This window comes from Papio anubis, chromosome 5, assembly GCF_008728515.1.
Source record: "Papio anubis isolate 15944 chromosome 5, Panubis1.0, whole genome shotgun sequence".
Classification (NCBI taxonomy): Eukaryota; Metazoa; Chordata; class Mammalia; order Primates; family Cercopithecidae; genus Papio; species Papio anubis.
Genome location: NC_044980.1, coordinates 169,121,682 through 169,227,928, shown reverse-complemented (window position 1 = coordinate 169,227,928; position 106,247 = coordinate 169,121,682). Strand labels below are relative to the sequence as shown.

The 106,247-nt window shown below is 47.1% G+C and overlaps 2 protein-coding genes across 4 annotated transcripts; one reads left to right on the top strand and one right to left on the bottom strand.

Moving 5' to 3' along the window:
- The first annotated feature begins 9,947 nt into the window (after nucleotides 1–9,947).
- RNF44 (ring finger protein 44) lies at nucleotides 9,948–20,293 on the top strand. Its single transcript, XM_003900565.5, has 11 exons — nucleotides 9,948–10,421; nucleotides 14,775–14,925; nucleotides 15,098–15,287; nucleotides 15,661–15,828; nucleotides 16,269–16,442; nucleotides 16,561–16,722; nucleotides 16,809–16,933; nucleotides 17,200–17,287; nucleotides 17,374–17,495; nucleotides 17,631–17,730; nucleotides 17,929–20,293. The coding sequence occupies exons 2-11, from the start codon at nucleotides 14,819–14,821 to the stop codon at nucleotides 17,989–17,991; spliced, it is 1,299 nt and encodes a 432-aa protein (XP_003900614.1). The 5' UTR covers nucleotides 9,948–10,421; nucleotides 14,775–14,818; the 3' UTR covers nucleotides 17,992–20,293.
- Nucleotides 20,294–39,843: 19,550 nt separating this feature from the next.
- Nucleotides 39,844–103,398, bottom strand: FAF2 (Fas associated factor family member 2). Of its 3 annotated transcripts, none has more exons than XM_009209609.1 (11): nucleotides 102,141–102,300; nucleotides 70,209–70,277; nucleotides 62,775–62,909; nucleotides 60,243–60,319; nucleotides 57,327–57,465; nucleotides 55,583–55,668; nucleotides 55,392–55,483; nucleotides 53,021–53,198; nucleotides 50,570–50,741; nucleotides 49,586–49,729; nucleotides 39,844–43,144 (listed from the first exon to the last, which is right to left on the bottom strand). In XM_009209609.1, exons 1-11 carry the CDS (start codon nucleotides 102,201–102,203, stop codon nucleotides 42,962–42,964), a joined length of 1,338 nt encoding a protein of 445 aa, XP_009207873.1. In that variant the 5' UTR covers nucleotides 102,204–102,300; the 3' UTR covers nucleotides 39,844–42,961. The 3 variants fall into 3 exon arrangements, with proteins under 3 accessions (XP_009207873.1, XP_017815649.1, XP_021795664.1); XM_017960160.3 differs by lacking the exon at nucleotides 102,141–102,300 and adding an exon at nucleotides 102,433–103,398 and having other exon boundaries at nucleotides 42,892–43,144; XM_021939972.1 differs by lacking the exon at nucleotides 102,141–102,300 and adding an exon at nucleotides 81,105–81,123 and having other exon boundaries at nucleotides 42,892–43,144.
- Nucleotides 103,399–106,247: the final 2,849 nt, after the last annotated feature.

Genomic DNA, 106,247 nt, shown 5'->3' with positions numbered 1-106,247 from the left:
CAGCCTGGCCAAAATGGTGAAACCCTGTTGCTACTAAAAATACAAAAATTAGCCATGCACGGTGGCAGGTGCCTGTAATCTTAGCTACTCAGGAGGCTGAGGCAGGAGAATCGCTTGAACCCGGGAGGCAGAGGTTGCAGTGAGCCAAGATCGTGCCACTGCACACCAGTCTGGGTGACAGAGCAAGACTCCGTCTAAAAAAACAAAAAACAAAAACAAAACAAAACAAAACAAAAAAAACTACTTTGCATATAGCAGGTTCTGGGAGCTATGAGCTATGATGCAGTTCCGAGTTTTGATAGCCAAGACACTTTTCCTCTTTTTGAGAAGTGTTTCTGAGGAAAGGAGGCTGCAGACACTAGGTAGCAATTGATATAACTATTACAATGCAGGGGTTAAGAGACCAGGCTCCTCCTGGGGCAGACAGCTGGGTTCAATTTTTTTTTTTTTTTTTTGAGACGTAGTTTCACTCTTGTTGCCCAGGCTGGAGTGCAATGGCGCAATCTTGTCTCTCTGCAACCTCTGCCTCCTGAGTTCAAGCAATTCTCCTGCCTCTGCCTCCAGAGTAGCTGGGATTACAGGCATGCGCCACCGTGCCTGGCTAATTTTTTGTATTTTTAGTGAGATGGGGTTTCACCATGTTGGCCAGGCTGGTTTTGAACTCCTGACCTCAGGTGATCCACCCGTGTCGGCCTCCCAAGGTGCTGGGATTACAGGCGTGAGCCACTGTGCCCGGCTACAATTTTTTATTTTATTTTTATTATTTTTGTTTACCTACTATATACTCACAAATGGGTTCAATTTTGGCAGGGCAAGTTACATAACCCCTCTAAGGCTGTTTCCTTATCTGGAAATTGCAGGTAATCCATGATGCCTACCTGGGAAGGTGGTGGTGAGGATGTAATGAAATCACGCATTGAAAGTCCCAGGCACAGTGCCCAAAACAGTAAGGTCTCGATGAATGTTAGTTTTCATGGTGGCATGGTGGCGACCATTGCATTATTACTACTAATATCACCTCATTTAATCCTGCCAGTAACTCCAGGGATGATTTTTTTCCCCTATTACAGATGGGAAAAGAGACACCCGGGCAGGTTAGATCACCACCCAAGATTACAGAAGGGGCAGAACCGGGATATTAGCACATGTCTGTGCAACAATTCTTGCCCCTGACTTTCCTGCCACAGCCATCAGATTCCTTTCTGACGGAAGTAGGCACTAGTCATCACTTGTGGCTTAACTGGTAAGAGGCGAGGCAGGTGACCCCACCCAAGACTACAGGCTCCCCACTCTGCCTCAGATCATGGGAGTCAGCTTGGTCACTCTGCTGTGCCCCAAATAGGGCAGACCCCAATCCAAGCCCCTGCCCTCCCTCCCTGCCCTTACGGCTGAGGCCGACAGCTCCGAGTCACTGCTCTGGCTGCCAGAGGTGTGTCCTGGCCTGCCCAGACCTTTGGACCCATCAAGATGTGTGGCCAGATGGTGCCCTGCCCATCTCAAGGGGCACCATCCACCTGCCACAAGGCAGCCTGGGAAGCACACGGGGATCTGGGCTGTGACGATCCAGGTCCAGGTCTAGGTCCAGGGTTGGCTTCATGGAACAGCAGGCAGCCAGGCAGAGTGGGGCTAAGAGCCCAGGATATGGACTCAGGTGACCTGGGTTCTAATCCCCCCCACCACTTACCTGCTGGGGGCTTGGGCAAGGTACATCATCTCCCACATTATTGGTGTCCTTGTTGAAAAGAGGCCTAATGCAGACTCCACCTCATAGGCCTGCTCTAAGGAGTAATGATGTAATGCATGACAGCACTTAGCACAGGGTAAGTAATGGGGTGATGTACATGAGGCAACAGTTTAGATACACATCAGGGTTCCTTCACAGTCACTGTCTGAAGTGTGTGCCTTAAAAATTTTTTTTAATCAGAAAAACTTCTCGGCCAGGCGCAGTGGCTCACGCCTGTAATCCCAGCACTTTTGGGAGACTGAGGTGGGCGGATCACTTCAGGCCAGGAGTCCAAGACCAGCCTGGCCAACATGGTGAAACATGAAACATGGTGAAACCCCGTCTCTACTAAAAATACAAAAACTAGCCCAGTGTGGTGGCGTGCACCTGTAGTGCCAGCTGCTCAGGAGGCTGAGGCACAAGAATTGCTTGAACCTGGGGGTGGGGTGGGGTGAGGTTGCAGTGAGCCAAGATTGCACCACTACACTCCCGCCTGGGTGACAGAGTGAGACTCTGTCCCCTCCCCCCGCAAAAAAAAAGAAAAGGAAAAGTTCTCATTGCCTGTCTTTGCTATGCGCACCCACTACATACTGAGAAATTTGTCAAGTCGAAATCAAGTGTTAGCTTGCCCCGGAGTTGGGCAAGTGTCTCCTTCCCTCTGAGCTGCCATTTCTTCACCTGCAATATCTCTGACGCCCACCTAGTGCACAGCCTCAGAGAGGACCTGCAGAGTCTGGGCTGAGGGGGACTCTCTGGTGTGAATGCATTCAATCCCTCAGCTCCCCAGTCCTGCCCAGAAGCTGCACTCTGAAGGGTACAAAGTCCCTTCATTGCTCTTACAAATAACCAACCCAAGAATATCCCCGTGATGTCACAGACTCACAGCCTTCCACCCTAGAAAGAACTTGGGGGCTGGGCACGGTGGCTCGCTCCTGTAATCCCAGCACTTTGGGAGGCTGAGGCGGGCAGATCACGAGGTCAGGAGTTCAAGACTAGCCTGGCCAACATGGTGAAACCCCGTCTCTACTAAAACACAAAAAATTAGCTGGGCGTGGTGCCATGAACCTGTAATTCCAGGTACTCGGGAGGCTGAGACAGGAGAATCGCTTGAACCGGGTGGCGGAGGTTGCAGTGAACCAAGATCGTGCCACTGCACTCCAGCCTGGGCGACAAAGTAAGACTCCGTCAAAAAAAGAAAGGACAGAGAAAGAAAGCAAGCAAAGAAAAGGAGTGAGAAAGAGAGAGAGAGAGAGAGAGGGAGAGAGAGAGAGAGAGAGAAGAGAGGGAGGGAGGGAGGAGGAAAGGAAAGAAAGAACGAACTTGGGGACCCATGAGACCAACTTCTCCCCACCCCAGAGCCTCCTTCCAGCGCACTCATTCCCTCTAAAGCTCTCCTTTAGTTGGCTGTTCTGTCAACGAACGGCAGCTTTAAAAATTAAGTAGACCGGGAGGCAGCCGCTCCACCGTCTAATCAGCCCTCCGCAGAGGACCTAAACCTGGGCTGAGAAGACGACCTGGTTGGGCAGCCTGCAGGAGGCGCGGTCTGCATGGACTACCACCACCTGCACGCCAGCCAGAGCGTGGCCCGCGGCAGGGTGCAGCCCTCGCTGGCCTAATGCGCCAGGGGGCGGGGGCGGTGGGGCTCCCCTCCGGGGCTGGGACCCGCGGCCTGAACAGGTGCCGGCCATGCCCTGGTCCAGGTTGGCTCTAGCGATGGGGACACAGGGGTTGCGGGGAGCGTAATCCCTCCCCACGTCTCTGCCGGCCGCCTTGTCTTTTGTCACTGGAGTCTCCCATCCTCCTTCTGAAGAAAGTATCATCACTTCCATTCCGCAGACTTGAAAACTGAGGCTCAGAGAATGGCCCAAAGTGGGGAACCAAGATCTGCTGACCCCAGAGCAGCTCTCTATTAGCTACCCCCGCGCCCACCGGGGCTGGGGGAGGGGACACACTCTCCGGGAAGCGAAGATTCTCTGAACGACCACGGGGTCGTATTGTTTCCCGTTTCACAGACGAGGAAACGAAGTCACTCCTCCAAGGTCACGGAGGCTGCCAGGCCCCAGGCGCCGCGCCCTTACGCACCCCTGGCCGACTGACGCTGGGCGGGCGCGGCCGAAAGAGGCTCCGCCCCGCCCGCGCCACCCGCGCTCCCGCACGCGTGGTGCGGTCCAGGCAGCTCCATTCGCGAGGGGCCGGGGCGGGGGTCCTGGAAGCTGCGCAGCCGGCGTGGGCCCCGCGCGCCCGGGCGGTGAGGTCCGCGGACGGTTCCCCTGCACGGGGCCGGAGAGGGGCCGCGGCAGGCGGCGCGCGGGCCGCAGCCGCACCGCGAGCCCGGGCTGCAGCGGGAGCGACGCGCCGGCCGCCGGGAGGGGGTGGAGCCCCGCCGCGGCCCCAGGTAACGCCGGGCCGGGACCCTGCGCCGAGCGCCCCGGGCGCAGGGCCGGCGAGCACGCGGCGGTAGGGGGCGGCCGCGGGCCGGCGGAGGAGCGCACGCGGGGGCTTCCCGCCAGGCCTCTGCCGGCGCCTGCACGGTGGGAGCTCGCAGTCCCGGGCCCGGCAGCGGGAGCTGTGCCGCTCTTCTCCCGGTCCGCTAGGTCCAAACGCCCCAGCTCGGGGAGCCCCAGGGAACTCTGAGCCCCCGCGTGCCCTGCGCCCCGCGCACGTCCCGACCGCCACCTCGGGCGGGTCACGGACCGCGAGCCGGAGACGCTGCAGTTCTTTGGCCTCGACATGTCCGTCCTAGACATTTCCCCGACGCCCCCTGTGCCAGCCGCCGGGGAGCCAGAGCGGCCAGAGCCCTGCCCCGGAGCGGCTGCAGGTCCGGGGAACAGACCGCTGCACTCCAGCGCCGTCCTTACTGCATTCTGGATGTCGGAACGCCGCGGGGTCCGGAGAGGGTCCGTGTCTTGCCCAAGGTCACACAGCTTCCGTTGCCTGAAAGCCACTAAGCTCGAGTCGAGCTGGTGCGGGGGGCTGGGAAGTAGGGGGAGGAGGACGAGTGAGATGGAGGGACAGTGGGGGATTCGGGAAGACTCGTCTTCCTGGGTCTTCCAGGGAGCGCACTCCTGCAGCCCTCGGTTTTCATCATTGAACAATGCGGTGACGGTTCCTGCCCCCTTTGCAGAATCTGGGGGTTCCAGTAGTGAGAGCTGCGGGGTGGGGAGGAGGAGTCAGAAAGGGGAACGCCCCCACGCCACACCCACACAGCGCACACCTCCAAATGCAGACCCCGACCCGAAAAGTCGGCAGGTACAACCCACCGGCACACACACAGAGAACCTCTGTTGACCCACCGAGGAGGATGCTTTCACCCCGCTTCACACCTGGACAAACAGCCTCACAGACTTTACTGACTTCCCCAAGGTCACAGGCTAAGCAGAGGCAGGACGGGCTGGCCTCAGGGGCTCTGTGTCACCCCTCAATGTAGGCCTTTCCCCCAGTGGCCTAGTTATTATCGATCACCCGACTTTACAGACTAGAGACTGAGGAGGAGAGGAGCCATAGAACTTACCCAAGGTCTCAAAACTGGAGCCCGAGCGCTGAGGGCCAGAGCCCCAGACTTGGAGCATCTCTCCAGACGGCCTGCCCTGGCCGCCATCTGCACAGCCACTCAAGGGAGCCAGAACTCGGGGCCCAGGGGTGTTGAGGCCAGCCCTGAGTGGAGAGGACTTAGCAGGGCCTTGTCTACTCTTTCCCTGGTGTGTGAGGCTCTGGACCCTGATCTGATGCTCTGGTATCTGGGAGGTGTGAGTCCTGAGCTGGCTCTGCCAGGCTGTGCTGTGTCCCTGGCTGGTACCCCAGTCTCTGTGTCCCGCCAGCTCCATCCTGGGAAGGTGACTGGGCCCTGCCTCTTTGGAGGGAGGTTTGAGGGGCCTTGGAAGAAAGAAATGGGTTACTTTCTGACTCTGAGGGAGAGATGCAGCCAGTTGTCCAGGCTCTGGGGTAGGTGAGAACCCTGGTCGGGCAGGGCCCCATCAGGAAACATGGCCATGTCCTCTTCCTGCCTCAGCCTGCCCAAGCCCCTCCCCTCTGCAGAGGAGGCCTGGGGGAGGAAGCCGGAATGTGGCATCTAGTGCTTTGCGCTGGAAGGATCAAACTTTGGATCCCTCTCAGGCTCCTGTGCACCCTGATCTGGAGCCATCCACTAGTCCCTGAGCCTCTGTGTTCTCCCCTTTCCCTGGGGACATCTGCATTTGGTTCTTCAGCAACCACGGGGGCCTCTGTGTTGGCATTCCTATTGCACAAACCACACAATGTGAGATTAGAATGGGATCCCAGGTTTGCCTCTTGATGGCTGCATGACACTGGGTGAGTCCTGTCACCTCTCACCTCATCTGTAAAATGGGGCCAATGCTGGTGGCCAGCTCTTAGATCATGATGAGAGGATCAGGATAGGACTTGCCCAGAGCTTGTGGAAGACTCTAGGACCCCCATTTCCCCCATGGAACCTCACAGCAGATGCCGGAGCAGACGGGCCACTCCCATCTGAGGTTTCACACTTCTGGGCTCTGTGGTGAGCGTCGGCCCCTCCATGGCTCTGAACCGCTTTCCTCTCTGTGAGATGAAAGTCAACAACACCTGCCTTCGAGGGCTTGGGGTGTGAGGAGAACGCGGCTGGCACTGTAGGTGTGCAGGCCATGTCCCCACAGCAGGGTTCCAAAGCCTGAGATCCATCAGTGACCCTGAGGAGGGATTCAAAGAAAAGTTCAGATTTCTGGCTTCATTTGAAAAACTGGAAAATTCTGGGAAAATTGTGCCTCCCTTCCCATTTAATCCAGAGTGATTTCACAATCACCCACGAAGGTTTTTCAGGTTGGGGGAGATGTGTTATTGGCCTCTGGCGCTGAGGGGAAACTCAAGTGACTGGGGATTTACTGAGGGTTTCCTGGGGCCAGGACAGGGCAGGGGTTTCCTGGTCTGGCAGGACAAGAGGCAGACCCAGAGCCCCATCCCTGGGCATCCGCCACCCAGCGTGAGCCAGGCCCTAGACTGGGTGTTGTGGGCCCTGCTGAGAGCAGGGGGAGCAGTCACATGGAGATGGCCTTCTGCTCTCATGATGCAATGTGATGGTAATCCTAATGGACTGAGGATGCCAGAGCAAGCCGGCAGGGCAGGGAAGGCTCCAAGGGAGTGGTCCTTGAGCTAGCCCCAAAGCATGAGCAGGATTTTGCCCAGTAAGTAGGAGATATTGAGGACATATTAAGCAGGGAGAATGCCACAGTCAGAGGCTTGGTGGCTTAAAAGTACAGGATTAGATTGTGGCTGGAGGGTCGCTTTCCTGGGGTGGGGATGGTAAAGGTGGTCTCACTGTGTGGCCTCAGACAAGTCACTTCACCTCTTTGAGCCTCAGATCCTCATCTGCAAAATGAGGCTGGGATACTCGTATATGCCAGTGAAGGTTGGACGTCTGCACGCTTAAAAAAGCCAAACCCCTTCTGCCAGGGGAATTACTGAGTGAGACACACAGAGATTGTGACAGGACTGTGTGCAAATTAAATGGCATGAGGTAAAGGCTGGGGTGCATCTAGCTCTGTGTTCAAAAATGGGGGATTCAGCACAGCTGGAGATGCCACAGGCAGCTTCCTGTAAAAGGCGAGATAGGAACAGAGCTTCAAACGGCCGAAAAGTGAAATGGATTGGCAGAAAGGAAAAGAGAGGGCATCCCAGGCAGGCGGTCTAGCCTGAAAAAAGGCAGGAAGGTGGCAGGGAGAGAAGGCCAGAGGAAGTACCACCATGGTGTGAGAGGAGGGACTGGGGAGAGGCGAGCCTGAAAAGTTTGGGCAGGAAGAGCTTGTTAAGTGCAGCCTCCAAGCCAGGCTTCCATGCAGTTGGCAGTAGGGAGCCACTGTAGGCCCTATCCATAAGGGCAGGCAGGCAGTAATCTAACAAATATGTAGGTACCTTCGAATGTGGGGAGGGTTTTTTTGGTTTTGTTTTGTTTTTTGAGACAGAGTCTCGCTCTGTCGCCCAGGCTGGAGTGTAGTGACGTGATCTCGGCTCACTGCAACGTCCACCTCCTGGGTTCAAGCGATTCTCCTGCCTCAGCCTCCTGAGTAGCTGGGTTTACAGGTGCATGCCACCATGCCCGGCTCATTTTTGTATTTTTTGTAGATACGGGGTTTCACCACGTTGGTCAGGCTGGTCTCAAACTCCTGACCTTGTGATCTGCCCGCCTCGATCTCCCAAAGTGCTGGGATTACAGGTGTGAGCCACTGCGCCCGGCCAAGGGGAGGGTTTTCAAATTGCTTTTATGTGGTGGGGAAAACAAAAGGTTGAAGGAGACATTGGAGGTGAAGGAACAGTTGATAAGGAACTGGTTAAAGACATAACCTTGTATATCCACACTTATTCTCATGCACACGTAATTTTTAACTGTGATGGATAGAGTTTGGCATTCCGGGTAACATCGATAGCACTGCATCATGAACTTGCTTTTATGTTGCTTAGAGATCTGCGAACAGCCGGCTCAGTTCCATCTTCAGTCATTGTGTTGCACAGTGATACTGATTGTTGCTGGTCTAAACATTGCCATAAACATGTCTGTTCCCCAAGCTGAAAGGGGATTTCTGATTCTAAGGGAACAAACGGTTTTCTGGCTTAAAAGACTTAAGACATAGTCTCTATAATAGTTTTCTTTTAAAATTTCAGTGGGTTATGATGCATAGAGTTTTTTAAAAAGAGCTAATGTGCAATATATACAATAGTCTATCCTCCTGACCCACTTCTCCCTTCCAGTTCTCCCTAAGGACAACAATTGTTAATCAGTTTTCTGTATACCCTTCCAGAAATAAATGCAGATGTGGTATATGTCCAATTAAAAAAACCTGATACATACTGTTACACCTGTTCAGCATCTTGGTTTCAATTTTTATTTAAAATTTGGGATTATGAAATATACCAAAGAAGCAAAGAAAGTGAGCTCACCATCCCCCTGCCCCATGGCCCACCACCCAGGTTAACAGATGTTAACATTTTGCATTGGCGCCTCGTTTATGGCTGTCTTGGAGGTAGCTCCATGTCGCCTCCAGCTGCCTCTTTGTGGTAACTGCCCAAGAGTCGTTATTGATTATATATGCATGCACCCAATATTCATTATTCGACCTCTTCCAGCTCTCGGATATTTAGGAAATTACTGATTTTCTGCTTATATAATTGTGGTGGAGGTAATACCCCATTTTGTATAAATTTTGCCCGGGTGGGTGGGCTTCGAGGCAAAGGAGAACGAGGCTTGGCTTTGGGTTAGGTTCAAATTCCTGCTCCGCCACATTTCTAGTTGTGTGATCTGGAGTAAGGGAAGGCCCTCACTTTCCCCATCTGTAAAAAGAACTGGCTATTAGCAATCCCTCCGTCTCATAGCTGCTGAGAGGAATAGAAAACTAAACTATAGAGGCTTCACTGGGCTTAGTTCCCAGTTTCCCTGGGTAGGGAGGTCTCCGCGGGGACACCAAACTCTCAAGCCCAGCCTAGCAGCTAGAGCGCCCGGTGCCTGCAGTTTTGCTTTAAACTACTACCTGTTCCCCGCCCCTGTTCCTTCGCCGCCACGCTGGGGGCGGGGCGGTTAAATGTCTCTGTGACGTCAGCGCGAGCAGGGCCAATCTCCTTGCCCGGCAGACGTTATCTCGTTTGCATGGGTGGCCCGCCATTGGTCTGTTGGGCAATGTGGGCCGTCCCAGCTTTTTAAAGACGCCGCGTAGTATAAACAAGGAGATGTGGGGCGGCCGGGCCATGATGTCAGCGCGGTGCTGCAGCTCTTGGGGGTGACGTCATCTCCGGGAAGGTGGCCGGCCCAGGGTTGTTAGAGCTAGCCTAACCACTTGGGCCGGCTTGAGGCCGCTCTCGCCCTGTCAGAGGTCAGACCCATTGCACTTCAGTATCTCAGGCGGTACCCTGTCCCCGAGGAGGGGACCATGACACAGTAAGTCCGTACTGCCGGTTCTCCTGCAGTACAGTTTCTTCGGCAGGGAAACTGAGCCTCAGAGGCGCGAGTAGTTAGCGAGTTTGCATAGCAAGTTCGAGTTGCAGCCGATCGGTTTTGCCCACCCTGGGGGTCTCCCCATCTTTATATCAGTCCATGTGGCCCCGCCCCTTGCTTTTGACTAGGGCTGCGGTCACTTTAAGTGCGAAGGTGGGGGCGAGGTGGTTAAAAAAATCTTTCAAGATGGCGGCCCAGTAGTCACGTGCGTGGTCGCGGCGAGTGATTGGCTCTCAGGGCGGAGCTCCCGGCGCGGGGCGGGGCCCCCGCGGGCTTGCAGCGGGCTACTGTTTGCCGTATCCTCCTGGCGCGCCCCCGCGAGCCCCCTCCCGCCCGGCGCGCGACCCCGCCGCTTCGAATGTTGTGAATCAAATGTGGGGTTTGTTACATTCCGCTGCCGCCGCGGACAGTTCTTAAAGGGCCAGCCGCCGGCTGCCGCGCAGACCCAGCTGCGTCCTGCGCCGCCTCCCGCTCCCTGAGGTCCTGGGCCGAGAGAGACTGACCGCGTGTGGGCCTTGCGAGGCAGACGCCGTCGGGCGGACAACAAAGAGAGAGGCCCCGGAAGGAGCCGGGCTGCCCCCGGACCCGGGGGTGGGGAGGGGAGCACATTGTTTCGCAGGGCGGGAGCTCTTAAAGGGTCCAGGCAGGCCCCCCCCCCGCCCCCTGCCCAGTTTGGCCGTCTTAGATCGGAAACAAAGGAGTCAACGTGTGGCCGGGCGGCCAAAGGTGAGTCGGGGCCAGGGCCCCCAACTCCCTATTCCCCTACTCATGGACCTCCTGCTCCCCTCCCCTGGGAATGGGGGCCGTGATCCAGCTAGCTCCGCAGGGGTTAATCACGGGCTATCCAGACTGCGGACAGCGAGACCCCAGGGATCAGGAACCCCCCCGGGCCCCCCGTGGCCGGGCCGGGTCTCCACTCTCCTGCGGCTGAACGCTGCGGTTGGAGAGGAAGGAGCCGCCCCCCTCCCCCTGCGGCCGCCACTTCCTTTGTTGTTGCTTTTGTCTCTCGCCGAGCACATGGTCCGGGATCCTCGGCTCTTAAAGTCACAGCGCTCCGGCCCCTGCGCTGCAGTCTTGTCTCCCGCCCCCGGTGTCTCTCCGAGAGCGGCACAAAAGAGTGGGAAGCGGACGAGGGAGGCCCCTCTCGGGGCAGACGTCCGCGCCTCGGCTCCCCAGCGCTATGCCTGGAGAGGGGTGGCTGGGTAAGCTTCCTAGAGCCCCACAACATGCACTTGGCCCGCGTTGGAGAGCCCCCCTTCGCCAGGGACACTGGTCTCCTTCCCCACTAGTGTGACCACCTGGTTTCTTCTTGACTTTTCTGGTTTTATTTGGGCGCTCTGGGAAGGAAAGATTTCCACCCCCATTTTACAGTTGTGCCAACTGAGGCTGTCAGAAGCAAAGGGATTTCCTTGACCAAGGTCACCCAGGGAGTTTTCTCTCCTCGTCTGGTGGTCCGGCCCTCAGCAGCTTCCAGCTGGGAAGCTCTGCTTGCGCTGGGCAGAGCCCAGTATGGGGTATGGGGAAGTAAGAAGGGGGGCTTCTCTTCCTGGCTGTGCCTACTCATGCCCCCAGGGTCTGACTTTGTTTTTATCTGCAAAAGGGAGTGTCTCTTCCTGCAAACAGATCCCTGGGGCTCTTAGACCGAGGTCAGGGTAGGTGCTTGGGGCGCTGGACCTAAGGGGTTGGCCGGCTTTCCTGGGTGGGTGTAGAGGGGTGGTGTTAACTGCAGAATGCATTGCATGCCTCAGGGCGGACGGGGCTTAGCGACGGGACTCCCAAGACTTGATCGCACAGACCTCCGTGACAGCACAGCACAGAAATGTGGACCGGCAGAGCAGTTGTTAGGGGAGGCCACTTGGCCACCCTTGCTGTTTGACCTTGAGCAAGTTGCTAGCTCCAACTCTGGGCCTTGCTTGCTTCTCTGTACCACCGAGCTAAAGATGGGTGCCTGAAAGAGAGTGCTGTCCCAGCCTCCTGTACGGCTTGGCCACTCGGGATTAGGTGATTTCCTCCAGCTACTGATGCCACAAGGAGTTATGGGTTGGGGGAGTTTGGGCCTAGGAGGCCAACTAGGACGGACCAGTTCTGTTCTCTCTGGCCTTGTGGCCTAGAGTAACTTACTTCCTTTCTCTCAGCCCCAGTTTTCTCAGCTGTGAAGTGGGTGTAACCCTTGTATGCCACCCCTGTTCCTGGCAGGGCTTAAAGAGCCAGGATCCACCCTTCCCAGCTGAGGTATTCCCCTAGAGTAGCCTGCTGCCTGGGAAGTGGCGCCCTTCAAGCTCTGCTGGGGGTTGGAAATGGAGGTCAGCGTGTTGTAGTCTCTAATAATGATCATTCACACCCAAGCTATGTTCAGACTTTACAAGCTGCTTCTGCTGTAGCCTTGGAGCAGTCCCTGATGGTAAACTGGGAGGTAGTTATTGGGCTGTTCCCATTTTACAGATGAAGATACTGAGGCTCGGGAGGGGAAGCCCTTGCCCACGGTCTGTAGGCAAGAATCTAGCTAGAAGTCACTGTGATGTGTGAGTCTGTGAGGGCCGACGCTCTTACAGCTGGAGGCCCTTCTGTCTTCTGGCTTGCTTTCCCAGCTCCTTACCACCTTCCCTGCCCTGGGGAGTGGGTGCCTTTGTAGGGTGTCTACAGAGCAGACACCCACAGGCCTGGGCCTCTCTGAGAGTGCCTTGGGTCTGGCACTGCTCAGCATCTGGAAGACATCCTGGCATAAGAGGAGCAGTCAAGGCTGCTGGCTTGGTGGCTAATCATGGGTGCTTTACGGCCAGACTGCTTAGGTCATGCCCCTGTGCACTCACGATTCCGGCTGACTGGCCTTGGACCTCACCTCTCCGAGCCTTGGTGTCTTGGCTGCTGGGAGGACTCACCAAGTTGGCGCGGGGGAAACAGCATAGTTACTATGGTGCTTGTTCCGCACCAGCAGAACTGCGGGCTCCCAGGCTTTCTGAGGTTAGCTGGGGTAGAAATTCCCAAACCTAGCTGTGCTGTGACAACTTCTGGGGAATTTGATAAAAATCTAGGTGCCCTTGTTCCCCATCCCTCCAAAGCGTCTGGTCCAGGAGGCTTGGGATGGGCCAGGCATCTGCTGTTTCAGTTATTTGGGGATTTCCTGAGTCTGCCTTGGCCGTTGTTTGCTTGGCTGGTTTGTCAGCAGGAATGAGGGAGGCTGTGCGTGTAGACATGCCTGTCACGATGTGCACTTGGCCCAGGCCAGGGGTCACAAACCCAGTCCCCGATGATGGGCAGGCAGAGGATGGGCCTGGGTGACCTGGAGGGAAGGCTCTTGCTCCCAGTGAGGGGGCCAGGCAGAAACAAGTGGGACCAGACTTGTCATGAGACGGCAGGTTTTTTTGTAATCTCCCAATTTTCAGTCATTGGCATTAAAGTCATCGCTGCCAGACTGGGTGGCCTCGGACCTGTGTGATTGGCTCTGTTCCGTGCACATTTATCCCATCAGGCCTGCCCTGAGCTGGACACAAGGTGGTCCCTGGCCTTGCCCACACCCTCTGCTGGCCGGGCCCCATCTCCCATGTGGGCTCCTTTTGAGAAGTAGGGCCCAGGCTTGTGAAGTGCAGCACAGAGGAAATGGTTCTTGTCGCTGTTGGCAGGAAGGAACTAGGTGTTGAGCTGACAGTTACACTGGCTGGCTGTGTCAACAGGGAGGCAACCTTGAAAGCTGGGTATCAAGGATGCATAGGAGTTTTGTTTGGTGGGAGAAGGGATGGAAGGGGCCTCCCTGTGGCAGGAACAACAAAGAGCTGGTCCTGTCGGACGCATCCTTCAGCTTTGCAGGGCCTGATAGGTTCTAGAGCTTTTCCAGCAAGGGCCTCGTCCCAACTTTGAGTTGAGCGGAACCCTGAGGTTGAGCCAGGTCCCTCGACATCCCCCACCTGGACCCTCGGCTCTGACCCGAGGCAGGAGACCCTGCCCAACCCATTCCTATTCAACTTCCTCTCTCGGGTTCTTGCTTCCCTTTTTTCTCAACAGGCCCCACCTCCCACTTTGAGGGCTGGGTTGGGGGCCCTAGAGCAAAGGCCTGGCTGCATGCCAGACTCCAGTCTCCCCAGGCCGGCTTCCTTCATTGCCTCCCGTGAAGCCTGGGACTGGTCCTCTCTGTTGGCAGCAGAGCACAGGGAGAGGCTTGTCTTTGGCCCACCTCCCAGCTTTAACGCTACCGTGGGGCTTTGGGCGAGTTTCTTTTGGCTGAGCCTCAGTTTCCTCCTCTGTAAAATGGGCCAGCTATACATTCTTGAAAGGTAGATGAAGTCACACTTGGCTAGGCACAGTGGGAGCAGGTTAAGGAAAGAAAGAATAGTGTCTTGCCTTGGACTGGAAGCCCCCGAGGACAGGAGCAGGTTAGAACCTCTTGCCTGGCGCCCGTAAGAGGAGAACTGGGTCCCAGGCCTGTTTGGAATCCCTGCTGGAGCCAACCAGAGGGAAGGGAGGATGCTGGAGCCTCCTCAGGAACCCCCAGCTGCCACCTGGAGGCCAAGTTGTAGCCCCTGGTATAAGGCAGAAAAAAGTCCATCCCTAAGCCCCTTTCCGAGACAGGGTGCCCTGAGACCCCGCCTAGCGGGAGCCTGTGGGGAGCCCACTGGCCTGGAAGCGCGCTGGCCAGCTCCCTGAGCTCACAACTGAGGAGGCCTGGGTGCTGGCACGCTGAATTGTCCTGGCTTTTCAGCACTGGACCCCAGGCCTCAGAGGAGGGGCACGGCTGAACACCGTTGGTCCCTGGGGTCACACTGCAGAGGTTTGGTTCTGTCTCCTGACCCCTCATGGTGCAAGCACCTGGACTCCTCTGTGCCTCAGTTTCTTTTTTTCTTTTTTCTTTTTTTTTGAGACAGAGTCTCGCTCTGTCACCAGGCTGGAGTGCAGCGGCGCGATCTCAGCTCTGCTCACCGCAACCTCTGCTTCCCAGGTTCAAGCGATTCTCGTGCCTCAGCCCCCCAAGTAGCTGGGATTACAGGTGTCCCCCACCATGCCTGGCTAGTTTTTGTGTTTTTAGTAGAGACGAGGTTTCACCATGTTGACCAGGCGCCTCAGTTTCCTTGTCTCTTTGCCTCCTAGAGTTGTGAGTCCCGGCCCAGCCCCTCCACCCCCCTGCCCCCCTGATGCGACCATGGGCTCTGGCAGTGACTAGGTGGCCACCCTCTGCCCCCGTGGGTCAGCGGCGATTCTCTGCGGGACCCGGCAGCACCCCGGGCCAGTTCTGGGGAAGGTAGGAAGGAGCCTCACCGTTCTGATGCTGGGGCACGGGGGCCAGCAGGGGTGGGGCGCAGGGCCCTGAGCTGCCTTCCCTCCCCAGGGGGGGAGTCACCCTGGCTTCTCTCCATGCTCTGCGCACGAGTGGTCCCCCTCAGTCCTATCGGGGCCTCCTCTCTGTGGTGCAGCCCCGGCCTCGAGGGTCCCCTGGCCAGCCCACCTGCCCGGGATGAGCGCTTACCCTCCCAGCAGCCGCCGTCCCGACCTCCACACCTCCCCGTAGAGGAGCGCCGAGCCTCGGCTCCTGCCGGCGGGGGCCCCCGAATGCTGCACCCAGCCACCCAGCAGAGCCCGTTCATGGTTGATCTCCACGAGCAGGTAGGCAGAACCCCATCCCCTGTGCCCCTGGCCCTGTGAGCCGTTCTAAGCAGCAGAGGCGGCAAGGCCTCGATTTCACCTAGCTTGCTTCATTGCACGTTCTAGGGAGGCATTATTAGCCCTGTTTTACAGGTAGGTAAACTGAGGCCCGGGGAAGGGGCCACAGTGGATGACTGGCAGAGCTGGATTCCCACAGGGCTTTCTCTGCCCCGGGGCCCTGGGAGTAGAGGCACAGTCTGGTCTGCACTGAGGTAGGCCGCTGTGGAGAAGGGAAGGGAGCCGGCAGCTGATCGTGGCAGGACGATTTCTCCTGAGAGTAGCCCTCAGGGCCAGCTTCCTTCTCACACTTTCCTGGCGCTCTCTCTACCCACAGGTGCACCAGGGACCTGTCCCTCTGTCCTACACGGTCACCACAGTGACGACCCAAGGCTTCCCCTTGCCTACAGGCCAACACATCCCTGGCTGCAGTGCCCAGCAGCTCCCAGCATGCTCCGTGATGTTCAGCGGGCAGCACTACCCCCTCTGCTGCCTCCCGCCCCCGGTGAGTGAGTGTTTCCAGCTCCTACTCCACCGGCTGCAAGCCCCAGGCACAGGCCAGCGGCTCAGCGGGCCCAGGGCAGCCCTGAACTGAGCTGAGCTATCCAGCCATCCAGGCTGTCAGAGCGCCTGCCTGGCCGCCCCAGGAAAGCGTACGTGTATTCACATTTGGTAATAGAGTGTTTCAAGGTTCAGGGACCTTCCAGTACCCCTGTACCTGCCTTACAGCTTGGCAGAGGCCCGGGAGTTGAGGCTGTGGGCCTGAAGAGTAGAGTGGCCTGCCTGGTGGCCTAGGACAGGGATGGGCCTTCCACATGGTTTCTTGTGCAGACCCTGGAGCTGCTGGGTGTGTGCCCGGTGGGGGCCTCTTGCTGGGCGGCATGGCATAGACCTGGCCCAGAGCCCAGGAGAACATTCTCAGCCTCCTGTCCCCTCTCTCGGCAGCTCATCCAGGCGTGCACCATGCAGCAGCTGCCTGTGCCCTATCAGGCCTACCCCCACCTCATCTCCAGTGACCACTACATCCTGCATCCCCCACCGCCGGCCCCACCCCCACAGCCCACCCACATGGCACCCCTGGGGCAGTTTGTGTCTCTGCAGGCCCAGCACCCGCGGATGGTGAGTGGCAGGGTCCGATGCTGGCGGGGGATGATGATGGAGGGGGATGGCGCCGGGGGAGGCGGGGCGAGGACAGCGTTGTCTCACTGACTTCCTGACCCAGCGCCGCTTCTTCCAGCCCCTACAGCGGCTCGACAATGACGTGGACCTGCGTGGGGACCAGCACTCCCTGGGTAGCTTCACCTACTCCACCTCTGCGCCTGGCCCAGCCCTTTCCCCATCGGTGCCCCTGCACTACCTGCCCCACGACCCGCTGCACCAGGAGCTGTCCTTTGGTGTGGTGAGTGCCACCGCGAACCCCACTGGGCTCCGGGCCGGCTGGGAGGCAGGCCCGTCGGGCTGACCTGCACCTGACCCCTCTTGCAGCCATATTCTCACATGATGCCGCGGAGACTGAGCACCCAGAGATACCGCCTGCAGCAGCCACTGCCTCCGCCGCCCCCACCACCACCCCCACCACCCTACTACCCCAGCTTCCTGCCCTACTTCCTGTAAGTATCTGCACATCCACCCGAGGTCCCTGATGCCCTGTTTTCCTAGAACCTCCAGTGGTTAGACCCAAACACAGCTCCAGGGGCCCCAGGGCCTCTGAAGCCATCTTGCGTTCTCCCCCAAGCCTGACAGGCACACTAGCTGGGCTCCCGTCCCTGCTGCAACGTTCTGGGCTCTGTTTGCAAGGAGGGAGTCAGGAGAGCGGCTCTGTGCGCCCCACTCCTTTTGACCCTGACCCTGGGCCCCCACACTTGTCTCTCTCTAGCTCGATGCTGCCAATGTCACCAACAGCAATGGGGCCCACCATCAGCCTGGATCTGGACGTGGATGACGTGGAGATGGAGAACTATGAGGTCCCGTGGAGCCCCATGCTGGGAGGTGGGGTTTGGGAGACCTGCAGCCCTGGGCGCCGCTGACCCCGTTTCCTGCCCGCATGCAGGCCCTCCTGAACCTGGCCGAGCGGTTGGGAGATGCCAAGCCCCGGGGCCTCACCAAAGCAGACATAGAGCAGCTCCCGTCATACCGCTTTAACCCGGACAGCCATCAGTCAGAGCAGACGCTGTGAGTACCATGCCCCACCTCCCACCCCTCTGAACACAGCTGGCTGCCATGGGACACCCCTCTCAGGGCAGTCACACTCCACTGAGCCCTCCCGTGGACCTCAGTGCGGAGGTGACGCTCCGTGCCCCTCCGCAGGTGTGTGGTCTGCTTCAGTGACTTCGAGACGCGGCAGCTGCTCCGAGTGCTGCCCTGCAACCATGAGTTCCACACCAAGTGTGTTGACAAGTGGCTGAAGGTAACACTGCCCAGGCCGGCTCCTGGGCATTCCTCGTGCAGTGACAGGGGGATGGGCAGGCCTGGGCTGTTTCCCTCCTTGTCCTTGTCATCATCTCAGAAGTTCCGGCTCTAAGGGGAACAAGTCCCCCCAGGTGGCTGCACAGATGTGATGGGTTGGGGCTGGTGAGAGCAACGCCTGACATGCATGTTCCCGCAGGCCAACCGGACGTGTCCCATCTGCCGGGCTGATGCCTCCGAGGTGCCCAGGGAGGCTGAGTGAGGCCACACAGCCGCCCGGGAGAACCCTGCGTGAAGCTCTGGAAACTTGGGGGTAGGGCCCAGGGAGGATGGGGAGGGAGTGGCCCAGGCCTGCCCCATCGCTCCTGCCTGTATCTCCAGAGCTGGTGCCAGGGTCAGCCCGGCGAGGAGTCCCTGCAATAAGCCCCTGCATTTGCCAAGCTCCAAAGACTCCCTCCCTAGTCTGCCTGCCCGTCCGCCCGCCACGGAGCTGCCTGAGTGTCCCTAATCTGGTCTCCCTCCTGTGCGCCCTCGGGTCCCTCCTTTTCCTGCTGGCACTGAGAGCCAGGGGTCCACTCCCCCGCTGCGGCTGGTGGAGATCCTTGGCCCCAGGATGGGCAGACAGCACCATCCTGGGTCAGAAGGTCTCGTGCTCTGAAATGGTGTGCCCTCTGCCCAGGTGGCACTGCCAGGTGCATAGACCGACGGTGTCACGAGGCCATTTCCTGAGCCCCAGAGCTGAATCCTCCCCCCTTGACCCCAAACAGTGAACTCAGGCAGCCGGCTCTGCGTTGGCTGCTGTTGAGGGCTGAGTCTGGCTCCCTAGAGGACCCTCATCCCAGGCACAACATTCCAGCCCTACCCTCAGGCTGGAGAGTGTCCCAGCCTAGCCCCGAGCTGGGGCACACGTATCCTGAGGGGCCTGGACCATACGGGGAGAGGGAGTCCTGTGTTCCCGGTGGCTGTCCCTCCCAGGGATGCAGCCAGACCCGTGCCCAGTCTCCTCTCCCTCTGTTGTTTTGCATGAACGTGAGGAGCAGCAGTTTTTGTTTATTCATTTGGCCCGAAATCGCGTGTAGGATTTGGGGATGTGGATATTTAAGACAATTTATGTTTTCTTTTGGTTTAACAGGGGCGAGTATAGGGACCAACTGGGACCGAGTGCCCAGGGGCCGAGCACGGCCGTGCTGGCCAGCCTGCATGCATGCGTGTGCCCGGCCGGCCGGCGGTCGTGGGGCAGGGTTGGGGGGGTCTGTGCTCAGCTGATAACTGCCATGCACTGTACTGCACACGTCCCTAGAGCCTACCGGGACCCGACGCTTTTCAGGGCATTTCTCCCTCCAGCCGGGGCCCGTCTCCCACCTGCCTGGGCGAGTCTCCTCCAAGGAAATCCCAGGAGAATGGGGACCAGGAAGGCCGTGGACCCCCATCTCCAGGGGGCCCTCCCAACCTGTTCCCTGTCCTCCGAGCCCTGGAGGAGGCCGCTGTAGGGTCTGGCTGAGCTTCCCACCCTCTTTCCCTGGTCCCAATCCTTTCTTGTCCTACACCCAGCTGGGGTTGCTGCCCTGAACGAACTGCGTGTGGGGCCGGCACATCCTAGCAGGTAGCCCCTGGCGCCTGCTGCCTCAGGGATGCTCCAACCACCCTCGTTCTCCCGGCAGCGGCCCTGGCTCCCAGCTCCCGCCCCAGCCTGCCGCGGGGCCCGTCAACCTGGTCCCACCCCCATGGAGAACCCAAAGTCTTACTGTATATAACTCCAGGTGACGTTTCTATATTTATAGCAGTGTTGAAAACCCACGTGTTTTACACAGAACCACCCTCTCCAACCCCTCCCTTCCCGACCCCAGCAAAAGGTTTTCAAACCCCTTACGGTTCCTGGGGCAGGCGGAAACAGGCTCGCAGGCCGGGTGTCGGCTGCAGCAGTGATTCCAACAAGCAGCTGTTGGGGGGGAACACAGCATTTAAAAAATCATCATTAAAACCAAGATTTATACAACAATTACTTAGGATGTTTGTGATTTGCCGACCTTGCTGTAGATGCCATGTTACCAATGATTTCCTGTGGTGGGGGCTTGCCATTGTTTACTCTTTTATTTACCAACTTCTGGCCTAGGCATGACAGTGGGCACCTTCCCCCAGCCCTGGCTGGGCCCAGCGCCTGTGTTCTGTGTTAGAAAGGTTTTATATATATATAAAATTACATATATATATAGAAATATATGTAATTTTGGGGGCCCTGTTCCTTGCACATTTTACAGTTACCTCATTTTTCCCATGTATGTATTTGAGAAAATGCTAATATATAGAGAAAAAAATGGTTCTTAAAGCTTAAATGTGTGGTTTTTTCCATTCCATGGGATTCACATTGGTTTGTAGCATTTAACATAACTAGTATGTTGTATTATATATATGTGTATACTGATTGAAATTTTTAACAGATTTGTACTTTTTTTAAAATGAAAGTTGCTAGTTCTGCTTGACCAAGTAGTGCAATCATTATTTTTTTTAATATTGTTGCTGATTTCAGAGGGATATTCACTAATAAATGTATGATGTATACCAACGACCGCCCACGCTGCCTTTGGCTGCCTGTGTCTTTTTGGTGGGAGGTGGGATGGGGATGAGGCCCGGAGCAGACAAGATTGCTGTTTGCTGTGGAACTGTGGGGTGGCCAACACCCGCTCATCCAGAGGGGGCTGCCAAGCCAGTTCAGGGGTGGCCTATTCTAAGCTATCTGCTTCACATGTGAGTTAGGCTTCTGTTAGCAGGTGACAGGATTCCATCTAATTGGTTTGAGGAAAAAGTCACTTATTGGTCTCCTGTGATTTGAATCCCAAGGTAGAGGCCAGGCGCAGTGGCTTACGCCTGTAATCCCAGCACTTTGGGAGGCCGAGGCTGGTGGATCACTTAAGGTGAGGTGTTCAATACCAGCCTGCCCAACATGGTAAAACCCCTTCTCTACTAAAAATACAAAGAAATTAGGCCAGGCACGGTGGCTCACACCTGTAATCCCAGCACTTTGGGAGGCTGAGGCCGGCGGATCACGAGGTCAGGAGATTGTGACCATCCTGGCTAACATGGTGAAACACCGTCTCTACTAAAAATACAAAAAAAAAAAAAAAAATCAGCGGGGCGTGGTGGCAGGCACCTGTAGTCCCAGCTACCTGGGAGGCTGAGGCAGGGGAATGGCGTGAACCCGGAAGGCGGAGCTTGCAGTGAGCCGAAATCGTGCCGCTGCACTCCAGCCTGGGTGACAGAGCAAGACTCTCAAAAAAAAATAAGCCAGGTGTGGTGGCACAAGCCTATAGCCCTAGCTACTCGGGAGGCTGAGGTAGGAGAATTGCTTGAATCCAGGAGGTGGAGGTTGCAGTGAGCCAAGATTGCACCACTGCACTCCAGCCTAGGTGACAGCAGACTGTCTCAAAAAATAAATAGATAAAAATGAATCTCAAGGTAGGTTCTTCTGTCCTGACTGGATCAGGGGGCTCAGGCCTGTCATGAGGAAAACTTGTTTTGTTTTTCCAATGGGAACGAGTCTTACTGTGCTGCCCAGGCTGGTCTCGGAACTCCTGGGTTCAAGCGGTCCTCCCACCTTGGCCTCCCAAAGTGCTGGGATTACAAGTGTGAGCCACCGTGCCCGGCCTGCAACCTTGCTTTTCTCTGCGCAGTAGCGCTTGGTAGCCCTTGCTCAGTTTCCTCTAATTTAGCATCACCTTTGGGGATCGAGTGTTGTCAGGCTGACTTTGGTTGTGTGCCCACATCAGATCCGTTTACTGGCCAGGCCTGTGTTCATACGGCCCACCCTTCAACCCCACTGAAACTAGGAAGAATTGTACCCCTTGGACCCAGGTTCAGTGGGGATAGAGTGCCCGGGAGCCATGAAAGAGACCAGCTTGGTGATGAGGAATGTTGGCTGACTTGTTAGCGTGTCACAGCAGTGTGGTCTGGAGCCGGAACAGTGGGCTGGAGTCAGGAGACCTGCGACCTTGTGTCTGTGATGCCACTAACCAGAGCCCTGGTCAGAGCACTTCTCTTTCCAGTCTTTGGATCATCTGCAAAGAGGGGACAAGATCAGTAAAACAGTTCTCTAAGTGTGTTTCTGAGAAAGTCCAGTGAGGCCATAACAGGGTTTGTGCAAAACAAGAGCTCTGTGGTCGAATAAATGTGGTAAAGTCCGTGTCGAAGGTAACAGGAATCTATCGCGGGGCTTCACTGAGGCTTGGCTATGACAATGGACATTGTAAAGCTCCAAGAATCTATACGGTGGCATTTCCTGCATTTGGCTAGTTTGGCCAGGTGGAGGGCTCAGGTTACATTCCCTGGAGCACACTGGTACGAGGTGGACTAGAACAGCGGTAGCATCTGAGCTCCTAGGGCCCCATAGGTCTGAGAAAATTGTAAGATCGGGAAGGTTCCAAGCTTTTTACAATATTTTGCAAATGCTAAAGAAAAAGCACATGATCATATCAATTGATGCAAAAAAATTTTTGACAAACTTCACTCATCCATGATAAAAACTGTCAACAAGCTAGGAATAGAAGCTAACTTCCTCAGCTTGATAAAGAACATCTACAGATACCCCTACAGCTTGCATCATACTTAATAGTGAAAGGCTAGAGGCCTCCCCTCTGAGATGGGGACCAGGCAAGGCTGTCTCCTCTCACAACTCCTGTTCAACACTGTACTGGAAGACCCAGCCAGCACAATAAGGCAAGAAAAAGAAATAAAATTAGGCAAATAAATGCCTAATATATAAGGAAAGGGAGAAATAAAATTCCCAATTTATAGCTGATAGGATGAAAATCTAGGTAGAAAATCTGAAGAATCTACAAAAAAACTCCTAGGACTAAATGAGTTCAGGTCACAGGTACAAGATCAACATAAAAAAATTAATTGATTCTGCTGGGCGCGGTGGTTCACACCTGTAATCCCAGCACTTTGGGAGGTTGAGGCAGGCGGATTGCCTGAGGTCAGGAGTTCAAGACCAGCCTGGCCAACAGGGTGAAACCCTGTCTCTACTAAAAATACAAAAATTAGCCAGGCATGGTGGCAGGCGCCTGTACTCACAGCTGCTCGGGAGGCTGAGACAGGAGAATCACTAGAAACCGGGAGGCGGAGGTTGCAGTGAGCCAAGATTGCGCCATTGCACTCCAGCCTGGGTGACAAGAGTGAAATTCCGTCTGAAAAAAATAAAGAAAAAAATTAATTGATTCTACATACTAGCAACGAACACATGGAAACCGAGATTTAAAACACAATAATACCTTTTTTTTTTTTTTGAGACAGAGTCTCTGTCACCCAGGCTGGAGTGCAGTGGCATGATCTTGGCTCACTGTAACCTCTGACTCCGAGGTTCAAGCGATTCTCTCACCTCAGCCTCCCAAGTAGCTGGGACCAGAGGCGTGCGCCACCACGGCCTGCTAATTTTTTGTATTTTTTTGTGGAGATGGGGTCTCATATTGTTTCCCAGGCTGGTCTTGAACTCCTGAACTTAAGTGATCTGCCTGACTCAGCCTTCCAAAGTGCTGGGATTACTGGGGTGAGCCACCGCGCCCAGCTTAAAACACAATAATACTATTTCTAATTGCTCAAAGAAAAGTGAAATACTTAGGACTAAATCTAACAAAACATGCAGGACTTGCATGCTAAAAACTACAAAACTCTAATGAAAGAAGTCAGACCTGGCCGGGCGCGGTGGCTCAAGCCTGTAATCCCAGCACTTTGAGAGGCCGAGGCGGGCGGATCACGAGGTCAGGAGATCGAGACTGTCCTGGCTAACATGGTGAAACCCCGTCTCTACTAAAAATACAAAAAACTAGCCGGGCGTGGTGGCGGGCGCCTGTAGTCCCAGCTACTCGGAGGCTGAGCCAGGAGAATGGCCTGAACCTGGGAGGTGGAGCTTGCAGTGAGCCGAGATCGCGCCACTGCACTCCAGCCTGGGTGACACAGCGCGAGACTCCGTCTCAAAAAAAAAAAAAAAAAAAAAGAAAGAAGTCAGACCTAAATACGTGGAAACAAACCATGTACTTGGATTGGAATATTCAACATAGTGAAGGTGGCATTTCTTCTCAATCTGTAGGTTTAATGCAATTCCTATCAAAATCTCAGCAAGGGTTTGTTGTCTGTTTTTTAAGACACAGACATGCATAGGCTGGGCACCGTGGCTCGAGCCTATAATGCCAACACTTTGGTTTTTTGTTGTCATTGTTCTTGTTTGTTTATTTGTTTGTTTGAGATGGAGTCTCACTCTGTCACCCAGGCTGGAGTGCAATGGCACGATCTCAGCTTACTGCAACCTCTGCCTCCCAGGTTCAAGTGATTCTCCTGCCTCAGCCTCCTGAGTAGCTGGGACTACAGGCACACACCGCTACGCCCAGCTGATTTTTTTGTTTGTTTGGTTGGTTTTTGGTTTTTTTTGAGACAGAGTCTGGCTCTGTCGCCAGGCTGGCGTGCAGTGGTGTGATCTCAGCTCACTGCAACCTCCGCCTCCTGGGTTCAAGTGATTCTGCCGCCTCAGCTTCCCAAGTAGCTGGGACTACAGGCACATGCCACCATGCCCAGCTAATTTTTGTATTTTTAGTAGAGACAGGTTTTCACCATGTTGGCCAGGATGGTCTTGATCTCCTGACCTCAGGTGATTCGCCTCCCAAAATGCTGGGATTACAGGCGTAAGCCACTGCGCCCAGCCAATTTTTTGTATTTTTAGTAGAGAGAGGGTTTCACCATGTTGGCCAGGCTGCTCTGAACTCCTAACCTCAAGTGATCCACCTGCCTCGGCCTCCCAGAGTGCTGGGATTACAGGCGTGAGCCACCACGCCTGGCCCTGTTTTTGTGGGTTTGTTGTTGTTGTTGTTGTTGTTGTTGTTTTTCTGAGACAGATTCTCACTCTGTCACCCAGGCTGGAGTGCAGTGGTGCGATCTTGGCTCACTGCAACCTCTGCCTTCCAGGTTCAAGAGATTCTTGTGCCTCAGCCTCCCAAATGGCTGGGACTGCAGGTGTGGGCCACCACGCCCAGCTTTTTGTATTTTTAGTAGAGACTGGGTTTCTCTATGTTGTCCAGGCTGGGCATGAACTCCTGGCCTCAAGTGATCCACCCGCCTCGGCCTCCCAAAGTGCTGAGATTACGGGTGTGAGCCACCACGTCTGGCCTAATGCCAACACTTTGGGAGGCAGAGGTGGGAGAATCACTTAAGGCCAGCCTGGCTGGTCTCAAACTGTCTCTACAAGCAAAAAAAAAAAAAAAAAAAGATACAGATATGCTTATTCTAAAATGTATATGAAAAGGCAAAGGAATGAGAGTAGCTAAAACAATTTTTAAAAACAAGAATAGGTTGGGCGTGGTAGCTCACTCCTGTAATCCCAGAACTTTGGGAGACTGAGGCAAGCAGATCACCTGAGGTCAGGAGTTCAAGACCAGCCTGGCCAACATGGTGAACCCACATCTCTACTAAAAATACAAAAATTAGCCGGGCATGGTAGTGGATGCCTGTAATCCCAGCTACTCAGAAGGCTGCGGCTGGAGAACTGCTTGAACCCAGGAGGCGGAGGTTGCAGTGAGCCGAGGTTGTGCCATTGCACTCCGACCTGGGCAACAAAAGCGAAACTCTGTCTCAAAAAAAAAAAAAAAAGAAAAATAAGAATAGGCTGAGTATGGTGGCTCTTGCCTGTAATCTTTGGGAGGCCAAGGGAGACAGATTGCTTGAGCTCAGGAGTTTGAGATCAGCCTGGGCAACCTATGTGGCAAAATCCCATCTCTACAAACAAAACAAAACACAAATTAGCCGGGCATGGTGGCACATGTCTGTAGTCCCAGCTACTTGGAAGGCTGAGGCAGGAGAATCACTTGAGGCCAGGTGGTGGAAGTTGCAGTGAGCCAAGATCATGCCACTGCACTCCAGCCTGGGTGACAGAGGCAGACCCTGTCTCAAAAAAAGAAGAAGAAGAAGAAGAGGGAAGAAGAGGAGGAGGAGGAGGAGGAAGAAGGAAGAAGGAGAAGGAGAGGAAGAAGGTGGCAAAAATAAAGTGGGAAGATCAACTGTACTTGATTTAAGAAGAGAAGAAGAAAGAAGAAGAAGAAAAAGGAGGAGGAGAAGGAGGAGGAGAAGGAGAAGAAAAAAAAATAAAGTGGGAAGATCAACTGTACCTGATGTTAAGACTTATTGTCATCACTGCATTAGTCAAGACAATGTGGTATTTGCAGAGGACAGAGAAATGCATCAATGAAACAGAATTAAGAACCCAGAAATACACCCACACAAGTATAACCAACTGATTTTTAAACATTCAATGAAGGATAGTCTTTTCAACAAATCAACTCCACAACTTACACAAAAATTAACTTAAAATGGGTCATAGATGTAAAGGTAAAACATAAAATTAGAAAACTTTTAGAAGAAAACAGGTGAAAATCTAGGGCTAGGTGTAAATGTCTTAGACATGACACCAAAAACAATCCATCAAAGAAAAATCTATAATTGGCCCTTATCAAGATTAAAAACTTTTAATTTGCAGCCACATATCTGACAAATAACTCACATCTCAGATATATAAAAACTCTCAATTTCAACCTGAGAAAGCTGAAAAAAAAAAAACTCTGAAAAGCCCAAAAGATCAACATACATTTTACTAAAGAGATATTTCATGTACTCACAAAAATATGTTCCACACCTTTAACATTGCAGAAATGTAAATTAAGACACAATGAGGAATTTTTTACACACCTATTAAAAGAACTAAAATAAAAAATACTGACTATTGGCCGGGCATGGTGACTCACGCCTGTAATCCCAGCACTTTGGGAGCCCGAGGCAGGGGGATCATTTGAGTCAGGAGTCCAAGACCAGCCTGGCCAACATGATGAAACCCCGTCTCTAGTAAAAATACAAAAATTAAGGCTGGGCACGGTGGCTCATGCCTGTAATCACAGCACTTTGGGAGGCCGAGGCCAATGGATCACCTGAGGTCGGGAGTTCAAGGTCAGCCTGACCAACGTGGAGAAACCCCGTCTCTACTAAAAATACAAAATTAGCCAGGCGTGGTTGCACATGCCTGTAACCCCAGCTACTCAGGAGGCTGAGGCACGAGAATTGCTTGAACCAGGGAGGCAGACGTTATGGTGAGCCGAGATCGCACCACTGCACTCCAGCCTGGGCAACAAGAGCAAAACTCTGTCTCAAAAAATAAAAAATAAAAAAAATTATCCAGGCATGGTGGCGCCTGACTGTAGTCCCAGCTACTCAGGAGGCTGAGGCAGGAGAATTGCTTGTACCCAGGAGACGGAGATTGCAGTGAACCAAGATTATGCCACTGCACTCCAGCCTGGGGTACAGAGCAAGATTCCATTTCAAAAAAAAAAAAAAATATATAGGGGGTGGGAAGAAGGTGGCATGACTTTTTTTTTTTTTTTTTTTTTTTTTGAGACGAAGTCTCGCTCTGTGGCCCAGGCTGGAGTGCGGTGGCGTGATCTTGGCTCACTGCAAGCTCCGCCTCCCAGGTTCATGCCATTCTCCAGCCTCAGCCTCGTGGGTAGCTGGGACTACAGGCGCCGGGCACCACACTTGGCTAATTTTTTGTATTTTTAGTAGACATAGGGTTTCACTGTGTTCGCCAGGATGGTCTTGATCTCCTGACCTCGTGATCCACCCGCCTCAGCCTCCCAAAGTGCTGGGATTACAGGCGTGAGCCACAGCACCCGGCAAGGGTGGCATGATTTTTAAAGAGGCAGCATAAGGAAGATGTTTGCACTGATGGAACAGATCTGTATCTTGATCATAGTGTGGGCTACACACATCCACATGTGATGAAATTTATAGAACTACACACACACCACACACACACACACACACAAATAGGTGCATGTAAAACTAGTAAAATCTGTACATTGTAACAATGCCAATTTTCTGGTTTTAAACAAGATGCTGCCATTTGAGGGAAACTAAGGGTACATAGGTCCTTTCTGTAATGTTTTTGCAATGTCCTATGAATCTTAAATTATTTCAAAATTGTAAAAAGGTCATTTGTGCCAAACCATTCATTCAGCAGAACTGGCCAAGTGCCTCCGCCCAAGCCGGGCACCATCCTGGGCATTGGGACTACTCCAGTGGACAAGATGGAGCTGCTGTCTCCAGGAAACTGGCCCTCCCAAAGGACAGTGGGACAAAATGGAAGTCAGCAATTATTTCAGAGCACAACAAGGGCTATGAAGGAAAAGTAACAAGCCACAGAGGATCTGTGGACCCTGACATAGGAGTGGCCTCTCAGAGGAAGCAACCTGGAGAGAGTGAGGCCTGAGTGGTGGGAAGGAGCCAGTCAGGAGAAGAGCATTCCACACAGCACACAGAATGAGCAAGGCAGAGGCAGGGCGGTGCTTGAGCGGGAGCTGGAGGGAGTTGGGAGCTGGTGAGGTGGCAGAGGGGGCAGGAGCAGGGCCAGGTCCCAGGGCCTCACAAACCCTCGCATTTCATTTGCATCTTGGCATCCAGAGTTGAGGTGTTTATTATATTCTGTTTCTATTTGGAGAAAACGAGGCTTAGAACGGCCTGGGTCTAGGCCCAGCTAGAAAATGGGAGTATCAGGTAGTTCTGTAGTCCCCATTCCTGCATTCCCCAAGTCAGAGAATCTACGTGTGGAAAGCCTGCATGGAGGCCCCCCGGCTTGGTTGGCCTCTGCACCTCGGAGGCCCCAGTTCAGCCTATCCCCCTGCCTCCTGGGAGCTCCAGGTGTGCCCTCCCTTCCTGCCACCTCCATTGCCACTGCCACTGCCCTGCCACAATAGGAAGTGGAAGGCCTCTGGCCCTTAGAGGGCTCTTTGAGGGGCCATCAGCAACAGAATATGTTGTTCCTTTATTGAATGAGGAGACTGAAGTCAGACTGGATCCAGTCCTGAATTTAAATCTCCTTTGCCATTTCAGAGGAAGGTGAAGGCTCTCAAAGGGGTAAGTTTGCAAGCTGGACTCTCCCTCCTCTCCCATCTTCTCCAGCCTCCCTGCGGGAGGGATGGAGGTGGCGGAAGAACCAGTATCCCAATCTAGTCACACTTTGTCAGTTCCCACCTCTCTCTCCTCCCTTCCAGCCATGCTCCAACCCTTGTGGCTCCCCAGTGTCCGTTCCAGCATGCAGGGCGTGTGCTTCCTCTGCCCGGGGACACTCACACTCTTTGTCCCGCCGTGCTGCCATCTCACCCCTGCGGGACCCTTCTGCTTTCTTTCTCTTTTTCCTTCTTTCCTTTTTAGAGGTAGGGTCTTGCTTTGTCACCCAGGCTGGAGTGCAGTGGCGCAATCATAGCTCACTGCAGCCTTGACCTCCCAGGCTCAAGCCATCCTCCCGCCTCAGTCTCCCAAAGTGCTGGGCTTCCAGGTGTGTGCCACTATGCCTGGGCTCTTCTGTTTTCTTGACAGTAAAACTGTGATTACCTTCCTTCTAGTTCCCATTGAAGAAACAGAGGCTCAGAGAGGGAAGATGACTTCCCCAAGGTCACAGAACCAACAAACAGCAGAGCTGGGATTCAGACCCAGGTCATCTGCCCCTGCACCTTCCGCCCTTTCATCACCTGTGTTGCCTCAAATGCCTTAACGTGTCTTCTCCTCCTGGCAAGCATGCTCCTTTTTCACAGCCCAGCACAAATGTCCTCTTCTCAGGCGAGTTGCCCTGACCCCTCCCTCAATCCCGAGCAGCCGCGCTTCCACTCTGGGCTCCACTGCACACCTGCAGGTGGCTCTTCTCTGTGCATCTCACCTGTCAGGATGGATCCCGCTGACTGTCCGCGTTCACTAGACTGAAGGCCATCATGTTTGCCATGTTCCCAGACCTAGCAAGAGGGCAAGGACACAGCGGGCATCAGAGAGTATCACCTGAATAGGTGACTGAGTAAGCGAATAAGCGAGTGAGTGAGTGCACTGCTGGGAGAGAAAGTGTGTGCGGAGCTGACTCCACCCCTGGGCCCAGGTGCCCTTACACAGGCCCTGCCCTCTCTTTCCAGTGCCCCAGTGTAGTGAAATGACCTGTTACCTGTCCCGTTTCCAATTATTTTTTGTGTAATGATGACTCCTTACACCCCTCCTCGCTGCAGATCAGACAAGCTGGTTCACATCCGTAGGCCTCTGCTGCTGTTTCTACCTGAGATGAAGGCTCTGGAGAAAGGGCACCCTGGAGAGACCCTCATGTTGAAGACTCGTGGCTGATCAGTACCCAGCATGCTGTCAGGTCTGCCCAGGGGTAAGTGCCAAAGTCCAGCTTGGCTAGATGTTAGCCACATTTGCATAGCATGGATTTATTTTAGCATATCTATAAACATTTTCTGTAATTTTTTTTTTTTTTTTTTTTGAGACAGAGTATCACTCTGTCACCCAGGCTCGAGTGCAGTGGTACAATCTTGGCTCACTGCAACCTCTGCCTCCTGGGTTCCAGCAATTCTCCTGCCTCAGCCTCTCGAGTACCTAGGATTACAGGTGCCTGCACCACAGCCCGCTAATTTTTTATTTTTAGTAGAGACGGGGTTTCACCATGTTGGCCAGGCTGGCCTTGACCTTCTGACCTCAGGTGATCCACCCGCCTCGGACTACCAAAGTGCTGGGATTACAGGCATGAGCAACCGAGTCCAGCCCACATTTTCTGTTATTTTAACCAAAGTATATCCATGAAAAAAGCTGGAAGCTGGCCGGGCACGGTGGCTCACTCTTGTGATCCCAGCACTTTGGGAGGCCAAGGCAGGCAAATCACCTGATGTCAGGAGTTCAAGACCAGCCTGGCCAACATGGTGAAACCTCGTCTCCACTAAAAATACAAAAATTAGCTGGGTGTGGTGCAGGCAGCTGTAATCCCAGCTACTTGGGAGGCTGAGGCAGGAGAATTGCTTGAACCCGGGAGGCGGAGGTTGCAGGTGAGCTGAGATCGCACTGCTGTACTCCCGCCTGGATGACAGAGCAAGACTCTGTCTCAAAAACAAACAAACAAACAAACAAACAACAACAACAAAAAACTGGAAGCAAATATGCCAAAATATTAATCATTTTGGATGGTAGGAATAATGGTTATTTTTTCTTTATACTTTTCTGCAATTCTTTCTTTTCTCCTTTTTTTAATTTTTTTATTTTTGAGACAGAGTCTCGCTCTGTCACCCAGGCTAGAGTTCAGTGGCACTATCTCAGCACACTGCAACCTCCGCCTTCCAGGTTTAAGCGATTCTCCTGTCTCAGCCTCCCGAGTAGCTAGGATTACAGGCATGCGCCACCACACCCATCTAATTTTTTGTATTTTTAGTATTAACGGGGTTTCATCATGTTGGCCAGGCTGGTCTCGAACTTCTGAGCTCAAGTGATCCACCTGCCTCAGCCTCCCGAAGTGCTGAGATTACTGGCGTGCGCCACCACGCCCAGCCCTCTTTTTTCTTTTTAGAGAGAGGGTCTTGCTCTGTTGACCAGGTGGCAGTGCAGCGGTGCTCACTGCAGCTTCAAACTCCCAAGCTCAGGCAATCCTCCTGGCCAGGCACAGTGGCTCTTGCCTGTAATCTCAGTACTTTGGGAGGCCAAAGCGGGCGGATTACTTGAGGTCAGAAGTTCAAGACCAGCCTGGCCAACATGGTGAAACTCTGTCTCTACTAAAAATACAAAAATTAGCTGGATGTGGTGGCAGGCACCTGTAGTCCCAGCTACTCGGGAGGCTGATTCAGGAGAATGACTTGAACCTGGGAGGCAGAGGTTGCAGTGAGTGGAGATCACACCACTACACTCCAGCCTGGGTGACAGGGTGAGACTCCATCTCAGAAAAAAGAAAAAAATAAAAAATCAATTCTCCTCTACAGCCCTCCGAGTAGCTGGTTAGTATAGGCACAAGCCACCATACTTGGCTTTTTTTTTTTTTTTTTTTTTGAGGTGGAGTTATGCTCTTGTTGCCTAGGCTGGAGTGCAATGGTGTGATCTTGGCTCACTGCAACCTCTGCCTCCCAGGTTCAAATGATTCTCCTTCCTGCCTCAGCCTCCCGATTAGCTGGGATTACAGGCATGCACCACCACGCCCGGCTAACTTTGTATTTTTAGTAGAGAAGGGGTTTCTCCATGTTGATCAGGCTGGTCTCAAACTCCCGACCTCAGGTGATCCGCCAGCCTAGGCCTCCCAGAGTGCTGGGATTACAGGCATGAGCCACCACTTCTGGCCTTACTTGGGTAATTTTTTAAAAAAAGAAAAAAAATGTGTAGAGACGGGGTCTCACCATGTTGCCCAGGTTTGTCTCCAATGCCTGGGCTCGAGTGATCCTCCCACCTCAGCCTACCAAAGCACTAGATTTATAGGTGTGAGCCACCACACCTGGCTTGTCTACAACTTTTTAATAAAGCTCTGCCCTTTTTTTTTTTTTTTTTTTTGAGATGGAGTCTTACTCTGTCGCGCAGGCTGGAGTATAGAGGCACAATCTTGGTTCACTGCAACCTCCGCCTCCCGGGTTCCAGCAGTTCTCTGCCTCAGCCTCCCGAATAGCTGGGATTACAGGCACCCACCAGCATACCTGGCTAATTTTTGTATTTTTAGTAGAGACAGGGTTTCACCATCTTGGCCAGGCTGGTCTTGAACTCTTGACCTCGTGATCCACTCACCTCAGCCTCCCAAAGTGCTGGGATTACAGGCGTAAGCCACTGCGCCCGGCCAGGTATTTCTTTTTAGCAATGAAAACAGACTTACACACCTCCCTTCTAATCCCTATGGTGACAGAAATACCTATAATCCACATCTGATAAAGCTCTTCACTGGCCCTTGGGGCAAAATGTTAATTCCTTAACCTAGTTCACACAGTCTGACCTCAAACTTGTGGGAACAGAGATAGGGGGACTTACTCTGTGTTGGGTACCAGCTGGAGAACTTTTACATTCAGAGAAGTTTTGTAAGAAGCCAATGAAGATGGTAATTAGGAGGTCACAGGTGACCATAAGAGATGGTCAGTGGAGATGAAAGTTGAATTACAGGAGGCTAAGGAGGAAGTGGAGGCTGGCTGTGTAAACCATCCTGGCAGCAACTTGTGGGTAAACTGGGATTGAAGTTTTGTAAGGGAGGGGACTCCAAACATTTTTAGAGAGAAGATAAAGAGATCCAAGTGGTTTAGAAGGGGATGATTGTTGGCGAAGGTTCTGAACATGGTGACAGGTGGGAGGCTGAGCACATACTCATACACTGCTGGCAGGAGGAGAAATGACTTCTCTGGACTACAGTTTGGAGATAACACAAACATTAAAAAGAAGAAAAACTTTTATCCCTTTTTGACTAAGCAGTTCTAGGATTATTATTTTTTTCTCCTGAGGAAACTAGTATGGATGTTCACATTCAGGTATGGGGATGTTTATCAATTTGCTATTTTAGAAAAGAGAAAAAAAGTTTAGCATGTCACAAGATAATTTTCATCAATATATGGTACATCCATCTAGTGAAATGCTGTACAGCTATTTAAAAAGACACAGAAGAGGCCGGGCACGGTGGCTCACGCCTGTAATCCCAGCACTTTGGGAGGCCAACGAGGACAGATCACCTGAGGTCAGGAGTTTGAGACGAGCCTGACCAACATGGCGAAACCTCATCTCTACTAAAAATACATCTTCACTAAAAATACAAAAATTAGCTGGTCATGGTGGTGGGCACCTGTAATCCCAGCTACTTGGGAGCCTGAGGCAGGAGAATCACCGGAATCCGGGAGGCGGAGTTTGCAGTGAGCCAAGATCGCGCCACTGCACTTCAGCCTGGGCGACAGAGCGAGACTCTAAATAAATAAATAAATAAGATACAGAAGGATGTGTGAACTTGAAGTAATACACTATTTATATTATATCCCATTTCTGTCTCATTCTGTCACCCAGGCTAGAGTATAATTGCGTGATCTTGACTCATTGCAACCTCTGCCTGCTGGGCTAAATTGATCCTCCCACCTCACCCTCTTGAGTAGCTGGGGTCACAGGCCTGTGCCACCATGCCCAGCTAATTTTTGTATTTTTTAGTAGAGTCTGGGTTTTGCCATGTTGCCCACACTGGTCTCAAACTCCTGGCCTTAAGTGATCCACCCGCCTTAGCCTCCCAAAGTACTGGAATTACAGGCATGAGCCACTGTGTCCTGATTGAAAAGTTTTTATATGCAATGAAAAGTCTAGAAAGATAAACATCAGAATATTAACAGTGGAGACCGGGCACAGTGGCTCACGCCTGTAATCCCAGCGCTTTGAGAGGCCAAGGTGGGTGGATCACTTGAGGTCAGGAGTTCGAGACCAGCCTGACCAACATAGTGAAACCCTGTCTCTACTAAAAACACAAAAAATTAGTTGGGCGTGGTGGCAGGCGCCTGTAATCCCAGCTACTCGGGAGGCTAAGGCAGGATAATCACTTGAACCCAGGAGGCAGAGGTTGCAGTGAGCCGAGATCGTGCCACTACACCCCAGCCTGGGCAACAGAGTGAGGCTTTGTCTCAAAAAAAAAAAAAAGAATATTAACAATGGACATTCCTGGCCAGTGTGGCATTACGAATTTTTCCTTGTCTTTTTCGTTTCTTTGCATTTTCTAAGTTTTCCTACGTGAAAAGAAATCAAACTCAACCAGGAAAACAGTTGATAAACCACCCCCCCCACCCCTGCAACACACACACACACACACACACACACACACACACGCACACGCACACGCACACAGTTTAGTAAGAACAGGCAACCTGGGCAACAGTGAGATCCTATCTCTACAAGGCAATTTTAAAAATTAGCTGGGCATGGTGGTGCCTAGCTACTTAGAAGGCTGAGGCAGGAGCATCACTTGAGCCTAGGAGTTCGAGGCTGCAGTGAGCCATGATGATGCCACGGCACTCCAGCCTGGGTGACAGAGTAAGACCCTATCTCAAACAAAAAACAAAAAACAAAACAAATAAAAGGAGGCCGGGCGCGGTGGCTCACACCTGTAATCCCAGCACTTTGGGAGGCTGAGGCAGGCGGATCACGAGGTCAGGAGATCGAGACCATCCTGGCTAACACAGTGAAACCCCGTCTCTACTAAAAATACAAAAACTTAGCTGGGCATGGTGGTGGATGACTATAGTCCCAGCTACTCGGGAGGCTGAGGCAGGAGAATGGCGTGAACCCGGGAGGTGCAGCTTGCAGTGAGCTGAGATCGAGCCATTGCACTCTAGCCTGGGCGACACAGCAAGACTCTGTCTCAAAATAAATAAATAACATAAAAATAAAAAAATATAAAGGAGGAGCAGACAAAACAATGGTGAACAGAAGTTAGAAGAATGATCTCTGAAGGCACTACTGACTGAGCAGGCTCCCAAAGGAACTTTCCAGGGGTGATGGAGGTATTCTGCATCCTGATTTTGGTGCATACATAGTTAAAAAATTATCAAGCTGTGGATTTAAAATTTGGGCATTTTACTGTTTGTAAAGTATGTTTCATTAAAAATTTACATCCACAAGACAAAAGGGAAAGAGGAAGTAGGTAACATCACTAAACAATTTTTTTTTTCTTTTGAGACAAGGTCTTGCTCTGTTGCCCAGGCTGGAGTGCAGTGGCGCAGTCATGACCTGTTGCAACCTCTACCTCCCAGGCTCAAGCCATCCTCCCACTTCAGCCTCCTGAGTAGCTGGCACCATAGGCACATGCCACCATGGCCAGCTAATTTTTCCATTTTTTATGGAGACAGGGTTTTGCCATGTTGGCCAGGCTGGTCTCAGACTCCTGAGCTCAAGCAGTCTTCCCACCTTGGCTTCCCAAAGTGCTAGGATTACAGGCGTGAGCCACCACACACAGCCCACAAAACAATTTTGAGGTGAAAAAGGAAGATAAAGTTCTGTGATGTCAGTTTTTTTCAGGAGGCGTGCTCTCATAGTAATGAGCTTAGAATGAGGATGCAGGTGGGCTTGGATTTGGGAAAACTGGACATGCTGGAGCCGTTCCTATGTGGCAGTGGTGCAGGAAGTATCCTAGAGCCGGATTCAAGGAATGGCCACCAACATTCAGGGCTCCCAAGTTTGCTCTGATATATGCTGAGGCTCTCCAGCTTGAAGAGTAGGAGAGAAATCAAGCAGTTGAGTTTGCTTCAGGAATTGTGGCAGTCAGTACTGGCTTGTGAGGGAGACAGGAATGAAGGCAAGGAGGTTCTAGTAGGAAGAACTGAGGCAACTGCAGAGGGACAGAACGGCTTTGCAAACAGCTCAGGGACAGTGGGAGCTGGAGAGAGAAAGGCTGTGCTCGCAGGGAGTGCTACTGAGGTCTTGAGGGCAAAGCAGTTCCAAGTGAGGCATGGCCCCGCTGGGAGAGGACTGGGAGGGAAGCAAGCTAGCACTGACTAAGCAGCCCAATGCTCAATGCCAGGCACTCCAGTCATCAGCTCACTTAAACAGCACCCCAACTTTACAAGGATGTGCTATTGTAATATTTATGGGTGAGGAAACGGGTTCCGAGGTCAACAAATATCATTGTCAGCAAGCAGCAGAACAACTTCAAATCTAGATTTGACTCCGAAGTCTCCACCACATTTTAACACAAGTTAAATCAGAAACAGTAGAACCGGAATTTCAGGGAATCCACGTATGCAGATGTGGGAGTCATCTAGGCTGCCAGTGGAGGCAAAAATACCTGTTGTTTTGAGTAAGACTTTCAATAAACATAAAAATAAAAAAGGAAAAAAATATCAGTTGCCAACTTCTGGAGAATGGCTAGTAATAGCAAGCAGAACAGGACAAAGTCGTACAAGCAGATGGCCTGCTCTTCAGCACTGTCCTTCAAGACCACGCACCAAAGTGGCAGAAAAGAAATACAGATCCTGGCCGGTGGCTCACGCTTGTAACCCTAGCACTTTGGGAGGCCGAGGCTGGTGGATCACAAGGTCAAGGGATTGAGACCATCCTGGCCAACATGGTGAAACCCTCTCTCTACTAAAAATACAAAAATTAGTTGAGCGTGGTGGCATGCACCTATAGTCCCAGCTACTCGGGAGGCTGAGGCAGGAGAATTACTTGAACCCGGCAGGTGGAGGTTGCAGTGAGGTGAGATCATGCCACTGCCCTCTAGCCTGGGCAACAGAGTGAGACTCCATCTTAAAAAAAAAAAAAAAAAAAAAAAAAAAGGAAAGAAATGCAGATCCTACCTCCTGGTGTCAAGATTCATGGGAAAATTAGCGACCTTTGCTTAAGGGTTTTTTCAAGTGGCATCTTCAAGGGAAAACCAGGTTTCAGTTAAAGGGGAAGAAACCTGGGAGTTTTGGGGCATCACTCTGTTAGCGAGGACAGACAGTGCAGTGGCCGAGCTTATAGGCGTGAGGGACCCTGAGGGCCCAAGGCTCCACCAGGGTAAAAGTGCACATGGAGCTCTGCCTGCCACACCAGAGAGAGGTGTGAAGAAAAAAAATGCCAGGCACTCAGCCACTTCTAGGGTAAATCTTCAGTAGTAAGCTACAACTGTTTTGAAAACAGCAACAGGAGGTATTCCAAACACCTACTACGTGCCAGGCGTTCTGCAACAGCAATTCATTTCAACTTCACAGCAATGCCACAATCAACCCTATTTTACAGATGAAAAGTAGGTCTACGGAGTTAAAGTCAGTCACTTGGCCATGGTCATGGCCAGAGCCAGGATGTAAAACCAAATGTTGGCTGGGCGCAGTGGCTCACGCCTGTAATCCCAGCACTTTGGGAGGCTGAGGCAGGCAGATCACTTGAGGTCAGAGGATCGAAACCAGCCTAGCCAAATGGTGAAACTCCATCTCTACTAAAATTACAAAAATTAGCCAGGTGTGGTGGCACATGCCTGTAATCCCAGCTACTCGTGAGGATAAGGCAGGAGAATTGCTTGAACCTGGGAGGTGCTGGTGAGCCGACAGGTACCACTGCACTCCAGCCTGGGCGATAGAGCAAAGACTCCATCTCAAAAAAAAAAAAAAAAAAAAAAAAAAAAAAGTGTAATCTGGCATTGGAGTGTTGAGTCCTCTGATTCTGTTCTTTGATAGCAAAACTTTATGGGGTTTCTTTGGGATAGAGTTTCATTCCTGTTGCTCAGGCTGGAGTGCAATGGCTAATCTTTGGCTCACACTGGCAACCTCTGCCCTGGGTTCAAGCGATTCTCCTGCCTCGAAGCCTCCCAAGTAGCTGGGATTATAGGCATGCACCACCACGCCCAGCTAAAACTTTTATACTTAGTTTCTTTTATTTTTTTGAGACAGAGTCTCACTCTGTCACCCAGGCTGGAGTGCAGTGGCGAGATCTCGGCTCACTGCAACCTCTGCCTCCTGGGTTCAAGCGATTGCCTCTTGAGTAGCTGGGACTACAGGCATGTGTCACCACGCCCGGGTAATTTTATTTTTTAGTGGAGACGGGGTTTCACCATGTTGGCTAGGCTGGTCTGGAACTCCTGACCTCAGGTGATCTGCCCGCCTCAGCCTCCCAAAGTGCTAGGATTACAGTCGTTAACCACCATGCCCAGCTTATATCTAAGTTTCAAAATCAATTGTGAAATGTTTTAGTGGCTTCTCACCTTATGTAAATAAACTCTTGCACACTTATTAAACTGAGCAATAGAATTCTAGTTTACACTTAATGCACATTAAAAAAATGAGGGTCCCAAATCTTTGGCTAGGAACAGGGGGACAACTCTGAAGGTACCAAGAATCTGTATCCACAAAAGTGAGTATCTGCACAGGAGAAAGGCAGAGAACTGAGGCTTAAATTTCCTCTCAGAAATGAAAACATGAGGCTGGGTGCAGTGGCTTATGCCTGTAATCCCAGCACTTTGGGAGCCTGAGGGGCGGATCACGAAGTCAGCAGTTCAAGACTAGCCTGGCCAACATGGTGAAACCCCATCTCTACTAAAAATACAAAAATTAGCCAGGAGTGGTGTCACGTGCCTGTAATCCCAGCTAGTCGGGAACCTGAGGCAGGAGAATCACTTGAAAATAAAAAATAAAAACATGAGCAAAAGTACCTAGGAGAATGCCAATCATCCAGAATCTGTAAGATAAGAAGAGGCTTTTCTTCTTTTTTTTTGAGACGGAGTCTCGCTCTGTCCCCCAGGCTGGAGTGCAGCGGCCGCATCTCAGCTCACTGCAAGCTCCGCCTCCCGGGTTCACGCCATTCTCCTGCCTCAGCCTCCCGAGTAGCTGGGACTACAGGCGCCCGCCCCCCCCCCGGCCTAGTTTTTGTTTGTTTTTTTTTGTTTTTTTTTTTTTTTTTTTGAGACGGAGTCTCGCTGTGTCTCCCAGGCTGGAGTGTAGTGGCGTGATCTCGGCTCACTGCAAGCTCCGCCTCCCGGGTTCACGCCATTCTCCCGCCTCAGCCTCCCAAGTAGCTGAGACTACAGGCGCCCGCCACCACGCCCGGCTAGTTTTTTGTATTTTTAGTAGAGACGGGGTTTCACCATGTTAGCCAGGATAGCCTCGATCTCCTGACCTCGTGATCCACCCGCCTCGGCCTCCCAAAGTGCTGGGATTACAGGCTTGAGCCACCGCGCCCGGCCGTTTTTTGTATTTTTTTAGCAGAGACGGGGTTTCACCGTGTTAGCCAGGATGGTCTCGATCTCCTGACCTCGTGATCTGCCCGTCTCGGCCTCCCAAAGTGCTGGGATTACAGGCTTGAGCCACCGCACACGGCCAGAAGAGGCTTCTTCTGGCCACTGCTTTGCAAGGACACAAGTTGGTTCCAACAGAAGTGACAAATTCCTTAAGAAAATAAGTTACTGCAAGAAAATACTCACAAAATACACTCCCATAGAAGGGGAAGAAACACTTAATGACATCTTTGTATCAAGAGCCACATATACATTTACTTGATTGAATCTATAAACCTATTCTGAGGTGAATGGCATTATCTTCATTTATAGTTGGGGAAATTCAAGTTCAGGGAAGCTACAGAAATTGCCCGAGGTTGCAAACCTGAGAAACCAGAGCCCAAATCTGAACCCAGGCCTGTCTGCTCTCTCTCCATCATACTAAGTTGCTATTTTTCCACAGGGATACAACAGAAAAGACCTGACTCCATCCTTCTCTCTGACTCTCCCTTCCTTGGCAATGCCACACCATGCTGTTCCTTTCCGGTGTTGTTCAAGCTCTCCTTCAGACACAGAAAATTATCTACCACATCTGTCCTACACAGAAAGACCCACAGCGTGTTATGAAATGTTTGTTATAAAACATTTAATGTTAACCTACAATACAATGTAAACTTTTATGAAAAAAATTTAAAGTACACTAGATTTCTTCAGTAAATTATCACATGACTATTCAGGCGCAGTACAAGTTGGGGCACTGCATCCTTTGTGGATGGATTTCCGTTGCTGCGTTCCTCACAAGTCCTAAAAAACCAGTTGTAGAGTGGAGCTCCTTGTTCAAGCACCAGATGATGATGCCCCTGATTTTGCATTCTGGGGGTTATCGCTCCTTCTCAGTCATTTTCTGAAACTCTTTGCTTGGCCTTGGCACCATTAGCAATTTTCACCACTGCTCAGTTGAAGGTTCTAGGTTCTTTTTAGCTTAGTTTTTAAAAGGTAAGTGTTATCCTCTGGCCATCTCTTATTCAAATATCATGGCGGAGGCAAGCAAGGAGAAAGAAGTATTTGCTAGAGGATATTCTGCAGAAGTGGAAGAAAAGATCAGAAGGGCTCCACTGAGGGTATAAATATTCAACTGACTCCTACCGGGTGTCTGCTTGGTCACTTCCCATGGCTATTCAGCTGAATCTACAACTTCAGTCTTCGGAGTGCAGAACAAAACTTGAAACAAGTGCTTTTAGTTGATCGCTTACCATTTGGAAGCAACAGCTGAAATATCCCAGAGGTGATGTGGAAACAAGAGCAAATGCTTGCAGATCATCGGCTTCTCAGTGTCTTCTCCCTTGCAGGTCCCGTCAAAATCCCAAAAGTCCTTAGGAGTGACACAGATTGTACTGGCATTAAGTGACAGAATGTTCAGCCTGTGTTTGACTTAGGAGGAAAGGAAATAGCATGTAGGCAGCAGCACTAGGGTCAGCAAGAAGACCGGTCTAGGGTCTCAGTAAAGCAGAACTGTTTCAAATGGGACTAGACAGGGGCATGTGCTTCTGGTGAAGCCTCTTGAAACCTGAAGTAAATGGGTAGGCCACCCCGACAGTTGTACTGACATGAAGGAGACCCTTCTTAATATTCTGGCAGCTGACTTCCTTCACTGTTATCACAAGGCAAGAGGCATAAAGTGCACATTGTAGAGTAAGATGAGACTGAATTATGACGGAAAAAAAATCGTAACTTCCCCGAAGAGGTGTGGACAAGATACCTATACAGTGTACCTAGCCTCACAGAGGTTCTTAATACCCTCCTGCGTGCTGCCAGGGAAAACCTGTGAATTCCAGACGGGGAGGAAGGCTCTGACTTCAGTGGGAAAATTCCTCGGCATGGTTGTTGGCAGGAAAGTTGCACGTAAGGTTATCCTCAAGTGGAGAACATGGGTTATCCTGCTGTTCAGTCCAGATACACTTCATTGACAATAGTCAGATGGTGAGTCCCACTCGTCTGGCCTTGGGAGAGCAGAAAACCAAGTGGAAGAACAACAGGTAGCCAGGGACAGAGTTAAATTTTCCGAGCGATGGTGTTATAGACAGCTACGCCAAGGCCACTGGCAATTTCTCAGGCTCTCCAGGTTAATTTCTGTGGGGTGCCTTACTCTGTCATGTGGGATTTACCCCCAACAACTCAGGACTGCAGTGGATAGTAACTATATAATTGCTACCAAAAACAGTGGTCCTTAGGTTTTAGTTAAGCAAGAGAGAAAGCCTTGAGACTACAACTCTAGCAAGTTATGCTTTATGTTGATCTGAACCCCCGTCCTCACAGCATATTAGGAACTGCAGTAACGTCAGTTGGTTGCAGTGGTACGAGCCTGCACCAGTCTAGCTACAGAACACTTTGGAATACTTGTCAGAGCGCACTGGCATCTGTTAATACATGGCCTGACCCATGTACCCATTACCATAAACTGAACCACAGACGAGATATCCAGAGGTTAAAAAAAACCCTATTACTTCAACAGAGCAATAGAGAGAAAGGATAAAAGCTGCCTCCAGAAGGTGGCTGCATCAGAAACGAAAATGTGCCTTCCAATAGATTACACAGGCTGGGAGTTCTGTCTTGGCTCCCTTCAAGGCCTCTGGTGCTTTCTATCCTTAAAACAATAATACACTTCCACTGAGACAGGCAGGGCACTCTCCTGTGGTTCTGCTGGCTCCACCACAGGCCCTGCTAGTCCTTTGGAAAGGCACCAGGCTTGGCAATTCAGGAAAGCCCAGGGCTGGGAGAAGCAGCATGCACATGTCAGAAGAGGAATGAAGAGCTGCTATCCTTTGGTTCGGACCCCATAACCACCACCTGGTACAGACTCCAAGGAAAAGCTGCAGTTGTGTGTAAAGATGAGTTCCACCACATACATAGGTGTATCTACATATACAGCCTTTGCAGGGCCGCAGACCCAGATTTCCTCCTACTGCTCCAAGTGGGGTGCACAGGTGGTAAGAAAGGACAGCAAGAGCTGGACCAAAAAGAATGACCTCTCTGGGAACATGAGAGGGACAATGGCAGAAATAAGCACAAACCAGCCCAGGGCACTTTTATTACACTATTGTGGGCTAAGGAGCCCAGGGCATAAACTCATGGGTTTAAAGAAATGGCTCTTTATCAAATAAAGGAAAAAAAAATACACCTATGTCAGCCTCATTCCTTTGGTCATTACAAAACAGAAACAAAAGTTATTGAAAAATTGTGGGCAGTTCAAGGAACATCTCTGCTTCTCTGCTTTCTCTTCCCTCTCTTCCCCAGAGGCAGGAGAAGCAAGTCCTCAGGAGATGCTGCAAGTAGCTGGTTGATGGAGGTTTTTCACTTTTATTTTCCATAAAAGCAAGAATGAATGAGAACTAGTGGGAATGTCCCCTTCCCAGCTGGGACGATGGATGGGTTGAAGGTGAAGAGTCTCTGTTCACTGGAAGGTGCGTGCACAGAGGCCATAGGAAGGGTGGGCTTGCCGAGTGGGTACGTTTGTTGCTAACCTTGCGCGCACACACACAGGTTGTGACTCTTGCGGGCAGCATGGTTTCTGATCCTTCCTAAGGATGCAGCAGTCTTTTAAAAAAAATATTGTATTATAATAATAATAATAATATGAATTTCTCTCTCTCTCTCTTTTTTTTTTCTGCTTTGTTGTCGTTGTTTTCTTTTTTCCCTATTTCATTTAGGGACTGGGGTAGGAGGGGAGAGGAAGAAAAAAATGTCATTCGTCAGTTAGGTCCTGAACAAAAAGAACTTCTGTGTGGCTGAGTCCGGCTTCCTGTAGCGTAGGGGGATTGGGCCACTCCTCTGAAGGGATGCAGGGCAGCACTCGCCTGGGAAAATTGGCTTCAATCTGAAACTTTTCAGGGCTTTCCTTCAAGGAGAATAAGAAGTCGTGGATTACCTGCAGAGGTCATATAGAAGAAGGGCGGTGAGAAAAAGAGAAACACACACACACACACACACACACAACTCTGAAGTCAAATATCCCCCAACTCTCCCCAGGATGACTCTATATGAAAGAATCACATGACACTGGAATTCTAGATCTTTTCATTCCCCACAGCATATGCATGGGGGCAGCCCTTTTAAAAGAAATCACACAAACCCAACACTAGTCCTACTCTGAATTCATCTGTCTCTTCTGTGACGTGTCTGATAAAATGCTAACTTAGAAATCATCACAAAGTTACAGAAAAGTTGGAAGTATAGGACACAGAATTTTTTTCTTTAAATCAGTTGAGAGTGAAGTGCCAACTGTAAGACACACGGCCTCAAGTATTCTGAGGGGATCACAGACTCACAGGACAATCTTCTATATAACCACAACTTGGCTCTCAAAATCAGGAAATGTAACTGACACATTATTTCTATAATATAATATATTATCATTCAGACCCTATTCAAGTTTTGCCAATTATCTTTTACATAATAGCAAAAGGATCCAGTTTTGTTTTTTTTTTTTTTTTTGAGACGGAGTCTCACTTCTGTCGCCCAGGCTGGAGTGCAGTGGCACGATCTCAGCCCACTGCAAGCTCCGCCTCCCAGGTTCACGCCATTCTCCTGCCTCAGCCTCCCGAGTAGCTGGGACTACAGGCACCTGCCACTATGCCCGGCTAATTTTTTTGTATTTTTAGTAGAGACGGGGTTTCACCGTGTTAGTCAGGATGGTCTCGATCTTCTGACCTCGTGATCTGCCTGTCTTGGCCTCCCAAAGTGCAGGGATTACAGGCATGAGCCACTGCACCCAGCCAAGGATCCAGTTTTAAGCCCATCAATCAACGTGTGGATAAAGAAACTGTAGTATATATATATACACGATGGAATACTTCTCAGTCATAAAAAGGAATAAATTAACGGCATTCACAGCGACCTTGATGAAAGTAGACATTATTATTCTAAGTGAAGTAACTAGAAATGGAAAACCAAACATTGTATGTCCTCACTGATATGTGGGAGCTAAGCTATGAGGATGCAAAGGCAAAAGAATGATACAAGGGACTTTGGGGACTTGGGGAGAAGAGTGGGAAGTGGCGAGGGATAAAAGACTACAAATAGGGTATAGTGTATACTGCTTGGGTGATGGGTGCACCAAAATCTCACAAATCCCACTAAATAACTTCCTCATGTAACAAAACACCACCTGTTCCCCAATAACCTATGGACAAAAAAATACAATAAAATAAACATGTTGCACCTCATATGAATCTCCTCTCTGTGGGAATGCCCTCCTTACCCTGCTCTGGCTCTGACAAGGTACAGGTAAAATCCTTAGTGAGAAGGGAGGCAGTATCAGGAGAGTCCATGATGCTAAAATTTAAACTGTGTGTGAGATGCCTGTGGAACAGGCCACTGCCATCTTTCCCTCTCTCTGCTCTGTGGCCCCTCCATCTAGCATTCTACTTCTAACAACAATTCTGCCAGCCTCTTTCAGATCAACCCCAAAGATGACGAACGTGTCATTCAAGTTATTTTTCCTTTTTGGGAGGAATCTATTCTTATTTTCTTTTTGATACACCTCTCACAATGAATTCTCTGGGTTTTATTTCCCTCTGTGTAAAGCAGCCCTTTATTTCTTAAACTTAGCTCTTTAGGGACTTCCCCCCTGCCCCCGACAGGTCTCGCTCTGTCACCCAGGCTGGAGTGCAGTGGCACAAACACAACTCACTGCAGCCTCGACCTCTCAGGTTCAAGCAATCCCCCTGTCTCAGCCTCCCAAGTAAGTGGGATCACACATGTGCAACACCATGCCTGGTTAGTTTTTAAAAATTTTTGTAAGGCCGGGCGCGGTGGCTCAAGCCTGTAATCCCAGCACTTTGGGAGGCCGAGACGGGCGGATCACGAGGTCAGGAGATCGAGACCATCCTGGCTAACACAGTGAAACCCCATCTCTACTAAAAATACAAAAAATTAGCCGGGCGAGGTGGCGGCGCCTGTAGTCCCAGCTACTCGGGAGGCTGAGGCAGGAGAATGGCGTAAACCCGGGAGGCGGAGCTTGCAGTGAGCCGAGATCGCGCCACTGCACTCCAGCCTGGGCGACAGAGCGAGACTCCGCCTCAAAAAAAAACAAACAACAACAACAAACAAAACAAAACAAAACAACAAAAAAAAATTTTTGTAGAGACAGAGTCTTGTCATGTTGCCCTCCTGAGGGATTTTTAAAGGGCTATAATCCAGAATTTAAGCAGTAAATCCATGTTCCTCTTATCTAATCCATTCCTGATTTTATAAACTTCTCATATTTTAGTCTATCAGCCCCACTCATTTTCAGTTTCCTTCTCTCTTTGCAATTCCCACTAACGTTCACTCTTTCTTAAGATGCATCAATTAGACTTACACCAAGTATTCTTAATATGAAACCAATATGGGTTTGATACAAGAGTGAAAAAAAAAAAAACTTTTTTTTTTTTTTTTTTTTTTTGAGATGGAGTCTTGCTCTGTTGCCCAGACTGGAGTGCAGTGGGAGGATCTCGGCTCACTGCAACTTCTGCCTCCCGGGCTCTAGCGATTTTCCTGCCTCAGCCTCCTGAGCAGCTGGGACTACAGGTGCATGTCACCATGCCTGGCTAATTTTTTTGTATTTTTCGTAGAGATGGGGTTTCACCATGTTGGCCAAGCTGGTCTCAAACTCCTGACCTCGTGATCCACCCACCTTGGCCTCCCAAAGTGCTGGGACTACTGGCATGGGCCACCTAGCCTGGCCAGAGACAGGGTTTCATCAGGCTTGTCTCGAACTCCTGACCTCAGGTGACCCACCAACCTCGGCCTCCCAAAGTGCTGAGATTACAGGTGTGAACAACCATGCCTGGCCAAAAAAATACTTTCTGATTCCTTTTTAATCACTGCTTGAGAATACCTAGTACAAACTTGGCTTTTGTTTTTCTTTTTTTTTTGAGATGGAGTCTTGCTCTGTTGCCCAGGCTGGAGTGCAGTGGGAGGATCTCGGCTCACTGCAACCTCCGCTTCCCAGGTTCAAGCCATTCTCCTGTCTCAGCCTCCGGAGTAGCTGGGATTACAGGTGCATGTCACCACGCCTGGCTAATTTTTGTATTTTCAGTAGAGATGGGGTTTCACCATGTTGGCTAGGCTGGTCTTGAACTTCTGGCCTTAAGTGATCCACCGCCTTGGCATCCCAAAGTGCTAGTATTACAGGCATGAGTCACCGCACCTGGCTGGCATTTTTTATTTACTAATGGCAAAGGGTTGATAACCATCAGGAAACAGATTATATTACTACCAGAGGTCCCTTTCGGTTTGCAATGGACAGAAAAATTAGTTCTGGGCTTTGGATCTCTTATACATTTGTTTAAAACAAAGTCAGTTGCCTCTTTTATGACCACTCATGGGACCTGGCGATTGTTCTGCAGCGTATCCCTCTTATCTTAGCATTTCACTACTTTCCAGAGCTGAGCATTACCCACAAATCTGTCACTCCTCGAGATTATTTACAAAGGACCAAGTTCACAGGAAGATGATACAAGGCCTTTTTTTTTTGAGACAGAATTTTGCTCTCTTCACTCAGGCTGGAGTGCAATGGCGCTATCTCTGTTCATTGCAACCTCCGCCTCCTGGGTTCAAGCGATTCTACAGCGTCAGCCTCCTGAATAGCTGGGATTACAGGCCTGCGCCGCCACGCCTGGCTAATATTTGTATTTTTAGTAGAGATGGGGTTTCACCATGTTGGCCAGGCTGGTCTCAAACTCCTGAACCCAGGTGATCCACCCACCTCGGCCTCCCAAAGTGCTGGGATCACAGGCATGAGCCACCGCGCCTGGCCGACACAAAGTCTTTAAGGGTACTAAAAAACACTATAGCATTATTAGGTTTTATGTAATTATCTCTGTGAATGTTAAATTCCAGGCCGGCACTATCAGGGCACTGCTACTTTACACCTTTTTCCATCTCTAAGCCCCATTTATGAGCAAACATTTCTCTTAGACTCATCTCAGGTGGCCATGATACTCTTTTTTAAAAAACAGCTTTTAGTGAGGAACTCATTTAAAAGTCTTCAAGGATCAATGAAGACTTTTAAATGAATGAATGGCTGGTTCCCTTCTGGCTGTAAGCCTATTCTGTTCCACAGTTCTAACAAATTTTTCCTCCAAAACTCTCAGGAGAGTAAATTTTTGTTAAGTTTTTCATTCTTTTTTTTTTTTTTTTTTTTTTTGAGCCAGAGTTTCACACTTGTTGCCCAGGCTGGAGTGCAATTATAGGCGTGAGCTACGGCACCTGGCCTAGGTTTTTCATATATAGTTTTATCAGAATTTTTGGGGTAGAAATTCCATGTAGTTTGTGTGTACAATAGCAAAATTGCTAGTGAACATGAAAGCTAAACTACATATACAAACCCATAGTTAAGAAACGGGACACCAGGGGAAGAAAATTAACACTAATTAACCACCTACTACATGGTGGATACTGTGTGAGGCACATCCATGTTATCTCAATTTAAAAATCCAAAGTTAGAGACATGGGGCTGAGTGCAGTGGCTCACACCTGTAATCCCAGCACTTTGGGAGGCCGAGGTGGGTGGATCACTTGAGGTCAGGAGTTTGAGACCAGCCTGACCAACATGGTGAAAACCCATCTCTACTAAAAAAAAAAAAAAAAAAAAATACAAAAATTAGCCAGGCATGGTGGCGGGTGCCTACTTGGGAGGCTAAGGCAGGAGAATTGCTTGAGCCCAGGAGGCGGAGGTTGCAGTGAGCTGGGATAGTGCCACTGCGCTCCAGCTAGGGTGACAAGGCGAAACTGTGTCTCAAAACAAACAAAGTTAGAGACATGAGCACTTCCCCTAATATAAATAAATGCATAAATGAGAGAGAAATAAAACAAGGAAGCCATTTGCTTCTCTCTTACCAGAATGTTTCATAACTTTAATTCTGTATTAGTTCTCTGAGTCTTACTTACATTCTGTACTGGCCAGTAAGCTCCATGAATTCCAAAACCATGTCTCACTCATCTAAACGATTCCTAGAGTATCTAGCTCAGTGTATGACACACCTATCTGCAGTTTAAAGTTATCAGAGGGCAGATTATAGTTCCAGTTCACTAATGGGATATCTGAGGCCCTGTAAAAGTTTTGCAACTTGCCCAATGTTGTCCAGTTAAACAAACAGAAGCCATGAATGTACTACCCAGCCTCACCTGACTACAGTGCATCATCTTTTAATTACGAGGTTTACCCTTGATTATTCTGAGTGATCAGGAAAACTGCAGAATCCACTACAGCTATAAATTTGGAAAGGTGACATACTGACTCTCAATATAAACAAATTTTCTTTTGGTTACAAATACCAAAAATAGTAGTGAGTATTTAAGTGCTTACTAGGAGCCAGGCACAATGTTGAGAATTTAATTCTAACAACAATCCTACTAGGGAGTGCCTATTATTATTATTATTATTATTATTATTATTATTGACAGGGTCTCTCTCTATCGCCCGGGCTGGAGTGCAGTGGCGCGATCTTGGCTCACTGCAACCTCCACCTCCCGGGTTCAAGTGATTCTCCTGCCTCAGTCTCCTGAGTAGCTGGGACTACAGGCATGTGCCACCACGCCCAGCTAATTTTTGTAATTTTAGTAGAGGCGAGGTTTCACCATGTTGGCCAGGCTGGTCTCAAACTCTTGACCTCAAATGATCCACTCACCTTGGCCTCCCAAAGTGCTGGGATTACAGGCATGAGCACTGTGCCATGCCATGCCTATTATTAAACCCATTTTACAGATGAAGAAATTGAGGCTTAGAAATTAAGTAAACTGACCAAGGAAACACATTTAGTAACCCTGGAAGAATGAAAATTTGATCCTCATGCTGTGAGAGTGAGTTTCTGTTTTTAATGACTTCCATGTGGAAATGACAAACACTATTACATGGCTATCATATATACAAAGTAGCCTCAGAAAATGAGTAGAAAGAGAAAGACAACTGCATCCAAACTGCAAGTGCACTTATATTCAGGTATGTCATTCCAGTGCTTTTTCTACAGAGCAGGCGTCTGGTGGGATTCTGAAGCCAAGGCAGGAAGACAGCACAGAAGAGTCTCCCATCTTCAAACACACAAGTCTTTTGAGGGACTTACGTAAGGTACCTGTTTTTCTTAGCAGAGCCCAAACATAATTAAACAAAAACTTAAACATTGCTTTGAGTTGGAAGCTAGAACTGAAGGAGCCTACAGCAGTCCACTCTGCAGTACTGTTCCTGGTGTCCACTGATGGCATACCCATCTCTCTCTCTGTTCCCTGTTCATCAGAGCAGCAGACAGACACTCTCAAGAGTCAGTAAAAGCTCCAAATCTATAGCCCAGATGCTACATACACTTCACAGAACTTAGGTGGTCCTTACTGTTAGAGACTGTGAAAAGTGGAATCGTCTCTCTACTCGAGAATCATTGGGCAATTTGAAGATGATCTTGACACTTTCAGGGTCATCAGGGGAAGGTTCAGGGGGCAGGCATTCCAACTTCCTTTCCTTTTCCTCCTGTAAATTCTGCAGAGACACAAAGCAAAGGTGAGGCTATGGCTCAAGAAATAAATACAATGACCATGTAGCTTTATTATACAGTCGTCAGAAGAAAAATTAATGTTTAAGTATTCTAAGAAAAACCTCTTGGGAATAGTCAAAAACAACCTAAATTTAAAGTACAATTGTATCTCATGTATTATTTATTATGTCTAGGTATTTATCTGAGAAAAAGGGGAAAGGGAGCAGGGTGCCATGGTATGTGCTTGTAGTTCCAGCTACTTGAGAGGCCACAGCAGGACTGCTTGAGCCCAGGAGTTTCGGGGTGTAGTGTGCCATGACTGCACTAGTGAATAGCCACTGCACTCCAACCTGGGCAACACAGTGAGACCCCATCTCTTAAAAAAAAAAAAAAAAAGAAATACATTGCTAGGGAACAAAAACAACAACAACAAAACAAAACAAAAACAAAAAGATAATGAGTAAAATGCCAAATCAGCTAATACTGGTATCAATAATGAATATTTAGGGCCAGGCATGGTGGCTCACGCCCGTAATCCCAGCACTTTGGAAAGCCAAGACAGGCAGATCACGTGAGGTCAGGAGTTCGAGAGCAGGCTGGCCAACATGGCAAAGCCTGTCTCTTTTTAAAAATTTTTATTTAAAAAAGAATGAGTATTTAAATGGTATGAAAAATTTAAATCACCCATAATCACAACATGTTCTATTTTTTTCTTTCCTTTTTCCTTTTGTTTTTCTCTTAGTCTGTTTAAAGTGGCTACCATTCATTCCTTTTACACTTAAGACCAAGATGGCAAAGTCTCGGCAGTTTGGGAACCACAGGGAGTAAAGCCACAGGTCCATTACCCGCCGCCGTCTCTCCTCTGCCAACTTTTGTTGTTGCACCTCCTCCTCCTTCCGCCGCTTACGCTCCCGCTCCTCCCGTTTCTTTCTTTCTTTCTCCTGGTCAGCCCTAAGAGAGGCCAGGTAGGCCTCATCCTGCTGTTGTCTCAGCACTTGGGTCTGGTTTCTTTCTTCCCTGTGAACAGATCAAAAGCAAGAGAAGAAAAACAGCACTCTCACAAGTTCTGTTTTCTTATACTGAAATTTTCTGTGTGTGTGCGCGTGCGTGCGTGTGTGTGTGTAAAAACGGTGATATTCTTAGCAGATGACTATTTCACACTGCCATAAGGGATTCCAAAAGCAAAGCATGGCAGAATCTGAATAAGCCACCTTTTATCTCAGTTTAATTTGGCAGAAAAGAAAACAGCAAGTTGTCCTCTCCTCTTTTACAATAAAATTTTCCCCCTAATTCTAACAAATGTAACACAGTACTGTTATTATGAAGGGATCATCAACATCATATTTTACAAGTAAATACCATTTTGGGTTACTGCATTTTTGTACTGATCTCATAAAACCAAAACACACACATATACATCCATATACACATTGTAGCAGATCTGAAAATGTAGAGTTTTCAGAGTGATTCAGAGATTCCCTAATCAAAGATAAAACACTATATAACATTTGGCATAGCTCCTATTTTCTCTCCAACAAATTTCTGTTTTGTCTTACCCAAAATATTTAGCCAATCAAAATAGTTGAACAGATAAAACATTCTTGCTTTATACTTTCTTTAAAAATTAAGACAAAATTTACATGCAATGAAATGCACAGATCTTAATGTACAATTCAATGCATTTTGATAAATGTAACCACATAATCACCACTTCAATCAAGAAAGAACATTTCAGTTACCTCAGAAAGTTTCCTCTTCTATACATTTTTTTACACAGTTAAAATAACACTATATTTATAGGGTTTTGATCTTGCATTTTTCTTTTTTTTGGAGACAGGGTGTTGCTCTGTCACCCAGGCTAGAGTGCAGTGGTGCGATCATGACTCACTGCAGCCTCAACCTCCTAGGCTAAAGCAATCCTGCCACCTCAGCTTACAGACGTGTGCCGCCACGCCTAGCTAATTTTTGTATTTTTTGTAGAGATGGGGTTTCACCATGTTGCCCAGGCTGACCTCAAACTCCTGAGTTCAAGCGATCTTCTTACCTCAGCCTCCCGAAGTGCTGGGATTACAGGTATGAGCCAACATGCCCGGTCTGATTCTGCATTTTTCTAATATGTAACAAGCATGTCCCCATGTTATTAAAAGCTTTCCATAAATTTAAGTTTGTTTAACTTTCTTGAGGGCAAGTTGGCATTACAAATCAAAAGTCGTAAACATATACTTATATTGTCTCACCCAGAAACTGTACTTTCAGGAATTTAAATTTTAATCTAAGGAAACCATCACAAATTGCAAAAAATTATCTCCATGTATGCTATTTATAATAGTAACAAACAGAAAGTAATCCAAAAATCCAAAAAGAGTGGCCTGGTTAAATTATGATGTATTTAGATAATAGAATGTTATGCAGTAATTTTTAAAATGTGGCAGAATTTTTAATGATGAGGGAAAAGGCTGTGATACATTCTTACATGAAGAAAGGTTGTAAAAAAGTATTGTCCCAATTTTACAAATAAATGTGTACATACAGAGGGGTGTGTGTTGTGTGTAAAATTAAAAAAATATATAACAATGTTCAAGTGGTGGTAGGATTATCAGTGATTTTAAATTTCTTCCTTGTGCTTTTTTGTGGTTTTAGGATTTCCTATAATTAATGTACATAACTTATGTAATGGAGAGGAATTATAGCCATTCCACTTTTTTTTTTTACATCAAAGTTCTTTATATTGTATTCAGCTATTCTAAATACCACAATGTACATTCTTGAGCATAGAGGCCTGTCTTTATTTTGTTTATTCATTCATTTATTTTTTAAAGACAGCGTCCTGCTCTGTCATCCAGGCTGGAGTGCAGAGGCACAATCAGAGCTCACTGCCGCCTCCAACTCCTGGCCTCAAGCAATCCTCCCACCTCAGGCTCCCAAGTAGCTGGGACTACAGGCATGTACCACCATGCCTGGCTAATTTTTTCTTATTTTTTGTAGAGATGGGGTCTTACTTTGCTGCCCAGTCTGGGTTCAAGTAATCCTCCTGCCTCAGCCTCCTAATGTGGTAGGATTTCAGGTGTTAGCCACTGCACCCAGCCCTTGTTTTTATTTTGAACATCTCTAAGAACAGATTACCTGATATAGAGTAATTTAGGTCAAACTATGTAAATATTTTGACGATAAATGGGCAAAGCTAAAAGCTAACAGTGGCCTGATACACAGAAGAGGTCAGTATTGGTAGAGCCCCAGGTCAGCCCTCCAAATTTACAACTGGTCTCTCTCTGTTCCAGAAGGGAACTCCCTTGTACCTTTCTAGGCGTTCTGACACCAGGTAAGTCTGGTTAGCATCCATGATAAATGTCAGTTGGTTAATGAGGTCATCAGGTTGAATGAGGCCTTCTAGCCGTCCCACCACAGTCATCCTTCGATCCTTCAGCATAATCATGGCCAGGAATGGATAGGTGTTCTCTCGTAAAGCCTGTGAGACTGACAAAAAGACCCAACAGATCAAGGGCAGGACTTGACGGTGAAAAAGATCAACCCTTAGACTTTTCACAATGAGTGAGAGAGAACTATTTTAATCCTGGCTGAGGAAGACGGGAGGTATCATTTGGTCTCTGCCTTTCCCCACTTCCTAGTTTCTTTCTTTCTTTTTTTGAGCCAGGGTCTCACTATGTTGTTCAGGCTGGTCTCCAACTCCTGGGCTCAAGTGACCTGACCACCTCAGCCTCCTGAGTAGCTGGGAGTACAGGCGTGTGCCACCATGCCTAGTTCCTCCCAGTTTTGTAATCTTTTGTTTTTTTATCAATTTGCATGCCTATCCCTAGGTGCTTGACTAGAATAAGACAGGCTTTCCTGGTGGCGGTGTGGTTGTTGTGATGATGCCAGGGAAGGCTGCAGAGTTCAAGGATAATGTCTACTTGATGGTAGGAAAAGGATCTATGAAGAATCTGGCAGTTTTTCCCTGTACAAGGGCTCAAACCTAAAAGGGCACAAGGCTGCAAGTCTCAGCTTGATGATACTGATGATAATCTCCACCATCGTCTTTTTTCTCTTGCCTAATCCTTTCCTTACCCTTTCTCCCCATGTATCTTTTCTCTACCCGTAAAAAGGTTAGTTTTTCTGTTCCAAAGAAGTTTATTAATAGAAAGTTGAGGCTGGGCTGGTAGCTCACACCTTTAATCCCAGCAGTTTTGGGAGGCCGAGGTGGTTGGGTCATTTGAGGTCAGGGATTCGAGACCAGCCTGGCCAACATGATGAAACCCCATCTCTACAAAAAATACAAAAATTAGTAGGGCATGGTGGTACGTCCCTGTAATTCCAGCTACTTGGGAGGCTGAGGCAGGAGAATCACTTGAACCCGGGAGGTGGAGGCTGCAGTGAACCAAGATTGCACCACTGCACTCCAACCTGGGTAACAGAGTAAGACTTGGTCTCAAAAAAAACCAAAAAAAAAACAAAAAGAAAATTGGTTTCCAAATGACTAAACTTTTTACCATAACAGAGTTTTATCTATGTTTTCCTTATGGTGTGAAATAAGAGATTTTATAAACTTCTATTAAAAAAAGTCCTTACCTTCCTTCTACTCACAACCTCCCTTCCGCCCCTGTCAAAGCTGTATTAGAATGGCAAAATGCATGCAGGAATTTGGATGTTTAAAAACAAATAGGCTGAAGATTCAGATTCCGGGATGCAGGGACAACATCTGCCGCATCTTTGGTTCTAAAGTCATGGCACAGTATGTGGCATGCTAATATAAACTCAAAGGTTGCTGGATACAAGTAGCCGCAAAAATGACTACATTCTTCCTCACTGGATGCCTTCATATCTTTTACTAAACGCCTAAAAATACTTATCTCTAAAGATCTGAACTTTCCAAATCCATGTTAGTACTCAAGGTACTCAAACAACTGACTCACTATGCAAGGGCTCTGTTAAAATTGTTGATGAAAAGAATAAACTCTTCAGTAAAAAGCCCATTAAGATTAAAGGCAAGCTGCTAGCCAAGACTGGATATTTCTATGAATGTGGCAGGCTTTGGCAATGCTGAATGTGAAGAATGGGCTTTAGAATCTGGCAGACCCAATCATAGGCTACAACTTGCTAATTATGGCGGGGCGCAGTGGCTCACACCTGTAAACCCAGCACTTTGGGAGGCTGAGGTGGGCTGATCACTTGAGTCCAGGAGTCTGAAGCCACATGGTGAAACCCTGTCTCTACTAAAAATACAAAAAAATTAACTAGGTGTGGTGGCACACACCAGTAGTTCCAGCTACTCAGGAGGCTGAGGCAGGACCATCGCTTGAACCCAGGAGGTGGAGGCTGCAGTGAGCCAAGACTGCGCCACTGCACTCCAGCCTGGGTGACAGAGCAAGACTCCATCTCAAAAAAAAAATTTTAATTAAATAAAAAACAAAAAAATAAAACTTGCTAATTGTGTGATCTTCAGCCAGTGGCTTAAACTCTCTGAGCCTGTTTCCTAAACCATAAAGTGAAGGTAATATGACCCCCTATCTCTCAGGACTGCTGAGAGGATTAAATGAGACAATATAAAACAGCAACTAGCATTGTATCCTACCACAGAACGAACACTCTTGTAATAAATGGCATGGCATGTCTTTCCAGACTATTCCAAAGATTCTCCAACAACCTGAATGAGGCAGAAGAAACATAACTTACCCCTGTATCCCTCAGGTTTGTTTGTAGAGCATGCCCAGAAGAGCATCCTTGTGTTTATTAGTGAAATAACTTCAGGTGCACAGAGTGTGTTGCTGTAGAAAGGTACGAAAAGGACATGAGAACAACTTGCTGACTACGAACTGTCATCAGAAAGAGTCAGAAAAGAGAAGGAAAATAATCAATCCACTTACCGACAAAACTCATCAGAGTCCTGGTGATCATCTCCATGAAGATAAACCAAAAGAAAGCGAAGCTCCCGTTTGGCATCGTTAAGTGCCTGTGAGAAACAAGATCACTCATTATTACGAAGACTGTGCCTTGAGCTTATATTTGGGCTAAGGGTCCTAATGGATACAGTTATGTATTTAAGAACAAAAGGAAAAAATAAGGAAAAAAGTGAGCGAGAAATCAGAAAATTCCTGAGCTCCTACCTTCACACCCCTGGCATTGCTCTCCCTATAGAAACTCCATGCTAACAAGCTTTAATGAAAAGGTTTTAGTGTTGTTAGGATTCAAACTGTAACAGACACATGAGAGTAGACAGGCTTACAAATACAGGTTCCCAACAAATCACAGAAAAGTCAGCTGCACCCACAGTCTAAGGAAGATTAAAAACAGGCGAATCTGACCATATGAAAGGGAGGTGAGAATTTTTCTACTTCACAGCTACAACATCCTTGTAAGTAAAAAATAACCATGAAGACAACCCTGATCCTAGGCCATATGGAGTAGTAATGATGGACTGTACGATCCAAAGGCATTCTAAAGAGCACAGGGTGTAAAAGACTTTCAAAGACTTTCATCCAAGACTCCTGTGCGTGCTTCTGCGTGTGCGTGCTCCTGAGTACACTATACGGTACAACTGCTGACATGGCCAAGGGTGGTCTACCCTCAGGATCATAGCAGAGAGGGTACACGGGAGGTGCTCATCTCACTCATCTCTGTATCTTTAGCACTGAGGACACTGCCTGGCATACAGTAGGTGCTCAGTGTTTGTTGAGTGGGGTGGGAACAGCCACTGAGGAGACTGACTATGATAAAAAGCAGATATGGGAAAATCAAAGCAGGAAGCAAGGGTGAACATTTTTCTCTTTCTCCAGATAGATTCAGGAATTCTGGAGGCTGCATAATAGAACCCCCTTGTGCCTATTCCCACGGCATTCCCACAGTTTTTCCTATTCCCATAGTGTTAATTCTATGTATTTCTCTGGCAAATTAGGGGCATACCTAACACCCACAGAACTCTAATTTTTCCTCCCCTGAATGGTCAGGTCTTGAGTCAAAGGTCTACATAGCTGAGGTTGAATGAGATGTGCTACCCTGAGTCTATGGTCTATGTCCTTGTTCAATTCTGTGAGAGATAAAGAAGATTTAGGCTTTGCCTTCAAGGGGCTTACAGTCTGGTAGCAGAGATTAGACATGAACACAAATAATATAGGAAAGAATATAAAATTGCTATCAAGTTTTAAAAGCTATGGAAGAACAAAGGGAAAGATTAGTATTCTAGATTGTGAGACAGTGGAGGACAGGGCACAACAATCAGGGATAGTTATAAGTGGGGAGCGACATGAGCTGGTTGAAGGACTGGTAAGATTCCAATTAGCAAAAATGTGAGGAAGGCATTCCATATGGAGGGACCAGCAAAAGCAAAGGCACAGAGGTAGGCAAGTATGGACTATGTTCAGGGAATGAGCCAGCTGGAACTGAGGGTATGGTAAAGTAAGTTATGCAGAAAAGACCTCAAAAGAAGGGCAGCATTAGATCAAAGAGGGGCCAGCTACAGGGTTTAGTCTTTTTTTATTACCCCCTGTAAGCACTGAAGAGCTAATTAAGGTTTTCAAGTAAAAGAAGGACATGATCAGTACTGGGCTATGCTTTCCTTTGAGGGTAGAATCATCTCAGTAAGTTGGCATCTACATGGTTTGCGGCACTGACCTGGCTGTACGTTCCCTGGTAGAAGACAGGGTGTGCCCTCCCATATTTCTCTTCAAAAGAGTGCATAAATGAAACAATGTCCCCAACGGGGTCAGTGACCCGGCTGCGAGGGTCAGGCCGTATAAAACGAAGAGCAAACCTGGGGAAGAAGGAATAAATATCACATGAATCCAGCTTACTATAGTGCATATGGAGTGGGCCAATTTGTACAGATTCCTGTAACAGAGCCAGAGGCATCGCAACAAAGGGAGGTGAATGGTCTGTGAGTGGACCATCAAATCCGAGAGTAGAGTCTGGTTCAAAAGCCATAAAGCAGCAAGTGTTATTCTATTGCTTGTTCAGGAAGAATGCAAACTACTGGGATTATAAATTCCAACACTGGCCTACATAAATTCTGAGTATTTTTTGTGGAACAATTTAGGGCTAGAAGGATTTGGAAGGGAAGACACAGTATCCAAAAAGATCACGTGTCAGGCTATGCATCCAGACTCTCTAGAATGGCACCATCTAAATACTGTAGCCACTAGTCGAATGTGGCTATTCTGAATTTAAATCTATTACATACAATTAAAATTCAGTTCCTTAGTAATGCTAGCCACATTTCAAGTGCTCAACAGCCACATGTTTAATGGTTTTCATATTGAACAGCGGAGATACAGAACACTTCTATCATCACAAAGAGTTCTACTGGACAGTGCTTTAGAACAGAGGTCACTTTCTGGTTGTCCTACTTGCTCCTCCTTCTCCTTTGTTTTCCTGGGATTTTGAATATTGAGTTCACAACCCCAAACTATTCAAATTATGGATAGGAACTTCAAATCTAAAGTTGTGGTTATGATTTGCTTGCTCTTCAAAGGGGCAAGTACATTTTGCTTGATGATTTATTGTTGATGGTATCCACGGAGGAAGTTATAAAACTGCTCCACAGTACCCTGGCAGATGTGGAGTACTGGCAGCTCTTGTAAAGTGAAGAATACATACCTAATGGTATCACACATCTGTTTCTAAAGGGCCTACCCTATTTGCATAGTACCATTTATTTATCCTTTGGGTTTCCAGAGAAGGCAATGGGACAGAGGCTAATGTGTTACCTAACATTAAACAAGCCGGTTGGATGATACAGCTGCATTAAAATTAGTAATACATGCCATGCATATTTTCCCTGGGAAAGCAAACAATATTCATTTACTTGGAAAATTTTCAGCACAGACAAGGTGATTAAACTATAATACTTTCCTTAACAAAAAGTGAACGAATTCATTATCCCAACAAATTCCCCGTGTATACAATTCTACTTGGAATTTCTCCCGAGTAATCAAACCAAATTCATCAACACAAACATTCCAGAGCGAATTAAAAGCACAAAATGTAGTAAGCTGTATATGTGGGGGAATGGTTAGAAATTCTTTAGTAGACTGATGTTTTAACTACTTTCTTTGAAATTAAGCATTTTAGAATTATCTCTTAAAGGCTTTATTTTTTTTTCCTCATTATACAATATTCCTACAATCTACACAATGTAGGACAATCAGCTTTTTTTATTTTTTAGAGAAAAACAGAGATGTCAACTTAGTTTTCATTATGATTTTAAAGGTTTTTACCTGTTCATTCTTAAATAAAACGGGGATGGAAAGAGTACTAAGCAATTAATTGATGACCATGAAGAACGTTGCTAAAGCAAGAAAGTCATTAAGCCGATAGCCTCATAAAACACCAAGGGGCCAATATAAAAGGTACTATCTGACCCTTGTACTTATGCAGCTGCTGGACCTACACCTTCAGACTCTGCGCCCTACAGCAGGGTAAAGGCTGTCCCATATTTGAAGGGAGGTACAGGTTCCCCGTATACACAAGGCCCAGACTACACATCCCAGTTCCATCTGCTCGCCTGGATGCCCATGAACATTTTAGTTCCCCATATCTGGCTCTGGGCCAGATAACCCAAGCGTGACGTGCTAGGAAGTTGTGCCTCACTCATTTTCTGGCCCTGGACCCTCTGTAGCTTCCAATGATGAGCTCTTTTAATGGTACATGAAGGAAGCTAGAAGAAAGGTGAAGGTATGAAGCAAGTGGGTATATACATAAAAGGGTCCGGTGTTTGCAACCTAGGGGTTGCTGGAGCAAAGTGAAAAGGTACAGAAGGTACCAGGCGTGGTGGCTCACTTGAGGCCAGGAGCTCAAGATCAGCCAGGCCAACAAAATGAGACTCCATCTCTACTGTCTCTAGTAAAAATACAAAAATTAGCTGGGCGTGGTGGCGCATGCCTGTAATCCCAGCTACTTGGGAGGCTGAGGTATGAGAATCGCCTGAACTCAGGAGGTGAAGGTTGCAGTAAGTCGAGATGGTGGCACTGCACTCCAGCCTGGGCGACGGCAACAGAGCAAGACTCTGTTTCAAAAAAAGAGAAAAAAAAAAAAAAAAGAAAGAAAAGGTATAACGGGAGTGTCTAGAGAGGTCCAACTATTGTGGGAGGAATCAAGGGCAAACTGGGTAATCTCAGAGCAAGAGAATTTGTTGGGATTGTGAGTAGTCAGGTGAAGAAGTAGTTTAGGAAAAAAGTTCTAAGGAGTGTGAAGCTAGGAGATGACAGTGGTTAGAAAGGAAAGGGTGTGGACATCAACTACGAAGTGTAGAGGTGACAAATATGGTTGGGGGAGGGGGAGACAATATAGCCAGACTGGTTTTTGCAAACAATAGGTAAGACTGATGTAAAAACAATTTCATTTCACAATGCCTGCCAATGCTTCAACAATTTAAAATACTTTTATACTGTATTAAAAGACAGTTCGGAAAGAGTATTCAATCTCATGACAAATTGGCAAGTCAACATTGATAGAGCATAAAACTTATTTTGGCCTAAATTTGAGCTCTGAAGTCTTACTATTCTGCTAACACATAAATCCAAAGGTACATACCTAAATATATCAAGTATCGTGTAATAGGTAAACCGGAATGGAAGCATTATCAAGTAATAACCCCATCCAAGCAGCCCCTGAAAGTCCAAAAACAAAGTTAGACACAATTCTCTCAATCTCTAATATTTTATCAAATGGCTAGGTCAGATTTTCTGACTCTTTTTTGTCCTTCCATGTGATTTGTTCCTCTAAAATACAGTTCCTTCTTCCTGGCCACCTCATCCTTCCTAAGTGCCACCATCTTTGGTCTTATTTCATCTTACTATCATTTTCTTTTTCGCATAATTTTTGTATTAAATCTGCTTTAAGGTCCAGAGCTGTGTCTCCTGCCTATAATCCCAGCACTTTGGGAGGCTGAGGAGGGCAGATCACCTGAGGTCAGGAGTTTGAGATCAGCCTGGCCAACATGATGAAACTCCATCTCTACTAAAAATACAAAAATTAGCCAGGCATGGTGGCATGCACCTGTAGTCCCAGCTACTTGGGGAGGCTGAGGCAGGAGAATTGCTTGAACCCAGGATATGGAGGTTGCAATGATCTGAGATCGCGCCACTGAACTCCAGCCTGGGGGCAGAGCAAGACTCTGTCTCAAAAACAAACAAACAAACAAACAAAAACCAAAACTGCTTTAATACTTATTTTTGACAGCTACTTATATACTTGTCAAATTCAGTTGCAAGTTAATGTCCCCCAAATGATACATACTCATTCTTTCCTTTTTAGGAATATGGTACACAGAAATAGGCCAGGCTCGGTGGCTCACGCCTGTAATCCCAACACTTTGGGAGGCTGAGGCAGATGGATCACCTGAGGTCAAGAGTTCGAGACCAGCCTGGTCAACATGGTGAAACCCTGTCTCTACTAAAAATACAAAAATTAGCTAGGTATAGTGGCTCACACCTGTAATCCCAGCACTTTGGGAGGCCAAGGCAGGCAGATCACTTGAAGTCAGGAGTTTGGGACCAGCCTGGCCAACATGGTGACACCCCATCTCTACTAAAAATACAAAAATTAGCCAGGCGTGGTGGTGGGCGCCTGTAATCCCAGCTACTCGGGAGGCTAAGGCAGGAGAATCGCTTGAACCTGGGAGGCAGAGGTTGCAGTGAGCTGAGATCACGCCACTGCACTCCAGCCTGGGCAACAGAAGGAGATTCTGTCCCAAAACAAAACACACAAACATAAAAACCTAAAATAATGTATATAGAAATAGGAAGAAAGATAATCACTATTACTAACCTTGGACATTGGTATATAAATGTTAAATAATTATATTAACCACAATGACAAATCCCCATATAGCTGCTTATCTTAGTAATAATGCTAATTATTATTGCTGTTATTAATTATTAAAACTAGCATACATCCAGGGCTTTATAGTTTATAAAGCATTTCACAGATGTCACATTGTGTTAACCTGAGACACTTTCTGTGTCTGCGGACAGGAAGCTCTGGAGCCCCACGGCTGACATGGGAATCTGCTACTGTACTTCAGAAAACCACAAAGCACTACTTAGAAACATGTTTTAAAACATCAAGTAGGCCAAGTGCAGTGGCTCAAGCCTGTAATTTCAGCACTTTGGGAGGCGGAGGTGGGCAGATAACTTGAGCTCAGGAGTTCAAGACCAGCCTAGGCAACATAGCAAGACCCCATCTCTACAAAAAATACAAAAATTAACCAGGATGGTGGCGCACACCTGTAGTCCCAGTTACTCAGGAGGCTGAGGTGGAGGACTGCTTGAGCCCGGGAGGTCTAGCCTGCAGTGAGCCAAGATTGTGCCACTGCACTCCAGGCTGGGTGACAGAGTGAAACACTGTCTCAAACAGAACAAAACAAAACAAAAATCAAGTACTCCACAAAAAGGCTTGATGATGGAGAAAATTCTAACTGTTGCAATGTTAAAGGGAATGTTCTCTTAGGATTCTAAATGCAAGTATAAAAGTATAAGAAGTGAGTATAACCCCAAGGATAAGAAAAAGAAAGTCCAAGAAGTTCTTCAGAGTTCATTATCAGGTACACATCTGACTTCCTTCACTAGACTGTGAAAAATTGAATTTGAAATGGGAAGATTGGCTCTTTATTCATGTCTGGATCCCCAGTAGCAAAATACCAGGCTATTGGAGTGCTCTTAAATATCTGTCAAATTTAAGTGAACCACCTCCTTGCTACTAGCCCTTCAAGGCTAATTTCAAAGACGTGGCCAAAGCTCCTACAAAGATTCCATGTACTTCCTCAAAAGTAGTTTAAGATTAAGTAAACTGAAGCAACAAAGAACTTGAGTAAACAAATTGTAACTTAAGAGATAGAAAACACTCTCCAAATAACTGGCAAAGAATAGAAAACAAAAAACTTAGCAGTTTCTATAACAATTCCTTGAGGAATCAAGGCAAAATTATATACCTAAGGGGCCAAGTCTAACTAACAGGTTTACATTCTAAATATTTATTTTGCTCCTGTCACAGGGAGATCAATATAACCAAGTGAATATACTTAAAAATAAAAATGGGGGAAATTCCAGCTATGAAATAACTTGCCCTTGGTTGAGGTCTTGAGACAACATAGCTGTAGATCCTGTGGTCAGCTGTATTAACCTGCAGGGGTCGTGATGGAGGCGGGTTGAAAACACTAGGTACACCCTCTTGTTCATTCAATCTGTCCTGTACAGCAGCCTGAGAAGGAAAACAGAGTAGCAAGAGTTTCAGTGATGCTCAAATCAACCCAGAAAAAGAGAGGCAACTATTGCGTGGTATTCCAAAATAGGATGGCCAGTAATACACCAAAAGGTCACTTGAGGAGTGTGCCTTCACGGACCTTTTAACCGGCTATACTGGGAGGCAATGTGGAGAGATGGCTCCAGAATGCATACACAGTAGAGGAGACGAGGAGACTTGTCTGGAAGCTACATTTATGCAGCAAGCACACTGCCTTTATTCAGATGGTATGTATTATTTAGGGTTGCTGGGATATAAAGTGCTTCACTGTACAATCCCAGGAAAAGCCATCCTCAGAGAATACAATGTGGGTGGTACCCCTGGAGTTATGCAGTGAAGCAGTCCTGATGAGTGGCATCTGATGAAGGGGTTTGCAGCAGAGAAGCTTCGGTCTGATCCTAGCTCCATCTCTCAGAAAAGGTGCTCAATGTATGAGCCTTAGGTCAGGTGCGGTGGCTCAAACCTGTAATCCTAACACTTTGGGAGGCTGAGGTGAGAGGATTGCTTGAGCCCAGAGACCACAAATTCGAGACCAGCCGGGGCAATGAAGCGAGACCCTGTCTCTAAAAATAAAAAATAAAGAAGAAAAAAACATGAGCCTCAGTTTCCTTATGTGCAAAATAAAGGAACAATATTTCTCAGAGTTAATCTAAAAATGTAATGAGTTGGCCGTACATAAAGATCCTAATACAACTCCTGCCAGACTACTGATACGCAGTTTAAAACACTCATTCCCTCCTGAACTCTGTCCTTAAAATAGATATTTATCTCACTGTAGTAAAAAAAAGTTGGCCTTACCCAAAGAGATATCTGGCCTTTGCCTTTTGGGAGGTAATCTATGTCAGACCTGATAAGCATGTCTTTGTTACCAGATTTTAGGTTGCAGCTGCAACACCCAGTAGTCTTAGGGTGAAAGCTGGCCATGCCAGAAAGACCAACCATGTGGTTTAGGGTAGGGAACTTTGGACAACTTGGTATCAGTTGACTTGAAGATTGAGTTCAACCATGTGGGCAGCCAAGCAAATCAATCATGCCTATGTAATGATGCCCTAATAAATACTCTGGAAGCACTGAAGCTTCCCTGGTTGGCAATACAGTAGTCCCTCCTTATCCACAGGGATATATTCCAAGACCTCTAGTAGATTCCTGAAATCATGTATAGTACCAAACTTGAATGCTGTCAATCGGAAGCTGTTTCTCTTCATGTCTTCCACTCAGAAAATGCCTTTTCCATCTTAACTAAACTTATCATGCACTGTGGCTGCAATTTTTGCAGAAGTGTGACAACAAAACTAGCATGAATTTCTTTTTCTTTCTTCACAATTTCACAAACACAAGCTAGATCTTACCAACCTCAGCATACAATTTTTTTTTTATTTCCTTATTAAGTCAGGAACTTTAACCCTTTTTTTTTCTTGAGACGGAGTCTTACTCTGTTGCGCTGGCTGGAGTGCAGTGACATGATCTCAGCTCACTGCAACCTCCCCACCCCGGGTTCAAGCGATTCTGCTGCCTCTCAGACTCCCGAGTAGCTGGGATTACAGGCTCCTGCCACCGTGCCCGGCTAATTTTTGTATTTTTAGTAGAGACAGGATTTCACCATCTTGGCCAGGCTGGTCTTGAACGCCTCACCTCATGATCTACCCACCTTGGCTTCCCAAAATGCTGGGATTACAGGCATGAGCCACCACGCCTGGCCAGGAACTTTAACCTTTTCACTTAAAGGACACATTTCCTGGCTTCTCTCTGGCATATCTGAGTTGCCAGTATCACTACTCTTGTGCTTTGGGGCCAATATTAAGTAAAATAGGGGGACCTGAACAAAAGCACTGTAATGGCACAACAGTTGATCTGATAACAGCTACTAATTGACTAACACGTGGGTCTGTATACAGCGTGGAGACACTGAACAAAGGGATAATTAACGTTCTGGGTAAGGTAGAGTGGGACAGAGTGAGATTTCATCATGCTTCTCAGAACAGCATGCATTTTAAAACTTATGAATTGTTTATTTCTGGAATCTTACACCTAAAATTTTCAAACCACAGTTGTTTACGAGTAACTGAAACCACAGAATGTGAAACTGTGGGTAGGAGGGGGCTACTATACTTCATGCATATTGTCATACATCTATGCCAAGAAGGTAATGTCTCCTGACTCTGCAGGAGCGTAGTATGCAAGCTTCATGTCCAAAATCCTTTTAGTATGCAAGCTTCATGTCCAAAATCCTTTTAGTATGCAAGCTTCATGTCCAAAATCCTTTTAGACTCTGCCCCCTTTTTCTCTTTTTTTTGAGACGGAGTCTAGCTCTGTCACCAGGCTGGAGTGCAGTGGTGCAATCTTGGCTCACTGTAACTTCCGCCTCCCAGGTTCAAGCAATTCTCCCACCTCATTCTCCCGAGTAACTGGGATTACAGGCAGGTACTGCCGCGCCCAGCTACTTTTTGTATTTTTAGTAGAGATGGGGTTTCACCATGCTGGCCAGGATGGTCTTAAACTCCCCACCTCGTGATCCACTCACCTCGGCCTCCCAAAGTGCTAGGATTTCAGGCATGAGCCATGACACCTGGCTAATTCTGCCCTATTTGTCTCTTCCGTCAGCTGCTTTTAATGTATATGTTCCCTATAATAAACTATAACTATGACTGTAACAGCTTTCAGTGAGTTCTAGTGAATTAGCAAATCTGAAGATGGTTTTGCGACCATCTGAAACTGCAGGTGGTTTCAGAAGTGAAAGTGGTCTTTTGGAGGGCAGTGTGCCCTCTAAACTCAATTACTCGCTTCAAACTTGAAATTTGGCTAATATTAAGTAGGCCCCTAGTTTTATAATTCATTGAGGAAAGAATAATCTTTCAACAAATGATGCTGAGATAATTGGATATCCACATGCAAAAGGAAGTGGATTAACCCCTAGATCACACTATACATAAAAAGTAACTACAAATACATCAAATACATCAAAAACCTAAATATAAGAGCTGAAATTATAAAACTCTTAAAACAAGGGTATAAATCTTCACAACCTCAGATTAAGCAAAAGTATCTTAGATATGACAACAAAAGCACAAGCGACAAAAGAAAAAAGTAGATAAATTGGACTTCATCAAAAAGAAAAACTTTTCTGCATCAAATTACACTATCATGAATGGGGCAAGATGGCATGCACCTGTAGTCCCAGCTATCAGGGAGGGTAAGGGAGGAGGGCTTCTTGAGCCCAGGAGTTCAAGGTTACAGTAAGCTATGGTCATGCCATTGCACTCTAGCCTGGGCAACAAACCAAGACTCCATCTCTCAAAAAAACCAAAATACAAAAACCACAAACCACTATCAAGAGAGTAAAAAGATAACTCACAGAATGGGAGAAAACATTTGCAAATCAAATATCAGATAAGCGCCAGGCATGGTGGCTCATGTCTGTAATCACAGCACTTTGGAAAGACAAGGTGGGAGAATCACTGGAGCCCAGGAGTTTAAGACAAGCCTGGTCAATACAGCGAGACCCCATCTGTACAAAAAATAAAAAAATAAAGTATTAGTTGGGCGTGGTGGTGTGTGCTTGTAGTCCTAGCTACTCAGGAGGCTGAAGTGAAAGGATCACTTGAGTCCGGCAGGTCAAGGCTGCAGTTAGCCATAACAGTACCACTGTACTCCAGCCTGGGCAACAGAGAGAAATCCTGTCTCAAAAAACACAAACTGGCCAGACATGCTGGCTTACACCTGTAATTCCAGCAATTTGGGAGGCAGAGGCGAGTGGATCACTTGAGGCCAGGAGTTCAAGATCAGCCTGGCCAACATGGAGAAACCTCGCCTTTAGTAAAAATACAAAAATTAGCCGGGCATGGGGCACTTGTAGTCCCAGCCACTCAGGAGGCTGAGGAAGGAAAACTGTTTGAACCTGGGAGGTGGAGGCTGCAGTGAGTCGTGATCATGCCACTGCACTCTAGCCTGTGCCACAGAGTGAAACTTCATCTCAAAAAAAACAAAAACAAAAACAAAAACTTTCACAGCTCAACATGAAAAAGATAATCAAATTTAAAAACTGGCAAAGGACCTGAATAGACATTTTTGCAAAGAAGATACACAAATGTTCAACAAGAATATGAAAAAATATTCAACATAATTTTAGCCACTAGGGAAATGCAAATCAAAACCACATAGAGAGAGTACTTCACACTCACTAGGGTGAGTATGATCTAAAAGACAAATATTAACAAGTGTTGGTGAGGGTGTGGAGAAATTGAGACCTTCATACAATGCTGTTGGGAATTTAAAATGGTATTATCACTTTGAAAACAGTCTGGGAGCTCTTCAAAAGGTTAAACATAGTGTTACCATATGACTCAGAGAAGTCCATTCCTAGGTATAGACCCAAGAGAAATGAAAACACATATTCACACAAAAACTTGAACACTAGGGCCTGGTGTGGTAGTGTGGGCCTGTAGTTCCATCTACTTGAAGCTGAGGTCAGAGGAATGCTTGAGCCCAGGAGTTCAACTGCAGTGAGCTATGATCAAACCTGCACTCCAGCTTGGGTGACAGAATAAGACCTTGTCTCTCTTTCTCTCTTTTTTTTTTCCCTTTGAGACGGAGTCTCGCCCTGTCGCTCAGGCTGGAGTGCAGTGGTGCGATCTCGGCTCACCGCAAGCTCTGCCTCCCAGGTTCACGCCATTCTCCTGCCTCAGCCTCCTGAGTAGCTGGGACTACAGGCACCCGCCACCACGCCCGGCTAATTTTTTGTATTTTTAGTAGAGACGAGGTTTCACCATGTTAGCCAGGATGGTCACGATCTCCTGACCTCATGATCTGCCCGCCTCAGCCTCCCAAAGTGTTGGGATTATAGGTGTGAACCACCACGCCCGGCCCAAACCTGTCTCTTAAAAATAAAAAAACAAGGCCAGGTGCGGTGGCTCATGCCTGTAATCCCAGCACTTTGGGAGGCCAAGGTGAGTGGATCGGAAGGTCAGGAGATCAAGACTAGCCTGGCCAGCATGGTGAAACCTCATCTCTACTGAAAATACAAAAAATTAGCCGGGTGTGGTGGCGCACACCTGTAATCCCAGCTACTCGGGAGACTGAGGCAGGAGAGTCGCTTGAACCCAGGAGGCAGAGGTTGCAATGAGCCAAGATCACACCATTGCACTCCAGCCTGGGCAACAAGAACAAAACTCCATCTCAAAAAAAATAAAAAGAAATAAAGATAAAAAAACAAAAAGCAAAACTCTCCAGATCCTCTGTTCCATTTCCTATGCTCATCTCATTTGCATTCATTTATTTTTTTTAAATTATACTTTAAGTTCTGGGATACATGTGCAGAATGTGCAGGTTTGTTACATAGGTATACACATGCCATGGTGGTTTGCTGCACCCATCAACCCGTCATCTACATTAGGTATTTCTCCTAATGCTATCCCTCCCCCAGACCCCCAGACCCCCAGACCCCCAGTCCCCCACCCTCCGAGAGGCCCTGTGTGTGATGTTCCCCTCCCATCATTTATTACAAACTGAAATTCTCTAGAATTAAGTTCCATAAGAGTAGGGACTCGGCTGGATGTGGTGGCTCACAACTGTAATCCCAGTACTTTGGGAAGCTGAGGCAGGAAGATTGCTTGAGCCCAGGAATTCAAGACCAGCTTGGGCAACACAGCAAGACCCCGTCTCCACAAAAACATTAAAAATTAGCTGGGCATGGTGTTACATGTTTGTAGTCCCAGCTATTTGGGAGGCTGGGGCAGGAAAATCGCTTGAGCCCAGAAGTCAAAGGCTGTAGTGAGGTACGCTTGTGCCGATGCGTTCCAGTCCAGGTGACAGAGCAAGACCCCGTCTTAAAAAAATTAAAAAAGAGTAAGGACTTACTTTTGTTCACTAATATAATGTCAGAGCCTGAGTTTAATTGCTCAAAAATGTGTTGAATAATGAAATCATATTAGGAATACATTTTTAGGAATCCAGCATCCTATTTAAATAGCAGATAATAATTAAAACAGTAATTTGAGATCAAAAAGGTGTTTGACAAAATTCAGCATCCACTCAGTATAAACTATTAATATACTAAGAATGGAAGGGAAACATCAACAGATATTTATTTCCATGTTATATGCTAGGAATACAGTAGTTAAAACAAAACAAAAAAATCTTTGTTCTTAGGGAGCTTACATCCTTGGGGATCTATCTCAAAGTAACAACTAACATCACACTTGCTAATAAAAAATCAGAGGCATGGTCAGGCGCGGTGGCACACGCGGGTAATCCCAGCACTTTGGAAGGCTGAGCAGGGCAGATCATCTGAGGTCAGCAGTTCAAGACCAGCATGGCCAACATGGTGAAACCCCATCTCTACTAAAAATACAAATTAGCCAGGTGCAGTGGTGTGCGCCTGTAATCCCAGCTACTCAGGAGGCTGAGGTAGGAGAATCGCTTGAACTTGGGAGGCAGAGGTTGCAGTGAGCAGAGAGCATGCCACTGCACTCTAGCCTGGGTGACAGAGCGAGACTCCGTCTCAAAAAAAAAAAAAAATTCAGAGGCATTATAGTGAGGACAAAACACTATTACCATTATCAACTGACAGTGTTTTAATTCTAGCTAATTCAATGGTCAAGGAGAAGAGCTGCAGAGAACATGACTACTCAGACAATCTCAAAGAATGTAAGAAGAAGGTTCACATCAAAACATCTGGTTAAAAACTAAATATACAAAAACCAGTTGTTTTCCCAACAAGATACTAACAAACAGTAGGGGGTAGGGCACTATACCGAGGGATTTAGTCACAAATTTTTCTATGATTTTATAAACTTTCTCACATTCTTTACCTTCCCACACTTTTATTTTTGAGTCATAATTCTGAAAAAAATCTACTGAAAAGATTCCTGCTATGGAAAAACATACGGTTTTGATTCTTTTTTTTTTTTTTTTTTTTTGAGACGGAGTCTCGCTGTGCTCCCAGGCTGGAGTGCAGTGGCCTGATCTCGGCTCACTGCAAGCTCCGCCTCCCGGGTTCACGCCATTCTCCCGCCTCAGCCTCCCAAGTAGCTGAGACTACAGGCGCCCGCCACCACGCCCGGCTAGTTTTTTGTATTTTCAGTAGAGACGGGGTTTCACCATGTTAGCCAGGATAGTCTCGATCTCCTGACCTCGTGATCCACCCGCCTCGGCCTCCCAAAGTGCTGGGATTACAGGCTTGAGCCACCGCGCCCGGCCACGGTTTTTATTCTTAATCAGACCAGAGAAAAAGAAATAAGCTCAGAATGCATCCTATTATACCTCTATGTTCCAGTTATGCTGTTCCAAGGTATGGCGACACTGATCCATAGATTCTATGCCAGTCAGATCCTGAAAAGAAGGATAAAAACAAAAAGTTACTTACAGAAAAACCAACAGTATACATATGAGTATTTTTACACCAAATGCTGCTAGGAAGATACACTAAAAAATGTTACAAGTGGGTGTGAAAGTATGGTAAAACTTCACCGATTCAGAATTTATACAGTCAGCTAACTGTTCTAGACACATAAAGAACTAAAAAAATGATAATTCCTTTTAAAACTTCAAGGCTTTCAACTAGGAGTACTGACTAAGATCAATATTCTCTCGAATTCAAGTTTGAAAAATTAAAGATTGTTCAACCTGTGGGCTAAGCAAAATATTATTTAATGCTAAACAACTATTCTGTTGATAGTACAGGTTGAGCATCCCAAATCTGAAATCTAAAATGCTCCAACATTTTTTGAAACATTTTGAGTGCTGACATGTCTCAAAGGAAATGCATAGTGGAACATTTCAGATTGGAGATGCTCAACCAGTATAACATAAATATTCCAAAATCTCAACACAATCCAAATCTGAAACACTTGTGGTTCCAAGTACTTTGGACAAGGAATACTCAACCTCTAAATAATGATGTAATGCGCCTTTTCTGCAAAACGTCATGCCTTTCATTAACTTATTTCGTTTTATATACTGGTATTAACCTAGTTTATAATATGAACTGTGTAAAACCTAACATACCCCATCCCCCCCCCACAGTTTTTTCGAGACAGGGTCTTGCTGTCACCCAGTTTGGAGTGCAATAGCGCCATGACTGCTCACTGCAGTCTCAATTTCCCAGGCTGAAGCAATCCTCCCACCTCAGCCTCCTGAGTAGCTGGCACTGCAGGTGTGCACCACCACACCCAGCTAAATTTTGGATGTTTTTTGTAAAGACAGGGTCTCCCTATATTTCTCAGGCTGGTCTCCAACTCCAGGGCTCAAGCAATCCTCCTGCCTTGGCCTCCCAAAGTGCTGGGATTATAGGCGTAAGCCACTGCAGTTACAGTATTTTCTCACTATTTCCCTTCAGATATCCAATATTCAGCAAATCTAACAGTTCATGTATGTACACATCTCATGCCCAGAATTTCCACAGAGCTAAACTGTAGCATTCCTTTAAAGTCTAATATAAAAGCCAAAATCATCCATCTATCCATCCATCCTTTCATTTGACAAATGTATGCTATACGCCTATTCTGTACAGCACTTACTTACTATATTGGAGGGATAGAAAATGAATAAGATATAGTCTCTATCCTCAAGAAACTCCTCTAAACACCCAGTAAGCTTCAGGGCAAAGAGACTGATCTCAACCTGACAAGAATGTAGTAGCATGGACTGATGAGTCTGAAAACTGAAGTTCTTGCCTGATTCTGTACCCTATGGCCATGGACAGGCACATTTAAACTCTGAATTTAGTTTCCTTTATGTGCAATGTGAAGGGTTTAATGTGGAATGCACTTCTTTTCCAGAGCTTAAAAAAATGAAACAAAATTCAAAAACCGAAGTTTAGATTTTTAGGTATACAAGTTCTCATTTTTTATAATTATACATGTAGTACAAAAACTTGCAATAAAAAATTTTAATGTTTAAAATACTGAAATTGAAAGGTTCCTTTAAGAACTGCTGGCTTTGACAGTTCTGAGTCTGGATTTTAGGTCCTGACCATTATAGAATTCTTCTCATTTGACTATTCCCTTCTGGCTTCTAATAGGACCCCCTTAACTTTCAATGCCCTACATTACAACCCACTAAAGGATTGGGATGTCCAGGGCTCCTCCTTCTCGCTGTGGATTCTCTTTAAGAATTGGACTCTAGGCCAGGGGTGGTGGCTCACGCCTGTAATCCCAGCACTTTGGGAGGCTGAGGTGGGCGGATCACTTGAGGTCAGGAGTTCAAGACCAGCCTGGCCAACATGGTAAAACCCCATCTCTACTTAAAAAAAAAAAAGAAAAAAAATTAGCTGGGCACATTGGTGCTGCATACCTGTAGTCCCAGATACCCAGGAGGCTGCGGCAAGGGAACTGCTTGAACCCAGGAGGCAGAGGCTGTAGTGAGCCAAGATCATGCCACTACACTCCAGCCTGGGTAACAGAGCAAGACTCCATCTCAAAAACAAAAAAAAAAAAAAAAAAAAAAAGAATTGGACTCATCCTAACATCTTCCCAGTGTGCAAATGACTGCTCTCTCCTCTAAATACCAAAATTGTTTTCTCTCTCTCTTATGTGCCTATTGTTTCCTATCTTATGATTATTTACATTCATTCTATTGCTGTCTCAGAGGTAATGTAAGTTCTCTGAGAGCAGGGAATGATTCACTGTAATATTCACTAGTACCAAGCACACAGTATGGGCTTAAATCGTTGTAGAAGAATCAGTCCAAGTTAAAAGGATCTTTTTGTATAAGCTTCAGTCATCATAGCTATAAGCTGAAATCCTCTAGACACTATCAGAAAATCTCATTTTACATTAATACATTATATTTTTAAATTTTGTTTTGGGATTTTGTTTGTTTGTTTGTTTAGACAGGCTCTGTCTGGCTCTGTTGCCCAGGCTAGAGTGCAGTGGCACGATCTTGGCTCACTTGCAACCGCTGTCTCTCAGGCTCAAATGATCCTCCCATCTCAGCCTCCTGAGTAGCTGGAACCACAGGTGTGTGCCACCACGCTTGGCTAATTTTTCTATTTTTCTTGGGTAGAGACAGGATTTCACCATGTTGCCCAGGCTGGCCTTGAACTCCTGGGCTCAAGCGATCCTCCCGCCTTGGCCTCCCAATGTGTTGGGATTATAGGCGTGAGCCACCATACCTGGCTGTTGGGGTTTTTTAACTTCAAATGTTCTGACTAGATGCCAAGCTGGTTGTTAAAACTTACAAATTTGTAGAATTTTCCTGAAAATCAGTAAGGCAGGAAAGAACTCAGGAAGCAGTGTTTGTTCTTAAAGCTCCTCAGCTGATTCTAATGTACAGCCGAGCTGGGAAATCTGTGGTATTAACAGTAATTCTTTTTTTTTAGATGAAGTCTCGCTCTTGTCCCCCAGGCTGGAGTGCGATGGTGGGGTCTCAGCTCACTGCAACCTCCACCTCCCGGGTTCAAGCAATTCTCCTGCCTTGGCTCCCCAAGGAGCTGGGATTACAGGTGCCTGCCACCACGCCTGGCAAGTTTTTGTATTTTTAGTAGAGATGGGGTTTCACCATGTTGGTCAGGCTGGTCTCGAACTCCTGACCTCAGGTGATCCACCTGTCTCGGCCTCCCAAAATGCTGGGATTACAGGCGTGAGCCACCACGCCTGGCCGGTATTGATATGTAATTCTAAGTAGGAGTAGAGATTATAAATCCCTCCCTAAAATAACTTTTAGGCTGGCACAGTGGCTCACACCTGCAATCCTAGCACGGTGGGAAGCCAAGGTGGGTGAATCACTTCAGCCCAGGAGTTAAGACCAGCCTGGACAATATAGAGAAACTCCATTTCTATAAAAAATACAAAAAAAATTAGCCAGGTGTGGTGGTGCTCCTGTAGTCCCAGCCACTCAAGAAGGATTACCTACTCAGGATCACCTGAGCCTGAGGAGGTCAAGACTGTAGTAAACTGCGCCACTGCACTCCAACCTGGGCGATAGAAAGACCTTGTCTCAATAATAATAATAATAACCTTAAATAAATGGTTATAAACACTGCAGGAGAGAACAGAGTGACTGCCATCTTTAATATACTGAAATACTTAACCTAACTTGCAACCAAAACACTTTTTAAGTAGTAAAGCAGGGTGAGCTGGAAACCCAACTGAACAAGCCTGCTTTCAATCACTACTGATCAGTACTAAAACTATGCCCTAGAAATAAGTGATGCTGGACACACCTGGGACAGGATTATTCACTCATATATCAACATACATTCACTATATATCCAGGATACAGATACAGTCCCTGCCCTCTTTAAATTTTCATCCTACTAAATGGAGACTGGTCAAAACAAACCACACATACTGAAGAAAATACACTAACAAAATTTTCATTTTGTTCTAGAAGATTCCTTTAGATTGGGTGCTCAAGGAAAGCTTCCTCAAGGAGATAATATTTGAACAGAGATCTGAATGAAAGATAAGGGGCCAGTCATGGGGAAATATCTGGGAAGAGTATTCCAGGCAGAAGGCCAACATATGCAAAAACTCTGAGACAGATAAAAACCCACAGAACTTTACAGCAGAGTGAACCTTAATGTATGTAAATTTAAAACATCATTTAAGAGATCAGAGGATCTCTGGATGGAACACAGACTTTGACTTTGACAAAAGAATTTAATTGTCTAGAAAATATGTGAAACAACCTCCTCAAAGGGGGATGGGGTGCTAACTAACAAACTTTGGAAATGAAGTCTGTAAGACTAAAGGCAACAGGAATTACACATAAGCACAGTCCTCTACTTGGTAAGGTTTTTCTCCATGGGAGTATGTATTAATTCTGAAGCCACTATATCTGCATATGTATCCCAGATTTGAACAATTAAGTAAACATCATGAATGGTGAAAGCCAGTTTTCTCACTGTAAAAGTGGGAGGTGACAGATAACCAAAGGAAGAAGGCTAGAATGGATAGAGTGGTAATGGACAGAATTGGAAACATCAACTCATGTTTAGCTTAATATAGATACAGATGACTGCATACAGAAAAACTTAGTTTAGTATATACACATGCATATCCCTTGCTCAGTCAGCTGAAAGGCCCTACAAGCAACAACATCCCAGTAGCAAGCACACCTAATGCCTAGATCTTGGTTTCTAATACCATTCTCTAATAAAAAGAATCAGGGCTCCTTGGAGAAGTGGCTGATTCTAGGACTGGGGCCAGAAATATATAAGATGTGCCTAGAGAATCTTGTGGTCAAAAGGATAGAGGAGGCTGGGAGTGGTGGCTCATGCCTGTAATCCTGACACTTTGGGAGGCCAAGGTGGGAGGACTGCTTGAGGCCAGGAGTTCAATACCAGCCTGGGCAACACAGCAAGATCCCATCTCTACCAAGGGGAAAAAAAAAAAAGGATAGAGGACTCAACTGAAAAAGATCCCAGTGACTAAAGCTCGAACACTTTCAGCAATAAAATATTCATGATATAAATACATGGCTGAATAAATAAATTGGGGAGAATAGAAAAATATCCTGTGCAGAAGAATTCCAAGTAACTTATGTAGATATTTTACCTTTACCTTCAAGGAAGTAGAACATAACTTTTCATTCCTTCCCAGAATGGGCTAGGCATGGTGACTTCCTTCCAAAGAATACAGTATGGAAACAGGGGCGGGGGGATTAACAGTGGAGAAACCTGACCAACGCTACCACAGCTAGGTGATCAAGGCCAAAACATTGACAGTGATAAAGCATGCTGAGAGTACCTTTGATTTGTTGTAGTGAAAATAGCACTTTACCTCCGTAAATCTTCCTGCCAAAAACCCATAATCCCAGCTCCAATTATGAGAGAAACATCAGGCAAATGTCAATTGAGAAATATTTTACAAAATATCTGACTGGTACTCCTGAAAACTGTCGAGGTCACCAAAAACAAGAAAAGCTCAAGAACTATCACAGCCCGGAGGAACCTAAGATATGACTACTAAATAGTATGCAGTGCCCTAAATGGGATCCTGGAACACAAAAAGAATATCAGGTTGGCCGGGCGCGGTGGCTCAAGCCTGTAATCCCAGCACTTTGGGAGGCCGAGACGGGCGGATCACGAGGTCAGGAGATCGAGACCATCCTGGCTAACACAATGAAACCCCGTCTCTACTAAAAAATACAAAAAACTAGCCGGGCGAGGTGGCGGGCGCCTGTAGTCCTAGCTACTCGGGAGGCTGAGGCAGGAGAATGGCGTGAACCCGGGAGGCGGAGCTTGCAGTGAGCTGAGATCCGGCCACTGCACTCCAGCCTGGGTGACAGAGCGAGACTCGGCCAAAAAAAAAAAAAAAAAAGAATATCAGGTAAAAACTAAGAGAATTAGAATAAAGAATGGACTTTTGTTAATCATAGTGTATCAGTGGCCGGGCGCGGTGGCTCACGCCTGTAATCCCAGCACTTTAGGAGGCCGAGGCGGGTGGATCTCGAAGTCAGGAGATCGAGACCATCCTGGCTAATATGGTGAAACTCCGTCTCTACCAACAATACAAAAAAATTAGCCGGGCATGGTGGCGGGTGCCTGTAGTCCCAGCTACTTGGGAGGCTGAGGCAGGAGAATGGTGTGAACCTGGGAGGCGGAGGTTGCAGTGAGCTGAGATCGCGCCACTGCACTCCAGCCTGGGCGACAGAGCGAGACTCTGTCTCAAAAAAAAAAAATTAATAATAATAGTGTATCAATATTGGTTCATCGATTGTGACAAGTGTACCACACTAATAATGCAAGGTGCTAATAGGAAACATTCAGCATGAGATTTATAGGAATTTTCTATATTATCTTCACGATTTCCTGTTAATATAAATCTAATGACAAGTTTATTTAAAAAGTAAAACAAAACTTGAAGGAGGGAGGAAACAAGAAGGGAGAAAACACTGGAGGCAGAACCAGCTTGACAAGTTGACAGATAAGGTCTGAGAAGTAGGCAGGGGAAAGATCATTCATGTCAGGCAATATTTTTCCATTTTACCTGTATAAGAACCACATGAGGAGCCCTGTTTTGTCTTTCTTTCTTTTTTTTTGTAGAGATGAAGATTTCACTACGTTGACCAGGCTGGTCTCAAACTCCTGGCCTCAAGTGATCCTCCCACCTTGCCCTCCCAAAGCATGAGCCACCATGGTGTGCCTATATGAGGGACCTTTTTAAAAAATGCTACAAGCCGGGTGCAGTGGCTTATGCTTGTAATCCCAGCATTCTGGGAGGCCAAGGTGGGAGGATCACTTGAGCCCTGAAGTTCAAGACCAGCCTGAACAACATAGCAAGACCCTGTTCTCTACTTTAAAAAAAAATAAAAACAGGCCGGGTGTGGTGGATCACGCCTGTAATCCCAGCACTTCAGGAGATTGAGGTGGACAGATCATGAGGTCAGGAGTTCGAGACCAGCCTGGTCAACATGGTGAAACCCTATCTCTACTAAAAATACAAAAATTAGCCAGGCGTGGTGGTGGGCACCTGTAATCTCAGCTACTCGGGAGGCTGAGGCAGGAGAATCACTTGAACCTGGGAGGCAAAGGTTGCAGTGAGCTGAGATCGTACCATTGCACTCCAGCATGGGCAACAAGAGTAAAACTCTTGTCTCAAAAAAAAAAAAAGAATGTATAGATAGGGATGAGAATCACTAATCCAGACCCTTCATTCTAAATTTAGTGACAGTGACATGATCATATGCACATTTTAAAGTAAGTCATTCCTGTTTGCATATGAAGTCACTGTAGAAAGCATGAAAGACAGCAAGACACCAGCAAGATTATATAGATGAAGTCCATGGAAAAGAGAATGATGGCATAGAATAGAATGACAGCAGTGAAACGGAAAAGAAATGGACATATTTGGGGTTTATTTTAGAGACAGTGCCAAAAGGATCGGATGATAGATTAAACATGGGGGGGTGGAAGAGAAATATTAAGGTGTACTCAAAGGCTTACGCAAATGGAGTAATGGTGTTATTTACAAACAACGAGGTAAACTATTTACCTTTGTGAGAAATTTTTATGTATGGTAAAGTAAATCTGTCTAAAAAGAACAAGAGATATAAAACCCCTCATTGCTAAATTTGACTGGCTTTAAAAAGGTAAAAAGAATGGGAGGCCGGGCGCGGTGGCTCAAGCCTGTAATCCCAGCACTTTGGGAGGCCGAGACGGGCGGATCACGAGGTCAGGAGATCGAGACCATCCTGGCGAACACGGTGAAACCCCGTCTCTACTAAAAAATACAAAAAATTAGCCGGGCCAGGTGGCAGGCGCCTGTAGTCCCAGCTACTCAGGAGGCTGAGGCAGGAGAATGGCGTAAACCCGGGAGGCCGGGCCAGGCGCGGTGGCTCAAGCCTGTAATCCCAGCACTTTGGGGCGAGCCGAGGCCGGATCGAGGTCAGAGTCGAGACCGCTCCCTGTGGTTGTCACGGTGGTCCCGTCTCTACTAAAGGTAAAAAGCCTTAGCCGGGCGGCCCGGCCTGTAGTCCCAGCTGCTTGCCAGGAGGCTGAGTGGGAATGGGCGTGAACCGGGTGAACTGCAGTGAGCTGAGATCTGGCCACTGCACTCCAGCCCTGAAGCGACAAGCCGAGACTCCGTCTCAAAAAAAAAAGAATGGAAAAAGTGGAAACAGACTGCCAGATGAAGGTAAAAACGCTATTTCATCACACTAAATGCGTTGTGTGGGAACTACCTGACCTCACTGCTAGTCAGCAGGATAGTTTTCTAGTGATCTCTTCAAAAAGCCAAAGTAAGCTAGTGTGCTGAACTCATTTGGCATTCACCGTCTGGAAACAGTTGCATTCATAACTCAGACAGGGTTGATTACCTGGGTTTTCTATCGGTTTTTTTAAACCTAGTATAAGTTAGGTAGAGTTTATTTATTTATTTATATTTTTGGAGATGGAGTTTTGCTCTTTGTTGCCCAGGCTGGAGTGCAGTGGCGCGATCTCAGCTGCAACCTCCGCCTCCTGGGTTCAAGTGATTCTCCTGCCTCAGCCTCCTGAGTAGCTGGGATTACAAGCATGCGCCACCACGCTCGGCTAATTTTGTATTTTTAGTGGAGACAGGGTTTCTCCATGTTGGTCAGATTGGTCTTGAACTCCCAACCTCAGGTGATCTGTCCGCCTCGGCCTCCCAAAGTGCTGGGACTACAGGTGTGAGCCACTGCGCCTGGCTGGTAAAGTTTAAATATTAGAGAAAGATTAGAAATGGTGTGGGGTAAGAGGCTACCCTGTGGTGGTTCCAATCATTAGTAATACAATTGGTTTACATTTACATATTTCCTTCTAGTTCCCCACACTCCAAGGAAAAGGTTTAGGGCTTGATTCAACCTCTTTTATAATTAAATAAAATTATTATAGGGGAAACTATTTAATGGTCTTTTCTTCTCCATTCTAGACTGTATGTATGCTGAGGAAAATCCATTCATCTCTGCCTTTGATGTTTACAGGAGTCTTCTGGTGTTTTCTCTCCTGGCTAGAAAACCAACTTTTCCACCCCACCTCTCACATCACTACATACAAGTCAAGGTTTGAGGAGACTTCTCTATTTTCTCTTACCTGTGTGAGACTTCTCTCTTTTAGATATTTATAACTTTGCACATTTTACAAAATACTTCCTTATAACTCTTCATAAACTTCATACACTCTTCATAACCATGGTTATACAATACTCTAACTGGCTACAACAATTTACATATAGATGTTACGGCTGCTTCCAATTTTCACTATTAAAATAGCACTATGATGAACACTACTATTTATAAAGTTTGCCTGTATTTAGGATTTCTTCTGGATCTAGGTAAAACTTGGAGCCAAAGAATATACATTATTTTTAGAGTTCTTGACCCACAGTGCCAAAACGCATTTCGAAAGGACTATTCCAATTTATATTGGATGGGCTGGATTCAATAAGTCAAATGCTAAGTACGTCTCAAGCCAATATTCATTGCCATTTCAGTGCCAACCAAAGTTTTGCAATGCCAGATTTGTTCAGAGAGAAAGAATACTGCAGTTTTGGCTGGAGATATTCCATTAGCTTTGCTACCAATTCTCTGCTCAGCAATAAAATGTTTGGCTATCAGCACTTCTGGAAGAGAGGTAAAACAGAGAAGCAGAGGAATGCTAGACTTACATCAGTCACAGGCTTCAAGCTCCCACCAAAGTAATTTCTTCAGAACTCCAATTATAATTCTTTTTTTACAGTTTTTTATTTTTATTTTCAGAGACAGAGTCTCGCTCTGTCACCCAGGCTGGAGTACAATGGCGCGATCTCAGCTCACTGCAACCTCTGCTTCCTGGGTTCAAGTGATTCTTCTACCTCAGCCTCTGGAGTAGCTGGGATTATAGGCACCTGCCACCATACCCACCTAATTTTTGTATTTTGAGTAGAGACAGGGTTTCATCATGTTGGCCAGGCTGGTCTCGAACTCCCGACCTCAGGCGATGCACCCACCTTGGCATCCCAAAGTGCTGGGATTACAGGCATGAGGCACCATGCCCAGCCTAAATTTTTTTGTATTTTTTAGAGAGAGGGTCTCTCTGCCACTCAGTCTGGAGTGCAGTAGCATGATCATAGCTCACTATAACCATCGGCTCCTGGGCTCAAGTCATCCTTCTGCCTCAGCCTCCCAAGTAGCTAGGACTACAGGCATGTACCACCATACCCACTTTTTTTGTTTTGTTTTGTTTTGTATTTTTTTTTTTTTTTTTTTTTTTTGAGACTTTGAGATGGAGTCTTGCTTTGTCGCCCAGGCTGGAGTGCACGATCTCCGCTCACTGCAAGCTCCACCTCCCGGGTTCACGCCATTCTGCCTCAGCCTCCAAGTAGCTGGGACTACAGGCGCGCACCACTATGCCCGGCTAATTTTTTGTATTTTTAGTAGAGACGGGGTTTCACCGTGTTAGCCAGGATGGTCTCGATCTCCTGACCTCGTGATCCGCCCGCCTCGGCCTCCCAAAGTGCTGGGATTACAGGCGTGAGCCACCGCGCCCGGCCTTTTTTTTTTTTTTTTTGAGACGGAGTCTCACTCTGTCACCCAGGCTGGAGTGCAGTGGCCGGATCTCAGCTCACTGCAAGCTCCGCCTCCTGGGTTTACGCCATTTTCCTGCCTCAGCCTCCCGAGTAGCTGGGACTACTACACTCGCCCGGCTAGGTTTTTTGTATTTTTTCTAGTAGAGACGGGGTTTCACCGTGTTCGCCAGGATGGTCTCGATCTCCTGACCTCGTGATCCGCCCGTCTCGGCCTCCCAAAGTGCTGGGATTACAGGCTAGAGCCACCGCGCCCGGCCCATACCCACTTTTTTTTTGTTTTTTTGGGGGGGCATAGATTGGGGGGGGGGGTCCCACATGTTGCTCAGCCTGGTCTTGAACTCCTAGCCTCAAGTGATTCTCCCACTTCGCCTTCCAAAGTGGTGGGATTATAGGTGTGAACCAATGTGCCCAGCCATGATTCTCTTTTAAAAGGAACTTTCTTTTGAGGAGGGAATCTATACTCCCAAGACTCAGTGCAATGCCTTGGCATAAAGTAGGAAATGTTTGAATAAATGAATGAATCCTATCTCAGTCTAACAATCAACTTTTGTTTATCTCTCTCTAGTTTCTTTCTTTTTCTTTTTTTTTTTTTTTGAGACAGATTCTCACTCCTGTCGACCAGGCTGGCGTGCAGTGGCGAGATTCCAGCTCACTGCAATCTCTGCTTTCCGGGTTCAAGTGATTCTCCTGCCTCAGCCTCTCAAGTAGCTGGGATTACAGGTGCCCACCAACACACCCAGCTAATTTCTGTATTTTTAATAGACAGGGTTTCACCATGTTGGCCAGGCTAGTCTTGAACTCCTGATCTCAAGTGATCTGCCCCCCTCAGCTTCCCAAAGTGCTGGGATTACAGGTGTGAGCCACCAAGTCCGCCCTTCTAGTTTCTTAAACACTGATCTTCTCATTATTACTCATTTATTCCTACTCTGTTTCAGGAACTAAGATAGCTATCTTCACATTTTCCTCAACGATCCTGTAAGACAGATATTGCTATCTTGCCTATTATCAATTGAGAATGTTGAATCTTTGAAAAGAATTACATGAAAGTATCCCATACCAATTTGGGTATACCTTCTTTGTGATACCTTCTTTGAGTCATGCTTTAGTAAGAGAGAGATCAGGGATCACAGTATTTCAAAAGCTAGTCTCCAAGTGACTGACACCTTCTTGTCTTCTGACTTGGGAGAGGAGGAAGTAAGTGCTTAATAAAGGTCAGCTAAAACTGGCATTATGTGAGCATGGTGGCTCATGCCCATAATCCCAGAACTTTGGGAGGCCAGGAATTTGAGACCAGCCTGGCCAACACGGCAAAACCCGGTTCTGTATAAATACAAAACAGCCTGGTGTGGTTGTGCATGCCTGTAATCTCCAGCTACTCGGGTGGCTGAGGCACCAGAATCGCTTGAACCTGGGAGATGAAGGTTGCAGCGAGCTGAGATGGCACCACTGCACTCTAGGCTGGGCGAAAAGAGTGAGACTGACTCAAAAAAAAAAAAAAAAAAAAAGTCTATTGACACCTAAGGTGGCTTGAGATAGCATTGTACAAATTAGCTGCAATGGATATAAGGGTTAACTATGGCACCCCCTTCTCTAATCTTTTAGGGCCGAGTGTCTAATGTCATCAACTGCCACCATAAATCCCCCACTGGTCTGGGACATACAGGTGACAGAAAAAAAAAAAAAAAAAAAGGAAAGAAAACCATCCATTGGGCAAGTCCATCCCAGTCTGTCTTACTGAGAAAAATCCATTGCTCCATGATCCTTTCCCTCCTTCCTCCTCCCTTCAGAGATGACTCCCCTTCCATAAACTGACTTTCCAAGGATTTTGGAGAGCACTGCATTTAACTATAGCAACTTAAAAATGTAATTGCCTGATAGTATCAGTGGGAGAAAGGCATTATTTACTTTTGGGGCATTTTACTAGAGACTGAACCCCAATCAATCTCTAATAAAATGCACAGGGGAGACTGGGGAAGTGTGTGAACTATTCTATACTACTTTCCTACTTCAGCTTTGGTCAAGCATCTAGTAAAATATATAGGGGAGATTGGAGAAGTGTGTGAACTACTTTCCTACTCCAGCTTTGGTCAAACTTCCGCCTCTCCCAAGTCAGAAGACAAGAAGGTGTCAGTCACCTGGAGACTAGCTTTTGAAATACTGTGATCCCTGATCTATCTCTTGCTAAAGCATGACTCAAAGAAGGTATGGCAAACAATAATAGATGGTGTGTAGTATTTTAACAAGATGGCTCAAACAGCTATTTGGATAGGGATTGGGTAACCAGGGTGTAGTCTCCTCATTTTCCTAAGTGGAGTTTATCTTTCCATATCTCATCTGTTTACACTAACAAACGCTGCACGGGGTTGGTGTGAAATCTCAGCTGAGATCTAAATACTCTCTAAATTCCAATTGGCTTGTTGGTTTTAGCTTGCTAAGAATGCGTATTTCAGGTCTTGTTTTCAGTTATTCCCAGAGAGAAACTTGGCAAAACTAGGGATCTTTGTTCTCTCCTTCCGACCACACAGACAGCTTTGCTTTGCTTTATGTAATAGACAGTATGCCTTCTCTGATAGTAGCAGGAGAAATGAAATCTGAAATCCGTTCAGGAAATTAAGTGATCGTGGCTAGGCTCTGATCTAGACTAATTCAAACTCTTAAACACACTCAGATCTTTATTATTCACATTTAATTACTGATACTCCAAATTAAGTACCGGCAACTTACTAAACATCTACTACCATGTAATAAAATAGATACTGTAAGTATTGAAACCCTTATTTTCATCACTGAGAAAGCCAGAGATTCAAAATGTACATGCCTTGTCTAGGAATATGCAGATAATGGTAAATGGTGGAGCAAAGACTGAATTCTAGACTAATTACTTCCAAAGTCCAGATTCTCTCTTACGCCAAAATGCCTCCCATTCATTATTACTAGAAATTGTATTGTTTTCTTTTTTTTGAGATGAAGTCTTGCTCTGTTGCCCAGGCTGGAGTGCAGTGGCATGATCTCGGCTCACTGCAATCCCCGCCTCTTGGGTTCAAGTGATTCTCCTGCCTCAGCCTCCCAGGTGCCCATTACAGGCATGAGCCATTGTGCCCAGCTAAAATAGCTTTCAATAAATCCTTAATTCAGAAAATTTCAATTTCTGGGATGGGCATGGTGGCTCATAACTGTAATTTCAGCACTTTGGGAGGCCAAGGAGGACAGATCACCTGAGATCAGGAGTTTGAGACCAGCCTGGCCAACATGGTGAAACCCCGTCTCTACTAAAATACAAAAATTAGGCAGGCATGGTGGCAGGTGCCTGCAATCCCAGTTACTCAACAGGTTGAGGCAGGAGAATTGCTTGAATCTGGGAAGCAGACGCTGCAGTAAGCCAAGATTGTGTCATTGCACTCCAGCCTGGATGACAAGGGCCAAACTCCATCTCAGAAAAAAAAAAGAAAAAGAAACTTTCAATTTCTTTATTGTATATACTAGTAGCTGAATACCAGCCCATAGATGTATATAAAATTGTTCTCCTTTAGGCATAAGATCAACAAACATGTTAATAGTTTTTCTCTATGGACAAAGGGTTTGGAGTCAAATAAGACTGGAAAATGGTGCATATCTGGCTAGGCTCCGTGGCTCACGCCTGTAATCCCAGCATTTTGGGACGCTGAGGCGGACAGATCACTTGAGGCCAGACGTTCGAGACCAGCCTGGCCAACACGGTGAAACCCTGTCTCTACTAAAAATACAAAAATTAGCAGGGCGTGGTGGTGCATGTCTGTAATCCCAGCTACTCAGAAGGCTGAGGCAAGAGGATCACTTGAGCCTGGAAGGCGGAGGTTGCAGTGAGCTGAGATTGCGCCACTGTACCCTAGCCGGGGAGACAGAATGAGACTCTGCCTCAAAAAAAAAAAAAAAAAAAAAAAAGTGCATATCAAATATCTCTTTTCAAATACCCCTTTTAGAAATCTGCAATATGCCGGGCACGGTGGCTCACGCCTGTAATCCCAGCACTGTGGGAGGCCGAGGCGGGCGGATCACGAGGTCGGGAGATCCAGACCATCCTGGCTAACACGGTGAAACCCCGTCTCTACTAAAAATACAAAAAATTAGCCAGGCGTGGTGGTGCGCGCCTGTAGTCCCAGCTACTCGGAGGCTGAAGCAGGAGAATGGCGTGAACCCAGGAGGCGGAGCTTGCAGTGAGCCGAGATGGTGCCACTGCACTCCAGCCTGGGCGACAAAGTGAGACTCCGTCTCAAAAAAAAAAAAAAAAAAAAAAGAAATCTGCAATATAGGCCGGGCGCGGCGGCTCACGCCTGTAATCCCAGCACTTTGGGAGGCCGAGTCAGGCGGATCATGAGGTCAGGAGATCGAGACCATCCTGGCTAACATGGTGAAACCCCATCTCTACTAAAAATACAAAAAATTAGCCGGGCGTGTGGTGGGCACCTGTAATCCCAGCTGCTCGGGAGGCTGAGGCAGGAGAATGGCATGAACTCAGGAGACGGAGCTTGCAGTGAGCTGAAATCGCGCCACTGCACTCCAGCCTGGGTGACAGAGCAAGACTCTGTCTCAAAAAAAAAAAAAAAAAAAAAAAAATCTGCAATATAATCTTCTAAAGGCTTTGAAAGGTTCTGCTTCTAGAAAAAAAGAAAATTTAATCTCACAACTTCACATAAGGGAAGGTCTAAAAAAAAAAAATACTAACATCCCTTGAAGAATTTTCACTTAGAATCAGTTTGGCAGCCTGGGCAACACAGTGAGACCCATCTCTACAGAAAATAAAAACATTAGCTGGGCATGCCGGTATATGCATTTAGTCCCAGCTACTTGGGAGGCTGATGTGGGAGGGTCACTTGAGCCCGGGAGGTTGAGGCTACAGTGAGCTATGGTTGTGCCACCGTACTCCAGCCCAGGTGACAGAACAAGACCCTGTCTCGGGAAAAAAAAAAAAAAAAAAAAAGAATCAGCTTGGAAACACCAGCTGTGGAACCAAATGGTCTGTGCAAATCAAGATATAACCATATCTTAATCTCAAATAATAGATTCTCAAATATTTGATAACTGATTGGACCCAAATAGCAGTACACAAGTGTGGATGTTTACTGTATAAATATTTGAATATACATAAATACCACATGAATAAACATTTCCAAAAAAAACCCCCTACAATATTCTTTATCCAAGCAATTAAAATAGGTGGGGGCCGGGTGTGGTGGCTCACACCTGTAATCCCAACACTTTGGGAGGCCAAGGCAGGAGGCCTTAAGGACAGGGGTTCGCGCCCAGCCTGGGAAACATGATGAGACCCTGTCCCTACAAAAAAAGGAAAAGAAAAAAAAAGAGTAAGTGGAAGAAGTGGCTGAGCTTTGTTGGAAAGTTAGAGACACAAGTAATTTTAATTTGTGCAGCAGCAATAGAAAAATTTAAGGCTGGGTGCAGTGGCTCATGCCTGTAATCCCAGCACTATGGGAGGCTGAGGCAGGCAGATCACTGAGGTCAGGAGTTCGAGACCAGCCTGGCCAACATGGTGAAACCCTGTCTCTACTAAAACTACAAAAATTAGCCAGGTGTGGTGGTGAGCACCTGTAATCCCAGCTACTCGGGAGGCTGAGGCAGGAGAATCACTTGAACCCAGGAGGCGGAAGTTGCAGTGAGCCAAGATCAAGTCATTGCACTCTAGCCTAGGAAACAGAGCAAGACTCTGTCTCAAGGAAAAAAAAAAAGAAAGAAAAAGTAAAACAAAAAACAAAAAACACACAAGCAATAACCCTTTATTCTAATTCTACCACGCACTAGCTTGGTAACATTAGGCATCTTTCTTAGGTTTAGCTTCCTCATTGGTAAAATGTAAATAAAAATAGTGTTCAGTCCCTTGGGTTGTGCAGATTAAAACAAGTTAGCTACTATTACTACTGAGAAACAGGAGGTCTTCCAGTATCTGAGTGAGGAAAAAAAAGAAACACGAAGGACACATTAAGGAGACATTTGTAAAAAGCATCCTGAGATGAGTCTGAACTAGCTTAAAAGGTTCTGAAGTAATACAATTAGATTTTGGGGGAACCAAATAAATTATCTTTCATTAATTCCTTTTTTTTTTTTTTTTTGAGATGGAGTCTCACTCTGTTGCCCAGGCTGGAATGCAGTGATATACCCTCTTGGCTCACTGCAACCTCTGCCTCCCAGGCCAAGCGATTCTCCTGCCTCGCCCTTCCAAATACAGGAGTGTGCCACCAGGTCTGGCTAATTTTTTTTGTATTCTTAGTAGAGATGTGGTTTCACCATGTTGGCCAGGCAGGTCTCAAATTCCTGACCTCAGGTGATCCACCCGCCTCAGCCTCTCAAAGTGCTGGGATTACAGGCATGAGCCACCAGGCCCGGCCCCCATTAATTCCTATTCTAGTATTGATTCTTTCACTTAACAGACTTAATTCCACTAAAACAAACAGAAACAAAAAGTATGCTGGCTATATTCAATCTTTCCTAAATGTGAGTTTACCGCTCAGATTCAAGCAGAAAAGTTGTTTTGAGAGACATGAAGGTATTTCACTTCAAAAACACTATAGAGAAACAAACTTTATAGGTCCTCCAAAAATAATCTAATAATTTGACCTTCCCTGTTCCCTGCCCATCCCTCACTCCTTCTAGGCTGAGAAAATCTGCCATTATGTTTCAAGATAGCTTGAAATCACACCCCTAGAATTTCACATGCATAAGATGTATATATATTAGCAAAATTTAATGTCAAGTCACAAAATGTTAAAAGTTTATCACTGGCCAGGCACGGTGGCTCATGCCTGTAATCCCAGCACTTTGGGAGGCCGAGACGGGAAGATCACGAGGTCAGGAGATCGAGACCACCCTGGCTAACACAGTGAAACCCCGTCTCTACTAAAAAAAAAAAAAATACAAAAAATTAGCCGGGCATGGTGGCGGGCGCCTGTAGTCCCAGCTACTCAGGAGACTGAGGAAGGAGGTGTGAACCCAGGAGGCGGAGGTTACAGTGAGCTGAGATCGCGCCACTGCACTCCAGCCTGGCCGACAGAGCCAGACTTTGTCTCAAAAAAAAAAAAAAAAAAAAAATTATCACTTTTCAATCTTAAAACTTGACATGAGAGGATGCTCTAGGATTTAGATTCAACTACTTATTAAACATCTATTGCATTTTATTTTTTTGAGACAGAGTCTTGCTCTGTCGTTAGGCTGGAGTACAGTGGCGTGATCTCGGCTCACTGCAACCTCCGCCTCCCAGGTTCAAGCAATTCTCCTGCCTCAGTCTCCTGAGTAGCTGGGACTACAGACATGCGCCACCACACCCAGCTAATTTTTTTGTTTTTAGTAGAGATGGGGTTTCACCATGTTGGCCAGGATGGTCTCGATCTCTTGACCTCATGATCCACCTGACTCGGCCTCCCAAAGTGCTGAGATTACAGGCGTGAGCCACGGCGCCCAGCCTATTAAACACCTATTAACCAAGCACTATAGTATGTGTTTTCTGATCCACTCTTTTTTCTTGTTTTGTTTGGAGAACAGAATCTCACTCTGTCACCCAGGCTGGAGTGCAATGGTGTGATCTCAGATCACTGCAACCTCTGTCTCTTGGGTTCAAGTGATTCTCCTGCCTCAGCCTCCCGAGTAGCTGGTACTACAAGCGCCTGCCACCACGCCCGGCTAATTTTGTATTTTTAGTAGGGTTGGGGTTTCACCACGTTGGCCAGGCTAGTCTCGAACTCCTGACCTCGGGTGATCCTCCCACCTCTGTCTCATAAAGTGCTGGGATAACAGGCGTGAGCCACTCCACCTAGCCTTTCTGATCCTTTTTTTTTTTTTTAGACAGAGTCTCGCTCTGTCTCCCAGGCTGGACTGCAATAGCCACATCTCAGCTCACTGCAAGCTCCGCCTCCTGGGTTTACCCCATTCTCCTGCCTCAGCCTTCCCGAGTAGCTGGGACTACAGGCGCCCGCCACCTTGTCCGGCTAGTTTTTTGTATTTTTTTTAGTAGAGACGGGGTTTCACCATGTTAGCCAGGATGGTCTCGATCTCTTGACCTCGTGATCCGCCCGTCTCAGCCTCCCAAAGTGCTGGGATTATAGGCTTGAGCCACCGCGCCTGGCCTCTGATCCTTTCTTATAACACCCCTGTAAAGTTTAAAAATATTAGTCATTAAATGTAAGACCTAAAACTATAAAAATCCTAGAAGAAAACCTAGTAGTACCATTCTGGACATCAGTCTTGGCAAAGAATTTATGACTAAGTCCCCAAAAACATTTGCAACAAAAACAAATATTGAAAAGTGGGACCTAATTAAACTAAAGAGCTTCTACACAGCAAAAGAAACTATCAACAGAGTAAACAGACAAAATGGAAGAAAATCTTTGCAAACTATGAATCTGACAAAGGCCTAATATCCGAAATATATGAGAAACTTAAACAATTCAATGAGCAAATAATAGTAATAATAATAACCCCATTAAAAAAAAAAGGGCAAAAGCCAGGCGGAGTGGCTCATACTAGTAATCCCATCACTTGGGGAGGCCAAGGTGGGAGGATTGCTTAAAATCAGAAGTTCAAGACCAGGCTAGGCAGCATCTCTAAAAAACATTTAAAAATTAGCCCAGTGTGGTGGTGTACACCTGTAGGCCCAGCTCCTCTGGAAGCTGAAGTGGGAGGACCACTTGAGCAAGACTCTCAGGCCACAGTGAGCTATCATCACACTACTGTACTTTAGCTTGGGAGAGAGAGCAAGAACCTGTCTCGAAAAACAAAAACAAAAACAAAAAGCTGGGTGCAGTGGCTCACACCTGTAATCCCAGCACCTTGGGAGGCTGAGCTGGGTGAACTGCTTGAGGTCAGGAGTTCGAGACTAGCCTGAACAACACAGTGAAACCCTGTCTCTACTAAAAATACAAAAATTAGCTGGGTGTGGTGGTGTGCGCCTGTAATCCCAGCTACTCAGGAAGCTAAGGCAAGAGACATCGCTTGAACCTGGGAGGCAGAGGTTGCAGTGAGCCAAGATGGCACCACTGCACTCCAGCCTAAGCAACGGAGTAAAATATTGTCTCAAAAAAAAAAAAGGGAGGTGGGTACAAAGTACATGAACAGACACTTCTCTTTTTTTCTTTGAGACAAGGGTGTCACTCTGTCACCCAGGTTGGAGTGCAGTGGCACCATCTTGCTTGGCTCATTGCAACCTCCATCTCCTAGGTTCAAGTGATCCTCCCACCTCAGCCTCCCAAGTAGCTGGGACAACAGGCCCACACCACCATGCCTGGTGAATTTTCTGGATTTTTGGTACAGTTTGGGTCTTGTCATGTTGCCCAGGCTGGTCTTAAACTCCTAAGCTCAAGAGATCCACTGCCTAAGCCTCCCAAAGTGCTGGGATTACAGGTGTGAGCCACCACACCCACCTCAGACACTTCTCAAAAGAAGACATATACAGGGCTGGGAGTGGTGGCTCGTGCCTGCAATCCCATAATTTTGGGAGGCCAAGGTGAGTGGGTCACTTGAGGCCAGGAGTTCGAGATCAGCCTGGCCAACAGGTGAAACCCCATCTCTACCAAAAAATACAAAAGTTAGCTGGGCATGGTGGCACGTGCCTGTAGTGCCAGCTACTCGGGAGGCTGAGGTAGGAGAATCTCTTGAACCTGGAAGGCGGAGGCTGCAGTGAGCTGAGATCATGCCACTACACTCCAGTCCCAGCAACGAAGTGAGACCCTAAGAAAAAAAAAAAAAAAATATATATATATATATATATATACACACACACACACACACACATACACACACACACATATACACACACATACATACACACTCACGGCCAAAAATAGTCAACATCACCGATCATTAGAGAAATGTAAATCAAATCACAATGAGTTACCATTTTGTACCAGTCAGAATGGCTACTACTAAAAAGTCAAAAAATAACTAGGTATTGGCAAGGCCATAGAGAAAAAGGAATGCTTATACAATATTGGTGGGAATGTAAATTAGTTCAGCCACTGCAGAAAGCAGTCTGGGGATTTCTCAAAGAACTCAAAAAACCGAAACTATCATTTGACCCAGCAATCCCATTAATGTGTATACACTCAAAGGAGAATAACTCGTTCTACCAAAAAGACACACACTCATATGTTGATCAAAGCATTATTCATGATAGCAAAGACATGGAATCAACCTAGATGCCCATCAACAGTGATCTGAAAAAAGAAAATGTGGTACATGGCTGGGCGCAGTGGCTCACGCCTGTAATCCCAACACTTTGGGAGGCCAAGGTGGGCAGATCACAAGGTCAGGAGATCGAGACCATCCTGCCTAACACAGTGAAACCCCATCTCTACTAAAAATACAAAAAATCAGCTGGGCGTGGTGGCGGGTGCCTATAGTCCCAGCTACTTGGGAGGCTGAGGCAGGAGAATGGCATGAACTCGGGAGGCAGAGCTTGCAGTGAGCCAAGATGGCGCCACTGCACTCCAGCCTGGGCGACAGAGCGAGACTCCATCTCAAAAAAAAAAAAAAAAAAAAGAAAATGTGGTACATATACACATAGAATACCATGCACTTATAAAAAAGAACAAAATCACATCCTTCACAGCAATATGGATGTAGCTGGAGGCTGTCATCGTAAATTAATGCAGAACCAAAAAACCAAATACCACATTCTGACTTATAAGTGGGAGCTAAACACACTGAGTACACGTAGACACAAAGATGAGAACAACAGACACTGAGGACTACTAGATGGGGTAGAGTGGGAAGGGGGCAAGTGTTGAAAAATTAAACTAAGTGTTGGATACTACGCTTACAATCTGGGTGATGGGATCATTCATACAACAAATCCCAGCAACAAATCATTTACTCATGTATCAAACCTGCACACTTACCCCCTTAGCTAAAATGAAAGTTGAAAGAAAAAACAAAACACCCACACCCACACCCACACAAATATCTATGTCATTTTGCAGATACAGAAACTGAGGCCTACAAGGATAAAGTAACTGTCAGAGATATCAAATTGCTAAGTTCCTAATATGGACCTCTTTCCCCTACACTGCTGCAAAGATGAGAATATGGTTAACTTTCAACGCTCAAAAAACAAAAAATAAAAATAAAAAAGAGGCTGAAGCAGGCAGATCGCTTGAGTCCAGGAGTTTGAGACCAGCCTGGACAACTTAAGGAGTCCATGTTAGCTGGGTGTGGTGGCATGGGCCTGTAGCTCGAAAGAGAAAAAAAAAGAATAGAACAAAAAACTCTTTGGGATTGAGATTTCTGGTGAATTATTCACTGAACAAATATTAATCAAGCATCTGTCATGCAGCAAGCACCAAACAAAGAAATCAGTTTGAACCCCCCAAAACTGTGTGGAGTTAAAAGACATGTAAATAATTTTATTATTATGACAATTACTACACACCAGTAAACAAATCCTTAAGTCCTTCAAGGAACTTATCAAGGAAGAAATCAAGGTTCTGAGCTGAAAGCTAGTGGAAAGAGAAATTTCAGGACAAGGGAAGAGCAAGTATGGAGGCATGAGAAGGAATAATATGTTAGGGAAATTAAAAAATATCACTGGAATAGAAATAGAAAGGGTAAAAATGTAAGGTTTGACAGTGAAGTCAGACCATGAGGTACACAGAAAAATTTTATGCTGCTCTAATCAATGCCACTCCAATTATTTTTGTTAGAAATACTGTTCTGGGCCGGGCACGGTGGCTCACGCCTGTAATCCCAGCACTTTGGGAGGCCGAGGTGGGTGGATCACAAGGTCAGCAGTTCAAGACCAGCCTGGCCAATGTGGTGAAATTCCGTCTCTACTAAAAAAATACAAAAATTAATCGGTCGTGGTGGCACACGCCTGTAGTCTCAGCTACTCGGGAAGCTGAGGCAGAACAAAGTTGGGAGGCAGAGGTTGCAGTGAGCCGAGATCGTGCCACTGCACTCCAGCCTGGGCGAGAGAGTGAGACTCCGTCTCAAAAAAATATATATATATATATTATTCTGAGGTCAGATGTGGTGGCTCATGCCTATAATCCCAGTACTTTGTAAGGCCAAGGCAGGTGGATCACTTAAGGTCAGGAGTTCAATACCAGCCTGGCCAACATGGCGAAACCCCATCTCTACTAAAAATACAAAAATTAGCTGGGCATGGTGGCATGTGCCTGTGGTCCCAACTACCTAAGAGGGGGAGGTGGGAGGATGGCTTGAGCCCAGCAGGCGGAGGCTGCAGTGAGCCAAGACTGCACAATCGCACTCCAGCCTGGGTGACAGATACTCTGTCAAGAAGGGAAGGGAAGGGAAGGGGAGGGGAGGCAGGGGTGTTCCTCCAGATCAAAATATATCATAAGCCTCTGTAATTAAGTGCAATATTGGCACATATAGGAAAAGACCAATGGAACAGAAATTCCAGCTGAGGCTGGGTGCAGAGGCTCACACCTGTAATTCAAGCACTTTGGGAGGCCAAGGTGGCCGGGTTGCTTGAACTCAGGAGGGTTCCTGTTTCACTGTTGTTTTAATTTGCAATTCCTTAAGGACCTCAAATCCTTAAAGATTTGAGCACTGGGAGTTATAACTAATGTAAATGACGAGCTGATGGGTGCTGACGAATTGATGGGTGCAGCACACCAACACGGCACATGTATACATATGTAACAAACCTGCACGTTGTGCACATGTACCCTAGAACTTAAAGTATAATAAAAATTAAATAAAAATAAAAAATAAATAAATTATAAAATTATTAAAAAAAAAAAAGATTTGAGCATCTTCTCATATGCTTACATGCCATCTGTGTATCTTCTTTGGTGAGTTGTCTATTCTGATCTTTTGCCTACCTTTTAATGGAGTTGTTCATTTTAAGTTTTAAAAATATATTTTGGGCTAGGCACTGTGGCTCATGCCTGTAATGCCAGCACTTTGAGAGGCCGAGGTGGGCGGCTCACCTCAGGTTAGAAATTTAAGACGAGCCTGGCCAGCATGGGGAAACCCCAGCTCTATTAAAGATACAAAAATTAGCCGGGCATGGTGGCACACACCTGTAATCCCAGCTACTCAGGAGGCTGAGGCAGGAGAATTGCTTGAACCCAGGAGGTGGAGGTTGCAATGAGCTGAGATCACACCACTGCACTCCAGCCTGGGCAACAAGAGCAAAACTATGTCTCAAACAAACAAATCCAGTCAGTCTTCATGACTACTTACCTACGCTACGCAGTTAAGTATAATATAATCATATTTCTGTAAGACAAAGACAGAAGTTCTCTTACCCAGCGAGAATGGGACCCATAACTAATCAATTAACTGAAGTCAAAGTGAGTAATAAAAATATTCTACACAGTATGTCAACATTTCATTTTAACAAAGAACTCACAGTAACACAACAACCTTTTGAGAAAAGCCTATCCTTTTCTTTAGGGAATGGATCCACTGGCACTCCTTTAGTTTTTTGAGAGGGAGTCTCGCTCGGTCACCCAGGCCGGAGGGCACTGGTGTGACCTCGGCTCACTGCAACCTCTGCCTCCCAGGTTCAAGCAATTCTCCTGCCTCAGCCTCCTGAGTATCTGGAATTACAGGCACCCGCCACGAAGTCCGGCTAATTTCTGTATTTTAGTAGAGATAGGGTTTCACCATGTTGGCTAGGCTGGTCTCAAACTCCTGGCCTCAGGTGATCTGCCCACCTCGGCCTCCCAAAGTACTGGGATTACAGGCGTGCACCACTGTGCCCAGCTATTTTTTACTTTTTTTTTTGTTTGAGACAAGGTCTCACTCTGTCACCCAGGCTGGAGTGCAGTGGTGCAATTATGGCCCACTGCAGCCTCCACCTCCTGGGCTAAGGTGATGCTCCCACCTCAGTCTCCCAAGTAGCTGGGATCACAGGCCCACAGGCATGCGCCACTAAGTCCAGCTAATTTTTTTGTTGTAGTTTTAGCAGAGATGAGATTTCACCATGTTGCCCAGGCTGGGATCTTTTTAGCATAACCCATACTGATTTGATTTCTTTAAGTGGAGTGCAACCCTGAACACTTGCCAAGCAGTAAGTGCACAATCTTGCATCTCAATGATTTTTCCCAAAGTCATTTACAGTTAACTTGCCCACACCTAACTGAACAGCAATTTTTTTTTTAGCAATTTCCCGGACAGAGCCAGTTTAAAGCTTTTCATTTTGGTTTCATATCAATGAAAACTCCTTTTGCACTGGTATTTTATAGGTTTATGTAGTGTTTAATTAAATGCACATGACAAACATAACCAGCACACAGTAGTTTGGGAGCAAACATAACTGCCTCTTGTCAGGAGTACAACTGGACACTTGAGAGTATTACAGAGTAAAGTTTGCAGAAACGCTTGAACATATTACAGAACAGAGTTTAGGGAAAGGAGGATATCTGTTCCAATTAATCAGTCAAGTGAAGGTTAAGGTTAAGAAAGCTTCCACATTAAGCGTTTGTAGACTGTACATGCAGAAGACAAAAATACACAAACAACAAATCTGGAACTAGAATGGGGAAATAAAATAAGATTTGATTACTTTTTAAAATACAATTGTATGTTGCTAACTTGCAACAAGCATATATTACTACATTTTTTTTAAGAAAGAATCTGGCTCTGTTGCCCAGGTTAGAGTGCAGTGGCGTGATCTTGGCTCACTGGTACCTCCACCTCCTGAGTTCAAGTGATTCCCATGCCTCAGCCTCCTGAGTAGCTGGGATTACAGGCCCGTGCCACCACACCTGACTAACTTCTTTTGTATTTTTATTTATTTTGATATTTTATTTTTATTTATTTGAGATTCGCACTCTGTCGCCCAGGCTGGAGTGCAGTGTCACGATCTCGGCTCACTGCAACCACTGCCTCCAGAGTTCAAGTGATTCTCCTGCCTCAGCCTCCCGAGTAGCTGGGATCACAAGTGCATGCCAATATGTCTGGCTAATTTTTACATTTTTAGTAGAGACGGTCAGGCTGGTCTTGAACTCCTGGCCTCAAGTGATCTGCCTGCCTCGGCCTCCCAAAGTGCTGGGATTACAGGTCCCCAGCCTACTAGATTTTTTAAAGTAAAAAATAAAAAGAATGCTGTGAACTAGATAATAGTATCTCCAACTTTTTTTTTTTTTTTAAGATGGAGTCTTGCTCTTGCCCAGGCTGGAGTGCAATAGCGTGGTCTTGGATCACTGCAACCTCCACCTACCAGGTTCAAGCAATTCTCCTGCCTCAGCCTCCTAAGTAGCTGGGATTACAGGCACCTGCCACCATGCCCAGATAATTTTTTTGTATTTTTAGTAGAGATGGGGTTTCACCATGTTGTCCAGGCTGGTCTCAAACTCCTGACCTCATGATTTGACCTCATGATTTGGGAGGCCTTGACCTCCCAAAGTGCTGGGATTAAAGGCATGAGCTACTGCGCCCGGCCAGTATCTCCATTTTATAGAAAATGAAAGAGATTCAAAGAAGCAAGAACCTGTTTAAGATCGCAGAACTCACCAGAAGCTGTTGAAAAGCTAAGTCATATTTGCCTGGATTTTCAAAGCTCTTGTTTTCTCAACAGTGCCAAATTCTCTGGCAAAAAAACCTCAACTGGACCATCGTATGTTCTGTTTTCAATACATGAACAGCACCATGTGTTTTTTTCCCTTTAGGTAATAATCAGGTGAAGCCAAAAGAAAGATTTTCAAAATGAGTTATAAATTTGATTCTACAGCCCAGCGTTCAGACTGTCATTTAAAAGGATGAGGGCCATACATTTCTTCCTCCTGTGCAAGCAGAAAAGGGATCATTTCTTCCTCTGCTGGCCTGCGTAACTCCTTTAGTTCCCCCTTCTCTCTGTCCATGTCATCCTTCTCCAGCTGTTCCAACAGCAATCTAGAGGCAGTGAACCAAGGCACTAGGAGAGTCTGCTATATTTGGAAATCTGGGAAAATGAACGCCAATAAAAGTAACCTTTCACATACCTGCATTAGCTCTCCTTAAAGCCTATGTCCTTATTCTTTCCCATTTGAAATGGTTTAAAACAATTGTCTGCAATAGTTACTCATATTCAACTGATTCCAAAACAAACAGAAGTGGAGAACTATAGAAGAATCCTAGAAAACATCAAATAGGCTGAGAAACATGATATTAAATAAAATGCCTTGGGGAGTTCTAACCAAATCATGTCACAAAAAAAGTGAAACACAGGAAACCTGAGATTTCCAAAATATTTTACTTTCCCTAATTTCAATATACCAAATGAAAAAACATATTGAGAACCAACTTCTAACGTGTCATCCTGTTCTGTCCTAACCCCTGTGGAGATTCCAAACACATACTCCATACTGTTAGTGAAGCAAACCTGAAACCTAGTGCCACTCCCTAGTTGAAAAATCCTTTGATGGCTCCCCTTGTCTACAGATTAAAGTTTAAACCATTTCAAAGCTGGAAGCCAGCTTTGACAGGCCTCCAAAATCTGGCTTTAATTTACCTTTCTAGTCTTACTGTCAGCTTCCAATACTCTTCAGTTCATCACCACAGACACTTCACTTTCCCATCTCCCTACCTTGTGCAAGCTATTTCTTCAGCTTTGAATATTCTGCCCAACACCTGTTGAAATTCTATTCCTCTTCCAAAGTAGCAACGTATATTGGTAAGAGCTCAGCCTTGAAGTACAGATGTAGACCCACTAGAATTCCACTACCTAGTAGCTTAATCACCTTGAGCAAATACATCGATAGATTTGTTTCCTTATGCATACCACCTATGGTACTTTAAAAACTGCTGTAAGGATTAAACGTAATAGTTATACTTTAACACTACGCCTAAGGCATAGTAGATACTTAATAAATGTTACCTGCTGGCCGGGTCCTGTGGCTCGCGCCTGTAATCCTAGCACTTTGGGAGGCTGAGGCAGGCGGGTCACCTGAGGTCAGAAGTTCTAGACCAGCCTGGCCAACATGGTGAAACCCCATCTCTACTAAAAATACAAAAATTAGCCGGCGTGTGGTGCATGCCTGTAATCTCAGCTACCTGGGAGGCTGAGGCAGGAGAATCACCAGAACTCGGGAGGCAGAGGCTGCAGTGAGCCGAGATCGCACCACTGCACTCCAGCCTGGGCAACAGAGAGAGACTCCGTCTCAAAAAAAAAAAAAATTGTTAACTGCTAAACTGCTAAACCATCTTTCTCCCCTCATGAATACTCTTGGTCTTCCCTAAGCTCCACAGCACTCTTTAAATACCACATTATGGCCAGGCGCAGTGGTTCACACCTGCACTTTGAGAGGCTGAGGCAGGAGGACAGCTTGAGCACAGGAGTTCGAGACCAGCCTGGGCAACATAGGGAGACCTCGTTTCTACACACACAGAAAACTTTAGCCAGGCGTGGTAGCACAAGCCTGTAGTCCCAGCTATTCAAGAGGCTGAGGTGGAAGGATCTGCTTGAGCCTTCAGTTCATCACTGCAGTAAGCCATGATCATGCCACTGCTCTCCAGCCTAGGCAACAGAGCTAGCCCCTGTCTAAAAAATTTAAAAAAAAAAAATTTTTTTTTTTAATTAAAAAAGAAAATAGAAGAAAAAATTAGCCAGGGCTGGGAGTGGTGGCTCATGCCTGTAATATCCCAGCACTTTGGGAGGCTGAGGCAGGTGGGTCACCTGAGGTCAGGAGTTCAAGACCAGCCTGGCCAACACAGGGAAACATCGTCTCTACTAAAAATACAAAAATTAGCCAGGCATGGTGGCAGCTGCCTGTAATCCCAGCTACTCAGGAGGCTGAGGCAGGAGAATAGCTTGAACCCAGGAGGCGGAGGCTGCAGTGAGTCGAGATCGTGCCACTGCACCCCAGCCTGGGCAACAGAGCAAGACTCTGTCTCAAAAACAAACAAAAATTAGCTGGGCACTTCTCGTCCTAGCCACTTAGGAGGCTGAGGTGGGAGGATTCACTTGAGTCCAGGAGTTTGAGGTTGCAATGAACTATGATCACGCCACCGCACTTCAGCCTGGGCTGAAGTGTGTGTGTGTGTGTGTGTGTGTATCATATACCCATTATTCATGTGTGTACTTGACTTCTCCATTAAGTTACACACAAGATGGTTGTGGATATAAATTTCTAAATCTCTACCACTTACTACTTGTGCAAGCTATTTGACCTCTCAGAACCTGTTTCTTCATTATTAAAATGAACAAGATTAACCCTTTACACTGTTATATTAAAAGATTTAAAAGAGTTAAGGGGCCAAGTGTGGTGGCTCACACCTGTAATCTCAACACTGTGAGAGGCTGAGGCAGGAGTTCGAGACCAGCCTGGACAACATAGCAAGACCCCCATCTCTACTTTTAAAGTTTTTTTTTTTTTTTCTTTTTTGAGACAGAGTCCCGCTCTGTTGCCCAGGCTGGAGTGCAGTGGCACGATCTCAGCTCACTGCAACCTCCACCTCCCAGGTTTAAGCGATCCTCCTGCCTCAGTCCCCCTAATAGCTGGGATTACAGGCATGTGCCACTATGCCTGGCTAATTTCTGTATTTTCAGTAGAGACGGGGGTTTGTCATGTTGGCCAGGCTGATCTTGAACTCCTGACCTCAGGTGATCCACCCGCCTCGGCCTCCCAAAGTGCTGGGATTACAGGCGTGAGCCACCGCACACAGCCTAAAATATTTTTCTTAAAAAAAGAGTTAATGAACATCAACTGATGCTTGGTATAATGCTTGGCATCTAGTGAGTTTCAACAAATGTTTGTTTAATGGCAATCTGGATAATGAATCTGATCCAGCGATTGCTTATAGAATGGAAAAAAGAAAGATGCATTTCCCTCAATAAATCCAGTTTCATAAGGCAATCTTAATACAGCTCAAACCTGCTACCCACCTCTCTTCTAATAAAGATCTCCACAGTTCTGGCCCGGCACAGTGGCTCACGCCTGTAATCCCAGCCGAGGCGGGTGGATCATGAGGTCAAGAAATCGAGACCATCCTGGCCAACATAGTGAAACCCCATCTCTACTAAAAATACAAAAAGTTAGCTGGGTGTGGTGGCACGTGCCTGTAGTCCCAGCTATTCGGGAGGCTGAGGCGGGAGAATGGCTTGAAACCGGAAGGCATGGGCTGAAGTGAGCCGAGATCACGCCACTGCACTCCAGCCTGGGCAACAAGAGCGAAACCCCATTTCAAAAAAAAAAAAAAACTCCACAGAAGATAAGATGGAAGTTCCTATGCACTTTACTTCAGAAATGCTATCATATATTCATATTCATGCTCTCCCAGTATGAGACTAAAGATACCATAACTCACATTGCTTCACTGCACTTAAACAACATGTTAGCTTACCCCTGAAGAGCTCTAGGGGGTAAAATGGTCTGCCAAAGTTAAACAACACTCTGAAATTGGTGGTCTACCTGGAAGTGTAATGGAAGTGTAAGCTGGTAGTCTGCTGTTTACTCATTCTTTAATTATAATTTGCTGGGTCATCAATTCAATTTCTCTACCAAAAATTCCAATCAAATGTCAATTACATCTACGACAGCATTTTTCCATTTATACACTTCCAGCCCACTGCTCAATTTAAGAGGGGAAAAAATAACCACTTCAAAATTTATTATAGTGAAGTCTATTCAAGGAAATTGCAGAAAAGTGAGAACTCGCCAAAAAAATATTTATTATCTCAGCATCTGCATTCCACACTCAACTGTACACTGACATATAAGTTGTACAAGACAGAAGTCAGAAGCCTGGGGTTCTGGAAGATGGACATAGCTTTAAATCTGACATCATCACTTTCTAGCTGTGTAACCTAAGCATTTTATTTCTTGGTCCTGATACCCTTCATCTGTAAATCAGCGACTGTAACAGTATGAACCTCATAGGGTTGTTGTATTAAATGAGGTTATGTACACTAAGTTTACAAAGTACTTACATCTGAAATAGTAAGTGGGATTCCACCTAGCAGCGCTGAGCACTAAGGTTCTTCATAAATATAGCTGAATAAATGAATATTTACACATTTTATATAAGGAAATAAGTGTATCAATAACGTTAGGTCTATCCTAAGTCAAATTAATAGCAGAAATACTATTTGGGGGCATTTTACAGTCCACAAGGCCCTTCTGACATCCATATGTCCATTTGATCTCCAGAACATCCTCAGGAAGTAGATTTTTTTTTTTTTTTTTTTTTGAGACGGAGTTTCACTCTTGCTGCTGCCCAGGCTGGAGTGCAGTGGTGCGATCTCGGCTCACTGCAACCTCCGCCTTCTGGGTTCAAGCGAGTCTCCTGCTTCAGCCTCCTGAGTACCTGGGACTACAGGCGTGCACCACCATGCTCGGCTAATCTTTGTATGTTTAGTAGAGACAGGGTTTCACCATGTTGGCCAGCCTGGTCTCGAACTCCTGACCTCGTGATTCGCCCGCCTTGGCCTCCCAAAGTGCAGAAATTACAGGCGTGAGCCACCGCGGCCGGCTTGGGGGTAGATATTTTTAAGACAGTCTCTTCAGAGATAAGAAACTGGTAACAAAGTGCCAAGGTTACCCACCCTAGTGGTATCCTCCAACCATTCTCCAGCTCAAGGGTAAGTGATTAGTGGCAAATGTTCTTAATACGACGTCCTGTATTAACATAACATTCCTGCAAGTTACCACCCTCCTCAAGCATAGTGAAGCACAGGAATCCAGGAATAAGCCAAAAGTAATAAATCCCGTCAGAAGCCACTGATGACACTTATCACCTTGCATTGTTTTCTCACTTGGTGTCCTCCCACACCTCTAGGGCGGGGACCAGGTCTGTGTGTAGCTGCCCCCTTCCCGACCGGAACCCCCAACACGAAACCTGGTATCCAAGAGGCCTCAGTTTGTGGGAATGTTTGTGGAAATGGCATGGGATGTTGGCAGGAGGTTTTTCTGTCAGAGACCCGAACTGACGCCAACTCCGCGGTAGGGATTAAGCGTCTCCGGCAGATACAGACTCGTTGGGCGGAGAGGGTCCGACCGATAACCGGGCTGGGAAGGATGGCTGAGGACTGACGCCGCTAAGGGAAACCAGGGAAGCTGACACGCTGAGGGCACAGAAGCACAAACGAGGCGGGTCTGGCCGCAGCGATGGCTGGAAGGATAGGGACCAACAGAGGCTTGGGGGCCGGGGGAATCAGGGCAGTTGGAGTCTGGGGGGAGGGGGTCGGCCTGCTGGTCTAAGAAGAATCTGAGCCCAATCTGAGGAAAGTTCTGAACTCCTCTAGGGGCCCACTCCCCATCCCGCGGAGGCATTTGCTGCACCGAGTACTCGCTGCTACCTGAAACTGCAGCAGCTTCTCTGTCTGCTCCTGGGTTAGATCCCGCTCCTCAGGCGCCGCCATTTTGCCGCCGCCTCTACGCTCCTGACCCGTCCGCACCGTCACCCGCCGGAACTGACCTCAGCCACAACCACATCCGGTCTGAACGACCGCCGGCGCGCAGCTGCGTCTGCGCGCGCTGGCCCACTAACCCCCACCCCACCCCTGGTCGCCGCCAGAGGGCGCCAGGCTCGGGCCTATCCCGAACACCTCCGGAAACTGCCGAGGGACTGTCGGTACAAGTCGCCCTTACCCTTTAGGCGACGAAACGATCTGCTCGAGACCTAAGATTCCAGTGGAGTCTTGCAGAGCCGAGAGGGCCCGAATGTGCCTCGAGAAACTCCGGAGCGTCCCGAATGGCATTCGGCTGATTTCGGCTGTTCTCTAACCTTTTTCCGGCAACCTCAGATATTCTTGGAGGTTTCTCAGGAGATGTGGCCGTTCCGAAATACCAGCCTTTTGGTCTTTGGCCCCTGACCTAAAGTTTCCAAAAGCTCCTGACCATCTCTCGGGAGGTGCCGAAGGATACTGGCGCGGCATTTCCAACGCCGCCTTCGAAGCGGAAGCTGTGGGCAGGCTTCGACCACCGTCCCATTGCCGCTTCGCGGTCGCTTGCTAGGAAGGGCTGGACTGGGCTCCCCGGATCCTCGACGATTCATGGCGCCCCCAGCCGTCGGCAGAGGTTTCCGTCCACCGCCGTGGTTGCAGCGCTGGAGCCCCGGCCCGGCGTCTGCTTTTTCGTGCCTGGAGTCTTGTGTCTCCGCACTAGCGCTGCACTGGCCCCTTGTCCCTGTGACAGGCGAAGAAAGATCCCTGGACCGCGATTAGGAGACGCGGGTTCTAGCTGCCACCTTGCCAAGTGCTGGACATCCTTGGGCAAACCACTTGGGCTCCATTTTGCCATTTGTTGAATGAGATTCACCAAGAGCCCCTGACGTGCTGCCGCTGCCCCTTCTCCTCGAGGCAGTCTCCTGCCCTTCCCTTCTGCTGCTTACACTGCCCTATCACCATCCCTCAATCTCTATCTTCCTCTGCACGTCCCTTGCCCCTTCTCGTCCGCCACCTCTCTTTAGATTTCCTGTTCTCATTTCCACCTCTGCCTCTGAACGCCTCCTCTGCCCACCTTCCAGAGAGGCCTGGGTCTTGGTACACGCTTTTCCACGGACGACCTGCGTGATTCCCAGCAAGGCTCTCAGCCGCCTGCGCCCCACTCTCATCCCCTTGCAAGGCTGATCTGGTGAGACACAAAAGGCTTTGAGAGCTGGTTCTGTGAAGAGTACATAAAATTTTGGCTACTTCTTTCCGGACTTTATCAGGTTTGCACAAACCACAACGTCCTGGAAAAACATCACATTGTACGCCCTAAAACACAACCCCCAAAAAGTGCTAATTTGAAAAACAAAACAAAACAAAAACCCTGCAAATTTGGATCTGCATATGAAATCTCTCCATTTAAAAATGGTGTCGGCGGGTCTGTGTGGCTCACACCTGTAATCCCAGCTCTTTGGGTGGCCGAGGCGGGCGGATCACCTGAGGTCAGGAGTTCTAAACTGGCCTGGTCGACGTGGCGAAACCCCATCTCTACTAAAAATACAAAAATTAGCCAGGGGTGGTGGCGCCCGCCTGTAGTCCCAGGTATTCAGGAGCCTGAAGCAGGAGAATCGCTTGAATCTGGGAGGCGGAGGTTGCAGTGAGCCGAGATTGCCCCACTGCACTTCAGCCTGGGCGATAGAGTGAGACTCCCTCTCAAAAATAAGTAAATAAATAAATAAATAAATAAATAAAATGTCAATTAATTAAAAACCCCCGAAGGCAAAATTGGAAGCAGACAGCTGCTACTCTAGAGAATTTATTACAGCAACTCAAAGCTCAAAGGAGACTTAGGGTTGTTCAACCTCACCAAAAACACTGGGTTCAGGTAAACTGAATGAGAGGTGGCAAAGTCAGGTGTCTTCAGGAATTGTGTAATTCTAACTCAAGATATATACTTGCCAGCAGGCACGGTGGTGCCACCGCGCACGGCTAATTCATGCCTGTAATCCCAGCACTCTGGGAGGCCAAGGTGGGAGGATTGCTTGAGCCCAGGAGTTGGGGACCAGCCTGGGCAATATAGTGAGACTGTCTCTACGAATTTTTTTTTTTTTTAATTTGCCAAGTGTGTGCGGGGCGCGGTGGCTCACACCTGTAATCCCAGCACTTTGGGAGGCTGAGGCAGGCGGATCACAAGGTCAGGAGATTGAGACCATCCTGGCTAACACGGTGAAACCCTGTCTCTACTAAAAATAAAAAAAAAAAATTAGCCAGGCGTGGTGGCAGGGGCCTGTAGTCCCAGCTACTCGGGAGGCTGAGGCAGGAGAATTGCTTGAACCTGGGAGGCAGAGGTTGCAGTGAACTGAGATCATGCCAATGCACTCCAGCCTGGGCGACAGAGCGAGACTCTGTCTCAAAAAAAAAAAAAAAAAAAATTAGCTGAGTGTGTTAGCACGCATCTATAGTTCTAGCTAGTTAGGACGTCGAGGCAGGGATGATCACTTAAACCCAGGAGGCAGAGGTTGCAGTGAGCCATAGTCACCACCGCACTCCAGCCTGGGTTACAGAGCAAGACCAAGACTGTGTCTCAAAAAAACAAACAGAAACAAAACATAACAAAACACAGATGGTTTCTGCCTTTTAGCTGTAGAGGATGGCTTCCATGTATTACCAAAACTGCCCATTTTTTTTAAGAGCGCATACATTCGCATCACAAAAAAATACATGTGAGGTGATGCATGTTAATCAGCTTGATTTAGCTATTCCACAAAGTACATATATTTCAAAACATCATGTCATATATGATAAATTTTATTTGAAAAACATCACATTGTACACCTTAAAAAGTAAAATACGCTAATTTGAAAAGAAAAATTCTACACATTTGGATTTCCATGTGAAATCTCCCCATTTAAAAATGGTGTTGGCCAGGCGTGGTGGCTCACATGCCTGTCATCCCAGCACTTTGGAAGTCCGAGGCGGGTGGATCACCTGAGGTCAGGAGTTCAAGACCAGCCTGGCCAACATGGTAAAACCCGATCTTCACAAAAAATACAAAAATTAGCCAGGTGTGGTGGCCTGCGCCTGTAATCCCAGCTACTTGGGAGGCTGAGGCAGGAGAATCACTGGAACCCAGGAGGCGGAGGTTGCGGTGAGCCAAGATCACACCATTGTACTCCAGCCTGGGAGACAGGAGTGAAACTCTGTCACAAAAAAAAAAAAGAAAAGAAAAATAAAGATGTCAACTAATTCAATTTTAAGGAAAATTATTCTGCAAGTCAATCAGAATTGAAAGAAGCCTCACAGCCTCTATTTGTCATGGGAGAAACAGACCTGGGAAGAAACTCAAACTTTTTTTGATAAGTTCAAGACGAAGAGTGTGAAAAGTGTTACCAGTTATTGGCTTGCCTTTTCTTTTTTTCTTTTCTTTTCTTTTTTATTTATATTTTATTTTTGAGACGGAGTCTCACTCTTGTAGCCCAGGCTGGAGTGCAGTGGCACGATCTTGGCTCACTGCAAGCTCTGCTTCCTAGGTTCACACCATTCTCCTGCCTCAGCCTCCCGAGAAGCTGGGACTACAGGCGCCCGCCACCACGCATGGCTAAATTTTTTGTATTTTTAGTAGAGACGGGGTTTCACCGTGTTGGCCAGGATGGTCTTGATCTCCTGATCTCCTGATCTGCCCACCTCGGCCTCCCAAAGTGCTGGAATTCCAGGCGTGAGACACCACACGTGGCCCACTTTTTTTTTTTTTGAGACAGAGTCTTGCTCTGTCACCCAGGCTGGAGTACAGTGGCACTATCTCGGCCCACTGCAACCTCCACTTTCCAGGTTCAAGCGATTCTCCTACCTCGGCCTCCCAAATAGCTGGGATTAAAGGCACATGCCACCATGCCTGGCTAATTTTTGTATTTTTAAGTAGAGATGGGGGTTTCTCCAGGTTGGCCAGGCTGGTCTTGAACTCCTGACCTCAGGTGATCCACCCTCCTTGGCCTCCCAAAGTGCTGGAATTACAGGTGTGAGCCACTGTGCCTGGCC

Excerpts from the sequence above, each read along its gene's own strand:
- FAF2 (XM_009209609.1), bottom strand. The coding sequence starts at position 102,203 with ATGGCGGCGCCTGAGGAGCGGGATCTAACCCAGGAGCAGACAGAGAAG. Across the intron at positions 53,199-55,391 it reads CAAACCTGAGGGATACAGGG|TCTCACAGGCTTTACGAGAG; the intron begins GTAAGTTATGTT and ends TCTTTTTGTCAG. Across the intron at positions 50,742-53,020 it reads GTGTCAGAACGCCTAGAAAG|GGAAGAAAGAAACCAGACCC; the intron begins GTACAAGGGAGT and ends ATCTGTTCACAG.
- RNF44 (XM_003900565.5), top strand. The coding sequence starts at position 14,819 with ATGCGACCATGGGCTCTGGCAGTGACTAGGTGGCCACCCTCTGCCCCC. Across the intron at positions 16,723-16,808 it reads AGGAGCTGTCCTTTGGTGTG|CCATATTCTCACATGATGCC; the intron begins GTGAGTGCCACC and ends CCCCTCTTGCAG. Across the intron at positions 17,288-17,373 it reads TGGAGATGGAGAACTATGAG|GCCCTCCTGAACCTGGCCGA; the intron begins GTCCCGTGGAGC and ends GCCCGCATGCAG.